The 144179-nt window shown below is 36.7% G+C and overlaps 8 protein-coding genes across 11 annotated transcripts in view; 5 read left to right on the plus strand and 3 right to left on the minus strand.

Moving 5' to 3' along the window:
• Nucleotides 1-57483: 57483 nt before the first annotated feature.
• LOC137835120 (major pollen allergen Ole e 10) lies at nucleotides 57484-58923 on the minus strand. Its single transcript, XM_068643466.1, has 4 exons — nucleotides 58737-58923; nucleotides 58180-58208; nucleotides 57838-58072; nucleotides 57484-57699 (listed from the first exon to the last, which is right to left on the minus strand). Exons 1-4 carry the CDS (start codon nucleotides 58786-58788, stop codon nucleotides 57674-57676), a joined length of 342 nt encoding a protein of 113 aa, XP_068499567.1. The 5' UTR covers nucleotides 58789-58923; the 3' UTR covers nucleotides 57484-57673.
• Nucleotides 58924-72375: 13452 nt separating this feature from the next.
• On the plus strand, nucleotides 72376-80980 carry LOC137835123 (fatty-acid-binding protein 3, chloroplastic-like). The gene is made up of 5 exons (XM_068643470.1): nucleotides 72376-72744; nucleotides 79099-79200; nucleotides 80012-80167; nucleotides 80254-80468; nucleotides 80613-80980. Exons 1-5 carry the CDS (start codon nucleotides 72528-72530, stop codon nucleotides 80769-80771), a joined length of 849 nt encoding a protein of 282 aa, XP_068499571.1. The 5' UTR covers nucleotides 72376-72527; the 3' UTR covers nucleotides 80772-80980.
• Nucleotides 80981-87085: 6105 nt separating this feature from the next.
• Nucleotides 87086-91585, plus strand: LOC137835124 (fatty-acid-binding protein 3, chloroplastic-like). Of its 2 annotated transcripts, none has more exons than XM_068643472.1 (5): nucleotides 87086-87452; nucleotides 89611-89712; nucleotides 90521-90676; nucleotides 90762-90976; nucleotides 91153-91585. In XM_068643472.1, exons 1-5 carry the CDS (start codon nucleotides 87236-87238, stop codon nucleotides 91309-91311), a joined length of 849 nt encoding a protein of 282 aa, XP_068499573.1. In that variant the 5' UTR covers nucleotides 87086-87235; the 3' UTR covers nucleotides 91312-91585. The 2 variants fall into 2 exon arrangements, with proteins under 2 accessions (XP_068499573.1, XP_068499574.1); XM_068643473.1 differs by lacking the exon at nucleotides 87086-87452 and adding an exon at nucleotides 88610-88802.
• LOC137835122 (receptor-like serine/threonine-protein kinase At1g78530) lies at nucleotides 91568-94634 on the minus strand. Of its 3 annotated transcripts, none has more exons than XM_068643468.1 (6): nucleotides 94297-94634; nucleotides 93941-94216; nucleotides 93515-93853; nucleotides 92947-93201; nucleotides 92709-92842; nucleotides 91568-92128 (listed from the first exon to the last, which is right to left on the minus strand). In XM_068643468.1, the coding sequence occupies exons 2-6, from the start codon at nucleotides 94074-94076 to the stop codon at nucleotides 91928-91930; spliced, it is 1065 nt and encodes a 354-aa protein (XP_068499569.1). In that variant the 5' UTR covers nucleotides 94077-94216; nucleotides 94297-94634; the 3' UTR covers nucleotides 91568-91927. The 3 variants fall into 3 exon arrangements, with proteins under 3 accessions (XP_068499569.1, XP_068499570.1, XP_068499568.1); XM_068643469.1 differs by having other exon boundaries at nucleotides 93941-94078; nucleotides 94297-94633; XM_068643467.1 differs by having other exon boundaries at nucleotides 93941-94110; nucleotides 94297-94633.
• An 8373-nt stretch (nucleotides 94635-103007) lies between these two features.
• LOC137833952 (probable purine permease 11) lies at nucleotides 103008-109704 on the minus strand. Its single transcript, XM_068642022.1, has 2 exons — nucleotides 109449-109704; nucleotides 103008-104266 (listed from the first exon to the last, which is right to left on the minus strand). The coding sequence occupies exons 1-2, from the start codon at nucleotides 109702-109704 to the stop codon at nucleotides 103125-103127; spliced, it is 1398 nt and encodes a 465-aa protein (XP_068498123.1). The 3' UTR covers nucleotides 103008-103124.
• Nucleotides 109705-127472: 17768 nt separating this feature from the next.
• LOC137835125 (F-box/FBD/LRR-repeat protein At3g14710-like) lies at nucleotides 127473-130816 on the plus strand. Its single transcript, XM_068643474.1, has 3 exons — nucleotides 127473-128672; nucleotides 130028-130171; nucleotides 130260-130816. The coding sequence occupies exons 1-3, from the start codon at nucleotides 127710-127712 to the stop codon at nucleotides 130530-130532; spliced, it is 1380 nt and encodes a 459-aa protein (XP_068499575.1). The 5' UTR covers nucleotides 127473-127709; the 3' UTR covers nucleotides 130533-130816.
• A 3303-nt stretch (nucleotides 130817-134119) lies between these two features.
• On the plus strand, nucleotides 134120-134500 carry LOC137833953 (uncharacterized mitochondrial protein AtMg00810-like). Its single transcript, XM_068642023.1, has one exon. The coding sequence runs from the start codon at nucleotides 134120-134122 to the stop codon at nucleotides 134498-134500; it is 381 nt and encodes a 126-aa protein (XP_068498124.1).
• A 6678-nt stretch (nucleotides 134501-141178) lies between these two features.
• LOC137835126 (cytochrome P450 72A68-like) overlaps nucleotides 141179-144179 on the plus strand; it is a 4338-nt gene continuing 1337 nt past the window's right edge. Inside the window, exons 1-3 of the mRNA XM_068643475.1 lie at nucleotides 141179-141568; nucleotides 143568-143785; nucleotides 143976-144179. The exon at nucleotides 143976-144179 is cut by the window's right edge and continues 41 nt beyond it. Coding sequence (XP_068499576.1) covers nucleotides 141280-141568; nucleotides 143568-143785; nucleotides 143976-144179 — 711 coding nt within the window. The 5' untranslated portion in view covers nucleotides 141179-141279. The remainder of the gene's footprint in view (nucleotides 141569-143567; nucleotides 143786-143975) is intronic.

Consider the following 144179-nt stretch of genomic DNA (forward strand, 5'->3'; position numbering starts at 1 on the left):
AACTCACCGACCTCTTGTTCTTCAGGCTGTTCTCAAAGCACTTCTTCGCTTCTTTCTGGTCGGATTTGATGGTGATCACCACCCCCTCCATAGACGGCAGCTTCACCTTCATGTGCCGGGTCGACGGTATAGCGCCTATTCTGTTGAGCGTGGGTCTTCCCAGCAGAATGTTGTATGCTGAAGGAGCGTTCACGACAAGGTACTTGATTTTCTCTGTTCTCGAACCAGCCTCATCTGTAAACGTAGTCCTCAACTCTATGTACCCCCTGACCTCTACCTGGTCTCCAGCAAAACCATACAAACACCCTCCATAGGGCCTCAGCTGGTCAAGGGGTAGCTCCAACTGCGTGAAAGTCGGCCAGAACATCACGTCTGCCGAGCTTCCTTGGTCCACCAGAACCCTGTGGACCTTCCTTCCTGCTGTGATCAGCGAGATGACTATGGGGTCGTTGTCATGAGGCACAACATCCCGAAGATCTTGCTTTGTGAATGTAATGTCCACATCCGGTGAGTGGTCCTCAAACATATCCACCGTCATCACAGACCTCGCATACTTCTTCCTCTGTGATGCGGTGCATCCACCACCCGAGAAACCTCCTGCAATGGTGTGGATTTCTCCATGGGTAGGCATCTCGTGCTACTGAGCCTCACCACCTGCTGGATGGGAGCTCGACGCGCCCCCAGCCCTTCTATCCAGCAAATAATCATTCAGGAACCCGCTCTTGACCAGGTCGTCGAGCTGGTATCCTAAAGCTAAGCATGAGCTGGTATCCAGCAAATTGTTTTTCAAAGATAATCATAAGTGTTTCAATCAATTAAGAGACTAAGATTGTAAAAGAAATATTACACATATCCAAACACAATTTTAACACATGAATTTGGTTTTCAAAGGTATCGTAAGTGTTTTCAATCAATTGATAGCGAAAAGAAAAGTTGCAAACATATAGTTAAGTAATACGCTTGTTTTCAATAGTTAAGATACTTTTAAACTATTATTATACAGAACATTGACTTTCTTATAGTTTCCTAGGTTATAAAACCTTAGATTGTAAATGAGAGAAGTATTAAACATATCAAAACACAATTTTAACACATGAAATTGTTTTTCAAACATATCACAAGTGTTTCAATCAATTAATAGACCTTAGATTGTAAAAGAAGTATTAAAACATATCAAAATACAATTTGAATACATGAAATGGTTTTTCAAAGGTATCATAAGTGTTTTTATCAATTAATACACCTTAGATTGAAAAAAATATATTAACCATATCAAAACACAATTTTAACACATGAAATTGTTTTTCAAAGATATTCATAAGTGTTTCAATCAATTAAAAGACTAAGATTGTAAAAGAAATATTAAACATATCAAAACACAATTTTAACACATGAAATTGGTTTTCAAGGATATCGTAAGTGTTTTAATTCATTTGATAGCGAAAAGAACAAGTTGCAAACATTTAGTTAAGTAATACGCTTTGTACCGACCTGGTAGACGGGAGTAATGACGTGGCGTCGAGTTATTATATAGGCGTGTTGGATGGGACACCTGGCTGGCAGAAGGGGAGGAAGTCGGGGGGTTCGCGTAGTCGCCAGTTGTTGAGTTGGCGTGCTCCGATCTCCGTCACACCTAAACCGGCGGTCACCGAGTTGAAGATGAAGTCGCCAGATGTGAACCCAGGCGACCAAGTGGCTAGAGATCGCCGAAACGAGGACATCGCCGGAGATGAAGACAGATAGTCATTTCCCAGATGCCCAGAGGATGAGGTCGGGAGATAGATTACTTGAACATGTACAATGAAGCGGGTAGGGCAGATCATGAAGGCGGCCGGCGAGACCATAGGGAGGGTGTGTACGAAGGCACCCGAACTCGCCATACAGAAGAGATCATGCTCCAAGGCATCTATGCACTGAGTATATCATGCATAAGTAACTTAGCCAAAGAAGAGTCAGAAGTAGCGCCCAAGTCAAGGATGCTCCAAATGATGGCACGTGTACAGCTGGATGCGAGCCACGTGTCCAGATGTGTAACTGCCAGGAGAGAGAAAGTGCCCAGGTATATAAGAGTTTCCAACGATTGCGAGTCTTGAGTACACTGAGAGAGAACTGGTCACGGTTCCTTAGAGTTCTTGAGTTCTACTCTTGAGTAATTGGTGGTTCAGTCGCTGACTTGGGCGTCGGAGCGCGATCGGCCGCAGCAGTGCCGTTTCGTCTTTTGCAGGTTCTTGAGGTGGATCGCGGTGAAGGACGGAGGCTAACATGGCGCAGAAGTCGATCCAAGTTAGACGAGACAAAGCTCCAGCGTTTTGGTCAACAGGCAGGATCACGCTTGTTTTCAATAGTTGAGATACTTTTAAACTATTATTATACAGAACATTCACTTTCTTATAGTTTCCTAGGTTATAAAACCTTAGATTGTAATTGAGAGAAGTATTAAACATATCAAAACACAATTTTAACACTTGAAATTGTTTTTCAAAGATATCACAAGTGTTTCAATCAATTATTAGACCTTAGATTTTAAAAGAAAAATTAAAACATATCAAAATACAATTTGAACACATGAAATGGTTTTTCAAAGGTATCACAAGTGTTTGAATCAATTAATAGACCTTAGATTGTAAAAAATATATTAAACATAGCAAAACACAATTTTCACACATGAAATTGTTTTTCAAAGATATTCATAAATGTTTCAATCAATTAAAAGACTAAGATTGTAAAAGAAATATTAAACATATCAAAACACAATTTTAACACATGAAATTGCTTTTCAAAGATATCACAAGTGTTTCAATCAATTAATAGACCTTAGATTGTAAAAGAAAAATTAAAACATATCAAAATACAATTTGAACACATGAAATGGTTTTTCAAAGGTATCACAAGTGTTTGAATAAATTAATAGACCTTAGATTGTAAAAAATATATTAAACATATCAAAACACAATTTTAACACATGAAATTGTTTTTCAAAGATATTCATAAGTGTTTCAATCAATTACAAGACTAAGATTGTAAAAGAAATATTAAACATATCAAAACACAATTTTAACACATGAAATTGGTTTTCAAGGATATCGTAATTGTTTTAAATCAATTGATAGCGAAAAGAACAAGTTGCAAACATTTAGTTAAGTAATACGCTTGTTTTAAATAGTTAAGATACTTTTAAACTATTATTATACAGAAAATTGACTTTCTTATAGTTTCCTAGGTTATAAAACCTTATATTGTAAATGTGAGAAGTATTAAACATATCAAAACACAATTTTAACACTTGAAATTGTTTTTCAAAGATATCACAAGTGTTTCAATCAATTAATAGACCTTAGATTGTAAAAGAAAAAATAAAACATATCAAAATACAATTTGAACACATGAAATGGTTTTTCAAAGGTATCACAATTGTTTGAATCAATTAATAGACCTTAGATTGTAAAAAATATATTTAACATAGCAAAACACAATTTTAACACATGAAATTGTTTTTCAAAGATATTCATAAGTGTTTCAATCAATTAATAGACTAAGATTGTAAAAGAAATATTAAACATATCAAAACACAATTTTAACACATGAAATTGGTTTTCAAAGATATCGTAAGTGTTTTAAATCAATTGATAGCGAAAAGAACAAGTTGCAAACATTTAGTTAAGTAATACGCTTGTTTTCAAAAGTTAAGATACTTTTAAACTATTATTAAATAGAACATTCACTTTCTTACAGTTTCCTAGGTTATAAAACCTTAGATTGTAAATTAGAGAAGTATTAAACATATCATAACACAATTTTAACACATGAAATTGTATTTCAAAGATATTCATAAGTGTTTCAATCAATTAAAAGACAAAGATTGTAAAGGGCATATTAAATATATCAAAACACAATTTTAACACATGATATTGGTTTTCAAAGATATCGTAACTGTTTTAAATCAATTGATAGCAAAAAGATCAAGTTGCAAACATTTAGTTAAGTAATACGCTTGTTTTCAAAAGTTAAGATACTTTTAAACTATTATTAGACAGAACATTCACTTTCTTATAGTTTCCTAGGTTATAAAACCTTAGATTGTAAATGAGAGAAGTATTAAACATATCAAAACACAATTTTAACACATGAAATTGTTTTTCAAAGATATCACAAGTGTTTCAATCAATTAATAGACCTTAGATTGTAAAAGAAAAATTAAAACATATCAAAATACAATTTGAACACATGAAATGGTTTTTCAAAGGTATCACAAGTGTTTGAATCAATTAATAGACCTTAGATTGTTAAAAATATATGAAAAATATCAAAATACAATTTGAACACATGAAATGGTTTTTCAAAGGTATCACAAGTGTTTGAATCAATTAATAGACCTTAGATTGTTAAAAATATATGAAAAATATCAAAACACAATTTTAACACATGAAATTGTTTTTCAAAGATATTCATAAGTGTTTCAATCAATTAATAGACTAAGATTGTAAAAGAAATATTAAACATATCAAAACACAATTTTAACTCATGCAATTGGTTTTCAAAGATATCGTAAGTGTTTTCAATCAATTAATAGTGAAAAGAACAATTTGCAAACATTTAGTTAAGTAATACACTTGTTTTCAATACTTAAGATACTTTTAAACTATTATTATACAGAACATTCACTTTCTTATAATTTCCTAGGTTATAAAACCATAGATTGTCAATGAGAGAAGTTATAAACATATCAAAACACAATTTTAATAGTTGAAATTGTTTTTCAAAGATATCACAAGTGTTTCAATCAATTAATAGGCCTTAGATTGTAAAAGAAAAATTAAAACATATCAAAATACAATTTGAACACATGTAATGGTTTGTCAAAGGTATCACAAGTGTTTGAATCAATTAATAGACCTTAGATTGTAAAAAATATATGAAAAATATCAAAACACAATTTTAACACATGAAATTGTTTTTAAAAGATATTCATAAGTGTTTCAATCAACTAAAAGACTAGGATTTTAAAAGAAATATTAAACATATCAAAACACAATTTTAACAAATGAAATTGGTTTTTAAAGATATCGTATGTGTTTTAAATGAATTGATAGCGAAAAGAACAAGTTGCAAACATTTAGTTAAGTAATACGCTTGTTTTCAAAAGTTAAGATACTTTTAAACTATTATTATACATGTTCCGTCCGGTTGACCGGGACGTCTTCGTGCGCGACCTCAACCGTCAGCTAAGGACTCCTTCCCACTGATTGCCTGTGATCCTGCAAAAAAGAATGACAAAGAGGCGCCCTAGCGGCCGTTTGCACTCCGACGCTCAAGTCAGCCAGCAAGAAACACCAAAACTGTCCACCCACGTATCTGAGCACCGCGTATGGCACTCTGCAGGTGGTAAAAGAAACTGTGTATATGTGTGTGTGTGTTGTCCCCTTCAGGCAAAAATATTCTCCAATCACTTGTACGTAGTCCTTAAGCACGGGCAAGCAACCAGAGAGTTTCTCCTAAATTTGTCGAAGGTTCCAACCCTTTTTCCGACATTCCCAGCGCTATTTAAACTGCCCCAGCATTTAAAGCGCCTTAAAGCGCTTTTAATCTTAAATGTAACGCACTCATTAAAGCGCTTAATTACGAAACGTAGCGCATTTAAGACGTTGAAACGCTCGGGAGCCCTAATAGTACCTGAATGCTCGAAAGGGAAACTGTATTGAATATCTTTAATTACCTGGCACCTGACTAGAGGGTGTTTCTATTCCGGCATTGCTGTCATACACGTGGAGGGCCTCACTACGCCATGACCCCATCTGGGGGCGTTTCTGCCCATCTGGGGACGTTTCTACGTGTGGGTCCTCCTGTTTGGGAGTGCTACTGTGCTAGGGGTGGCTTTTTGGGTGCCAACTCATGCCCCCAAGTATCTAGCCACTTACTCTGAGAGCGTATCTGCCTTCCTCTCACACCCTGCACCCGGTTATCCTGGGCGTGACCTTCCTCTTGGGTCGTATCTGTCCCGAAGGCGTCTCTGGGGCGGCAGGGGTACTTCGCGAGTCAGGCTGCCCTTCACTGGTACTATCACTATGGCCTTGAAGCCACCTTTTCCTCCTCTTTATCACTTTCCCAAGATATCGGGACTTGAGGCTTTCCCACGACGTCGCTCCCTCCATGGTCTTTCCTACCCATGGGTATCGGGGAACCACACCGTGATTGCCTTGCTTTTACACTATTCGATCTGGCGACGCCCTCACCTGGGCGGCGCCTTCACCTGGGCGACGCCTTCATCTAGGCGACGCCTTCACCTAGGCGACGCCTTCACCTTCTAGGCGACGCCTTCACCTTGGCGACGCCTTCACCTTGGCGACGCCTTCACCTAGGCGACGCCTTCACCTAGGCGACGCCGTGCCTTAGCGCCATGCCTTAGCGACACCTTGAGTTGACTTTGACCTTCCAGTCGTTGACTTTGACCTTGACTTAGTCAACGCCCTTACACGGGACGGTACACAAGCCCCCCAGTCTTAAGTCGAAGACTTGTCTTCTGCGCAAAGACTAAAGCCTTGCCCCCGCCATCCACGTGCTTTCCCGATGACGTGTCATTCTCTGCTGACTCAGCAAATTTTCGAATTACTGACGCGACATTTTCTGAACCGCAGGGGTATTCTTAATGGGCGATTGGACATTCCCTGAAATGGGGATGATTACACCTTTTGAGCTACCCTTGATCGCGCGCCACGTGGCCCATCGCATGGCCCTCCTTTAGAGACCCTTGCGCTTCCCCTGGGCAATCGACCTTTTGACGCGTGGCTCGATCCTGCGGCCCTCAATTTGCGCCTCTTGGGTTACGAAATGTAACGTTTAAGTTACCCCAAACCCCGCGCTCACCCTACTGTTACATTCATTCGCTCTGCAACTCCGCACTGTTCATCGCCTTCGAAAACTTTTTCTCTCTGCGACTGCGATTCTCTCCTTCCTGTGCCTTCTGCTGCCTCCATTCCAATAACAAAGGTATGATCTCGGATACTCACGACCTTTCCCCTTCGTCGCATTAGATTGATTTATTGAACTGCCTGGGACTGTTATTATTCACGTACTGCTGCATTCCTCCGCTTCTTCTTCCTCCTCTGATTTTTCCCGCGTGGGTGACGCTTCCTGGGGTTCTTTCCCCTTCTTGCCATGGCTAAACTTGCTAAACCCTTTTTCCTCTCTTCTTTCTCCAGCTATCTATTTTCACCATGACGCGCGCGAACGCGGAGCCTGATTCTTCCCCTACGACCCCCAAGTCCAACTACAAAGCCTTCTACCCCTGGGCCTCCGATGAGCTCCTGCGTGAATGCACCAGCCTGACTTCCTTCCAGGACCTGGAAGCTCACCGGGGGGATCCCCATTTGTACAACTTTAATGCCTTCTGCCGCACACACGACGCTCACATATCCGTCCGTCCCGGCAGGCCTGGGGAACCTGTTTGTTTGGACGACAGACCTAGGAAGGGGACACCCTTCTTCTTCATGTATCAGACCGTGTTCAAGTGCGTAGGAGTGCGTCTCCCGTTCACTCCCTTCGAATGGGAGCTTCTTACTGAAATCAACACTGCCCCCGCCCAGCTTCATCCCAATAGCTGGGCATTTGTGAGGGGCTTTCAAATTCTTTGTGGATACCTGGGCATTCCTCCTTCCGTAGATGTCTTCCTGCATTTTTTTGAGGTGAAAAAACAGGGGAAAAGCTTTTGGGTAAGCTTTTCCGGGATCGCTGGCAGGATCCTCCTCTCCCTCTTCCAGAATTCTTACAAGAACTGGAAAGGGAAGTTCTTCAGGGTGTGCTGCGCCAAGCATGATCCCGCAGCTTTGGATGGCTTCCCCCTTTACTGGACGGAACGCCCCAAATTGCTCAGGGCCAAAACCCTGGAAGAGCTATCCCCCGCCGATAGGGAGGTAAGCAAAGCCTTGGCGGGGTTGGGGATCGTCTTTGATACCTTGAAGCTGGTCGCTAACGAGTACAATGCCCACGCCCTGACCACCTATTTTGGTAAGGGGCTCTCCCCTCATCTTTTGTGCTATAAGCAGCCTGCTATCGATCGTTTGTTTCCCCATACTATTATGCTTGTTTTACACTTGTACCATGTTACTTGCATTTCATGTCTCTTCGCGTATCGTGAATTCGCGTAGCTGTTTTAGTACTAACCCTTGCTGTTTGGTCTGTCTTGATGTAGGATCGGTGATGGGCGCTTCTAAGAGAATGATGCTGGCGAAGGCAATGAAGGAGGCATGTGCCGCCAAGGCGGGCGCCTCCTCCACCCTTGCTGCCGATCCGGTTCCCCCACCGACTCTGTCGCCGCCTCCTCCGATCACCGCCGAGGCCCCCCTGAGTTCACCTCCGTCGTCTCCACACAGCCTCGCAGCATTTCAGACTCCTCGCTCTCCTCTACCCATCGCCGCTGTTCCCCTAGCCACGGCTTCGTCACCGGCTCCAACCCCCCTTGACAAAGGGAAACGGGTTTTGGAGATTCCATCAGATGATGAGGACTCAGAAGGCGTGGCTCCCTTCAGAAGAAGAAAATCTGCGCGGGTTCCTCTTTCGGTAGAGGCGTCGCCCCAGGGAGGGAACCCCTTCATGGATAACCCCTCGAGCGCGACCTCACTCCCTCCCATGACACTCCAAGAGGAAAGGGGCGAAGGCGCCGAATCTGCTCCGCCTCCGCCACCGGCAGAAACCATTGCTTCTCCTGCTTCCGTCGCCGCCGCCCCTGACTTCATTGCCATCCCTCCTCCGATTATGCATCTCATGAGGGGCTTCAGTGGCGGGACTCTGCCAGAGGGCACCGACAGGAAGGAAGGCATGCCCTTCTACTTGGGGGCCTTCTTGGTGGTGGCCCTTGAATGGCGCGCCCAGGCCAGAAACGCGGTCATGCAAGCCCAAACTCTCCAGGCCTTGGAAACAAAGGCGACTACTCTGGAGGAGGAAATGAGAACCCTGGGGCGCCAGAACGAAACTTACCAAACCTCTCTGAAGCAAGCGCAAGAGTCCAAAGCAGAAACTGAGAGGCAACTGGCAGAGGCATTAGAGCTCCTGGCTGGCTTCTTTACTCGTGAAGTCGCCCTCCAAGTCCAGGTAACGGGCCTTCAGGAATTGCTCAAAGCTGATGCAGAAGTTCAAAAGGACCTGACGGACCGTTGCCGTGAGCAGGCTGACAAGACGGAGCGGATGGAGGGGGAAATGGCCACCCAGGCCAAAGCCATGGACCTTCTCCGGGCTGATTACGACAAACTACAGGTCGAGGTCAGTCGACTTCGCGTTGAGAAAGAGGCTCTGGAGAAGCAGGTGACCTCTGGGGACGCCGCCGTTGAGGAGCTGGAGAAGGAGAAAAAGTACCTTATCCAGGAGATGGCGGGTACTTTCGAGGAGGGGTTCCAGGAGGCTCTGACCCAGGCGTCCTGTGAGAACCCTGGCATCAATATTTCGAACTGCGACCCCCTGCACCATGTCGTCGACGGGAAGGTCGTGCCCATGGACGTGGACGACTGAACTGCTGTCTCTCAACCGCCACCTTCACTTTCAAGCTTAATTCCTTTATTCTTTACGCTTGCTTTTGACTTTCTCCGTTTAAACTTGTAATTCTTTGAACTATCCGCACTCTTGTTACTGATTTGGGACGTTCGCATGGTTGTCTTTATTTCTTTGTCACATACGACTCTGCCTATGCGATCCCGCTCCCGTCTTTTCCCTTCATACGCTTCAATTATTTCATCTGTGTTCTGCCCGTTTCTCACACTTCGTTGGGCGGTTTGGTATGATTGGGTAAGGTCGCCCGCCAACCCTTACACCCATGGAGAGGCTCACTAAGTGATGCCGTATCGTCCACGGGACGTCTCTAATACCGAAAGGTTCTTTCTTTGATCTTTTAAGGCTCGGCGCCCACACCTAAGAGAGGCCTGCTAAAGCAGCACCGTATCGTCCCTGGGTGTCTAAAACGCTGAGTGCTGTGGGGTTTTTGTTCCCTCCATGGTCTTTCCTGCCCATAGGTATCGGGGAACACCCTGCCAACGACCCGCTGGCGTTCGGCGGTTTCGCCTCCCTCCACAGTCTTTCCTACCTGTGGGCATCGGGGAGGCGACGCCTATGACTAACTTTGCTTTTCTTTGCTTTCGTCTCCCTCCACAGTCTTTCCTACCTGTGGGTATCGGGGAGGCGACGCCTGTCGGTATTTGGGTTGGCGACGCCCGCGACATCTCGTCGTCGTCGCCCTTTACGTCCTTCCTGGCAACGCCTCGGGCGTTACCTTTACTTCGTTATTGACCTTAATCCTTGCCTTGGTCAACGCCTGATAACAGCGAAGAGCCCAAGGCTTTGCCTGTGCCATCCACGTGGCGCTCCTTGTATAGCTGATGGGACCTTCTGTCATTCGACTTGATCCACGTGGCGCTGCTTGTATGGTTGCTGGGGTGTCTAGTCATTCCATTTTCTAACTCCTGCTGTAACCCTGGCTCACTGTCGACGGCGGATCGTACCCCTGGATATTCTGTTGACGGGACATTTTCTGACTTAAACCAGAGGTGCCAGCATCATCCTTTCATCTTCCACCACGTGTATCAATTGTGCGGTGCATCCATTCACGTCGTTTGGCGCTCTAACCGCTTTATTTAATTCTTCAGGCTCTGGAACTATCTTCATCGTTTTCTCACTTCTCATAACCTACTTGCGTTCTTTATTCTTGCACCCTTTCTTCTCTGTCAAAGGGCTGTTCTAACCTTCACTCCCCTCGCTCAACCCTTGCATTTCTAGCCACCTTGATCTTGCTGAAGAATGTCTTCTCACGATGCTTCCGCCAGGGTCCGTCCCAAAGACTTGTACCCTTGGGCCTCGAGCGAACTTCTTGATGAATGTTCATGCTTGCTATCCACCAGGGCCGTACGAGAACACAAAGGGGAGTTGTGTTCTTACACCATCGGGCCTTCGCGAGGAGGCACGATGACGACATCGCTGTGCTCCCATGCACTCTGGGGAGCCAGTGTGTGGCGACGAACGGGCCAACAACGGGGTCCCTTTCTTTTACTTTTACCAGGTGGTGTTCAAGACCATCGGGGTGCGCTTACCCTTCTCCTGGTTCGAGAAGGAACTGCTGACGGAGATCAACGTGGCTCCAGCCCAGCTATACCCCAACAGCTGGGCCTTTGTTAAGGCCTTCGATGTCCTCTTTGGGTTTCTGGGTTGCGCACCCTCGGTTGACCTCTTTCTTCACTTTTTTGAGGTGAAGAGACAGAGACACAACCTCTGGGTAACTCTCAGCAATGTACCCGGAAGAGTTCTCTTCACGCCTTTCCAAAGCTCGTTCACGGGGTGGAAAGGCTGGTTCTTCAAGATCTGCTGTACTGATCTTGTTCCCGACGCCCTCGATGGGTTTCCGTTGTACTGGGTGAGAGAGGAAAAGGTCTTCAAAGCCAAACCCCTCAAGAATCTGGCTCCAAGTGATCAAATAGGTTGCCGGATTCTTGCTGAGGCGGGAGGTTTTGACTCTGCTACGGTGATTGGAGTTCAACGCTAGGACTCTTGAGAAGTACATAAGTAAGAACCACGGCCTTAGGCAACTTCGGCCTTCGTTACTTTCTAAAAGTGCCTTCTTTCTTCACTGTGTCTCTAATACATCTGTTCCCTTTGTGCAGGTTCGAAAATAAGCCAAGAAAAGAGGACACGACTTACTCGAGCGCTGCGGGCTGGGAAAGGGGCTTCGCCTTCCTCCAGTGATGACTCTGATGAGCGCTGAGAAGTGGCTTGTTTGTGTTTTTGCATTTGTACTGTACATTGCTTGTAACAACAATTTTCCAATATCATAACTCTTTACAATGCGACTTTACTTTTCATATGCCTCATATACCGCGCGACTTCCTTTCGTCTCGTTCTGTCGACGATGCATGCTTTTACTTGGGCGACGCCTTCTTTCTGGGCGACGCCAAGGCCTAGGCGACGCCTTCCTCCTTGGCGACGCCATGGTCTAGGCGGCGCATCACATTACTTCTAACAAGGGAAAATAATGGCTGAAAACCAAAGCACTTCTTTTTCTCAACTGGTTATTCCATTCATTAGGGTGACCTCATTAAAAAACCCCCAAAAGGGGAAAAAGAGCGTCCCCTTCAACTAAACTATTACATGCTGCTTACATAAATCAACTGAAATAAAATTTTAAGTTGGTTGCATTCCAACTGCGCGGGATAGGGCCCCCATCTAAAGTCTCCAGGTTGTACGAACCGTTGCCCTTAGCCTCAGTAACTCTGAAGGGCCCGGTCCACTTGGGAGACAGCTTATTCTCCAACTCGTAAGGGTGAGCTTTCCTCATCACCAGGTCGCCCACCTGAAACTGTCGTGGCTTTACTTTAGAGCTATATTGCCGCTCCACTCTTCTCTTCATCGCTTCTGCTTTTATTCTAGCTTCTTCCCTGGCCTCTTCTAGCAGATCTAGGTTTACCCGTCTCTCCTCGTTAGACTCCTCCACCACAAAGTTTTGAAAACGCGGTGAGCTTTCGTGTATTTCTACTGGAATCATCGCGTCCGACCCGTACACCAAACTGAACGGCGTCTCCATAGTAGAGGATTGGGGCGTGGTGTGGTATGCCCACACAATCCTTGGCACCTCTTCCGCCCACGCCCCTTTGGCCTTCTCTAACCTTCTTTTTAACCCCCTCAGCAGAACTCTGTTTGCTGACTCTACTTGTCCATTGGTCTGGGGGTGTTCGACCGACGCGAACACTTGCTTGATTCCCACTTCAGCGCACAGATTTCTCAACTGCTGACTGGCGAACTGGGTCCCGTTGTCAGATATCAGGCGCCTGGGTACGCCAAAGCGACACACGATGTTTCTCCACAAAAATGTTGTACCTTATGCGCAGTGATTTGTGCCACGGGTTCTGCCTCTATCCACTTGGTGAAGTATTCGATGGCGACAATCAGATACTTCATCTGCCTGATTGCCAGTGGGAAAGGGCCCAGGATGTCAATACCCCATGTGTGGAAAGGCCACGGGCTGTATATGGACCGCAACTCTTCAGGCGGCGCCTTGTGCCAGTCGGCATGCTTTTGGCATTGCCTACACCGTTGGGCGTGCCGTGCGCAATCTTCTTTCACTGTTGGCCAGAAGAACCCTGCGCGTATTACCTTGGAGGCTAAGGATCTTCCTCCTACATGGCTTCCGCAGATGCCTTCGTGTAGCTCTGCCATTATCCTGGTGCACTCATCGCCACTGACACATGTTAGGATAGGGTGAGTGAAACCGTGCCTGAACAACACCCCATCCACCAAGGTATACCTTACGGCGTTCCTTTTGATTTTCTTACCCTCTTCACGGTCTACTGGAAGGGCCCCATCCGCCAGGTACCGTTTATAGGGCGTCATCCAGGTGTCTCCCGTGGACAGGACACAAACCTGCATCTGCTCTTCCTCAGACACACCCGCGTACGTACTGATGCGGGGCGCCCTCTGCGTATCTTGGGTTAATGAGGAATGACTCCTCGGCCTTCCCCTTGATGCATAAATCTGGAGGACATCCACCCTGTTGTCTTCCACGAATCGACGCGGAGCTTTGAGGGTCTCCTGGATCACTGTCCTCTGTCTACCCCCCTTGCCTGAGCTGGCCAGCTTTGCAAGCAGGTCAGCTCTGGCATTCTGTTCCCTCGGGACGTGTATCAACTCAAGAGCGTTGAACGCCCCTCTCAACAACTGGACGTATTTGAGATACGCCGCCATCTGTGGGTCCTTCGCCTGGAACCCACCCGACACCTGCCCCGTGACCAACTGGGAGTCGCTCTTCACCAGGAGGTTCTGTGCGCCCATCTCTTTGGCCAAGAGCATTCCTGCAATCAAGGCTTCGTATTCTGCTTGGTTGTTACTTGCTTTGAAGGCAAAACGCAAGGCCTGCTCGATTAGTATGCCGTCGGGTCCTTCCAGCACTATTCCCGCACCACTCCCTTGCTGGTTTGAGGAACCATCGACCGAGAGCAGCCACTGTGAACCCGCTTCCACCTCTTACTCACCTCCGGGCGAAAGTTCTGCTACAAAATCCGCATACACCTGCCCTTAATGGATCCTCTAGGCTCGTACTGTATGTCGAATTCCGACAGTTCCACAGCCCAGCGTACCATTCTTCCTGCCACATCTGGCTTCTGCAGCACCTTCTGTATGGGGAGGTTGGTCATTACCACCACCGTGAAACTGTGAAAGTAATGACGGAGCCTCCTAGCCGAGAACACTACCGCCAGTGCCGCCTTTTCCAGCGCCTGGTACCTTGTCTCGGCTCCCTATAAGGCTTTGCTTACAAAGTAGATGGGCTTCTGACTCTGGCTCTGCTCTTGTACCAACACAGAACTGATGGCCCTATCTGTTACAGTAAAATACAAACAGAGGGGCACGCCCGTTACCGGTTTGCAGAGAACCGGAGGCGTCGCCAGGTACTCCTTCAGTTTGACGAAAGCCGCTTCGCATTCCTCAGTCCATGCAAAGCGACTGTTTCTCTTGAGGCACTGGAAGTATGGGTGCCCCTTTTCTCCTCCAGCGGAAACAAACCTCGAGAGCGCCGCCATCCGCCCTGTCAACTGTTGAACCTCCTTTACCGATGTCGGGCTCCGCATGGCAATAATGGCCGCACATTTGTCGGGGTTCGCTTCTATACCCCTCTCGGTGAGCAGAAAACCCAAGAATTTGCCGGCCTCTACCCCAAAAACACACTTCTCAGGGTTCAACTTGAGGCGGTACTTGGATATCGTGTTGAACAATTCCTCCAAGTCTGCCATGTGCTGTATCCTGTTCTACGATGCCACCACCATGTCGTCCACATAGGCGTATACATTTCTCCCGAGCATTGGCGCCAAGACCTTATCCATTAACCTCTGGTACGTGGCGCCCGCGTTTTTGAGTCCGAAAGGCATCACCTTATAGCAATAACTGCATGTTTCAGTCATGAACGCAGTTTTGCTCTCGTCCCTGGGGTGCATCTTGATTTGGTTATAACCTGAGAAGGCGTCCAGGAAGCTTAACACTTTGCTGCCAGACGCGCTGTCCACTAGGGCGTCAATGTTGGGCAGCGGATAGGAATCCTTCGGGCACGCCTTATTCAGGTCCGTGAAGTCAACGCACATTCTCCATTTCCCGTTTGCCTTCTTCACCAGAACGACATTGGCGAGCCACTCAGGGTACTAAATCTCCCTAATGTGGCCAGCACTCAGCAGCTTCTGCGTTTCGTCTTTCACCACCTGTTGTCGCTCCTCATTGAATTTCCTCCTTCTCTGACGCACGGGGCGAACCGTGGCGTCCGTGCTGAGGTGGTGGCACAGAAAATCGGGGTCAATGCCCGGCATGTCCGAGGCGGACCACGCGAAGGCATCCATGTGGCGCGAAATCACTTCCGCCACCCCTTCCCGTTCTTCGGGGTTTAGCGAGCTTCCTAACTTGAAAGCTTTGCCGCCAATCTCCCTCTCTAGGATGTTGGTCGCGGGTTGCTCCCTACTATCATCATCGCGGGCGCCGCTTCTTCTACGGGCGCCGCCTCCTCCACGTGCGCTTCCTCCATTGGCGCATCTGCTTCGGGCGTCGCCCTTTCTGCTATGGGCTCTTCGGGGGTCTGCCTAGCGGGTGTCGCCTCGATCATCGTTGCGTCCGCGATCGGTGGACGCTCGTACACCATGAAAACGCCTCTCTTCGTCTTCAGGCTGTTTTCGTAGCATTTTCTTGCCTCCTCTTGGTCTGATCTGATGACTATCACCCGGCCACTGAGGTCCGGTAGCTTCATCTTCATGTGCCGGGTGGAGGATATTGCACTCAGACGGTTTAGCGCTGGTCTGCCCAGCAAAATGTTATAGGCAGAGTTGGCGTTAACGATGAGGTACCGAATGCTCTCTGTTCGGGAGGCCTCTCCGTCCGTGAACGTAGTCCTCAACTCCAGGTACCCCCGGACCTCTATCTGGTTATCCCCGAACCCATACAAACATCCCGTATAGGGACTCAGTAGATCGGGGGACAGCCGTAACTTATTAAAAGTCGACAGAAACATGACGTCTGCCGAGCTCCCTTGATCAACAAGCACTCGGTGGACCTTTCTCCCAGCCGTGACGACCGAGATGACAACGGGATCGTTGTCATGGGGCACCACATCTCGGAGATCCCTTCTTGTGAACACAATATCTGACTCCCAGGGCTCCCCCGAGAGCCTCTCTTCGATTGAATTTACCCCCCTCGCGTATTTCTTCCGCTGGGAGGCGGTGGGTCCTCCGCCGAAAAAACCTCCAGCAATGGTGTGGACCTCGCCAAGCACAGGCATCTCGTGTGCTGGCTCATCCGCCGGCGACGGCAGGGTGGCGGTCGTGGTGGACTCTGCGACATAATCTTTCAAAAACCCAGTCCTCACCAGCTCATCTAGCTGGTAGCCCAACGACAGGCAATTATCAATTTGGTGCCCGAAAGCCTCGTGAAATTCGCACCAAGAGTCTTTACGGGGCCCTAGCACCTTGTCGGTCTTCGCCGGTCGCCTCAGCCTCTCGGCTATGTTGGGGACGGCGATCAAATCCTTCAACTCGACCACGAAGTTGTACCTCGCCGGTCTTGCTCTTTCTCTGGTGGGGCGTTCGCCTCCTGCGGTGCCCCGAGGCTGGGGCTTTCTGGCCTCGTAGGGGCGTCTCGTCTCTGGCTTCTTTCTCCCCGTCGTGGTCTCATTGACTCTGACGGGTTGAACTCGTGCCGGTCCCTCGGGCGTGAGGGCACGGCACTGGTGCGCTTCAGACATACCTCCCCTTCCGAAGCAATATGCTCCACCGCCCTACGCCGTAATTCAGCGAAAGTCCTGGGGCGATTGCGGATAATAGATTCTCCAAAGGGCCCTGGGCATACGCCTTTCACAAATGCGTACACGATCATAAGCTCCTCTGTTGTACCAACTTTCACGACCTGGGCCCCGAAGCGATTGATATACTCCTTCAGGGTCTCCCCCTGATACTGCTTCACGTCAAACAGGTCGTAGGAGACCGGCGGCGGGGCCTTGTTGGCCAAATACTGTTCTCTGAATAACCGCGACAACTGGCGGAAAGATGTGATATGGCCCTCGGGAAGGCTGATGAACCAGTCCATAGCCATCCCGGTCAGGGTGCTCATGAAGAGCTTGCACTTGGCGGCATCAGAGCCGCCTATCAGGACCATCTGCGTGTGGAACGCCGCGAGGTGCGTCTCCGGGTCCTCCGTCCCAGTGAAAATTGCCTTAGGTCCCGCGAACGTGTTCGGGATTGCTGCGTCTAGGATCTCCTGCGAGAACGGAGTGGAAAACTCCCTTGGTGGGGAGTGATTCTCCACCTCGTCATGCCCAGGCCGCCTCCTATCGTTTCTCAGGCCCTGGCGCAACTCCTCATTCACGCGGTGGAGCTCTTCGTTGCGCTCATGCGAGGCGTCAAGATCTGCCTGCATGCGCTCCTGCTCCATCTTCGAATCCGCCATGTCCTGCTGCAACCCCTTCATTATTTCCAGGACCTGCTGCATGGATAGGTCTGCGGGGGCTGTGCGCGCTGATCTTCGTCTGGTGGGGGCCATTGTCACTCCAACCTCCTTCAGCACTACCGTAACCTGGTAGATTTTCACGAACTTGTGTGATGGGACTGATGTTTTATATCGGCCCCACGGTGGGCGCCAAATGTTCCGTCCGGTTGACCGGGACGTCTTCGTGCGCGACCTCAACCGTCAGCTAAGGACTCCTTCCCACTGATTGCCTGTGAATTCCTGCAAAAAAGAAGGACAAAGAGGCGCCCTAGCGGCCGTTTGCACTCCGACGCTCAAGTCAGCCAGCAAGAAACACCAAAACTGTCCACCCGCGTATCTGAGCACCGCGTATGGCACTCTGCAGGTGGTAAAAGAAACTGTGTATATGTGTGTGTGTGTTGTCCCCTTCAGGCAAAAATATTCTCCAATCACTTGTACGTAGTACTTAAGCACGGGCAAGCAACCAGAGAGTTTCTCCTAAATTTGTCAAAGGTTCCAACCCTTTTTCCGACATTCCCAGCGCTATTTAAACTGCCCTAGCATTTAAAGCGCCTTAAAGCGCTTTTAATCTCAAACGTAACGCACTCATTAAAGCGCTTAATTACGAAACGTAGCGCATTTAAGACGTTGAAACGCTCGGGAGCCATAATAGTACCTGAATGCTCGAAAGGGAAACTGTATTGAATATCTTTAATTACCTGGCACCTGACTAGAGGGTGTTTCTATTCCGGCATGGCTGTCATACACGTGGAGGGCCTCACGACGCCCTGACCCCATCTGGGGGCGTTTCTGCCCATCTGGGGACGTTTCTACGTGTGGGTCCACCTGTTTGGGAGTGCTACTGCGCTAGGGGTGGCTTTTTGGGTGCCAACTCATGCCCCCAAGTATCTAGCCACTTACTCTGAGAGCGTATCTGCCTTCCTCTCACACCCTGCACCCGGTTATCCTGGGCGTGACCTTCCTCTTGGGTCGTATCTGTCCCGAAGGCATCTCTGGGGCGGCAGGGGTACTTCGCGAGTCAGGCTGCCCTTCACTGGTACTATCACTATGGCCTTGAAGCCACCTTTTCCTTCTCTTTATCACTTTCCCGAGATATCGGGACTTGAGGCTTTCCCACGACGTCGCTCCCTCCATGGTCTTTCCTACCCATGGGTATCGGGGAACCACACCGTGATTGCCTTGCTTTTACACTATTCGATCTGGCGACGCCCTCACCTGGGCGACGTCTTCACCTGGGCGACGCCTTCACCTGGGCGACGCCTTCACCGAGGCGACGCCTTCATCTAGGCGACGCCTTCACCTAGGCGACGCCTTCACCTAGGCGACGCCGTGCCTTAGCGCCGTGCCTTAGCGACACCTTGAGTTGACTTTGACCTTCCAGTCGTTGACTTTGACCTTGACTTAGTCAACGCCCTTATACGGGACGGTACAAGCGCGAAGGCAAAAGTAAAATATACAAGTACGGGTGCGAATGATGCAAACGAATGGTGCAGGAAATAAAAACCAAGTCTAATGCGCCACAAGCAGGACGCCCAATAATAGATAACAGAGATGCAGCACAAGACGAAAACCTAAAAGTCGAGGTAAGCGCTAACCTATGTGAGCTTCGAGTTGGCCCTCGAGGAACTCGAAGGTGATTATTGCGGAGGTGGGGAAGGTGATGTTAGCGGCTGCTACGCCTTTCCAGAAGAGGCATAGACCCTTGTCCAACTCGCCCATGTTGTCAGGACTTCTTGGCCTTCTGAAGCTTTCCTTGGAGTCCTTACTTCCCTTGTTTACCCAGTACAAGGGAAAGTCATCGAGCAGCGAAGGGTCTTGATCATTTTGGCGCACTTGGACGAACTTTCCCTTCCAATCTTTGTAAGATTGCTGGAAGATAGAGAGGATCGATCTCCCAGCAATTCCATTTAAGCTCACCCAGAGGCGGTCTCCAGGATTCTTGGCCTCGAACAGGAAAAGGAAGACGTCTACCGAGGCCGGTAGTCCCAAGTGCGCGCACATAATTTGAAATGCCCGCACGAATGCCCAGCTGTTAGGATGGAGCTGGGCAGCGGCGATGTTGAGCTCGGTCAATAGTTCCCGTTCAAAACGGGTGAAGGGAAGCCTGAGTTTCACCTTCTTGAAGAAAGTGGTATAAATGAAGCAGAACAACTCGCCGTTATTCCCCTTGTCATCCACGCAGATTGGCACATCAGGAGGGCAAGGCAGCACCATCAGTTTTTCGTCGTGCTCCTTGTGGAACGAGAGGTTCGGTTCGTCCCCTTTCTTCAATCGTAGCACCGCCAAAGCAGAGTTTACTGAAGAAGTCTCCTTCAGCAAAGTTGGGGTGGCCCATGGGTAAAGTTTTTTATAGTCTGGAGTGGGAATGGAGGCTCCTCCGGCGACTGGTGGGGTTGCCTGAGCAAGGTTGGGACGAGAGGTTGTAGGCCTCTCAGCCTGGGAAGAGGGAGCACCAGATGCTCGCGGTAGGTTATGCGCTTGGGATGGAGGGTTTCGTGATGAAGGAGGAGGATTCACGGTGGTCTTTGTACGAGCCATCGCAGGAAATGCAAAGGAAAAAGAAAAAAAGAAAGATGAACGAAGGTTGTAGAGATAGACTCGATTGTGGACGAAGGATGAAAAACGAACGAACGAGAGTTCGTTGTGATGAAAGTAATGGAAGACGGAGCCCTAAGTTGCGAGAAGGAAGAAGAAAAGGAAAAAACAACCCACAGCGTATGCACCAGACAGATAATGGATGATGCGAATCGGTTAAAATGCAGCAGGTATCAACAGAATGAGTAAAGGAGGTACCTTTCGATGATCAGATGAACGTTGAAGGGAGTTGGGGATTGAGAGAGTTGCAGAGCGTCGTGGGTTTGCAGAAGAAACTCATAGCGTTTTTGAGAAGGCAAAGAGATGATGAAACAGTAAAAATGAAAGGGTTTAAGGGTTTTTCAAACGCTTTTGGAAGCGCAAACGACAGCTATAGATGACCGTTGATGAAGCCACGTGTCGAGCGATTGGAAAAAGGTGTTTGGTGGCGCGTCAGAAAAGCGGAGGGTACGAGCGTTTGGAATTCTGTGTCAGCGCCACGCAGATCGGCAGTGACGTGACCTCTTAGTCTTTTCGCTGGACAAGTCTTCGCTTAAGACTGGGGGGCTTGTGATGACGTGGCAACAAGCTATTATATAGGCGTGTTGAACGGGACACCTTGCTGGCAGAAGGGAAGGAGGTCGGGGGGCTCGTGTAGTCGCCAGTTATTAAGTTGGCGTGCTCCGATCTTTAGCATACCTAAACCGGCGGTCACCGGGTTTGAGATGAAGTCGCCGGATGCGAACCTAGGCGACCAAGTGATTAGAGATCGCCGAAAGAAGGACATCGCCGAAGGATCAGGGAAGCTTGTTCCAGGCTTTAGAAGCAGAGGATGAAGTCGTCAGATAGTCATTCCCTAGCTAGCCAGAGGTTGAGGTCGAGGAACAGCTTACCCGAGCATGCACGATGAGGCAAGTAAAGTAGATCATGATGGCGGCCGGCGAGACCACAGGGAAGGTGTGTATGAAGACACCCGTACTCGCCACACAGAAGAGATCGCGCTCCAAGGCAACTATACACCGAGTTACTCCTTGCATGGATAACTTAGTCGAATAAGCCTGAAGAGTAAGAAGTGACACCCAAGTCAAGGATGCTCTAGATGGTGACACGTGTACAGCTGGATGCGAGCCACGTGTCCAGATGTGTAACTGTCAGGAGAGAGAAAGTGCGCAGATATATAAGAGATTCTAACGAACTTCTGAGGTATGCGCGTTTTAGAATATTTCTTTTACGCTTGTGAGAACTTGAGTACGCTGAGAGAGAATTTTGCACGGTTCCAGAGAGTTCTTAAGTTTTCTCTTAGTATTTGGTGGTTCAGTCGCTGACTTGGGCGTCGGAGCGTGATCGGCCGCAGCGGCGCCGTTCTGTCTTTTTGCAGGTTCTTGAGGTGAATCAAAGCGAAGGACGGAAGCTAACACGGCGCAAAGTCGATCCAGATCTGACAAGGCAAGGCTCTTGCGTCTTGGTCAGCAGGCAGGATCAATCATCATGAGTAGTTAAACTCCTCTTGTTGTGATATGACCCAACTTTACAAGAAGCTGACCACGAACCTAGAGCACTATTTAAGGTTAGGTCAAACATCTCAGCCAGAGACACTTGACCCCACCGTCCATCAGAAGATCCTCGGGAGAAGAACAATTGGGCATAGGCCAGAGTATCAATTATTTTTCCTTTTAGTCTTTTTAAGACAAGTTCAATTTGTAATCAATTGGGCTCACATTAACCCAATAAGAAGAAGAATAATCTATCTTAGGCTTCTAGAAACCCTAGTTTCTAGAAGATCACCCATGTGCCACCCATGTGCTCACATTTGACCTAGATTCTAGAAGACTCACCCATGTGCTCACATTTGACCTAGTTTCTAGAAGTTTGTAATTATTTACACCCGTAACCTTCCTCTCCAAGGCACTCATATATATAAATAAGGTTCCCCCCTCTTGTAAATCACATTGAAATTGAAGTAAAGAAACTTTGTCAGAGTGATTCCTTGTGTGGTTTCCAAATTCTTTTTGAGTCTTATCTTGAGCAAAGTTTGTTGCAAGTGGCAACTCCCCCTCACTCATCTTGGCGCTCCCTCCCCAAGTGGCGTGATTAACTCTCACTCTCTCCATATCCATAAGCTTCCTTTCCTCTTACTCTTTCCTTTATTTCTCTCTTCACTTTTGCCTTTGCTCTTCATTTCTTTTGGTTCATTCATCTTTATATTGTTTCGCCATTTATCTTCCTTTTCATTTTAGTCTTTTCTTTTCTTTGTTTTGCTTTAATTTCCGCAATCATCACCATCATCTTAGTAATTGTGTTTTTCTTTTGCTCTTTTGAAGAGAACTTTCACACTTACTTAACCATTTGGTTAAGTTCATGTCCAGTGGCAATCTTAACTGAGTCTCACTATATCTTGTTAATTCAAAATCATAATCCAAGTAAAAAGCTTTAAAAATGTGCAATTCTAAAATCAACTCACATCATGTTGGGATTGAAGAGCAATTTAACATTTATGAGCTTTGTTAATTATGAATGCTTGTTTATTTCAGCTCTTTTGATTTGATTGTATGTTTAATACTTGATATGTGAGAAACCATCGTTCTTAACTTTAGAACTTCAATGATGATGAGAAACACTTTCATTTTCTAAACCCTTTCAAATAATCTAAATAATTAATGTATGAGAATGAAATAGAATGTTTGCTTGAACTATGTCATCTTAATGCAAAAGTCAGCTATTGTAAGTCAAGGAATTGATTATGAAATTTTGTTGTTTTAGATAACCATGATTACGAGATTTTTGACCATAAGGATCAATGAACTTGAAAAGCAATGCATTTGTAAATAACTTAGCAAAAGATATTTATAAAGTGATTTAATCCTAACACTTGCATTGAATAAAGAACTTGACATTTTTACATCTAGTTTCAATCTTACCAATTATACTTTTTTATTTTTTTATATGGAGTTTTACTTATTAAATAAATGCAACCATTTATGATCATATTCCCATTTCATAATGAAATATATTTCTATTATGCTTATTACTAGTATTTATGGATATGACAACCCCTTCTTATTAGCTATACTACAATTGAGTTGGTCCACTTTGTGGAATCAAGAGTGATCAAAGGCTTTGAAGAATCCAAATCAAAGTGTTTGATGCACAACTGAAGTTGCTCCTGTGTTTAGGATAGGATCTGGGTAGTTTATCTGTGTAATCCACTCTTTGTTGAATCTAAAGCTAAAGTGTTTTCCAAACTAAGTGAAAAAAACCATGTTGTTTTGTCGAAACAACCGATTGTTTTACTTTTAGGTGTTTTTGAAAAGTTTGAAAACTATTTTGGTTGGTTGACTTACTGTCAAACCAAAACAATCGATTGTTTCGTGCTTTCAATCGATTGTTTGTTTGGAAATCCTAACATAATTTGTTTTGTTAGTTGAGTGTGCTTTAAATGATTTTCAATTGAATACGCTCCTGTTTTAAATGCTTTGACCTATCTTTGAAAGCTATAAATAGTTTGTTTATGTTTTATAACAAACAAGAAAAATAGATTTGAGTTTTTCAATTGTGATAGATTACTTTCAAGATTTGAACATTCACTTTTTAGCTTTGGTTTTCTCAAGAGAGAGTGGAATAGGATTACATCTGTATTGATTTCAGTTCATTCTGTAAACAAGTGTAATTCGTTCTGAATACTTTGTATTTTCTGGTGTTGTAAGCCAAGGAATGTTGTGTGCTCTTGAGGTTGTCAAGATCAACATTCTTGGTGTGTCCTATGCCAAAGGAAGTGTGTTTCTTGAAGGTTTCAAGGTCACTTCTTTGGTGGATTTGTGTGTAATCTATAATTGATTGCTTAGTGGATTGCCCAGTGGATTATGGTGACTGGATGTAGCTTTTGGTTTAAGAGTGAATCAGTATAAACTGTTTGTGTATCTCTTTCTTCCCTTAAACTCATTTAAATTCAATTGTTATTGCTTTGCTGTTATAAACAACCGATTGATTCGAAGAAAAAACCGATTGCTTTTTTGGTGCTTTGCTGTTTTGTGCTTTATATCTTGGCTAACTGAATTTTTGTTTGAGTTTCATTCAAAGGATTTTGTTCTATCTTAAAAAGTTTTCGAAAAAGCAAGATATAGATGATTCTTTGACATTTTATGGAATCAACATGAGTTGGAGAATGAATAGGCACTTTCAATAGAAATGGATCAATATTCTGTTTCAAGAACTCACCAAAACTTGCACCAAACACCAAACTCACATGGAAGACCCATTTCTTGCCAATTGAACTGATTAAAAGAGATAAGAAAGCAAAAGAACCGTTTAAATTGCTTAGAAACTGAAATGCACCGAACAAAACAATAGGAAATGAAGAAGAACCAAACGAATCCATCAAAAGAGAAGAAGAACCGAACTAAAACAAGAATTAAGCTAAAGTACCGAATGAAATTGCAAGAATAGGAACCTAAGACATGTTTTAGCTTCGTATGAACATGGAGATGAAATGAAGAGTTGGAGAAGAGAGGAACTTATGAGAATGAAGAGCTTGGTTGATGGACACGCCACTTGAAGTGTGAAAGCTCCAAGATAAGTGTGCAATGCCGCCACTTGAGAGAACCAAGGCACTCAAGATGAGACTAGGAAGAGGAGAAGACAAGTTCTCACACACTCAATCACCAATTTGGGAGAGTTTTGCTACTTCAAACATCAATTCTGAATTATGAAGTACCCAAGCCCTCCTTTTTATAGGAGCAAGGGTTGGTCAATTGTTTACAAAGCTTATTCCATAAACTACCCAAAAGACTCCTAAACTCATGCCCCTACTAAGCTCACTCCCCAAGCTTCTAGAATTTTCTAAACTAAAGCCTAAAGATGTTTTTACAAAAGAGGTGTCTAATGTTTCCCTCTAAGCACCTTTTAATACAAAAGATACTATAAAAAGTGAAAACAATCTTCCACTATTTCCTGATTCCTTAAACTTGCTTCTTGTAAGCCTATGAGGTGGGCTAGTGACTTCTTGAGCGTCTTCAATTTGGGCCTCTACCTCTTCTTGTCCTTGAGTATTGGCTTCTATTTCTTCTTGATCTTGATCTCCATCAGGAAGTTTATGATATTTTGTTAGGACGACCTTGACAATTTCATCATAATACCATTCACGAAGGTCGTACTAATAAAATAATTTTCACTTATAAGAAAAATAAGTTTGTAATTAGTTCTTTATCACCTTTACAAGTGGTAAAGTACCAAAAACAAACACATCAAAAGTTGGAAAAAAAAAGAAAGAGAAAACTATCTAGTTCACTAAGGACAAAAGCTTAGGAAGATAGAGTCTAGACAAGAAAAACTATAAAAATGTTTGAGGAAAGAATAAACAAAAAAGAAAAAGAAAATCTTTGAACTCCTATTCTTTAATTAAATCTTGTGTTGAGTTTCCAAAAGAAGTTGAGCAATTCCAAGAAATATGACAATCACATAAGAAAGAAAAAAAAAATCTGCTTTTGAATTTATGAACCTCTATTTTGTTTTTTGTAAAAGGCACATGTGATGGGAGAGCCCCCAGCCACACACATCCACATAATAAGAATGATGAAGACCTAGAGGTTGTTTATTGATTTATTTGCACATATGGGTCTAATTGGGCTTTTGTTTATTTTTGTAAGCCAAAACAAGAGGACAACTCTAGCGTGAAGGAATGTACAAACATATCCAAGAAGACCTACAGGTCATCAAAACATAAACTAGAGCTTTCGTCAAAAAACACAAGACTGAGTTTTTGCTAACTAGTCAACCATATATTGGGCCTAGTAGCATAAAATAATTGGACTAAATATTTGGGCCAAGTAGCATAGGTTTTTGGGCTTGTATTTGGGCCAATAGTAAAATAGTTCTAGTTAGAGTTAAAAGTGACTAGTTAGGATAACAATTGGGCTTTTTGAGCCCAATGTAACTCTAAAATGTCTAGGGTATATTAGAGGATGAAAATTACCTTGGCATGGAGCACATGGATGTCCACAAGACAGCCTAGGGGTGGAGAGGATTTAGCATGGAAGGTGTGAGCCCAACATGGAAAGCATGACTCCACATGGCACCTTATCATTGAAGAGTTTTATTTTGAATTTTCAAATGTTGGCACCAAAATGTTCAACCCTCTCTCCTATAAATTGAGGTGTTTGGATCATGATATGAGTGAATTATTGCCCAAGTGATATATGGCCCAACCAATCACTCTCCCTACCTCCCATGCACCTTCAAGGAAACGATATCTCCATTGGAGCCATCCTTGTTCGCCACTTCCATTGAGCTTCTGCACACCACATCAAAATTGCAAAGAAATCCAATCGAAATGAAGGCTACACCATCATTTGGTATCTAGAGCTTTCATTCTTCAAGAGATAAGTGCCTTCTCTTCATTTTATTTTTGTGTGTTCTTCATTTGCGTGTTGTTCATCAATTGATTTTGAATTGTGTTGTTGTTTTAATTTAAATTTTATGTTCATGTTGTTGTTTTAAAATTTTGTTCGCTGCATTTTGTTCAATTTGTTCTTCAGCATTCCAGTTTCAATTTATTTTAGGTTCCATGGAGTAAAATATTATGTTTTTGCTTTTATTTGAGTCTTGTTATTATTAATTCAATCGGTGCAAATTAATTGTGGTTGAGTCATTTTAATTTTGAAATCCATTCAAGTTTTTTCAATGTCATGTTCATCCAAAATTGTCATCAATTCTATGTAGTACTTTTGTTGTTAATTTTGGTTACTTGTTTCTAATTTGAGTACAAGTTATATTCTGAATTTGAGCTTTGGTGCCTGTTAATTTTTCCATATTTGAGTTCATACTTGTTATTAGTTCCATACAAGTTCAATTTCTATTAAATTCCACTATGTTTTTTATGTTTCCAATACTGTTTTTAATTCCGATTTAGGTTTTCCTCTATTCCAGAGTTAGTGTTGGCTGAAAACGTTTATCAAAATTAATTTTGTTGGTGAAAAAAATTGAAATTTTGTATGTGAGCAGTTTGATGTGTTAAGAAAAAGTGAAAAAAAGAAGTATAGAAAAATTCAAAATAGAAAAAACTGGTAAATGAAAAACAGACAAAGTGCAAAAGTAAAATCTGACTCTGGAAAATTTGAATCGGTAGTAAATTTGAAAATATTATTGCAATTATTTGGTGCACTATTTTTGTGAAATTCCAACCCCTACATTGGGCTTAAACATTGAAGTTTTTGTGGTTAAAATTTCAAATTCAAATTTGGAGTAATTTGTCCAACATAAATTCGGCAAGTTCAAAGAAAATTTACACAAAAATTTGGTAGTGTTGTTTTTTGTTTTATTCATCTATTCTGGTTCCATTCACTAGGATTCAATTTTGTGTGCTACCTTTTCTTGTGAACTTCAATTTATTGCTTGTCAATTTCTTGACAATTCTTCCAAGTTATGTCAATTACCAATTCCATTTGAAGTAGTCCTTAATTTTAAATTTTAAATTTGATTAAATTTGTCTTAGTCGGTGAGTGTGTCTTCAAGGTTCAAAGTACCAAGAAGCCTTACCTTGGGAAAGGCCTAGTTTAAAATCTTTCTAGATAGCAATTTTAAATTGTGTCTTTTATTGCTTTGCATTTTTCTTGCATAAAATTTGGTTTTCATCTTTGATTGTGCTCTAAGTAAATTTCTTAGAGAAAGGTTTGTGAAAGTGTTGTGGGATAGTATCTGGCAAGGAAAGGCTTGGTATTTAAGAGATCCTAGTGATCCACCTCCCTTTCTTGGGAAATTACAGACTTCACTTCATCTATCTTTCACTTTTGAAATTACTTTTATCTCATAACTCTAAACATATCTATTCATTTTTCAAGTTATAGTGAAAGTGATAAGAAATCTACAAAAAATCTTTTTTGAAACAATTGGATAGAGATTTTCAATCACTATCACTTAGACAATTGCAACATGAGGCTCAAATTTTGGAAGAAAAGAAATAAAGAGATGCCTATCTTACAATTTTGGAAAAAAAAAGTTGAAAATTATTAGAGAAAAAGATGAATACATTAGGAAACTAAAAAAAAAAATCACATGCATCTAGTTCTAGGTCAAGTGACTCACATGTTGAGGGGAGTCTAAGAGTAAATGAATAATATCAACCTCCACCTAGAAGAACTAGAAGAGAAAGCCAACCTAAAGAGACTAGGGTAAACCTACCTTATTTTTCTGGGAAAGAATCTTAAAACTTACTTAGATTGGGAAATGAAAGTAGCACAATTTTTTGCTTGCCATCATGTTAGTGAGGAGAGGAAGGTACCCTTAGCCACTTTAAGTTTTGAAGGAAATGCTATGTATTGGTGGATAGCCCTAGAGAGAGATAGGCTCATTTACAAGGACCCTCCCATTGAATATTGGAATGACATTAGGGGAGTCTTGAGATGCCGCCATATTGCTTCTTACTACAATAGGGAGTTGATGGACAAACTTCAAAGACTTCAACAAAAGAACATGTGTGTATATGAGTATAGGTAAAAGATGGAGCTTTACATGATGAAAGCATTTATTAGGGAGGAAGAAACTACCACCATAACAATATTCCTTAGTGGTCTTGTTCCGTCCGGTTGACCGGGGCGTCTTCGTGCGCGACCTCAACCGTCAGCTAGGGACTCCTTCCCACGGGTTACCTGTGGATTCCTGCAAAAAGAGGACAAAAGGGCGCCCTAGCGGCCGTTTGCACTCCGACGCTCAAGTCAGCCAGCAAGAAACACCAAAACTGGTGATGTGATTCCAATAGCACAATATGAATGATTCTTGACATTCTTAGGAATCAACTTGAGTTGGAGATAGCTTAGGCACTTTTAATAGAATTGGATCAAGGTTCTATAATCAAGAACTCACCAAAACTTGCACCAAACACCAAACTCACATGGAAGACCCATTTCTTGCCAATTGAACCGATTAAAAGATGTAAAAATGCAAATGAACCGATTAAAATGCATAACAAATGAAATGAACCGATTAAAATGCTTCAAAACTGAAATGCACCAAACAAATCCAAGGAGAAAGAAGATGAACCGATTGAAACATGAAAATAAGCAAGAACACCGAATAGAAAGCAAAAAAAGAACCTAAGACATGTTTAGGAATTCAAATAGGCACGAAAATGGAATGAGAAGATGGAGAAGAAAGAGGACTTATGTGGTTGTAGTTCTTGGTTGATGAACACGCCACTTGAAGTGTGAAGGCTCCAAGATAAGTGTGCAATGCCGCCACTTGAGAGAACCAAGGCACTCAAGATGAGACTAGGAAGAGGAGAAGACAAGTTCTCACTACACTCAATCACCAATTTGGGAGAGTTTTGATACTACAAATTCCAAATCTGCATTATGAAGGACCTAAGCCCTCCTTTTATAGGAGCAAGGGCTGGTCATGAAGCTTACAAAACAAGCTAACCAAAAGTCCCTTGCATGCTACTCACTTCTAGCACCTAAAGTGAAGCATGAAGAGTCACCTTCTAGAAAATTCTAAACTAATGCCTAAAGATGCTTTTACAAAAGAGGTATCTAAGGTTTCCCTCTAAGCACCTTTCCTAAAAACTATGTATTTAAACATTCTATATTATTTACAAATTTATAAAAGAAACTATAAAGAGAGATATTTAAATGAAGCCTATTCTTGAAAGCTTGTAGACTTCTTTGGCTTTATGGCTTGATCCTCTCTTTATTTTATGTCTTCTTTTTAATTTTGAAAAGACTAGAAGGAAGAACTTCAAATGTGTAGGTGAATGACCTCTCCCTTCATTAATAAAAGCCTCATTTATTTGATTCTCATCAACTGGGCACCTCCGTATCTGAGCACCGCGTATGGCACTCTGAAGGTGGTATAAAGAACTGGGTGTTGTGTGTATGTTTTCTCCCTCAGGCAAAGATCTTTCCCCAGTCCCTTGTACGTAACCTCAAGGCACGAGCAAGCAACTAGAGAGTTCTCTGGTAAATTTGCCAAAAGTTCGAACCCCGTTCCCAACATTCCCTGCGCTATTTAAACTACCCAAGCATTTAAAGCGCCTTAAAGCGCTTTTAATTACAAACGTAACGCACTCATTAAAGCGTTTAATTAGAAAATGTAGCGCATTTAAGACGTTGAAACGCTTGGGAGCCATCATAGTACTTGAACGCTCAAAACGGAAACTGTATTGAATGACTTGATTACCTGGCACCTGACTAAAGGGTGTTTCTATTCCGACCTGGCTGTCGTACACGTGGAGGGCCTCACGACGCCATGACCCCATCTGGGGGCGTTTCTGCCCATCTGGGGACGTTTCTACGTGTGAGTCCTCCTGCCTGGGAGTGCTACTGCGCTAGGGGTGACTTTTTGGGTGCCAACTCATGCCCCCAATCATCCAGTCACTCACTTTGAGAGCGCATCTGCCTTCCTCTTGTACCCTGCACCCGGCTGCCCTGGGCGTGACCTTCCTCTTGAGTCGTATCTATCCCAAAGGCGTCTTTGGGGCGGCAGGGGTACTTCTCGAGTCAGGCTGCCCTACACTGGTGTTGTTGCTATGGCCTTGAAGCCACATTTCTCACCTCTTTATTGTTGTTCCCTGGTTATCCAGGGTTTGGGGCCTTCCCACGGCGTCGCCCCCTCCATGGTCTTTCCTACCCATGGGTATCGGGGAGCAACGCTGTGGTCACCTTGTCCTTGTGCAATTCCATCTGGCGACGCCCTGGTTGGGCGACGCCTTCATCTAGGCGACGCCTTGCCTTGGCAACGCCTTGTGTTGACTTTGGCTCCAGATGTTGACTTTGACCTTGACTTAGTCAACGCCCGGATACGGGACGGTACACAAGCCCCCCAGTCTTAAGTGAAGACTTGTCTTCAGCGTAAAGACTAAGGCCTCGTCCACGCCGTCCACGTGCCACCCGATGACGTGTTACTCCCTGCTGACTCAGCAATTCTCGAATTATTGACGTGACACTCTCTGAACCATAGGAGCGCTCTTAATGGTTGATTGGACATCCTCTGAAACGGGAATGATAGCGCCTTTCGGGGCTACCCTTGATCGTGCGCCACGTAGCCCATCGCACAGCCAGCCTCTAGAGACCCTTGCGTTTCCCTTGGGCGATTGATCCTTTGACACGTGGCATGATCTTACGGCTCTTAGTTAGCGCCTCTTGGGTTGCAAGATGTAACGTTTAAGTTACCCCGAACCCCGCGCTCTCCCTACTATTACATTCATTCCCTCTGCGTCTCTGCACTGTTCATCGTCTTCAAACCCCTTTTCTTTACGATTGCTGTTCTCCCCTTCCTGTGCTCTTCTTCCACCTTCCCTTCGATAGCAAAGGTATGATTTTCGAACACTCACGACCCTTCCCTTTCGTCGCATTGTATGATTTATTGAACTGCCTGGGACTGTTGTCATTCATGCATTACTGCGTTCTTCCGCTTCTCCTTCCTTCTCTGGGTTTTCTCGCGTGGGTGATGTTTCCTGGGGTTCACTCCCCTTCTTGTCATGGCTACACTTGCTAAAACCTTTTTCCTCTCTTCTTTCTCCAACTATTTATTTACACCATGACGCGCACGAACGCGGAGCCTGATTCCTCCCCCAAGACCCCCAAGTCCAACTACAAAGCCTTCTACCCATGGGCCCCCGACGAGCTCTTGAGCGAATGTACCAGCCTGACTTCCTTCCAAGACCTGGAAGCTCATCGTGGGGATCCCCATTTGTACAACTTTAACGCCTTCTGCCGCAGACACGACGCCCACATATCCGTCCGTCCCGGCAGGCCTGGGGAACCTGTCTGTTTGGATGACAGACCTAGAAAGGGGAAACCCTTCTTCTTTATGTACCAGACAGTGTTCAAACGCGTAGGAGTCCGTCTCCCACTTACCTCCTTCGAGAGAGAACTCCTCACTGAAATCAATACCGCCCCCGCCCAGCTCCACCCCAACAGCTGGGCGTTTGTAAGGGGTTTTCAAATTCTTTGTGGACACCTGGGCATCCTCCCATCCGTAGACGTTTTCCTGCATTTCTTTGAGGTGAAAAAGCAGGGGAAAAGCTTCTGGGTAAGCTTTTCCGGGATCGCGGGCAGAATCCTCCTTTCCTTCTTCCAAAACTCTTACAAAAACTAGAAGGGGAAATTCTTTAAAGTGTGCAGCGCTAAGCACGATCCCACAGCCTTGGATGGCTTCCCCCTTTACTGGACGGAGCGCCCTAAGCTGCTCAGGACCAAAACCCTGGAAGAGCTATCTCCCGCTGACAGGGAGGTAAGCAAAGCCTCGGCCGGGCTGGGGATCGTTTTTGATACCTTGAAGCTTGTTGCTAGCGAGTACAATGCTCACGCCCTGACCACCTACTTTGGTAAGGGGACTCTCCCCTCATCCTTCTTGTTGTGAACACCCTGCTACCGGATGTTTGTTCCCACAGCCTATTCTACTCGTTTTATATTGTGCCATGTTGCTTGCATCTTACGCCTCTATGCGCTTTGTAATTTTGTATAGTTGCTTTGGCCCTAATTTCTGCTGTCTGGTCTGTTTCGACGCAGGATCAGTGATGGACGCCTCTAAAAGGATGATGCTGGCGAAAGCAATGAAGGAGGCTCGTGCCACCAAGGCGGGCGCCTCCTCCGCCCCTGCTGCTGATCCGATTCCCCCACCAACTCTGTCCCTGCCACCTCCGATCACTGCCGAAACACCGCTGGGCTCATCTCCACCGTCCCCACATAGCCCTGAGGCACTTCAGACTTCTGACTCTCCCTTGCCCATTGCCGCCGTTCCCCTAGCCGCGGCCTCATCTCCGGCTCCAACACCCCTTGGTTGTGGCCCTTGAATGGCCTTCTTGGCTGTGGCCCTTGAATGGCGCGCCCAGGCCAGAAACGCGGTCCTGCAAGCTCAAACTCTCCAGGCCTTGGAAACAAAGGTGACTACTCTGGAGGAGGAGAAGAGAACCCTGGGACGCCAGAACGAAACTTACCAAACTTCCTTGAAGCAGGCGCAAGAGTCCAAAGCAGAAGCTGAGAGACAACTGGAAGAGGCATTGGAGCTCCAGGATGACTTTTATACTCGAGAAGTCGCCCTCCAAGTTCAGTTAACGGGCCTTCAAGAATTGGTCAAAGCTGATGCAGAAGTCCAAAAGGACTTGAAAGACCGTTGCTGTGAGCAGGCTGACAAGATGGAGCGGATGGAGGGGGAAATAGCCACCCAGGCTAAGGCTATGGGCCTTCTCCAGGCTGACTACGACAAACTACAGGTCGAGGTCAGTCGGCTTTGCGTGGAGAAGGAGGCTTTGGAGAAGCAGGTAGCCTCTGGGGACGCCGCCATTGAGGAGCTGGAGAAGGACAAAAAGGCCCTCATCCAAGACATGGCGGGCACTTTCGAGGAGGGGTTCCAAGAAGCTTTAGCTCAAGCAGTCTGTACGAACCCGGGGATCGACATTTCCAACTGCGATTCCACTCACCACATTGTTGATGGAAAGGTCGTGCCTTTGGAGATAGACGATTGAGCCGTCCCCTTGATCATCTGCCCCTTCCTTTGTACTTGTTTTAACCTTCTCAGCCAAATTTGTAATTCTTCGAATCATCTGTACTCTGGTTACAACTCTGGGTGTTTGTATGATTACTTCTGTGCCTTCGCGATATAGAATCCTGCCTGTGCGCTCTTACTCTCATTCTTTGCCTTCGCGTGCTCCGGTTGTTTTGTTTGCATTTTGCCCGTTTCTTTCACTTTGTTGGGCGGCCTTGTATGCCCGGGAAAGGTCACGTGCCGATACCCACGCCCATGGAGAGGCTTACCTAGTGAAGCCGTATCGTCCACGGGGTGTCTCTAGCACCGAAACGGTTCCCTCCTTGATCCTTAACGCCCGGCGCCCACGCCTAAAGAGAGGCCTGCTACAGTAGCGTCGTATCGTCCCGGGTGTCTAAAACGCTGAGTGCTCTGGGGGGGGGTCGTTCCCTCCATGGTCTTTCCTTCCCATAGGTATCGGGGAACGCCCTGCCAGCAATTCGCTGGCGTCTGGTGGTCTTATCTCCCTCCACAGTCTTTCCTACCCGTGGGGCGGGGAGGCGACGCCAGTAACTAACTTCGCCCTCTTCAATTTCGTCTCCCTCCACAGTCTTTCCTACCTGTGGGTATCGGGGAGGCGACCCTGCTGATATTTGGGTTGGCGACGCCCGCGAGGTCTCACGCTGGCGTCGCCCTTCACGTCCTTCCGAGCGACGCCTCGGGCGGTCTCACGCTGGCGTCGCCCTTCACGTCCTTCCGGGTGACGCCTCGGGCGTTATCTTTACTTTGACATTGACTTTGATCTTTGCCTTGGTCGACGCTTGATGACAGCGAAGAGCTCAAGGTTTTGTCCGTGCCATCCACGTGGCGCTTCTTGTATGGTTGATGGGACGTTCAGTCATTCGACTTGATACACGTGGCGCTTCTTGTATGGCTGATGGGACATTCAGTCATTCCACTGAGTCCTGACTCCTACTGTGCCCCTGACCCACTTTCGACGGCGCATCGTACCATTGGATATTCTGTTGATACGACGTTCTCTGAGTTTAACCAGCGGTGCCAGGGTCACCCTTTCATCTTCTGCCACGTGGCTTGATCGTGCGGTGCATCCATTCGCGTTGTTTAATGCCCTAACTACAATACTTCTACTTGCGTCGTTTGGCGCTCTAACCGCTTTATTTAACTCTTCAAACTCTGAAACCATTCTCATCATTTCTGCATTCTTCGTAACCTACTTGCACTCTCTCTTCTTGCACCCTTTCTCTTCTCACGAAGGGTTCTTCCAGCGTTTGCTCCCCTCGCTCGACTCTTGCACTTCCGGCGAGCCATACACCCTCGACAATCCCTGATCTTGTTAAAGAATGTCTTCTCATGCTGCTTCCCCCAGGGTCAATCCCAAGGACTTGTACCCTTGGGCTTCGAATGAACTTCTTGACGAATGTTCATGCTTGCTCGCTACCAGGGCCATAAGGGAACACAAAGGGGATTCATGCTCCTATGATCACCGGGCCTTCGCGAGGAGGCATGACGACGACATCGCTGTGCTCCCTTGCACTCTAGGGGAGCCAGTATGTGGAGACGAACGGGCCAACGAAGGGGTCCCCTTCTTTTACCTTTACCAGGTGGTTTTCAAGACCATCGGAGTGCGCCTACCCTTCTCCTGGTTCGAGAAGGAACTGCTGACGGAGACCAATGTCGCTCCGGCCCAGTTATACCCCAACAGCTGGGCCTTTGTCAAAGCCTTCGATATCCTCTTCGGGTTTCTGGGTTGTGCGCCCTCGGTTGACCTCTTTCTTCACTTCTTTGAGGTGAAGAGGCAAAGACACAACCTCTGGGTAACTCTCAGTAACGTTCCCGGGAGAGTTCTCCTCACACCCTTCCAGCACTCGTTCATCGGGTGGAAAGGCCGGTTCTTCAAGATCTGCTGCACTGACCTTGTTCCCGACGCTCTAGATGGGTTTCCGCTGTACTGGGTGAGAGAGGCAAGGGCCCTCAAAACCAAACCCTTCAAGAAGCTGGCTCCAAGTGATCAAATAGCTTGCCGGATTCTTGCTGAGGCGGGAGGTTTTGACTCTGCCACTTTGATCAGCTTGGGGTTCAACGCTGGAACTCTCGAAAAGTACATATGTAAGAGTCGCTGCCCTAGAAACTTCGGCCTTTGTTGCTTTCTAACCGTGTCTGTCTTGCTTCATGGTGTCTCTGACACATTTATCTCCCTTGGTGCAGGCTCAAAAATAAACCAAGAGAGGAGGACACGACTTACTCGAGCTCTGCGGGCTAGGAATGGGGTTTCGCCTTCCTCCAGTGTTGATTCCGATGGCCACTGAGAAATGGCTTGTTCGTGTTTTTGCATGATCTGTAGTATTTGCTCCATTTGTGCTACTCCCATTGTATCGAACATTGCTTGTAACAACAACTTTTCTATATCATACTTGATTTTTTGCAACGCCACTTTACTTTGCATATGTTTCGCATACCGCGCGCTTTTCTTTCGTCCTGTTCTTCCAACGGCGCCTGCCTTCATCCAGGCGACGCCTTTACCTAGGCGACGCCTTTTCCCTAGGCGACGCCTTCTTTCCTGGCGACGCCTTCACCTAGGCGACGCCTTCACCTAGGCGACATCTTCTTTTTTGGCGACGCCTCACATTACTTCAAACGGAGAAAGATAAAGGATAAAAACCAAGGCACTTCTTTTTCCCTTTTATTTGGGTGACCTCATTAAAAAACCCCGAGAGGGAAAAAGAGTGTCCCCTTCAACTAAACTGTTACATGGCTGCTTACATAAATCAACTAAAATAAAATTTTAAGTTGGCTGCATTCCAGCTGCGCGGGATGGGACCCCCATTCAAGGTCTCTAGGTTATACGACCCGTTACCCTTAGCCTCGGTGATCCTGAAGGGTCCGGTCCACTTGGGAGACAGCTTATTCTCCAGCTCGTATGGATGAGCCTTCCTCATAACTAGGTCGCCAACATGGAACTGTCGCGGCTTTACCTTAGAGCTGTAGTGTCGCTCTACTCTTCTCTTCATTGCTTCAGCCTTTATTCTGGCTTCCTCCCTAGCTTCGTCCAGTAGGTCCAGGTTCACCCGCCTTTCTTCGTTGGATTCTTCCGCCACGAAGTTTTGGAAACGTGGTGAACTTTCGTGAATCTCAACTGGGATCATCGCATCCGACCCATACACCAGGCTAAAAGGTGTCTCCATGGTGGACGACTGGGGCATGGTGTGGTATGCCCACACGATCCTTGGCACCTCCTCCGCCCATGCTCCTTTGGCCTTTTCCAGCCTTCTCTTTAGTCCTCTCAGCAAAACTCTGTTTGCTGACTCTACCTGCCCATTAGTCTGGGGGTGCTCAACTGATGCAAACACCTGCTTAATGCCTACCTCAGCACATAGGTTTCTCAACTGTTGACTGGCGAACTGGGTTCCGTTGTCGGATATCAGCCGCCTAGGTACGCCAAAACGGCACACAATGTTCTTCCACACAAAATGTTGTACCTTGTGCGCAGTGATTTGTGCTACGGGCTCTGCCTCTATCCATTTGGTGAAGTATTCGATGGCGACGATCAAATACTTCATCTGCCTGATGGCCAGTGGAAACGGGCCCAGGATATCGATTCCCCATGAATGGAAAGGCCACGGGCTGTATATGGATTGCAACTCTTCTGGCGGCGCCTTGTGCCAGTCGGCGTGTTTTTGGCATTGCCTGCAACGCTGAGCGTGTCGCGCGCAGTCCTCTTTTACTATTGGCCAGAAGAAACCTGCGCGTATTACCTTGGAGGCTAGGGACCTTCCCCCTACGTGGCTCCCGCAGATGCCTTCGTGTAGCTCTGCCATTATCCTGGTGCACTCGTCGCCACTTACGCATGTTAGGATAGGGTGAGTGAAACCGTGCCTGAACAGCACCCCATCCACCAAAGTATATCTTGCGGCATTTCTTTTGACCTTCTTGCCCTCTTCAGGCTCCACTGGGAGAGCCCCATCCGCCAAGTATCGCCTGTAAGGCGTCATCCAGGTGTCTCCCTTGGTTAAAACACACACCTGCATTTGCTCTTCTCCCTCGGGCACATCCGTGTACGTGCTGATGCGGGGCACCCTCTGCGTATCCTGGGTCAAAGAATAATGACTTCTCGGCCTTCCCCTTGTTGTATAAATCTGGAGGACGTCCACCCTGTTGTCTTCCACGAATCTACGCGGAGCTTTGAGAGTCTCTTGGATCACTGTCCTTTGTCTACCCCCCTTGCCTGAGCTGGCCAGCTTTGCAAGCAGGTCAGCTCTGGCATTCTGCTCCCTGGGGACATGTATCAGCTCAAGAGCGTTGAACGCTCCTTTCAACAACTAGACGTATTTCAGATATGCCGCCATCTGTGGGTCTTTCGCCTGGAACTCACCCGACACCTGCCCCGTTATCAGCTGGGAGTCGCTTTTCACCAGGAGGTTCTGCGCGCCCATCTCCTTGGCCAGGAGCATTCCTGCTATCAGGGCTTCATATTCTACCTGATTGTTACTTGCCTTGAAGGCGAAGCGCAGGGCCTGCTCAATCAGCACGTCGTTGGGTCCCTTCAAGACTATTCCCGCACCACTCCCTTGCTGGTTGGAAGAGCCATCAACCGAGAGCAACCACTGCGAGCCCACCTCCACCTCTTGCTCCCCTCCGGGCGACAGTTCCGCTATAAAATCTGCGTATACCTGCCCTTTGATGGATCCTCTAGGCTCATACTGGATGTCGAATTCTGACAGTTCCACCGCCCAGCGTACCATTCTCCCAGCCACATCAGGCTTCTGCAGCACCTTCTGTATAGGGAGGTTCGTCATCACTACCACCGTAAAGTTGTGGAAGTAATGACAGAGCCTCCTGGCTGAAAATACCACCGCCAGCGCTGCCTTCTCCAACGCCTGGTATCTGGTTTCTGCGCCTTGTAAGGCCTTGCTTACAAAATAAATGGGTTTTTGAATCTGGTCCCGTTCCTGGACCAGCACTGAGCTGATAGCTCGTTCCGTTACTGTAAAGTATAACCGGAGGGGCACGCCTGTTACCAGTTTGCAGAGGACCGGTGGCGTCGCCAGGTACTCCTTTAACTTAATGAAAGCCGCTTCGCATTCGTCAGTCCACGCAAAGCGACTGTTTCTCTTGAGGCACTGGAAATATGGATGCCCCTTCTCTCCCCCGGCGGAAACAAACCTTGAGAGCGCCGCCATCCGCCCTGTCAGCTGTTGCACCTCCTTTACCGACGCCGGGCTTCGCATGGCGATAATCGCCGCGCATTTGTCGGGGTTCGCCTCTATCCCCCTCTCTGTGAGCATAAAACCCAAGAACTTACCGGCCTCTACCCCGAAAACACACTTCTCAGGGTTTAACTTGAGGCGGTACTTGGATATCGTAACGAACAACTCCTCCAGATCCGCCATGTGCTACGCCTTATCCTGCGACGCCACCACCATGTCGTCTACATAGGCGTACACATTCCTCCCGAGCATCGGCGCCAGGACCTTTTCCATTAACCTTTGGTACGTGGCGCCCGCGTTTTTCAGCCCAAAAGGCATCACCTTATAGCAGTAACTGCAGGTCTCAGTCATGAATGCAGTTTTGTTCTCATCTCTCGGGTGCATCTTAATCTGGTTGTATCCGGAGAAGGCGTCTAGGAAACTCAGTACCTTGCTGCCGGACGCACTGTCAACCAAGGCGTCGATGCTGGGCAGCGGGTACGAGTCCTTTGGGCACGCCTTCTTCAAGTCTGTGAAGTCCACGCACATCCTCCATTTTCCATTCGCCTTTTTCACCAAGACGACATTGGCAAGCCACTCAGGGTATTGAATCTCCCTGATATGGCCAGCCTTCAACAGCTTATGCGTTTCGTCCTTCACCACCTGTTGTCTCTCCTCATTGAACTTTCTCCTTCTCTGGCACACGGGGCGGACCGTGGCATCCATGCTGAGGTGGTGACACAGGAAATCAGGGTCGATACCGGGCATATCCGAGGCGGACCATGCGAAGGCATCCAGGTGGCGCGAAATCACTTCTGCCACCCCTTCCTGTTCTTCCGGACTCAGCAAACTCCCTAACTTGAATGTCTTGCCACCAATCTCCCTTTCTACGGCGTTGGTGGCTGGCTGTTCTCTGCTCTCATCCTCGACGGGCGCCGCCTCTTGCACGAGCGCCACGTCGCTAGGACCTTCCTCCATGGGTGCGTCTGCTTCGGACGCCGCCCTCGCCGGTATGGCCTCAATAGGCGTCGACCCCGCGGGTGTCGCCTCAATCATCGTCGTGTCCGCGCATGGCGGACGTTCATATACCATGAAAACGCTTCTCTTCGTTTTCAGGCTGTTCTCATAGCATTTCCTCGCCTCCTCCTGGTCTGACCTGATGACTATCACCTTACCACTGAGGTCCGGCAACTTCATCTTCATGTGGCGTGTGGAGGACACCGCATTCAAACGGTTTAACGCCGGCCTGCCCAGCAAAATATTGTAGGCGGAGTTGGCGTTCACGACCAGGTACCGGATGTGTTCGGTACGCGAGGCCTCTCCATCCGTGAACGTAGTCCTCAATTCCAGGTAACCTCAGACTTCCACCTGGTTATCACCAAACCCATACAGGCACCCCGTGTAGGGCCTCAACAGGTCGGGGGACAACCGTAACTTGTTAAATGTCGACAGGAACATGACGTCCGCCGAGCTTCCCTGGTCGACAAGAACTCGATGCACCTTTCTTCCCGCTGTGACTACCGAAATGACAACGGGGTCATTGTCGTGCGGCACCACGTCTCGGAGGTCCCCTCTTGTGAATACGAGGTCCGACTCCCACGGCTCACCCGAGAGTCTTTCTTCGATTGAGTTAACCCCCCTCGCGTATTTCTTCCGCTGGGAGGCTGTGGGACCACCGCCAGAAAAACCTCCAGCTATGGTATGAACCTCGCCGAGAACCGGCGTCTCGTGTGATGGTTCTTCCGCCGGTGGCGACAAGGCGGCGGTCGTTGTGGGCTCCATGACATAATCTTTCAAAAATCCAGTTCTCACCAGCTCATCTAGCTGGTAACCCAACGACAGGCAGTTATCAATGTGGTTCCCAAAACCCTCGTGGAATTCGCACCAAGAGTCTTTGCGAGGCCCTAACACCTTGTCAGTCTTCGCCGGTAGCCTCAGCCTCTCAGCTATGTTAGGCACGGCGATCAAATCCTTCAGCTCCACCACAAAGTTATACCTTGCTGGTCTCGCTCTTTCTCTGGCCGGGCGATCGCCCCCCGCTGGACCCCGGGGCTGGGGCTTTCTGGCCTCGTAGGGTCGTCTCGCATCGGGCTTCTTTCTTCCAGTCGTGGTCTCATTGACTCTGACGGGCTGAGTTCGCGCCAGTCCTCTCGGGCGTGAGGGTACGACGCTGGTGCGTTTCACGCACACCTCCCCTTCAGAAGCAATATGTTCCACCGCCCGACGCCGTAACTCAGCGAAAGTCCTGGGGCGGTTGCGAATGATAGACTCTCCAAAAGGACCGGGGCATACGCCTTTCACGAATGCGTACACGATCATAGGCTCCTCTATCGTGCCAACCTTCACAACCTGGGCCCCGAAGCGATTAATGTACTCCTTCAGGGTCTCCCCCTGATACTGCTTCACATCGAACAAATCGTAGGAGACCGGCGGCGGGGCTTTGTTTGCCAAGTATTGTTCCCTGAACAATCGCGACAATTGGCGGAAAGATGTGATATGGCCGTCCGGGAGGCTGATGAACCAGTCCATAGCCATCCCAGTCAGGGTGCTCATAAAGAGCTTGCACTTGGCAGCGTCAGAACCGCCTACCAGGACCATCTGTGTGTGAAATGCAGCAAGGTGCGTCTCTGGGTCCTCCATCCCGGTGAAGATCACCTTGGGCCCCACAAATGTGTTCGGGATCGCTGCATCTAGAATCTCCTGCGAGAAGGGAGTAGAAAATTCCCTTGGTGGGGAATGGTTCTCCATCTCGTCATGTCCATGTTGCGCCCGATTATTTCTCAGGCCCTGGCGCAACTCCTCATTCACACGGTGGAGCTCGTCATTCCTCTCATGCGAGGCGTCGAGATCCGCCTGCATGCGTTCCTGTTCCAGCTTCGACTCAGCCATATCCTGCTGCAGCCCCCTCATTATCTCCAGCACCTGTTGCATGGATAGTTCTGCTGGGGCTGCGCGTGCTGTACCTCGTCTGGTGGGGGCCATTGTCACTCCAACCTCCTTCAACGTTACTGTAACTTGGTAGATTTTCTCGAACTTGTGATGGGACTGATATTTTATATCGGCCCCATGGTGGGCGCCAAATGTTCCGTCCGATTGACCGGGGCGTCTTCGTGCGCGACCTCAACCGTCAGCTAGGGACTCCTTCCCACGGGTTACCTGTGGATTCCTGCAAAAAGAGGACAAAAGGGCGCCCTAGCGGCCATTTGCACTCCGACGCTCAAGTCAGCCAGCAAGAAACACCAAAACTGGGCACCTCCGTATCTGAGCACCGCGTATGGCACTCTGAAGGTGGTATAAAGAACTGGGTGTTGTGTGTATGTTTTCTCCCTCAGGAAAGATCTTTCCCCAGTCCCTTGTACGTAACCTCAAGGCACGAGCAAGCAACTAGAGAGTTCTCTGGTAAATTTACCAAAAGTTCGAACCCCGTTCCCAACATTCCCTGCGCTATTTAAACTACCCAAGCATTTAAAACGCCTTAAAGCGCTTTTAATTACAAACGTAACGCACTCATTAAAGCGTTTAATTAGAAAACGTAGCGCATTTAAGACGTTGAAACGCTTGGGAGCCATCATAGTACTTGAACGCTCGAAACGGAAACTGTATTGAATGACTTGATTACCTGGCACCTGACTAAAGGGTGTTTCTATTCCGACCTGGCTGTCGTACACGTGGAGGGCCTCACGACGCCATGACCCCATCTCGGGGCGTTTCTGCCCATCTAGGGACGTTTCTACGTGTGAGTCCTCCTGCCTAGGAGTGCTACTGCGCTAGGGGTGACTTTTTGGGTGCCAACTCATGCCCCCAATCATCTAGTCACTCACTTTGAGAGCGTATCTGCCTTCCTCTTGTACCCTGCACCCGGCTGCCCTGGGCGTGACCTTCCTCTTGAGTCGTATCTGTCCCAAAGGCGTCTCTGGGGCGGCAGGGGTACTTCTCGAGTCAGGATGCCCTACACTGGTGTTGTTGCTATGGCCTTGAAGCCACCTTTCTCACCTCTTTATTGTTGTTCCCTGGTTATCCAGGGTTTGGGGCCTTCCCACGGCGTCGCCCCCTCCATGGTCTTTCCTACCCATGGGTATCGGGGAGCAACGCTGTGGTCACCTTGTCCTTGTGCAATTCCATCTGGCGACGCCCTGGTTGGGCGACGCCTTCATCTAGGCGACGCCTTGCCTTGGCAACGCCTTGTGTTGACTTTGGCTCCAGGTGTTGACTTTGACCTTGACTTAGTCAACGCCCGGATACGGGACGGTACAGGTCTCAATCTTGAGATAAGGAAAGTAGAACTTTTGCCATACATGGACTTGAATGACTTGATCCAACTTTGTATAAAAGTTGAACAAATTTTGAGAAAATGTTAAATTCGCAAGGAGAGTTCTTAATCTAACTCTTATTCCAAGAAAGATTACAAGAAAGAAAGGGAGGATAGTCTGTCAAAAGATAAATCCAAAGAAACTCCCAAAAATATAGGAAAAGATGTCTCTACCCCACAAACCCGCAGTAGAGACATCCAATCCTTTAAATGTCTTGGTAGAGGACATATAGCATCCCAATGCCCAAATAGGAGAACCATGATCTTAAGGGGGAGGGATGAGTATAGCAACCAGGATGATGAGTCTATTGGGGGATAAGAAAAAAAGAAGTGTGAGGGGGCAAATCTATGTGAGGCATAATTAATGATGATTAGAAGAACCCTCAACAATCAACCTAGTATGCACCATGAAACATAAAGAGAGAACATCTTTCACACAAGATGTAAAGTTTTAGAAAAAAACTTGTTATCTCATTGTGATAGTGGATCTTATTGCAATTGTTGTAGCATGGGGATGGTTGAAAAGCTTAATCTACAAGTTACACCCCACCCAAGACCTTATAAACTGCAATGGTTGAATGAAGATGGGGACTTAACTGTGGATAAGTGGGTAAAAGTCAATCTTTTTGTGGGAAATTACAAAGATGAGATTTTATGTGATGTAGTACCCATGGAAGCCTACCATATCTTATTGGGAAGACCATGGCAATTTGACAAGAAAACTACCCATGATGGTCTTACCAAGGAGATAACTTTTACCCACATGGAAAAGAAGTTTGTTCTTTATTCTTTAACACCCTCACAAGTGGTAAAGGACCAAGTACAAATGAAACAAAAAAGAGAAAATGAAAGAAAAAAAAAATCGAAAGTCAAATGAAAGTCCTTAGGGACAAAGCTGAGGCGTGGGAGAAGAGTGTTCCTTCCCACAAGGTCATTCAGATAGAATAAAAAGTTCAAAACATTGAAGTTAAGAAAATACTTTTATTTGAACAACCTTCAGGCCTCCTTCGTGTAAAGAAGCACTTACATGCACTGCAACACTTTCTGAATTTAGTGAGTTACCTCCTAAAGTCAAAAATCTTATAAAAAAAATTTGGTGATGTATTCACTAAGGAAGGACCCGTTAGACTTCCACCTTTTAGAGGTATAGAACACCAAATAGATTTATTTTTTGGAGCTAGTCTACCAAATAGACCGGCTTACAAAACTAATCCTGAAAATACTAAGAAGATAGAGTCACAAGTTCAAGTATTATTGGATAAGGGTTGGGTTCAAAAGAGTGTGAGTCCTAATGTTGTACATGTTTTATTGGTTCCCAATAAAGATGGCAAGTGGAAAATGTAATTTGATTGTAGAGCAATCAACAAAATAGAAAAACAAGAGGAATGGCAACTTAATAAGACTGATTTTTATACAACTACTGAAACTAACTCATTTGATTTGTTTGATGACTCCAACAAATGGTAATTTGATCCTGAAGGACAAGCATAGATTTCAAAGCAGAAATAAGGTTGTTGTTCGAGATCAACCCTATAGATCTGAGGACATATCCTCTTAAGAAGGAGAGGATGATGGCAGAGCCCCAGCCAGACATAACCACATAATAAGGAGGATGAAGACCTAGAGGTTGTTTATAGATTTATTTGCACATATGGGTCTAATTGGGCTTTTGTTCATTTTCGTAAGCCCGATCAAAAGGACAACTCTAGGGTGAAGGAATGTACAAACATATCCAAGAAGACCTCCAAGTCATCAAAAGATAAACTAGAGCTTTGGTCAGAAAAATACAAGAAGACTAAGTTTCTGCTAACTAGTTGATACAATCCAAGCCAACAAGGAGATGACCAAGGACTCAAATTACCATTCACACTATGAGAAGTCATCTTAACTTTCAAGTGAAGACCCCACCAAGGATCTAGCAGACCTCACCAGAAGGAGAAATGGGCAAAGACCAGAACATCAAATGTTCTTCCTTCTAATCTTCTTAAGTATAAAACAAGTTGTAAATAAATTGCGCTCACTTTAAGGGTCCAAACAGCAAGATAGGCTAGAATAGGTGCCTATAGAATAATAGCATGGTGTACTTATCATTTTAGCTTGTTTTTTACCTAGATTCTAGAAGAAGTGGCCTAAGGAGTGGTTTTGACTTAGTCAAACCCTACAGGCAGCCCCTCACACATTTACCATCCTACCCATGATTCTTGTTTTCCAATGCACCATCTACTATAAATAGGGTGCCTTACTCCTTGTATTTACATGTTGAATTTGAATAGAAAAGTTACTTTGCACAAATTGTGTGAAGCTTTTGTGAGGCTTGTTTCCTCTTAGCATTAGGTCTCATCTTGAGTAATTGGAGAGCTCTCAACTAGCGACCATCTCACTTACCTTGGAGGAAGACCACACTCCAAGTGGCGTGACCAAATCTCTTCCATCTCATAAGCATTTCCTTCATTCCCATCTCTTTCCATTTTTCCATTACTCCATGTATCTTTGTGTTCTTATGTTCTTGTTTTTCCTCCATTGTCAATTTGGTTTCGATCATGCTTTTATGTTTCCTTCCATGTTCATTTAAATTTCGCCTTTCATCATCAATCACCACATACTTGTATTTTTCCTTTGCCCTCTAGAAGTCGCTTAAGAAGAGAAATACAAGATGTGGTAGAACTATATGAGTATTTTGTTAGAATGTATGGCTTTAAACTAGTGGGGGGGTGAATGGTTTAAAGAGGGTTTTCACAAACTTTTTAGTCTAGAATGAAATTCCTTTGAGAAAACTTGATTCAGAATTCAGTTTGCCAAAAACACAAAGCAATTTAATACAGCACCAGAAAAACAATCGGTTGTTTCGCAAAAACAATTGGTTGTTTCGCAGAAAATATCAGTTGTTTATACCAGTGGAGAAATATACAAATTGAAATTAAAGATTTTAAAGGAGAGAGAGATTGCACACACAGTTTATACTGGTTCACTCATAAACCAAGAGCTACATCCAGTCTTCCCAGAAAACCACAGGGGAATCCACTAAGTAACCAAACCTAGATTACTTACACACACCACCAAAGAAGTGACCTTGATCCCCTCAAGAAACACACTTCCTTTGGCTCAGCACATACACCACCAAGAATGTTGATCTTGACAACCTCAAGAGCACACAACACTTCTCGGCCTCACACACCAGAGTTTACACAAAGTACAGAAGGATTACACTTGTTACAAAATTATCTGAAATCAATACAAATGAAAATCATATATCACTCTCTCTTCATCAAAGCAAGCTTCAAAGCAATCTTTTAACTCTTGAAAGAAAAATTAGTGAAAAACTCAAATCTGTTTTTCTATGATTAAATCTCAGTTCTTGTTTGTTACAAAAGATGAACAAACTCTTTATAGCTTTCAAAGAATGGTCAAAGCATTTAAAACAGGACTGCATTCAGTTACAAAATCATTTAAAGCTCAGTCAATGCACAAAACAGTTTTCTGTTATGATTTGAAAACAAACAATTGATTGAATGTGTGAATCAATCGGTTGTTTTGGTTTGACAGTTGGTCAAACACCAAAAACAGTTTTCAACCTTTTTCAAAACACCTAAGAGTAAAACAATCGGTTGTTTCGACAAAACAACAGGTTGTTTTTCACTTAGTTTTAAAAACACATTCAATTCAAAAGGTTTAAAAAATGCTTAAGCTTTGGATTCAATCAAGAGTGGATTTACACAGATAATCTACCCTAGATCCTATTCTAAAGCACCTCAGCAACAACAAGCACATCCAACCTTCCATCAAACTCAAAGGATTTGGATTCTTCAAAGCTTGAACACACTTGATTCAACATATTCCTCTTTGGAAAAAATGGTTCACCTAGCCATCAAGGTTGAATCACAAATTTTAAAGAAAACTTCTTTCAAAACTACTCATAATGATGGATTCTACCACTCATCATGGAAGGACAAAAATAAAACTTCTTCAAAAAAAATTCCTTCCAAATTTATGAAAGATACCACTTACATCCTAGAGTTTATCCACCCTCAACCACTACACCTAAGTCACCCACCAAAACCTCAAGTCAAAATTTTTTTAAATGTTTAGGTTTTGGGCACATAGCAGCCAATTGTCCTTCAAAAAGAACCATGATGGTCAAAGGGGGGTTTTAATGAGTAACCATAGCTCTCAAAGGTTTAAGTCCCCTACCTCTTCAAAAAACCAAAGTGAGGAAGAGTGTGAGTTAGCATGTGAGGGAGACTTGTTAGTGATAAGGCGTATGCTTGGTCAAATTACAAAACCTTTTGATGAAAGTCAAAGAGAAAACATTTTTTACGCAAGGTGCCTTATCAATAACAAATTGTGTTCCTTAATTGTGGATGGGGGTAGTTGCAAAAATGTGGCAAGTACAAGAGTGGTGGTAAAGCTTGGGTTATCCACCATCTCTCATGCAAAGCCCTACAAGCTCCAATGGCTTAGTAAAGAGAGGGAAATCTTGGTTAATAAACAAGTCTTCGTAGCCTTCTCAATTGGAAAATATAAGGATGAGGTCTTGTGTGATTTTGTACCTATATAAGCCACACATATTCTTCTAGGAAGGCCATGGCAATTTAATAAAAAGACTTTACATGATGGCCTTACTAACGACATTTCTTTCACCTTCCATAGGCACAAGATCACCTTAAAATCTTTTTCTCCAAGAGAGGTCCATGAGAACCAAATAAAAATGAAAAACAAAAGAGAAAGAAAGAAAAGATAAATCGAGTCACAACATATCATCTTACACAACTAAATCAATCATGTGGACTCGAGCCATGCTACAAACTGCACATCCAAGGTGTCCTTCTCCCTTGTCTTTTTCATTACCAAATAAAACTAATTCCTTGACATCTTGGAAAAAGAAATTTTGGGATGAACATCAAACACCTCCTAAGGGTTCTAACCTTTTGAGAGGATTTTTATCATCAAGCCCTTTCATTCCCATATATTCTTCCCCAACATGGCTTGTACGAAGAGCTTGCCCTTTTGAACTTCCCAAGCTCAAACAACATAAGTTTGTTTCACTTCCCACACCTTGCACTCTTTTATATGTGAACAAACTAACTATGTTATCTGTAGGAGTTCTAAATTCGAGGTTGAATTCTCTCAAACTTGGGTAGCATGATACAATCCAAGCTAACAAGGAAATGACCTAGGACTCAAATTACCATTCACACTATGAGAAGTCATCTCAACTTTCAAGTGAAAACCCCACCAAGGATCTAGCAGACCTCACCAGAAGGAGAAATGGGCAAAGACCAGAACATCAAATGTTCTTCCTTTTGATCTTCTTAAGAATAAAACAAGTTGTAAATAAATTGGACTCACTTTAGGGGTCCAAATAGCAAGATAGGCTAGAATAGGTGCTTTTAGCATAATAGGGGTGCAGTTATCATTTTAGCTTGTTTTTCACCTAGTTTCTAGAAGAAGTGGCCTAAGGAGTGGTTTTGACTTGGTCAAATCCTAAAGGTAGCCCCCTCACACATTTAGCATCCTACCCTTGCTTCTTATTTTCCAAGGCACCATCTCCTATAAATAGGGTGCCTTCCTCCTTGTATTTACATGTCAAATTTGAATAGAAAACTTACTCTGCACAAATTGTGTGAGGTGTTTGTGAGGCTTGTTTCCTCTTAACATTAGGTCTCATCTTGAGTGATTGGAGAGTTCTCAAGTGGCGGTCATCTCACTTATCATGGAGGAAGACCACACTCTAAGTGGTGTGACCAAATCTCTTCCATCTCATAAGCATTTTCTTCCTTCATTTTTTTCCATTTTTTTCCATTACTTCATGTATCTTTGTGTTCTTATGTTCTTATTTTTCCTCCATTGTCAATTCAGCTTCTATCATTCTTTTATGTTTCCTTCCATGTTCATTTAAATTCAGCTCTTCATCATCAATCACCACATACTTGTATTTTTCCTTTGCCCTCTAGAAGTGAACCTTCACACTTACTTAACCACTTGGTTAAGTTCGTGTCCAGTGGGAATCTTCTTTGGGTTCTCACCATATAATTGATAAAATCTCAATCCTAAGTAAAGTGTCACATCTAAAATGGCTAAATCTAAAATCAACTCACATCACTAGTCAGCATTATTTTTGGTCCAAGCTTTAGCTTAAATAAAGTGTATAAAGTTGTTTAGGATTTCATGGGCCATGTATTGGGCCTAATAGCATAAAATAATTGGACCAAATATTTGGGCCAAGTAGCATAGGTTTTTGGGCTTGTATTTTGGCAAATAGTAAAATAGGTCTAGTTATGGTTAAAATTGACTGATTAGGGTAACAATTGGGCTTCTTTGAGCCCAATGTAACCCTAAAATCTCTAGGGTATATTAGAGGACGAAAATTACCTTGGCATGGAGCACATGGAAGTTCACATGCTAGCCTAGGAGTGGAGAGGATTTAGCATGGAAGGTGTGAGCTCAACATGGAAAGCATGACTCCATATGGCACCTTCTCACTGGAGAGTTTTATTTTGAATTTTCAAATTTATGCTCCAAAATGTTCAGCCCTCTCTCTGATAAATTGAGGTGCTTGGTTCATGAATAACTAAGATCAATATATGAGTGAATTGTTGCCCAAGTTTGCATGCTTTCTCACTCCCTTGTCTAGACCTCTCTAGGATAGACACCTTGATCTTCTTCTTCACCTCTCCAAGTGATATGGCCCAACCAATCACTCTCCCTACCTCTCATGCACCTTCAAGGAAACCATAGCTCCATTGGAGCCACCCTTGTCCGCCACTTCCATTGAGCTTCAGCACACCACTTCAAAATTGCAATGAAATCCAATCAGAATGAAGGCTACACCATAAACATGGATTTTAGAAGTCAAAATTTTCTAAATTATATTTTTGAAAACATTGTTCTTCTTGAACTTTCTGTATATATATCACTTGTTTTGCTATTTATTGTTTATTATAGGTTGGTGTTTGGTTTTGTTAGAAAAATATGAACCTCGGAAAATAATAAGGTTGTTGTCACTGAGAACAATGCAGATCTAAGCACAAATCATTCTCAAGAGGGTGAGGATGATGGAAAACCAGTCATAACATCCACGGAATAAGAAGTTGAAGACCTAGGGCCTTGTACAAGAGGTTAATAGCACAATGGGTCGAATTGGGCTTTATCTATCCTTTATAGGCCTAATAAAGAAGACAACTTTAGGATGAAGAAATGTACATAGTATTTAGTAGAAGACCTCTAAGCCATGGAACTAGAACTAGAGTCTTGGCTAGAAGAATATAAGAAAACTAAGACTAAGTTGACCTTAATAGGACCAAGTTCTTATTCTCATGGGTTAGGCTTTAGTCTGTAATTTTGTATATAGTAGAATAGGATTTAATGGGTCATGCATTGGGTCAAATAATGTAGAATAATTGGGCTTTGTAATTGAGTCAAGTAGAATAGGGTTTTGGGCTTGTATTTAGGTCTGTGCTAAATTAGGGTTAAAACAAGGTTTTCTAAACCTAGTTAGGGGTTCAATTAGGCTTCCAAACTCCCAAGAGAAACCCTAGGTTGGTCATATATCATGGAGGAGCGCCAGACACGTGTGAAATCATGTGGAAGGCATGAGTGATGGTGTTGCCTTCATGACCGATTGAATTTCTTGAATTTTTGTTGGAATTGGCGGAAACTTGATAGAGGAGGTGGAACAAGGAGGGCTCATATGGAGCTATGGGTTCCTTGAAGGTGCATGAAGAGTATGGAGATTGATTGGTTGAACCGTATCACTTAGAGAGGTGTAGAAGAAGATCAAAGTGTCTATCCTAGAGAGTTTAGACAACGGAGTGAGAAAGCTTGCGAACTTGGGCAGCAATTCACTCATATATTGATCTTAGAATTTTATGAGTCAAGCACCTCTTTATATAGGATAGACGTTTGTTCATTGTACAAAGAAATGGGTAGGACAATTAAAAAAAAATGGGTTTGAAAATGGCGCCTATTTTGGAGTCACAAGGCAAGCATGACCAAGGTGTGCTTCATGTGACTCTCTATAGGTTTATGACCGGCCTAAGTTAATTTAGGAGTTTTATAGAAGCCCTAATTTAACCTAGGTTGGTTTTTTGGTGCCTAATTCAACCTAATTTACAATTAAGCAAAATTAAAAGGAAAATTCTTATTTTACTTTTAACAAGAAAATAAATTATACTCTAAATATCTACACTGGGTTATGGCATTTTTAAACATGTACAGGAGGATGTATCTGCCATTAATAGAAAAGTCTTGGTCTTCTTGTGTCTTCCTTGTCATGGACCTAGTAATTAGACATGAGCTTGGCCTTCTTCCATTAATGAAGGTCATGTACAAAGCATGAGTAGACATATCACCTTCTTCACTCATGTTTCAATTTCTACTAGGATTTGAATTCAACTTTTTCCACCTTTTATTCTCCATTTCGACATCCAAGTAGCCTATAATGTTTCATGTTTACGTTTTTATCACTACATTGAATAAGTTAACCTAAATGTATTGTATTTTCCTTTCTTTATTATGGACTATTATTCTAAAGATGAAAGATATAAATGTTATTGTTTAAATCTGTTATCATATTATTCTGAAGATAAAGAGATATTTTATCTCTTGTGATAATATGCAAGTTAGTTATATATTAATTAGTACATGTTAGTTACATATTAATTAATAGTTGTTGAGAATAAAAGAGGAGGTGGTTTTTCGTGAGTCAAAGTTGTTACAAGAGTAGTTATAAAAGGGGCATGAGACCCTAAGTAAAGGTACGTTGTTTATGAATACTAGACTAAAACCGAATACTTATCTTATTTTAATAAGCTCTCATTGACTTGATCGTCGAAGTGTGGTCAACAGGTAGAGCCCCCTTTGTCCCAACAGAGCCACATTCCAGTGCTATGAGAAGACGCATAACAAAATCTAGAGGAGACAGATTAAAAGTGGAGCTTTCCATTCAATCAACCGGCAAGAAAGTCAACCGACGAGACCATTTGAAGCCCACCGTGGGGCCCGATAAAATCTGATTCCATCCACAATTGTGTTTGAGTTTTCTAACGTGATAAGGAAAACGAGGCAAGCATCGCTGGGATTCGAAGGAAGCGATGCCCCCGCCTTACAACAACTCATGGACACTATGAGAGCCCTCCAATAAGTAAACGAAGAAGCCAAGGATGACCAGTTGAGGCAATACGATGGCTGTTTGGTCAGCTTTGCGGGAGATCAAGTAGAAGTACAAGGGTACATTGAGCTGAGGACGACCTTCGCAAATGAAAACACAGCCATGACCATTGCCATCAGGTATATTGTTGTTAAAGTGTCTTCTGCTTACAACTTGGTTTTAGGTCGAGCATCCTTGAACAGGTTGAGAGCAGTAGCCTCGACAGCCCATATGAGGATGGGACTGTCTTTTGATGAAGGAGGGGTAATCACCATAAAAGCTTATCAGAAGGCGTCCAGAAAGTGCTACGAGATTAGTTTGAAGAATCAAAGGAAGACTTACGCAATCTCGTAGTCGAGGTGCTCGGGAATGGAGTGTATAGACTAGAGACCCTGAAGGGGAAGCCATTCCTCGAGCGTGGAACGTGGAAAACCTTAAGTTGTATTTCAGCTAAGATATTAAAGCTTTCTTTTTTAACAATGTACGATAATTTTGTTCTTGAAAGATGGTGCATTACTTTTGTTATTTGTTTAGAGTTAGCACATTGCAAGACGACCTTTCTCGGTAAGATGATCCGAGTAGGCACCCTACGTGTAAGTTGATTTTCTATTGTCAGGTAAGACGACCTTTCTCAGTAAGATGATTCGAGTAGGCGTCCTACGTGTAAGTTGATTTTATGTTGTCAGGTAACACAACCTTTATCAGTAAGACTATCCAAGTAGGCGCCCGGCGTGTAAATTGATTTTCTATTGTCAAGTAAGACGACCTTTCTCGGTAAGATGATCCGAGTAGGTGCCCTACATGTAAGTTGATTTTCTGTTGTCATGTAAGACGACTTGTCTCGGTAAGATGATCCAAGTAGGCCCCTTGTGTGTAAATTGATTATCTGTTGTCAGGTAAGACGACCTTTCTCGGTAAGATGATCTGAGTAGGCGCCCTGTGTATAAGTAGATTTTCTGTTGTCAGGTAATACGAGTTGTCTTAGTAAGATGATCCGAGTAGGCCCCTTGCGTGTCAGTTGATTTTCTGTTGTCAGTTAAGACGACCTGTCTCGGTAAGATGATCTGAGTAGGCGCCTTGTGTGTAAATTGATTATTTGTTGTTAGGAAAGATGACCTGTCTCGGTAAGATTATTCGAGTAAGCACCCTGTGTGTAAATTTTTTATTTGTTGTCAGGTAAGACGACCTAGCGCGGTGTCAAGTATGACGACCCGAGTTCGGGCACTCAGCAGTTTGATTTGCTATGACTAAAGTTATTTGGCTCAAGGCAAGGATGAGACGACCAAGTTTAGAAAGGCACGACTATTCGAGTATGCGTTATGTGAAGCAATGCTTGGAGAGGTCAAGGTAGGTAATCCTTGCCCAAATCTATGAAATACACCTATGTAAGATGAGAATAGCGTCGACTCGTTGCAGCTATGAGGGTATAGTTCATCAAAAGGTTAGTTCTTTTTTTGTTGAGGACTCCGCGGTTTTTCATGCTTAGATTTTGCTTAAGTTGCATTCTTGTTATCTTTATTACTGTTGAATCAAGTGTGTTCAAGCTTTGAAGAATCCAAATCCTTTGTGTTTGATGGAAGGCTGGATGTGCTTGTTGTTGCTGAGGTGCTTTAGAATAGGATATGGGATAGATTATATTTTTAATTCACTCTTTGTTGAATCTAAAGCTTAAGTGTTTTCAAATCTTTTAAGATTAAAGTGTTTTTCAAACTAAGTGAAAAACAACCTGTTGTTTTGTCGAAACAACCAATTGTTTTATACTTAGGTGTTTTTGAAAAAGTTGAAAACTGTTTTGGATGGTTGACTTGCTGTCAAACCCAAACAACCGATTGATTCGCTATTTCAACCAATTTTTTGTTTGGAATCCTAACAGAAAACATTTTTGTTTGTTAAAAGAGCTTTAATTGATTTTATAACTGAATACGCTTCTGCTTTAAATGCTTTGACTAAGATTTGAATACTATAAATAGTTTGTTAATGTTTTATAACAAACAACAAGAAAGAAAAACATATTTGAGTATTTCAAAGAGTTTTGAAGCATTTTTTAGTTTGAACTTGAGCTTTGGTTATTCAAGAGAGAAGTGGAATAGGATTACTCTGTATTGATTTCAGTTGATTTTGTAACAGTGTAATTCGTTCTGTGATTTGTGTACATTCTGGTGTTGTAAAGCCAAGAAGGGTTGTGTGCTCTTGGTGGTGTATGTGCTGAGCCAAAGGAAGTGTGTGTCTTGAGGGGATCAAGGTCACTTCTTTGGTGGTGTGTGTATGTAATCTGGATTTGATTACCTAGTGGATTCCCCAGTGGTTTCTGGGAAACTGGATGTAGCTCTTGGGTTAAGAGTGAACCAGTATAAACTGTTTGTGCAATTCTCTCTTCCTTAAACTCTTTAATTTCAGTTGTTGTTATATTACTGGTATAAACAACCGATAGTTTCTGCGAAACAACCGATTGTTTTTCTGTTGCTTTTCTATTTTGAGCTTTGTTCTTGGCAAACTGAATTTCTAAATCTGGTTTCTTGCAAAGAATTTCATTCTATCATAAAAAGTTTGTGAAAACCCCCTTTAAACCATTCACCCCCCTCTAGTTTAAAGTCATACATTCTAACAATTACTTTATGCTTAAGAGGTAGAGATGGGTTGGTCCGCATGTGTGTGATAGTAGTTGTTATACTTGAGCTAGTTTTCTATATGATAAGTTAAGTAGTGAGCACCCGTGAATAAAGGTGCAGAAGATTCTCTTTTGTTGTTAACACCGTGAGTAAAGGTACCCGTAGGAAGAATATTTTTTGTTATACATGTTTTAAGTTGAGATTATATTCTCGTAAGGCTCTTCGCCTAGTCAAACTCGGCTCGAGCCTGGGGGCTTGTGTACTGGACAAGAATGCTCGGGACCTCAGTCCAGGTACTTGGGGGAGGTCGGCTCTGTTTGGGCCCAAAAGGTGGGTCGTGAGCTCGGTCCAGATGTTGGTCAGCCTAGAAAGGTAATTAAGATAAAAGATAAAGAGATATTTTATCTGTTGTGATATTATTCTGAAGATTAAAGATATAATTGTTATTATTTAAATCTGTTATCATATTATTATGAAGATAAAGAGATATTTTATATCTTGCGATAATATGCCAGATATATATTAATTAATACATGTTACTTACTTATTAATTAATAATTGTTGAGAATAAAATAGGAGCACCCGAGAATAATGGTGCACATGTTAAACAGAATATTTTCCTGCTGTTAGCACCTGAAGATGAGTGGTGCCCGTTAGCAGGTGGTTTTTCTGTTAAGTATGCTTTCGGTTGAGATTAAATTCTTGTGAGTGAAAGTTGTTACAAAAGTAGTTATAAAAGGGGCATGTTGTTTTTTAATACTAGAATGAAACTGAATACTTATCTTATTTTAGTAAGCTCTCACTGACTTGATCGTCAAAGTGTGATCAACCGGTAGAGCCCCCTCTGTCCCAAAAGAGCCACGTTACAGTGCTACGAAAAGACGCATAATAAAATCTAGAGGAGACAGATTAGAAGCAGAGCTTTCCACTCAATCAACCAGCGAGAAAGTCAACCGACGAGAACCGTGTCCCTAGAAAAGTACAAATAAATATAAAAGGATTAAATCAAAGTGATGTAGTTGATTTTTAGATGTTTTCATTTATGGTGACACTTTTACTTAAAATTGAGATTTTAGAAATTAATGGTGAGGACCTAAGGAAGATTCCCACTGGAACATAACCAAGTGGTTAAGTAAGTGTGAATGTTCACTTCACAGAGGCAAAGATGAAAAACAAGATATAGTGAGGATGAGATGCAATTTGCGGAATTGAAATGGGCACAAGGTAAACATCAATGGTGGTCAAGGCCTCTCAAATGATGCACCATACTCATAATTATGAGTGAAACCCAAGAGCAACAAATAAGAAAAGTAAGAGACAATAACATAAATGGAATGGAGAAATGGAAAGGAAAATGGAATGAGAAAACTTATGATGGTAGGTGAGAAATGTCACGCCACTTGGAGGGTGATGTGCTCCAAGATGAGTGTGTTGGCCGCCACTTGAGAGTTTCCCAATCACTCAAGATAAGACCTCAAACCTAAGAGGACATAAACCTCAATAAGAGCTCACACAATTTGTGCATAGTTTATTTACTTCATTCAAATTCAACTTGTAAAATACAATGGGTAGGCCTCCTATTTATAGGTGAAGGAGCCTTGGAAAAAAGGAAAGAGGGGTAGGATGGGAAAAGAGAAAAAATGGGTAGCCTTAGGATTTGACGCGCCCTAGGCTTGTTCTTCTAAAAACTAGGTCAAAATGTCTTCCTAAAGGGCTAGGAACAAGCTAAAATGATAACTGCACCCCCTATTATGCTAAAGGCACCTTATTTTAGCCTATCTTTGTTATTTGGACCCCTAAAGTGAGCCCAAATTATTACAAACATATTCTATTTTTTAAGAAGACCAAAAGAAAGAACTTCTGATATTCGGGTTTATAGCTTATTTTTCTTTTGTTGATTCTTTCTCGAGACTGGTGAGGTCTGACTTTATATCTTGATATGATTGACCCTTTTGGAAAGTGTTTGTTGTGTACTTAGTTATCTGTCGGTTTGTATCACAAAGTGAATCCAAAATAAAGCACCAACATTCTCTTCAAGTGTCCTTTAATGATCTAAAGATACAGCTTATGAAAATGAACAAAAATTCAATTAACAAATCACATTGATAATATAATAAGAATGACGATAAAAATTCATCATAACAAAAAACTAACATCGATATGTATATTTTTTTTATATTTAAGGTTTTTAATCAGAAGAAGAAAGAGTAAAACTTAAATTTCATTGAAATTGAAGGTTCGTTCAGTTATTAGTCATCTTTCGTGCATTATTCATTTTTACAAACCCTGAATCCCTAATGAAAACAAGAAAATGGGTTTTCTAATCTTTGTGTCATTCTTCACATGTATCATTCCCTTAAATTTGAAATATTTAAGTCAAATTATAATTGTTTTTCAAATACTTGATTTAGATAAAAAAAATATTTATAAATTTTAATTCTTATTAAAATATTAATCTAGATTATTCTTTCGTTGAAGTTTACAAGATTTTTTCACCATGTTAGGAAAAATAACTCATTACCAATTTTGGATAAAAAAAATTTCAGAAGTAATATTGCTGAACTAATCAAACAAAATTTATAAATTGACTGGAAAATAATTCCAGTAACATTGGTTATGATTGAAGAATGCTATTTTAAGTCGATAAAAAAATTGGATTAATATTAATGGAAAAATATCCCTCCTATCATATTCATCAAGCAAATTAGAATAATGTTGATTGAGAAAGGTGAAATTTGATTACGTGTAACGAGGCATACATTTAAATTATGGGTTGACAATGGCAACCTAATATAATTAGGAGTACATACACCACAAAATGCCAGCAACACATAAAATTTATCACCAAATTTTGCCTACATTGGAGCAGATACTACTGCAGTTTGTATACTCCACTAGTTGCCTTCTATGCGTAAATGCAGTTGCCATAACCTGCAATTTAACATCACAAAAAATTCAACATGTTTAGCAGAGAAAATGGTCATAACAAACATGTACAATAGATTACTGTCATCAAATTTTGAACATGTTTAAGATGTTGTATGTAAGTTTTGTTCTGGTGTAACATACTTGGATCAGTGACAGAGACGAGGCCAGAGCCCCTGAAATCACAATTCCAGTGGTTTCTTCCCTTAGATTGGTAATAGAGATTCATGGCTATGGAGGCATGGTTCATGAGATTGTCAGGGTAAGAGCAGGGACAGCCTTTCTGCAGAATCCTGCAATCAACTTGGGAGCAGGCATAATTGAGATTGGACAAAAGGGTAGCCTGATCTGATGAAGGCTTTGCCACACACCAAGATTTCTGTGATTCCACAACACTTGATTAATTCCAGCAACAACATTTTATATATATACAAATACAACCCCTTTTTTAAATGCATTTGAAGGAATTGGTTCTTGTTAACTAACCTGCTCATTACCCATTACCAGATTCCCTCCTGCACAAATCAAGGGGAGGAAAAAAACAAGGAAAATGAGTGATTACATTGTTATTTGTATGCACTTGAATAATGGTAGCTCACTTAACATCACCAATTTCAATGATTACATTAATTGCACCAATGTGCATAACCTATTATATGTAAAGATTGTTTGAGATCATTTATTAAGGAGGAAATTAAAGCATTTGGCTAATGTCAAGGAGGATTTGAGGGGTATTTCCTCCTAATCAGATTTCTTCAAACACAATGATGCACCAACACTTAACACAGCTAAGAAAAAAAAATCAATTTTAACAAATGAAAACTTCAGAAGTAATAAAACCCAGTATAGATCTGAAAGGTAGAGTGAGGAAAAAGCCTTAAAATCAACACTTTTAGCAACTCCAACATAGTTTACATTGTCTGTGGAAGGCAATACAAAAGAGAAAAACATACGAAGCAAGCAACACAAAAAATGAAAGCAATGTAGAGTTCTGAGAGTACTACACTGGAGCAAAGCAAAAGTTAATGGCATCTGACACACACCTGGTGAGAGAGAGAAGAGGACAAGGAAAAGGAGAAGAGGCACATTTCCCATGGTACAAGTACTCTGAAGTGAACAGTATTGTGAGAGGAGAATGAGGAAGATAGAGAGAGAGAGAGAGATGGGAAGGGTAAAGAAGAGTGTGATGTGTTTAGAGTGAGGGAAAGGTTGGTGTATTTTAAAAGGGAAAAGATGGTGGGTGAAGAACTATGGTGAGATCATAATAACGGCTAGATTAGCAGCAATGGAAATTAGAAAGACGATGTGGGGACTGTTATTATGGGAAAAGGGTCACAGTGAAAAGAGTAGTTGCACGTGATGTGATGTGAGGTGAGTTTGTGGTTGTCAATGGTGACTGTTGGCTCCTAGTTTTCACAATACAAATAGAATAATAATACTACCCATTATTGCAGAAAGAACCGTTGTGTGGAAAACAATCACCACACTCCTTTTAGTCAATTATGAATTGTGGGGTCATCTTCTACCTTTTATTTATTTTTCTCTTAGTAAAAAACATACATTTGATAAACACTTATAATAATATAATAATATTTTAAATTAAAAAATAAAATATTAATTTGAGATATGAAATATATGTTTTCACGGTTTATAATATTAAAATATCAACATCCTTTTCATAACCTGCTTCATTGGCTTTGATATATGATGCATGAGAATGCGCATGTAAAGAAAAGACAAAAAAACGCAAAACACAGAAATTTATACAAAACAGTGATATTAAACCTTCTTTTTATATAAATATTTGTGAGGAAAGTTTGGATAATCTATAATATATATAATTGATTATTTAATTATATTATTAATATGTCTTAATATTTTGTAAACATATATTTTATTAATATTTTATAATTATTTTTAAATTTAAAATTTATTTTAATTTTAATTTATATTTCTAAAAAATATTTTTTATAGTTTTATTTTATTTTATCATATTAATCAAATCATTTACTTATTTTCTTGCAATTTTCTATTCAAATTTACTTATTTCTTTTTATATCTAAATAATCTCATTTTTTTATTTACTTTCTCTTTCTATAAACAAAATTTGTTTGCTTCCACGTCTTATTTTATGCACATTAAGAAGCTATGAAAGACGCACTACAGCGAAAAAGAAAAGAAGAAAAAATAAACAGTGGTAATAAAAGTTATTTGATTGAAAAAATGAAAAAAAAAAAATTAAGTGAAAAATATTATAATTTACTGTTAACATTTTTTTTATTAAAATATTATTTATTACTTATTATTACTAATATAAGTTAAAAATATTGTAAAAAAAGACATTTCACAAATTATGACAACTAAAGTTTACATAAATTTCAAAATCATTGCCTTTCCATGAGATTCCATTCCTCTTTTATAGTAAAACGACCTCGTTAGAAGAAAAAAATAGTTAAAAAACTTATATTTTGATTAATAATATATAAATAAATATGTTCTAATGCATAAAATGAAATATTGTATAAAAACATAACATCAAATGATATTCGAATGATACCAAAAACGGAGGCTAAGTATGAAAAACCTACACAAAAGGGTGATTATCGTCGGCATAACGTTAATAAGAATTTTGAAGCTAATATACTCAAAGTAAAGATATATAGACGGGTGTGGGCTGTTTTTTGCGTAGGTGAAGCGTGGGCTTAGCCTACAAGGAGTTTAGAAATTTATAAAAAAATATGAGTTTGACCACGCTAAGCCCGCACAAAATTATATTAGCGTGGGTCAAGCCTTCAAAATGTCTAAATAGTTATAAAAAATTGTGAGTTTGACCCACGCTAAGCCCACACAAAATTATATTAGCGTGGGCCAAGCCTTCAAAATGTCCAAGTAGAGTGAGTTTAGCTACGAAGGGTACACAATAAGCATAGGCTAAGCCTTCATGTTGGGCACAAATTAGCATGGGCTTAGCCTTCAAAATATTCAAAATATTTTTTATATTTTTTATTTGAAAAAGTGTAGGCTTAGCCTACAAGCACACAAAGAATTTCAGTTTGAAATATATTTTTATTGAAATAAATCAATTTTAAAAAGAAAAGTATTTTTTTATTAAAATAAATCAATTTTAAATTACTCTACTTCTCTTTTTCTTATTGCATTTATCCTATTTTTTACCTATTTCATTTTTTTTCAATATAATTATTCAAGATAAAATTATTTTAGGAAGCAATCTAATATGAAGAAATGTTTTTCTTACTAAAAAAATTTTATTTATAACTTTTTCTTTATTCTTTTTACTTGTCTTGAAAATTGAATATTGTTTTTAAAATGAGCAAGAAACAAAATTTTAATAGGAACAAGGAAAAGAACAAGAAAAAATATTTTCTAATACAAGGCTCACGATAATAAACTTGGAATTTTGTACAAAAATACAAAGGTAGAAACGTGATATATGTGGTTTTTTATTGAAGATATTTTGATTGAAATTGAACTAAAGTTACTTTAATTAACTAAGGTTGAGTTGATAGATACCAAGACAAGCTTACCTTCACACTCTTCAAAATACCAAGAAAAACAGAAAACACGCTTTAAAAAATAGTAACTTGATGACAAACAGAAGTTGAGCTATATAAGGTTCCAAGAAACTTCTACTTTCTGATCATATCAACCTAGAGAAGTTAAATCTTAAACAGTTTGAAACCTTTCTTGTTTTAACATAACAAGAGCCTAAAACTAAAGAGATCATCTACATAACAGATGACTACAAACATTCCAAAAGAACAAGGACACACAGTCCAACAAACTATGCTTAACACCTTACTACTAAAACTAAAAACAACAGTGCCTAGGCTCCAAAAAGAACATCAAAACAGCACCAAACCAGCACTAAAACTGCAGCATAAACCAGCATTTATACAACATAAAACCAGCTAAAAACAGTACCAAAAATGCAGCAGAAAACCAACATTTGCACATCATCAAACCAGCACCAAAACTGCAGCAGAAAACCAACATTTATACAGCATAAAACCAACAAAAAGCAGTACCAAAACTGCAGCAGCAAACCAGCATTTGTACAACATAAAAACCAGCAAAACTAGCACCAAAACTGCAGCAGAAAACCATAATAATCCTAGCATCTACTTCGTGATATCTAACTCCCCCTGCATAATCATAATCATAATCATAAGTTGAGCTATTAAAGCCTACCCTGCTTACAACAAATCAGTATCTGCTACTATCTAATCACCCACCAAAGAAAAAGAAACTTCTACTTTCTGATTATTTTGTACATTATCAAACTTCATCAAGAGCAGTATGCGACATCAATGAAGGTAATTTCTCCAAAAGCAACTTTAGGGTGGTAATGAAACATAATCTAGTTAATACAAGGAAAAGCAAGTTATAGTACCATACATAGATATTGTTTTAAGAAAACTTACAAAATGATGAACTCAAGGCAAGGGTTGATCATCAAAGTTCCGAGCATAGTGAGGGTGAACCTGACTTGTGCTTATTGAGGTGTCACCCGGTTGTCGCTCCATCATCATGGTTAACTTTTGCTCCATGAACTTTATTTTATCCTCCAACATTGCACCCTTTTGATTTGCTTGAGCAGCTATTTGATTTGCTTGATCGGCTCTTTCATTTGCTTGCATCACTTGTTGATGAAGTTGTTCATTATGAGAAAAGTAATCACTGAAAGGAGCAAGTATTGAAGGTTAGGTTAGGGAAGACACTCCATGGCGAATGTTGGAAGCCAAGTCTACAGTGCCATAACATCGACTTCTACTCTTGTTAGAAACTGTAATTAATTTAGCTAAGTAAACAGAATTTTCCTCCTCACATAAGCATTTCTAAGAAAGTTTATGTTCCATCAGCCCCCAATAAACACTAGTTTCCTTACTGACATCACCAGTAAAAAATGTGGTCATGGGCAACACAACCACTCCCCCAACTTCTAAAGTTCACTTATAGAACTAGATTTATCTCCACTACATCTTGTAAATTTTCTTTTTCATCTTTCCTACCAGTATTGCCTAACTTCAAATATAAAAATAGGTTGAAAGAGTTGCTTGTCAATTTTGACCTTTCCCAAGACATAATCATTGTGAACCGTGCAAAACATTTCTTATCCTCAGAGGGAGGAACTAAGTTAGAAAGCAATAAAATATGAGAAACTATATTTAATTTTAATGGAAGAGTAATTTTGTCATTTGAACATAATTTTTATCATATCTTACCATTATTTGGTCCATGTTGAATACAGGAAAAGGTAACATAATTTAGTTATCTAATTATTTGAGGTGCACCAAACATTTGACTGGCTTAAGCTTATCATGCTTGGATTCTATCATATTCATATCGTAAGTTGTTTTTATCCCAGTACCATCCTATCATATCTTGAACACCAAACAAACCTTAACAACACTAAACCACATGTAGATAATTAATAATCCACAAAAAATATGTAACAGGAGACCAACGAAAAGTTACCTTGGAGAACAAGGTATCCCATGCTTTAGCAGACACTCGTTTCATTGAGGTAACCTTTGAAATTGGGACTTTCCCATGTGAGCATTGGACAAACAAGTTGTCAAGAGGACTGTATATGCCTTGCAAAGTAAGCCTCCTATAAAATACTAATACATCAATTAACCTGACTCTAATAATTGTTTGAAAGGAAAAGCACTAACACTGGAATAATGTTGTCAGCCCACTGGCGAAGCCATTCGCTAGAAATCCAATCAAATGGTTTTTCCAGTGTTTGAACAGGAGCTTCAGGTAAAACAGATCGAACCTCCTATCTCCTTCCAGTAATACGACCCAATTCCAACTCTTTCTTGTTATTGTACTCCTGACAAGCTTCATCATATGAGGCATTGAAATTTTGAATCTCATTACAAAGATGAGATGCAAGAGAAGCACCATTTTGCAAAGCAACTTCCACACCTTCTCTTTCATCATGCTTAGCACCACAAATTACACTCCCAATTTCACCAACATTTTTTGTATGTTTAAGATGGTACATCAACATGTATGCATCACTAGACAAAAATGTCTCCACAAGTGAAGATTTTGAATGAGAGACATGCAAACCATTTCCATTATTGTCAGCTACTATCGCTTGAGAACAATTAGAATGAATTGCATCAGTCTTGATGGATTTAGAGGTAGAATTTGAAGACCCTTCGCCAAATGGATGACAACCCAAATTAGTAACATGCTCATCATCAAATTCCCACCATTGCCCAGTGTTTACATCCTTAATATGAGCAATGTAATGACCACTATTAGCACCAGTTCCCTTGTGAATCAGTACAGCTGACAAGTCATACACCAAGTCGAACTGAGACAGCTCAGACATTTTATGTCGCATATCAAGTTCAGCAGGAAACGAGAAAGCAGAAGAAATTTTCTTCTTTGTTGTAGTCTGTCAACACAAATAATACACAAATACACTATCAGAACACAAATGAATGGTAAAGAAAATCAAAGATTGTAGCATATATAGGGAAACACCATTAAAAAACCACTATTTTTAAGAAAGAAACATGACAAATCATGCTCCATTTCTTGAGAGATGAAGATGTGTTATGCTTCATCCGAATGTAAATGGATCTCTTAGCAATTTCGAGCAACTATAAATGACCCTCCCAAGGATATATTTTTCTCTGAAAATATGCATGCGCCACTAAACTATTTTTATAATACCTTCAGCTTAAAAATTTCAGAAGATGAAATAAGCTTTGAACTATGAAGCAAAGGCACTTCTCCTTCTTGAAGTGCCATATTGGAAAATACATTTTCAACAGTTACTCCTCGCTAGCACCTCCACTTTGAAGGACATCAAACTACTAATGTCTTCTCACCTCTTCTAGTAAAGCTCATTATCATAGGAAAAAAAATAGTTAATTTGGAAAGGTGAATATACCTTTTCTTCTAAGTTATAATTTCATCTTATTGAGATTCTTTTATAAAGAGACAGTTCTTTCATTGCAAAATAATGAGTACTCACTAATATTCTTTTGAGACTTACTATTATAAGAAAATGAATATACAAGGAGTAAGTATTGATTATCACTTTAGATTCTATGTACATTATTCATTTCATTTGAGTCTATCTCTCTCTATATATACATACATGGGGATATATATATATATATATATATATATATATATATATATGCAGTGTCTTAGTGTCATTTTATAAATTAGCCTTTTCAATGTGTCTGTCAAAGTCTGTTTCGTAGGTTTTGAAAATCCTTTAGGATTTGGAACATGATCAAATTAAAATGGAAAGAGTGTAGCTCATCAAGGGATGAGGACGTATGATAGAACAAGACAACCTTCTATTAAATATGTGTAATGAATTGTTTGCTAAGTCTCCTTGAAGGATTAAGTCGTTCATACATCCATCTTCGATCTATTTTTCTGCATAGAATATATGTATATAGTAGTGATGAAATTATTAGCCAATATAACACCGCTCTATGAGTAGTGATATATAAGAATTATCAAACAAAACTATCATACCATATCACAATGGTGTGAAATCAGTTTTGACTTGTAAAGTGATTTTCAACTCAAAATATTTGTGATCACAAAGTACCTACGAAGCTTAAAGGAAAGTTTTAGACCAGTTGTACTCTATGGAAGTGATTGTCAATTATTGGAACTTCGTGGAAACTGAAAAACGCTGGAGTGCAATCAAACTTTAGAAGGTATATTAAAATAGCAGAAATCATTTTCGAAAGGTGTTGAGGGGAATTTGATTATTGCTACCTATCACAGACAATTCGAATAACGAAAAGGACCACTGTTACTCCAAACTCCCTCAGTAATCCAATGTGTATTCACTTATACTCTTTTTACACAAATTATTCGTAACATGTCAGGTAAAGGACTATTTGTATTCGGGTGGTCAATAATATAATGACATTAGAGATTCAACTATGCTTCCACTATTAGAAAACTAAGGACCATCCTGCTAAAATCCACTTAAAGGACCATCCTGCTAAAATCCAACCTCACAAAGCTAAGATATTCACAGTCCTTTATTAGTGACCTACAAGGAACTTAGCATCAAAATCATTCGAGAACTTAGCATTCTCTTAAATCAACATGTAAGAAGAAAAATCATCCTAGGGTTACACAAATCAGCATCATAATTGTAAGAAAAAGCAAGTATATGGGAAACCTACATCAAGAACCTAGGGTTACTCATTAACGGTCGTTAAAGAAGAAGAAGGAATGGAGGAAGAAATGCGAAACTCACCATTCACGGTCGCACGTTCATGGTCGAAGCACGGTCACCGTCACGGAGTTTTGTGGAGTGGAGGAAGAAGAAGAAGAAGAAGGAATGGAGGAAGAAATGTTCGCTCAGCAGTTTTGTGGGCTCTCTGGCTCATATTCGAGTTCAACACCTTTCAACAACTAAAATTTTTGAAATAAATTAATTATAATTTTATTATTTTTAATTTTAAAATCATAGCGTGGACTGAACCTTCAAAACGTTTAAGTAGCGGGGACTTAGCTTCAAAGGCATAGCGGGGACTTAGCTTCAAAAGCATAGTGTGGGCTAAACCTTCAAAAATTTAAAATTTTATTATTATAATTTTTCATTTTTTTTAAGTTTGCATTCGTTTTGCGTGGGTTTGGTCGACGAAAAATGCGTCCACATTTGACCGCCACAAATATGTGGAAACTAATTACTTTTTTTATTGTAGTGTGTGGATTTTTCGTGTGTTTGACGGACATTATTTATTTTATTTTTTTTCTTCTTCATTTTGTGTAGGCTTAACCTACGCAAATAGTGTGACCCACGCTTTCTATTGCAGCTAAATCTTATTATTCTTGTAGTGACTAAGGCAAAATGAGTGCGGATATTTTACATTTATAAAGACGGTTATATAGTCACACTTGATCATCACGTATTCTTAAAACGAAGATTTACAAGTGCGGCTATTTAGCCGTATTCGTAAATGTGATTGATAAATGCGGCTATGGTAAATAGCCGTATTCTTTTTTTTTTTTTTAAATTAAAATCGTAAACCCTAAGGCAGCAACGACGGCAACAACAACAGTGGCGACAACAACGAAGGAGCAAATACGACATAGCAAAAACCCAAACAGCAGGCAATGAAGCAGTGGTGACCTTCGCCAATACAAGAAAACAAATAGATAAGAGAAACGAAAAAAAAATATAAATCAATGGTGAAGAAGAAAGAGAACTCGAAATAAACTTACAATGGCACAAAGGAGACAATGAAGGCTCACAGAAAACGAGATGAAACATGAGAGCAAAAACAAAAGAGAAAATGTAGTGCCAGAGAATCCTTCGTCAATGCAAGAAAACAAACAAATAAGTGAAACGAAAAAAAATTATAAACCATTGGTGCAGAAGAGAGAGTGAATTGAAACGAACTTGCAATGGTACAAGAACACAATGAAACTCGCAGAAGAAGAGAGGAACACCAAAGCAGAAACAGAGAGAAAACGCGAAGCGCCAAGAAGAAAGAAAGTATGAAAGCGTAAGTGGCGTGCTTCAAAATTAGGGTAAAAAATGATTTAAGAATGCGACTATTAGTAATAGCCGCATTCTTAAATCATGCGCTTTATTTAAGAATGTGGTTATTTAAATAGTCGCATTCGTAAATCATGTGCTTTGATTTAAGAATGTGGTTATTACAAATAGCTGCATTCGTAAATGAAGTTAATTTCAAAAATGCCACTGCATTTTGAATGACAGCGGCTAACCCTAAAACCGCATTAAATAAATAGTCGTTGTTTATACATTTTGTGTTAATGATTGTTTAAGGCTTCATTAGATAACTATTATATGTAATATGATGATACATCCAAGACTTAGTGGGTCGTGATGATGATCCCCTGATTCTTAGAATGTTTGCTATTTATATTACCTTAGTGGACCTTTCTTATTGGGCTAGATTAGGGAGTTGTAAAGTGATTAGAATTGCATTACCTAGCTCCTAATCATGGATTAGCTTCACTGATCTTGCTTGAGCGTATTTGGACTAATGTTGTTAGTCGGCCTTATAGACGTGGGCCATGAGGTCTCGGTTGGCCCAGTGGTGAAACCCGAGACATGACATCGGTCGTACGGACCTTACCAGTATAGTGGACTTTCCTTATTGGGTTGGATTAGGGAGTTGGACCATGATTAGGGTTGCATTACCTAGCTCCTAATCATGGATTAACTTCACTGACTCTGCTTAAGCATAATTTTCGGTCAACCCATTGATGTAGGCCATGACATCGGTCAGTCCAGTGATGGGGGACCAAAACATGTCATCAGTCGTACAACCCTTACCAGTACAAGTTGATCTTGTTTTAGAGTTATAATATTTGATGTTGTCTTCAAAGCATTAATGAAGTGAGAGTTTGTTCATAAAAGTAAAGACAATATGTTGAGTTGAAAAATTGATTAAGGGTGTGTTAGTTGATTTGATGTACTCCACCACTTGAATTTGACAATAAATTTGTTGAAGAATTGATTTTTTTAGTTGCGATTTTTGGTATTTTTGTTAGAATGATAGGTAGAGTTTAAGAGGACGGGTGAATTGAATTTTTTTTTTTTAAATCTTGAAAAATTGGTTTAGAATGAAGTTATTAAAAATCATCAGATTAAAATATTCATAAATAACAAAACAATATATTAAATTTCAAGTAACTAAAAGAAATTTGAAAAATCAACCAAGTTAAATTTTATTTAGTTAGAATATCAATTTGTTCAAGTTTCTAATACACAAGAATCATTTCAAGAATTCAATGCATAAATGTAATGAGGGAAAGAAAGAGGATCACGTGATAATTTTATACTAATTGACTCTTTCACAAGAACTACATCTAGTTTCCCAACTACACCAATGAGATTTTCCTAAATCACATAATTTTTACAACACAAGACTCTTAAGAACACAATTCTTGAACCCTACAAGAGTGTTCTCCAACCACACAATATACACCAATGAACATAAATTAGAAGCCCTGTCTAATTTCACACAACAGTACAAACAAGATTCAAATATGAAACAACTATACCTAAATTTTGGTGCAAAAACTAACAGGTTCTGGAAAACTCAGAAAAACTCTTCACCACAACAAAATGATCAAAGAACTTTCAAGATTTTCTCCAAGAATCAAATGCACGATTCAAAAGTTTTTTTTCTCATAAAAAGTAGTAGTTTCTCTCTTATCAAATTTTAAAACTATGAATTCTATTTAAAACACTTTTAAATCACAGGAAACACATAATTTTACTATATAAATCTGAAACTGTTAGTTTTAACTAATTAAAAATTCATTTCAATTTGTTGATTTCACTTAAACTTAAAACAATAAATTAATTCAAGTTTTCAATATGCTAAATCTTAATATACTACAACCTTTTGAAAACTTGAATTTTAATATATTCAAAACATGTTTTAGCTTACTGAAAAAGATTCAAAAAATATATGAAAATCTTAAGTGATTTTAACTAATTGATTCGATAAATCAACCAGTCGAAATATTCATTTCAGTCTTCAAAGACTTCAATTAAGAATATTTTAACAGATGAAAGTATCAATTCAGCACATTAAAATTCTCTTAATATTATAAAAAAAATGTGAGATTGTTAGACTTAAAAGAATATACTCAAGCCTTTAGTGAAAATGTTTCGATGATGATGTTTTGAAATGAAGATGTTTTGAGCATTTGTAGTTTTCATTATATGTTGTTGAGTCTTTCGCACAAGCACACGGCCTATACTAAAATCAACTTAAAGAAAATCATTTTTGTAAAGTTAAAAATGTGAGAAAAGGGTGTTATGGCTTTATTAACCGATTAAGATTTTAAGTAATCTACTAAATTGTTATTAGAGGTTTCAAAACAAGATAATCAATTAACATTTAGTCAATCAATTAAACAAGAGAGCATATTTAAGTGTTTTCAATGTTCTTAGAAATTAACAATTTAAAATCTTGTATAATCTATTAACTTTTTTCTAAATTAAATACAAAACTGAAATAATTGACTAACACGTGTCATAATCAATTAAAACATAAAATATTGTAAATGTTTTTCAAATTTAAGCTTGAAAATTAAATATGTTTAAATCTTTTCAAAATTTGTATTTTCTAAACTTTCTAAACTCTATAAATAGAGCTTTGGTCTCACCTTTTTTATAAAACAAATATTAATATAAAACAAAAATTCTTTTGAGATCATTGTTAAGAGTGTTTTCAAGTTTAAGAATAAAAAATGTTGTGTTGTGTTGGTTGAACTAGTCTTGTGTTGTGCTTATGTTGTGAATTTCTGTTACATTCTTTCATTTTCCTTATGGTTGGAGTATGTTCTAATGTATGTCCTCTCATGTGATGAATAATTTATTTGATTTGTATCCTCTTGAAGTGTTCTAAGTGTTCAACATATCCTATTGAGTGTGTTCAAGAGTTGATTTTGTGGTGTTTTGTTGTCTTGTTTTTGTAATTGTTGTTTTGAGTGCTTGTACAAATTCCTAAAGATAGTGAAATTTAATTAGCTTGAACTAGACAAACTTTTTGTACAATCTTTCTCTTTCTCTATCTTCTTTAAATTGTTGTTAACCAATCTTTTATCAATTTTAATTCCTAAATTAATTGCATTTTTTTTTCAAATTGAATCAATTTTAAAAGAACTTGAAGAAAGAACAAATCTTTTGAAAAAAAAATTAAAACTAGTTAACCCCAACTTGGTTTAGCTAAGCCATATATTCTTTTCTAACATATTGTTTGGGTACCTAGGATAATAGCATGCATGACGAAAAATGTGATTGTAGTATTAAGTACACTAACTCATTAAAAAATATATCCTAACTTCACTAATAATCTAAATAATATAAATGATAAGATATTGGGTGTTGAAAAGTTGAAAAAGGTTCTTACATCAGACTTTGTACCATAAGTGTAAGGAATCACCTTGACATAAAAAGTTAAGGTTGAATTATCAAAATTATTTTTCATATTTAGGTGTCAATCTTTAGTGAGACATAATAATAATAATCTTACCGAAAATGTTAAATATCACAAATTAATTATAAATATTTCTATAATTTTGAAATGTGAATCAAAATATAACTTTTTAGTAGTTTTGTTATAAGATTAGGAATATATGAAATTATGAATTAAATTATGTTAGTTAATGATTATTTTTATATATACATGTGAATTGTATCTTCAAAATTATGAATGCTTGAAAGATTAGATCACCTTGGTGTTGTATAAGAAAAGGTGATGGTGTTGTAAATAAAAAAAAAGCATTCCTAAAAAAAAGTAGGAGTATAATATATTACATTTCCAATATATACAAACTATATATATGGACTTTGCAACTTATAGTTTTAGGATATATTATATGAAGAATATATATTTATATATATATATATATATTTATTTATTTATTGGGACCTTAGGCTTATTTAGGATGTGATCCAAATGGACTAGGTCCAGCCGACCTTATATGTTAATTTGTTTTAAAAAATAATTATTATAATTTTAAGACAATTGAAAAATAATATTATTTCATTAAAACATACATGTATTATAATTTATATATATATATATATATAATTGCATTGAAAATTGAAATTAATTTTATTTATGTAACTCAAATTTTAAAAATAGGATTTTTTTAATTGTTTAGAATTATGATTGTTTAAAGAAGTTTTTTTAATTGATCAAAATAGCTGGTTGACTCAATAGACCGAGCAACTTTTTTTTTTCACTTTTACTATTTCAATGTATACAAATTTCGAAAAAGGAAAATAAAATGGTTTAGGTTAGGTCAAATTGAAAATTATAAACAGTATATGGATAATTGATTAAATTAAAATGCATGAAAAATATATTATAAGAGATTTTTAATTGGAAAGAAGACATGTTTATTTAGTTTTAAAAATAGAAATGAAGAATGAAATATGGTACTAGTTAAAGAAAAAAAAAGCTAAAATATCAAATAAATAAAAATAAAAATAACCATAACAATTTGTGAGTTTGCAAAAAAAATAATAAAGAAATTTTAATACTATTTTTTTTTTGGAAGTTATGATTTAGAGATTCTCTTTATGACTTGATAAAAGTAAACTTTTAGGGGAAAAGATGAATAAAAGTAACTTTTAGTTGTTTTTGTGTGTTCTAATTTTTTAATTGATAAAAATATAAAATGAAAGACAGCAAACAACGGGTCTTTCCTTCATCCTAACAGTTAAATAAATACTCAATCAGAGTTTTTATTTCTTTAAAACTAAATTATTGCCAATTTTACACGTTTAAAAACAGAAATATCATTTAAATATTATTATACTAAATATAAAACAAAAAAGTATAAAATAAATCATAATATCTCTATACTTAATTGTGTACTACTATAGTAGTTCTCAAATATACATTAATATGATCATAATGAAATCAATGGACTAGTTTAATTATTCATTTATTTCTGTAGCTATAATCTACCTAAATATCAATACATATATTTTAATTCTTTTTAGTTTCAATACATGTTAATTTATTGTTTTCATCATTTAAGGTCATGAACTAAAAAAATTAAAATAGTATATATAACTTACAATGATTTTTAATAAAAAACTAAGAGATAAAAGATTATTCAAAGAAAAAATATAAAAGAAAATCTCTTCAACAAGGTGCTAGTAAGAAGGGCGAAAAAACCGAAGTGAGAATAGTTCAGTTCAGTTCAGATTGCTCCAATCTTAGTATATTCTTATACTATTAATCCTTTTCAATATTTTATTACCAAACATCGTTGTTGAATATTCACAATCCAACCTTAAAAAAATGGCTGGAGCTGTAGCAGCTTCCACAGCACTTGGCTTTTCACCACTCACACACCCCACAAGAATTCTTGTTCACAAAGGAGTCTCAAATTCCACATTGCCATTGAGCAGCCATGGCCAATCTTTCTCACTCTTATCATCCACCCCTATGCATTTCTCTTCACACAAGAGCAGTAGAAATCAACCCCTTTTCCTTGCACAAGTTGCTTCATCTTCAGGTTAGATTCTGTGGTCACTACTACTGTCAGTATTTTCAGCTTTATTTTTGCCTTTTCAATTCTCATCAGCTCTCACTTTTTAGTGCCAATTTCTATTGCGCTCTTCGTTTCTTCTACTGTTTCTTGGAATGCACTTGGTACTTTCTTGGAAAATAAACAATGCAGACTGGGGAATAAACTTTAAGGGTTGTCGAGATTGTGGAGATTATTCCATACCCTTTAATGTTAGATTGATGTTGCTATAGAATATGTGTTTTTTGTTTTCTTTTTCTTGAATTTTTTTGAACTAAATGTTAATTTTTAGTCCTGCCAGGTAACCTGTTTAATAGAGAATAATGCTTTTGCATATTCAATTGGAGGGTGACATGGTTACAGTTGAACTTATTTTTTTAACTTGCTTCTTTGTACTGGTACAACGAATATTTACCTTTACCTTTAAGAAGGCCTAGAAGAGAAAGAAAAAAGAAATGGTAGAGAAGATTCTGCTGTTGTTCTTTGTTATTACTATACTTTATGGGCTAGTTTCTGACTTTCACTGAAGGGTAACTTCAGTAGTTGTAATAGTTCTTAATCATAGGTGTGGTGTCCTCTGTAGTTCCTTTTGCATCTCTAAACAAGGAATAAATGTGAGAAGGGACAAGGCTGTTGTATTTGCTTTTCTGAACTCTACATTCAAAATAATACCTTATACTTGAGGCATCTCGTGTGAGGCAATAATAAGAAATAAATAATTGTTGAACTGATAGAGAAAGTTAAAAGCCATATTAGATATGCATAAAGTAATAGATTTCTTCTATGTATGATGCATGGCTATATTCTTTTTGGAGAATCCGGAAGCTCTTAAAGATTCTCTAAAACGAACATCTACGTGTGCCTCTATTTTTATATTGCATCCCCAAGTTTGTTGGTAAAAAAATATGATAAAAGAGAGCCTATAACACGATAGGAAGAGCATCTAGCACAAGAAAGATGAGCAAAAGGAGAAGGAGAGAGCAAAAGAGAGGTCTAGGTGTAAAACACACGACACGATGATTTACAACAAAAGTTAGGTTCCACAGATATGCAATAGAAGAGAGAGTTACAAGCTTTTACAAGTACATCTAACGTTTTTACAAAGAGCAGCAGGTTTATAACAATGTCCTCCCCTAAACAACATCCTTGTCGCCAAGGATTAAAATAGGGAAATTTCTTCTCCAAATCATAGTAGAACTCTCATGTTGCGTCATCGGGTAGCTGGTGTTTCCATTTAACCAACACTTTTGTCACAACAGTGCCTTTTGTCTTCATTGCCATCTTGTCCAAAATACATTCAAACTCCTTTGTTGTTGCAATATCTTCAGTTGCAAAAGGTAATCTGTTAGAAATCATTGCTGCTCCAACATGTTTCTTGAGCTGCAAGACATGAAAGACATTATGTATTTGAGATTGTGGTGGTAGATCCAACTTGTAAGCAACCTCCCCTACTCTGTCCACAACTTTAAATGGACCAAAAAAATTAGGACTAAGCTTCATGTTTTCCCTGGATGGAGTTTCATATAAACAAAATCTCCTATTTGATAAACCCTGTCTTTTCTGTGTCTGTTTGTTGTTTATTTCATTCTCTCTTGAGCTTGCTGTAAATGAAATTTCAGCAGTTTCAGCATCTCCTCGTGTTTAATAAGACTTCTGTCAACCAATTCAATTCATGATCACTAGGAAGGTATGGAAAATATATGGGAGGGGATTGGCCATATAAAATTTCATATGGCATTGAATTGGTGGCTGAATGATAAGTGGTACCACTCTCCTAAAGCTAACCATTTGCTTCACTGTCGTGGAGAATCTGAACACATACAGTGAAAGTATGTTTCAAGAGACCTATTATCAACTTCTGTCTGCCATCCGTTTGTGGGTGATGGCTGGATGATAGTTGAACTTGCACTCCTTGATAAGCCATGAACTCAAGCCAAAAGTTGCTTAATAAAACTTTGTCTCGGTCACTTGTAAGAGTAAGAGGGAAGCCATGTAACTTGAAGATATTATCCATAAAAGCTTGAATTACATCTTTAGCTGTGTAGGGATGGGATAAAGGAATGAAATGAAGAGCCTTACTTAGTCTATCCACAATAACAAAAATAACTTGTTTCCCAAAAGAATTTGGTAACCCTTCAATGAAATCCATGGTAATATGTTGCCAAAAGTTGCTGATAAAAACTTTGTCCCGGTCACTTGTAGTAGTAAGAGAAAAGCCATGTAATTTGAAGATATTATCAATAAAAGCTTGAGCTAAATCTTTAGCTATGTAGGGATGTGATAAAACAATGAAATGAGTAGCCTTACTTAGTCTATCCACCATAACAAAAATAACTTGTTTCCCAAAAGAATTTGGTAACCCTTTAATGAAATCCAAGGTAATATGATGCCATATGTGATCTGGAATCGGTAAGGGTCTAACAGTTCAGGGGAAGCTGAAGTTTCGTATTTGCTTCATTGACAAACATCACATTGATTAACAAAACCTTTGATATCTTTAGTCATGCCTTTCCAATAAACCACAACTTTGATTCTTTGCATTGTTGCGTTAATACCCGAGTGTCCTCCATTAGGTGAAGAATGAAGCTAAACCAGAATGTCTTTTCTCTGATCATCATTGTTTCCCACAATTAATTTTATCTTTAGTCATCTCTTAACAAATCTGTGATAATATCCAACTAACCCAAAAATACCCCGAAGGTTTTTAATTTTTGTGGGTAATGGTCAGTTTGCCATGGATTCAATTTTTCTAGGATCCGTAAAGACACCCTCCTTAGAAATAAAGTGCCCCAAATACTCCACCTTATCAATGGTAAAGAAACACTTTGATCTTTTATAAAATAAGGAGTTAGATCTTAATGTGTGGAACACCTGCCGTAAATGAATAACATGATCTTTAATATTAACACTTTTATATATGAAAATATCATAAAAAAAAAACTAGCAGAAATTTGTGCAAAAAGGCTGGAAAACTACATTCATCAGTCCTTGGAATGTGGCTGGTGCATTTATGGGCCAAATGACATAACAATGTATTCATAATTCCCTCCATGTGTCTTGAAAGTTGTCTTGTATATATCATTAGGAGAATGGGGAATTTATTTTTAACAGTGTTCTTAATCAACACATAGCCTCCATGATCCGTCTTTCTTACATACTAGAACAACTAGATTGGCATAAGGGCTGTTACGGTTTTGTATAACTCCCGAATTCAAGTAATCCTGAATCAGCTGGTCAATGATATTTTTGTGATTTCGCATATCTGTATGGCCTCTTATTAACCATATTTGCTCCTTGAATCAAAGGAATACAATGATCATGAACTGGTCTAAAAGGAGGAAACTAATTAGGCTCTTCGAAAATGTCTTCAAAATCATCTAATACTTTGTGTATCAATGGTGGAACTGGAGGTTGAGTTTCCTATGCTGTTAAAGCATGTAGTAAACTGCTGCTCGCATCACACAACTGCAGCATAGACACGTGAACTCCCCCTTCTAGAGTCTTAGCATGTGTTGTTTCTTCTTCACTGTTTTCACCCCTTGATTGACATAACCTCTCAAAACATGTCTCTTGCCATTCACGCGGAAATCCATAGTCAATTTTGCAAAATTCCAGGTTATGTCTCCTAAATTAACTAACCATTCCACCCCAAGCACTAAATCACAACATCCCAATAAGAGTAAGAAAACATCAGATGTGAACGTTGTTTACTATTCACCACGTATAATTTCGAACAATAGAAAAAATGGTTGTGCCATCTGCAACCTTGACAAGTAAAGGTTCTCTTTCCTCAATTTGGCAACCAAATTTCTTGGCCATTTGAATATCAAGAAATTATGGGTACTGCCACTGCCACTGTCCAGCAGAATATGTAGAGGGTGTTTTCTAAGATATCCTATAATCCTCATTGTACGAAAGTTGGTAACTCCTGTGAAATTTGTGGATCACAAGCATTTTCAGCCAGCCTCTCGGGATCAGATACCCCGTCACTATCCTCAGTATCTTCCATTCCTATTCTAACACATGAACCTGCAACTTCTTGTGGGTAAGAGTATGCCCTGGTGTATATGGTTCATTACAAAAATAGCAAAGGTTCTTGGATCTTCTTTCACTCATATAGGCGGGAGTTAAAGTCTGTGAATTCCGAACTGTAGATTTAGGCTAGTCATGATTCTGGGTAACAGCAATTTTATCCGATAACAAAGATTTTGGCCCCAAAATACCTCTGTTCTTGTTAACTTGTCCTGAATTTGGAACTGTTGTTGACAAATTCGTAGATTCATACATTCTTGCTAACATGAAAGCCTTTTGAACCGTTGGAGATTGAAATATTCGAACAAGCATCTGAATGTCTTTCCATAATCCTCCTAGAAAATAACTTTTAGTATACTGTTCAGAGAATTTGAGATGATTGATTAGAGCATTGAATTACTCATTCCACCGTATTAGTTTGTCAGAGTATCATAAGATCAACCATAGGATCAATATAGACATCACCAAATCTTTCCCTAATCATCACCTTGCAAGCAAGCCAAGAAATGGAGGAACAATTCTTGAATTTGTATAAAGCAGTATGCCATTCAAGGGCGTGACCTTCTAGGTGCATGACTGCCAATTGGACCTGGACATCATCGGCAATATGATCAATCGAGAAAAAAATTCTTGCATTGATAAATCAATTGATCAACATTGTCTCCATTGAATCTTGGAAAGTCTATTCTCGCCAATGGAGTACCACAAAATAGGGAGCTGACTGGGATGGTCCTTTGCCAGTGACATTCAGTTCCACTGAGTGATTCAACAATTCTTGCATTGAAACTTTCAAAGAATTTGTAATCGTGCCTTGCAAGGTTCCCACTTCGCGTCTACTCAAACGAATAGACGTTCTTCTAATTCTTTCATCATCATCGCATTCTGTGTTGAATCCGCCATCGACTCCGAAAAGGAAGGAACCAATTTAATACCAATTGATAAGGGAGAGCGTAAAACGCAATAGGGAAGAACATCTAGCACGACAAACACGAGCTTCTAGTGTGATACAGGCGAGAGTCTAGCGCGAGGATGAGCGTCTAAGCCATAGAGAGAGGAAAAGAGAGGTCTAGGTTTAAAACACACGAAGATTTACTGGGAACCTTACAAGTCAGTTTCCACATATATGCAATAGAAGAGAGAGTTACAATTTTTTACAAGTACATCCAACATTTTCACAAAGAGCAGCCCCTATTTATAGCGAATGGCAGTTAGGGTTTATAACAAAACAAGTAGCAAAATTCAGGTGGCATGAGTATCTTGCTATTGAACACAAGTTCTTAGCTATTAGGCACAGGCTCTGACATAGACATAAGCATTTCGTCGCTATTAATGACTAAGAGTCCAAAATATTGGATACCCTAATACTGTGTATATGCTGTATATGGGTGTGTGCGAGAGAGAGAAGGAGAGAACTCAAATAAAATTGAAAATGAGCAACATACCAAAAGTTCTAAATTGAGAATTGAGACTTGTATATATCTAAGAATGACATTTTTATTTACATCTTTTGATGATAATGAAAATACATTAAAAGAATTACATGTTTGTCAGGTGGCATGAAGGATTCCTCTTTAACTTAGACAAAGAGGGCATAACAGCAATACTAGGCTTCACTATCAGGGTGCTTGTAAAGTGTCTAAATTTCCATTAGGAGTTTGAAGTCTGTTTGCATATACTGTTACATAAGACTTCATTCAAACTATCAAGATCAGTTACAATTAATTAAGCTATTGCCTGTCATACTAATGGCAGCTTTTTCAGTAAGATGAGGATGGCTTTTAATATGTCATGTCAAGTTGCTCCTCGAAGTATAATCCTACGGTAACAAAGTTGACCCAATCCAAATTTAAGCTGAACTATTGGCAGGTTATTTAGTAAGATGAGGATGAAGTTTAGTTATTTGATTTTGCCAAGTTAGTAAAAAAATAACTGAGAGTTACTGTTTTTTTTTCTTATCCATTGCTCCAAATTTTAAGGTTGTTTATTGTACCTATTTTAGATTTTAGGTGGCCTGAGGATTTTCTGTTGGTATGGAGGTTGATTTGTGAAAATACAGTTTACTGTGAATAGTTTATTACAAATTATCTTTCCTTCTCTGTGTCTTGCTAATTGATTGTTGGGAAGTCTTGCACCACCAGCCTCAATTCTTAGCACTTAACTTATATATCTATTGAACAACTTTACTTAATTTCAATTGGTTTTTAGGTGAAATCTGAAATGGTATGTTCATCTTGGTATATTACCTATTTTGATTCGTTTCCTATTCAACTGATGCCTAATTTATTTAATTTTTGTAATTCATCATTGCAGATGCAAATGCTGAATACGTGGAGGAGCCAGAAACAAATGTGAAATTCCAGACATGTTTGAATTTTCCGGGTTGCTCAAATTCATTAACTTTGTTAGGAACTGGTTAGTTGTTATAGTACCACTTGACTTTTGGAAGAGAAAAGATTAAAACGTTCTTCACGAATGAAAATAGGATACAACTACATCCCTAATTTGATATGTTAATATGAAAAGATATATATTATAGCAAAAGTCATGTTATAGTATCATGACTTTTTGAATAGAAAAAGATAAAAATCTGAGCATGTCAGAAAAGATTGATATGTCTGAAACCATAATATGGTCTGTTAATACTAAACATATTGTGGAAATTTCACATGCATATGTGGAGCAGGATTGTTTTTGTTTATTTTGTGCTTCAAAAACTTTCTTTAGGACAAGGTGTGCTGTAAATGGGAGACTAAATAGATTGATATCATGAGGAATTTACTCTCCTGGATATGAACTTCTAAATAAACTTCATTCGATTGATTCTGGCGTTTTAACTAGATGATAGCATTGTGCCAAAAATCAAACCTCTTGTGAGAGCACAACAAAGTGATTTGTCTGTACCATGTTACTGGCAATTAGTGAACTGATGACATTGGGGAAATATATAGTCAACAACTGATGTTAAGTACAAGGCACTGCATTTTTTATAGGAGGATAAAAGTATATTATTAATTTTTCAAATAGTTGTGTGGGAAACAAAACTTGGTACAGCTATAAACTATTTTTATTTCAATAATCTTCCTTCAGTATTGTATTGCAAATCTTTTTTGGCCGGTGGTATTGCCTTTCGTGAAGACCAGTAGCATTTGTTAAGTTTCAATAATGTGGTTCTGCTTCTATTTTCAATGTTGTAAACTTTGATGGATAACAATACTTATTTCAGGATACAGGGAGAAAATTTTTGCGATTGTTAGTGTTAAGGTCTATGCTGCAGGTTTGTATCTAGATCAACATATTACCCGTGAATTGAATGCTTGGAAAGGGCAATCAAAAGATGCTATTCAAGGGAATTCCTCCTTGTTCCAGACCATTTTCCAATGTAACAACTTCATATTCATTTATTTGTTTCTACAGTGCTCTCACAAAATGAATAATTTGATAATATATGCCTTTATATGATTCCAGCTTCTTTTGAGAAATCATTGCAAATTATTCTTGCAAGAAATATTGATGGTAAAACATTTTGGGAGGCATTAAGTGATGCCATATCACCAAGAATTCCATCATCCACAACTGTAGATGAAATTGCTTTGAGCATTTTCCGTAGTGTCTTTCTTGATCGCCCTCTTAAGAAAGGAACTTTCATAATTTTGACTTGGTTGAACCCCTCCAAATTGCTTGTAAGCCTACTTTCATATTTTTCTTGTGATATTTTCTTCAAACAAATTAGTTCGTGTATATATATATATATGTGTGTATTTTTTTTTCCCTCCATTTATCTTTTGCTGTCTAAAATGTTCTAACTAAGTTCATTGAGATTTCAGGTTTCTGTCTCCTCAAATGGGCTTCCATCTACTATAGATGCTGCAATTGAATCTGAAAATGTGTCTTGTGCTCTTTTTAATGTATTCCTTGGAGATAGTCCTGTTTCTCCATCCTTGAAAGCTTCAGTGGCTGAAGGCTTGTCAAAAGTACTCAAGTAGAAAAGTTCAGTGTCTACTTCAAAATTTGCATACATCTTTGATTTATAGAAATTGTTCAATCGTTAATTTATTGCTTTAACCTATATTCTCCTGATGTCTTTGTAAGCATGCTTCATGGTCTACTAATGTATGTTCTATTGGATATTGTGTTTTTTTAACTGCATATAAATGCACATAAGTGCACGTGATATTTTATTCTTTTGTTTTAATTGTTGAATTAATATTTCTAAGTAACTACTCATAAAATCATTTAAGAGTAAGTTAGTGCAAGTACTATAAATGTAAACAAAGATAATAAAATATTTTGCTTGACTTTATTCATCAACACCAACAATTGGTATCAGAACTATCTTCTTGCGGGATCTGTGAGGTTAGTAAAGTGCATCAATGGAAGGAGGTTTCATTTTTTCAGCAATGACACCACCTTGTTTTTTTATGGAGACAATTATCAAATGTGGGTTGTTCATATGGAGACCTAGAAGCATTGGATTTATGTGAAGTTGTAGAAGAGTACTATGAAATTCAGTCCCTTCCAGAAATAATGTCCTTGAAGTCAGCAAAAGCAATTTGGGATTACCTCAAGGCAGAATATGAAGGTGATGAGAGGATTCGTGGAATGCAAGTGCTGAATTTAATAAAGAAATTTGAATTGCAGAAAATGAAGGAGTCAGAATCTGTAAAAGAGTACTCTGACAGACTTATAAGCATTGCCAACAAAGTGAGGTTGCTTGGATCTGTGTTAAATGATTCAAGAGTTGTGGAAAAACGGTTTGTAACAGTTCTAAAGAGAGGTTTGAAGCCACCATAACAACGCATTGCAACAAGTTAGGTCATTCATCGCTTAAGTGCCGGAGAAAACTTGATGCTAAGTGCAACAAGTGCAATCAACTTGGACACGAAGAAGTCAGTTGTAGAAACCAAAGTGAGCGATGAGATGTAGATGCTCAAATTGCAAATGAGGAGGAGGATAACTTTTCGTTGCAATTGGTTTCTCCACCAATATTTCAAGTGCATCTTGGCTAATTGATAGTGGATGCACAAATCACATGATTTATGACAAAGAACTTTTCAAGGAGTTTAAGCCTTCAAAAATTTCAAAGGTCAAGATAGGTTATGGGGGTCACGTTCCTGTAAAAGGAATGGGAACCATTGTTGTAGCAACACACTCAGGTACTAAAACTATCACTAATGTGTTATATGTACCTAACACAGACAAAAATTTATTGAGTGTTGGTCAATTGTTACAAAAAGGCTTTAAGGTGTTTTTTTTGAAGATAATCACTCTTTGAGCAAGGATGCTACATGACAAGATCTGTTTAAGGTACAAATGAGAGGCAAAAGTTTCTCATTAGACCTATTTCAGGAGGAGAAGACAGTATTTTCAACAAAGAAAAATACTGAAATGGAAGATGACCCACCAATTAAAGGCAATCAATTACTCTCTGACATATATTAAAGTTTATAAGTTGTCTAAAGTTATTTATGGCTTAAAAGAGGTTCCCAAAACATGGTATAACCAAATTGATGATTATCTTATCAATTTAGGATTTGACAAAAGTCTTTTAGAATCTGCATTTTATGTCAAATCCAAAGGTGTTGAATGGAGATTAAGCAAAGCGAGGATAAAAAAAAATTGCAAATTTGTTTGCAATTCAAAAAATCGAGGAATAGTGTTGGATATTGTGCTTTTTTGTAGCTGTATATAAATGCACGTGATATTTTATTCTTTTGTTTTAATTGTTGAATTAATATTTTTAAGTATACCTACTTCCGATGTTTATGTCTAGTCATTTAATTGAATAAGACTTTTTATTCCCAAATTTGGTGTTAATTGCAAGTTTATTGTGACATGACACCTATTTTGCATCCTAGACATAATTACATCCTTGAATGGTGGAGCCTAAGTTTAACCAGAAAAGGAAGATCACTGAAGATGATGATGATGGTAGGAGGAAAATAGAAGTTTGTACAAACACCTTTTTGAAAATAAGGTATATCTGATTATAAAGTTTCACATGAAGAAGGCCTACCTTATTTTATGTCTGTCCATATCTTCTCCCTGGCCCAAACAAACTATTGTGACATGACACCTATTTTGCATAGTTTTCATGGAAAGCATAGGTAAGAGGATAAAACCAGTAAAAAATGTCTGTATTGTTGTGTGAGAACACAATGTCAAGGGATTGATTTAGTGGATTAAGGTAGAGAGTCGTGATAACCTTGAACACACACAATAGAAAATTGTTTTTCAACATTTTTTTATTGCACATTCAACCAGGCATTACTAGAAATCAATTTAAATAGACATTACTTGAACACGCACAAAATAGATAATTCTCTAAATCACTTAGTTAATAAAACACAAGTCACTGTAACTCTTATGTCAATTAATGTTGACTATCACTTTTCTATTTGAGGTGAGATGAGGTAAATACTTTTTTTCACACCTTTCATTTTAGTATGAGACTTTTTCTGCTTTAGGCACCGATAAGTGTTTAATTTTTATAATATTTTATATTAAAATATAAGTATTTATTAGTATTAATTGCTAATTTACATATAAAATAATTCTTAATTTATGAATTTGTAACTTTTTATAATTTTTATGATCTTTAAAATATTAAAATATAAGACTTTTTATTCCCAAATTTGGTGTTAATTGACTCTTTCACAAGAACTATATCTAGTTTCCCAACTACACCAATGAGATTTCCCTAAATCACATAATTTTTACAACACAAAACTCTTAAGAACACAACTCTTGAACCCTACAAGAGTGTTCTCCAACCACACAATATACACCAATGAACATAAATTAGAAACCCTGTCTAATTTTGCACAACAGTACAAAAAAGATTCAAATATGAAACAACTATACCTAAATTTTGGTGCAAAAACTAACAGGTTCTGGAAAACTCAGAAAAACTCTTCACCACAACAAAATGATCCAAGAACTTTCAAGATTTTCTCCAAGAATCAAATGCACGATTCAAAAGTTCTTTTTCTCGCAAAAAGTAGTAGTTTCTCTCTTATCAAATTTAAAAACTATGAATTCTATTTAAAACACTTTTAAAACACAGGAAACACATAGTTTTACTATGTAAATCTGAAACTGTTAGTTTTAACTGATTAAAAATTAATTTCAATTTGTTGATTCCACTTAAAGTTAAAACAATAAATTAATTCAAGTTTTCAATATGCTAAATCTTAATAGACTACAACCATTTGAAAACTTGAATTTTAATATATTCAAAACATGTTTTAGCTTACGGAACAAGATTAAAAAAAATGTATGAAAATCTTAAGTGATTTTAACTAATTGATTCGATAAATCCACTAGTCGAAATATTCATTTCAGTCTTTATCGACTTCAATTAAGAATATTTTAACAGACGAAAGTATCAATTCAGCACATTAAAATTCTCTTAATATTATAAAAAAAATGTGAGATTGTTAGACTTAGAAGAATATACTCAAGCCTTTAGTGAAAATGTTTCGGTGATGATGTTTGGAAATGAAGATGTTTTGAGCATTTGTAGCTTTCATTATATGTTGTTGAGTCTTTCGCACAAGTATTCATAAGGATTTTAATCAAGCACACGACCTATACTAAAATCAACTTAAAGAAAATCATTTTTGTAAAGGTAAAAATGTGAGAAAAAGGTGTTATGGCTTTATTAACCGATTAAGATTTTAAGTAATCTACTAAATTGTTATTAGAGGTTTCAAAACAAGATAATCAATTAACATTTAGTCAATCAATTAAACCAGAGAGCATATTTAAGTGTTTTCAATGTTCTTAGAAATTAACAATTTAAAATCTTGTATAATCTATTAACTTTTTTCTAAATTAAATACAAAACTGAAATAATTGACTAACACGTGTCATAATCAATTAAAACATAAACTATTGTAAATGTTTTTCAAATTTAAGCTTGAAAATTAAATATGTTTAAATCTTTTCAAAAATTTTATTTTCTAAACTTTCTAAACTCTATAAATAGAGCTTTGGTCTCACCTTTTTTATAAAACAAATATTAATATGAAACAAAAATTCTTTTGAGATCATTGTTAAGAGTGTTTTCAAGTTTAAGAATAAAAAATGTTGTGTTGTGTTGGTTGAACTAGTCTTGTGTTGTGCTTATGTTGTGAATTTCTGTTACATTCTTTCATTTTCCTTATGGTTGGAGTATGTTCTAATGTATGTCCTCTCACGTGATGAATAATTTATTTGATTTGTATCCTCTTGAAGTGTTCTAAGTGTTAAACATATCCTATTGAGTGTGTTCAAGAGTTGATTTTGTGGTGTTTTGTTGTCTTGTTTTTGTAATTGTTGTTTTGAGTGCTTGTACAAATTCCTAAAGATAGTGAAATTTAATTAGCTTGAACTAGACAAACTTTTTGTACAATCTTTCTCTTTCTCTATCTTCTTTAAATTGTTGTTAACCAATCTTTTATCAATTTTAATTCCCAAATTAATTGCTTTTTTTTTTTTTTTCAAATTGAATCAATTTTAAAAGAACTTGAAGAAAGAACAAATCTTTTGAAAAAAAAATTAAAACTAGTTAACCCCAACTTGGTTTAGCTAAGCCATATATTCTTTTCTAACATATTGTTTGGGTACCTAGGATAATAGCATGCATGACGAAAAATGTGATTGTAGTATTAAGTACACTAACTCATTAAAAAATATATCATAACTTCACTAATAATCTAAATAATATAAATGATAAGATATTGGGTGCTGAAAAGTTGAAAGAGGTTCATACATCAGACTTTATACCATAAGTGTAAGGAATCACCTTGACATAAAAGTTAAGGTTGAATTATCAAAATTATTTTTCATATTTAGGTGTCAATCTTTAGTAAGACATAATAATAATAATCTTACCGAAAATGTTAAATATCACAAATTAATTATAAATATTTCTATAATTTTAAAATGTGAATCAAAATATAACTTTTTAGTAGTTTTGTTATAAGATTAGGAATATATGAAATTATGAATTGAATTATGTTAGTTAATGATTATTTTTATATATACATGTGAATTGTATCTTCAAAATTATGAATGCTTGAAATATTAGATCACCTTGGTGTTGTGTAAGAAAAGGTGATGGTGTTGTAAATAAAAAAAAGTATTCCAAAATAAAGTAGGAGTATAATATATTACATACAAACTATATATATGGACTTTGCAACTTATAGTTTTAGGATATATTATATGAAGAATATATATATATATATATATATATATATATATATATATATATATATATTTATTGGGACGTTAGGCTTATTTAGGATGTGATCCAAATGGACTGGGTCCAGCCGACCTTATATGTTAATTTGTTTTAAAAAATAATTATTATAATTTTAAGACAATTGAAAAATAATATTATTTCATTAAAACATACATGTATTGTAATTTATATATAAATAATTGTATTGAAAATTGAAATTAATTTTATTTATGTAACTCAAATTTTAAAAATAGGATTTTTTTAATTGTTTAGAATTATGATTGTTTAAAGAAGTTTTTTTAATTGATCAAAATAGCTGGTTGACTCAATAGACCGAGCAACTTTTTTTTTCACTTTTACTATTTCAATGTATACAAATTTCGAAAAAGGAAAATAAAATGGTTTAGGTTAGGTCAAATTGAAAATTATAAACAGTATATGGATAATTGATTAAATTAAAATGCATGAAAAAAATATTATAAGAGATTTTTAATTGGAAAGAAGACATGTTTATTTAGTTTTAAAAATAGAAATGAAGAATGAAATATGGTAGTAGTTAAAGAAAAAAAAAAGCTAAAATATAAAATAAATAAAAATAAAAATAACCATAACAATTTGTGAGTTTGCAAAAAAATAATAAAGAAATTTTAATACTATTTTTTTTTAAAACTAAATTATTGCCAATTTACACGTTTAAAACAGAAATATCATTTAAATATTATTATATTAAATATAAAACTAAAAAGTTTAAAATAAATCATAATATCTCTATACTAAATGCTGTACTACTATAGTAGTTCTCAAATATACATTAATATGATCATAATGAAATTAATGGACTAGTTTAATTATTCATTTATTTTCTGTAGCTATAATCTACCTATATATCAATACATATATTTTAATTCTTTTTAGTTTCAATACATGTTAATTATTTGTTTTCATCATTTAAGGTCATGAACTAAAAAATTTAAAATAGTATATATAACTTACAATGACTTTTAAATACAAAAACTAAGAGATAAAAGATTATTCAAAGAAAAAATATAAAAGAAAATCCCTTCAACAAGGTGCTAGTAAGAAGGTCGAAAAAACCGAAGTGAGAATAGTTCAGTTCAGTTCAGATTGCTCCAATCTTAGTATATTCTTATACTATTAATCCTTTTCAATATTTTATTACCAAACATCGTTGTTGAATATTCACAATCCAACCTTAAAAAAATGGCTGGAGCTGTAGCAGCTTCCACAGCACTTGGCTTTTCACCACTCACACACCCCACAAGAATTCTTGTTCACAAAGGAGTCTCAAATTCCACATTGCCATTGAGCAGCCATGGCCAATCTTTCTCACTCTTATCATCCACCCCTATGCATTTCTCTTCACACAAGAGCAGTAGAAGACAACCCCTTTTCCTTGCACAAGTTGCTTCATCTTCAGGTTAGATTCTGTGGTCACTACTACTGTCAGTATTTTCAGCTTTATTTTTGCCTTTTCAATTCTCATCAGCTCTCACTTTTTAGTGCCAATTTCTATTGCCCTCTTCGTTTCTTCTACTGTTTCTTGGAATGCACTTGGTACTTTCTTGGAAAATAAACAATGCAGACTGGGGAATAAACTTTAAGGGTTGTCGAGATTGTGGAGATTATTCCATACCCTTTAATGTTAGATTGATGTTGCTATAGAATATGTGTTTTTTGTTTTCTTTTTCTTGAATTTTTTTGAACTAAATGTTAATTTTTAGTCCTGCCAGGTAACCTGTTTAATAGAGAATAATGCTTTTGCATATTCAATTGGAGGGTGACATGGTTACAGTTGAACTTATTTTTTTAACTTGCTTCTTTGTACTGGTACTACGAATATTTACCTTTACCTTTAAGAAGGCCTAGAAGAGAAAGAGAAAAAAAATGGTAGAGAAGATTCTGCTGTTGTTCTTTTTATTGTTATTTCTATACTTTATGGGCTAGTTTCTGACTTTCACTGAAGTGTAACTTCAGTAGTTGTAATAGTTCTTCAACATGGGTGTGGTGTCCTCTGTAGTTCCTTTTGCATCTCTAAACAAGGAATAAATGTGAGAAGGGACAAGGCTGTTGTATTTGCTTTTCTGAACTCTACATTCAAATAATACCTTGTACTTGAGGCATCTCGTGTGAGACAATAATAAGAATAAATAATTGTTGAACAGATAGAGAAAGTTAAAAGCCATATTAGATATGCATAAAGTAAGAGATTTCTTCTATGTATGATGCATGGCTATATTCTTTTTGGAGAATCCGGAAGCTTAAAGATTCTCTAAAACGAACATCGTCGTGTGCCTCTATTTTTATATTGCAGCCCCGAGTTTGTTGGTAAAAAAATATGATAAAGGAGGGCCTATAACACGATAGGAAGAGCATGTAGCACAAGAAAGATGAGAAAAAGGAGAAAGAGAGAGCAAAAGGAAGGTCTAGGTGTAAAACACACGACACGATGATTTACAACAAAAGTTAGGTTCCACAGATATGCAATAGAAGAGAGAGTTACAAGCTTTTACAAGTACATCTAACGTTTTTACAAAGAGCAGCCGGTTTATAACAATGTCCTCCCCTAAACACCATCCTTGTCCTCAAGGATTAAAATTGGGAAATTTCTTCTCCAAATCATAGTAGAACACCCATGTTGCGTCGTCAGGTAGCCGGAGTTTCCATTTAACCAACACTTTTGTCACGACAATGCCTTTTGTCTTCATTGCCATCTTGTCCAAAATAGGTTCAGACTCCTTTGTTGTAGCAATATCTTCAGTTGCAAAAGGTAATCTGTTAGAAATCATTGCTGCTCCAACATGTTTCTTGAGCTGCGAGACGTGAAAGACATTATGGATTTGAGATTGTGGTGGTTGATCCAACTTGTAAGCAACCTCCCCTATCAGGGTGCTTGTAAAGTGTCTAAATTTCCATTAGGAGTTTGAAGTCTGTTTGCATATACTGTTACATAAGACTCCATTCAAACTATCAAGATCAGTTACAATTAATTAAGCTATTGCCTGTCATACTATTGGCAGCTTTATCAGTAAGATGAGGATGACTTTTAATATGTCATGTCAAGTTGCTCCTCGAAGTATAATCCTACGGTAACAAAGTTGACCCAATCCAAATTTAAGCTGAACTATTGGCAGGTTATTTAGTAAGATGAGGATGAAGTTTAGTTATTTGATTTTGCCAAGTTAGTAAAAAAATAACTGAGAGTTACTGTTTTTTTTTCTTATCCATTGCTCCAATTTTTAAGGTTGTTTATTGTACCTATTTTAGATTTTAGGTGGCCTGAGGATTTTCTGTTGGTATGGAGGTTGATTTGTGAAAATACAGTTTACTGTGAATAGTTTATTACAAATTATCTTTCCTTCTCTGTGTCTTGCTAATTGATTGTTGGGAAGTCTTGCACCACCAGCCTCAATTCTTAGGACTTAACTTATATATCTATTGAACAACTTTACTTAATTTCAATTGGTTTTTAGGTGAAATCTGAAATGGTATGTTCATCTTGGTATATTACCTATTTTGATTCGTTTCCTATTCAACTGATGCCTAATTTATTTAATTTTTGTAATTCATCATTGCAGCTGCAAATGCTGAATACGTGGAGGAGCCAGAAACGAATGTGAAATTGCAGACATGTTTGAATTTTCCGGGTTGCTCAAATTCATTAACTTTGTTTGGAACTGGTTAGTTGTTATAGTAGCTCTTGACTTTTGGAAGAGAAAAGATTAAAACGTTCTTCACGAATGAAAATAGGATACAACTACATCCCTAATTTGATATGTTAATATGAAAAGATATATATTATAGCAAAAGTCATGTTATAGTATCATGACTTTTTGAATAGAAAAAGATAAAAATCTGAGCATGTCAGAAAAGATTGATATGTCTGAAACCATAATATGGTCTGTTAATACTATATTGTGGAAATTTCACATGCATATGTGGAGCAGGACTGTTTTTGTTTATTTTGTGCTTCAAAATTTTTCTTTAGGACAAGGTGTGCTGTAAATGGGAGACTAAATAGATTGATATCATGAGGAATTTACTTTCCTGGATATGAACTTCTAAATAAATTTCACGCGATTGATTGTGGCGTTTTAACTAGATGATAGCATTGTGCCTAAAATCAAACCTCTTGTGAGAGCACAACAAAGTGATTTGTCTGTACCATGTTACTGGCAATTAGTGAACTGATGACATTTGGGAAATATATAGTCAACAATTGATGTTAAGTACAAGGCTTTGCATTTTTTATAGGAGGATAAAAGTATATTATTAATTTTTTAAATAGTTGTGTGGGAAACAAAACTTGGTACAGCTATAAACTATTTTTATTTCAATAATCTTCCATCCGTATTGTATTGCAAATCCTTTTTCGGCCGGTGGTATTGCCATTCCTGAAGACCAGTAGCATTTGTTAAGTTTCAATAATGTGGTTAAGCTTTTATTTTCAATGTTGTAAACTTTGATGGATAACAATACTTATTTCAGGATACAGGGAGAATGTTTTTGCGATTGTTAGTGTTAAGGTCTATACTGCAGGTTTGTATCTAGATCAACATATTACCCGTGAATTGAATGCTTGGAAAGGGCAATCAAAAGATGCTATTCAAGGGAATTCCTCCTTGTTCCAGACCATTTTCCAATGTAACAATTCATATTCATTTATTTGTTTCTACAATGCTCTCACAAAATGAATAATTTGATAATATATGCCTTTATATGATTGCAGCTTCTTTTGGGAAATCATTGCAAATTATTCTTGCAAGAAATATTCATGGTAAAACATTTTGGGAGGCATTAAGTGATGCCATATCACCAAGAATTCCAGCATCTACAACTGCAGATGAAATTGCTTTGAGCATTTTCCGTAGTGTCTTTCTAGATCGCCCTCTTAAGAAAGGAACTTTCATAATTTTGACTTGGTTGAAGCCCTCCAAATTGCTTGTAAGCCTACTTTCATATTTTTCTTGTGATATTTTCTTCAAACAAATTAGATCGTGTGTGTATATATATATATATATATATATATATATTTTATTTTTTTTTATATATTTTTTTTTTCCTCCATTTTACCTTTTGCTGTCTAAAATGTTCTAACTAAAAGTCCATTGAGATTTCAGGTTTCTGTCTCCTCAAATGGGCTTCCATCTACTGTAGATGCTGCAATTGAATCTGAAAATGTGTCTTGTGCTCTTTTTAATGTATTCCTTGGAGATAGTCCTGTTTCTCCATCCTTGAAAGCTTCAGTGGCTGAAGGCTTGTCAAAAGTACTCAAGTAGAAAAGTTCAGTGTCTACTGCGAAATTTGCTTACATCTTTGATTTATAGAAATTGTTCAATCGTTAATTTATTGCTTTAACCTATATTCTCCTGACGTCTATGTAAGCATGCTTCATGGTCTACTGATGTATGTCCAGTGTACACATGGAAGCTGTTACCTAGTTCGGGTGTTTATGTCTAGTCATTTAAAATAATTTATTTTGCCATAGGTATACTCTTAAATCAATTCTGATTTACTATTTCTGCTAGAAAACACTTCATTAGATCACTTCATATATTTTCTTCTCTGACCAAAGCTACATATCTTCTACTTGGTGGATTGAAATTTAATCATATCACGCTGTATGTTAAAATCTTTAGGTCCCTGAATAATTACAAAACTTTTTGTTGAAGCTGATAGGCACCAGGAAGTGGCTGACTCTTAATATCTCAAGGCCACATCAATTTTTTTCCTTTCAAAATTCAAATTTTCCCATACATTTTCTTTTATGTCCCCCATTCCCCTCTCTCCATGGCACTCCCAAGCTACATCTAACTTGGAGTCTAGCTCCACAACCGCTTGTGGGATGGTTTTCCAGAAACTCCAGTGTTCAGAGTGATGGTTTTGGTGTCAACATCAGGATTCTTTAACAAGTTTATCTTGTTGTGTTTGGTCAAGCATTTTGACAACATCACCCATGGTTGGCCTCTTCAAAGGATCTGGTTCAAGACACATCATTGCAATGTTGAACACCTTATTTACCTCTTGCATTGAACAAGATCCTAAGCTACTATCAAGGACTAAATCCTCCTTGTTCTCTCTAACAACAGCCTTCACCTGTTACAATAATAACAATGATTTTCTGGAAAGTAAGTGCTCATTCCAAAGTTGGGTCTAACTTAATTAATTTGAGATACGATCTAGAAAATACTGTTCTAATTAAACTTGGTACCTAACATAAAAATTACATCCCTTTTTAATATTAAATAGAATGTGTTTTATAAATCCTTTGTAATAAAGGTACGAATAAAAGCAAGTTAAATGGATTATATCCTATTTATGTTGTTCTTTCAGTTACACAATAGATAATGCTAACAGCTTTATATGTTTATGATTTCATCTGTTTAATAGATTAATGCAATTCATAGTCGAGGTCAATGCTTCAAAGTTCCAATTTTCCTTTTTAATTTTTTTTAATCTCCACATAATTTCTTGTTGTCAAATTTAAATAGAATGATATGCTTGGCCCTGGCTTTCAAACCGTGCTACCTTGATACCAGTTTCACAATGATAGAGCTAAAAGTAAACATGATACTTGATTAGAAAAATTAAGTGCTATATAGGTTATTTCCTTATTGAATTCAAACTTGTTTGATGAATATAATCATAAAAGGAAATATTTAAGAATTTATCTTACCCATGTGACAAGCATGGTTCCCTCTTCCATAAATGCTTCATCACTGGGTTTTTTCCCAGTTAAAAGCTCCAGTAAAACAACTCCAAAGCTGTAAACATCCCCTTTGAGTGTCGCTCTTCCTGTATCAAAATATTCTGCATGCAAACAATAATCAAGCTTGTAAGAGAAAAAAAAAATCAATTTGAAGCACAAGTAGTTTGAAATGTAGAAACTGTATTTGGCTGGTTTGCATCTATACCAGGTGCCAAGTATCCAAAAGTTCCAGCCACTAATGTTGAGACATGAGTTTTATTTGGTTGCATCAAAGTGGCTAATCCAAAATCAGAAACTCGGGCATCCATATTTTCATCCAACAATATGTTACTTGACTTGATGTCTCTGTGGATAATGCGAGGGATGCAATCATGATGAAGATATGATATTCCTCTAGCTGCACCTGCAGCTATTCTATATCTGGTTGGCCAATCCAAAAACTTCTTGTCCCTTGATCTCCCTGCATCACTTTGGACTTTGCAATTAGAAACTCAATTATCATTTGACAAAATTCCAAATCATAAAACCAACAGAAGAGACTTGTACTTCCTCAATCGTGATGTGCTGCTGAATAACAGAGGAACCAAACCATTTCATCCTAGTCTTGAATTTTAACTAAGAATACTGGTAGAGAAAATATGAGAATAAAAGAGAGTCAATAGTAAAAACTATAATGCATCAAAATGTTTATTTCATAATTTCCTTCCATTTCCTCTCCTTTTGACTTCTACCAAATGTTGGGAACATAGTTTTAGAAACAAACAAATGCGTACCATGCAAAAAGGAGTCCAAACTTCCATTGGGCATTAGCTCATATATGAGAAGATTGTAATGTTGTGCAGTGTAATATCCATGAAGGGTCAAAATGTTGCGGTGTTTTATGTCTGCCATTGCTTCCAACTCTCTCTCAAAACCTTTATCTCTCTCGGCAGTTCCACGGTTTAGTTTTTTTACTGCCAAGGCTGTGGATTCATCTAGTTTTAGTCCATAAACCACACCATAACCACCTGACCCAATGATGTCCTTGTTGTTCAGTTTCTGTGTCTTCTTTAAGATCGCATCAGCTGTGAGAGATTTAAGCTCGGAGGACCTAAATAGTACTATCTTCCCTCCTGCATTATGCAATCAATTCACATTACTGTCTTAATAGTTTCTCTGCAAGAACTAAAGTAAAAAAAAATCCCCTTTTTCCTCCATACCTGGATAGCCTTCTTCATGAACCATCTGTTTTCTTCTCCATCTTTTGTAGAGGAGGACTGAAATAACAATCTTGGATATCACAAAAGCGATGAAGCATATGGTTATGGAAAAGGCTATAATCAAGGCATTCCTCATTTCTGCAATAAGCCAGTGCTTAAATTTTAAGAACCTGAGGATGCAGAAAATTAAAATAGCCAATTAAGGTCATGCATTAGTTCAGGATTTCTCATTGCTAACTTGCAGAATTTGGAATACGAGGACAAGTTGAAAATTTGCTGCACAAAATATTCAGAACTATAATTATTTTTTTTCGTGAATGAAATAAATCTCATGTATGGAGAGGAGGAAATCTCACAATAATTCTGGGCTAGTATTTTGTTGTATTCTGATTGCTTAGAAGAATGACTTCAAAACTTCAATTTCTGGTACAACGACTGCATCTGAAGATGAACATAGCTGCCACCTTCACAGACTGGAGGAGCCAAAGTTTCACTGACTTGTCAACTGTTTAGAGGAGAGAAACAAGGAAGGGAAGTTCAGAGTTATTTTCTCACTAGCCATAATTACATCCTAGAATGGTGGAGCCTAAGTTTAACCAGAAAAGGAAGATCACCGAAGATGATGATGATGATGGTAGGAGGAAAATAGAAGTTTGTAAAACACCTTTTTGAAAATAAGGTATATCTGATTATAAAGTTTCACATGAAGAAGGCCTACCTTATTTTATGTCTGTCCATATCTTCTCCCTGGCCCAAACAAACTATTGTGACATGACACCTATTTTGCATAATTTTCATGGAAAGCATAGGTAAGAGGATAAAACCAATAAAAAATGTCTGTATTGTTGTGTGAGAACACAATGTCAAGGGATTGATTTAGTGGATTAAGGTAGAGCCCCGAAAACCTTGAACACACACAATAGAAAATTGTTTTTCAACATTTTTTATTGCACATTCAACCGACATTACTAGAATCAATTTAAATAAACATTACTTGAACATGCATAAAATAGATAATTCTCTAAATCACTTAGTTAATAAAACACAAGTCACTGTCACTTATGTCAATTAATGTTGACTATCACTTTTCTATTTGAGGAGAGATGGTAAATACTTTTTTTCACACCTTTCATTTTAGTATGAAACTTTTTCTACTTTAGGCACAGGAAAATATGTTTATGTTATTGAAATAACTTAATAAATTAAAAAAAGACAGAATATAATTGGAGAAAATAATTTATGCTTTATTGATCTGCTCAATTAATAGAGTTGGAAAGTTACTACATATCATATTTCATATTTTTAAGTATAAATATTGAAAAATTATGATAAAATCAACAACTACAACATCCTAACAACTAAATAAAAAAATATCTATGTTACAGTTATTATAGGCATAGTTTCAACAAATCTTCTCTTTGCCTCAATGGCGGGACACTTAAATTATTTTGTACAACTTTAAATTTAACTTTTGGAAGGGCTTTTGTTAAAATGTCTACAATTTGATCTTCAATTATTTTTCTCCATATAGTGACTTAATTCAACCAACTTCTTGTTCCTTGACTTGAAATCCCTTTGGTTGCTCTACATATATCTCCTTTGCAAATAACCATTTAAAAATGCAAAATTTACATCTTAATGGCAAATTTTTTAATGTTTGTGTACAACCAACACAAGCAACATTCTGATTTAAGCAAGGCGTGCAACAAGAGAAATTGTTTATGAAAAATCTACACCAAGTACTTCAGCATGGCCTTTCACCACTGTGTTTATTTATAGAACCATTTACATTTAGTTTAGTTCTATAAACACATTTCATTCCTATGGGTTGTTTGTGTTGAGGTCGATCCATTAACTTCCATTTTCTCGATCATCTTTAATTCTCTTTAATTCTCCCTTCATAGCATTAATCATCTTCTTATCTTTTTCAATTTCTTCAAATTTAGCAGGTTCTAAGACAACCACATTACACCTTTGATAAATATATCGTTCCTCTAACCGGAATTTCATCATCAAAGAACCCAATTCTATTGTTTATCTTCGATAAACTTTACATCTCTACTCAATAATTTTTCCATGTTTTTGTTGGAAAATTTTGTAAGTTTTAGACGTGTTTTTGTATCCAGTGAAACTCTAAATTCAGCTTTTTTTACAAGTTTGTCCCTTTTAACCCGTGGAACATAAGAAAAACAAACACAATCAAAGATTCTCAAATTTTATAAACCTGGTTTGTACCTAAACCAATCTTCAAATGTAGTTCTTTTGTTAAAAACTCTAGTTGGTAGTTTGTTCAACAAAAGTACAATAGTGCTTGCAATCTTTGCCCATAACTTCTTTGGCAAATCCTTCTCATGCAATATACCTTGTTATCTCTATGATGTTTCTATGTTTCTCTCATTTACACCATTCTATTTTGGGGTATATGACATTGTAAGTTTAAGCTCAATGTTATTATTTATCAAAAACATCATTTATACATTATTTTCCATTGATAGACCTTATTATTTGCAACTTACAACCACTTTGATTCTCCACAAATGCTTTATATTTCTAGAAAATACTTTATATTTCTAGAAAATCCTGGAAACCTCAATCTTGGATTTTAAAAAATAAACCCAATAATATGTTATAATCATCCGTAAAAGTAATATAATATTTATTACCATTTAAAGGCAATACTCAATAAGGTCCCTCAACATCTGTGTGAACTAGTTGTAGCCTTTGAGTTGCTTTCCATGCGGTTTGAGTAAATGGTTTTCTAACTAGTTTACCAAATTGGCAAGCCATGCATTATGTCAACTTGTTTTCAATCATCGACTCACCTTTGACCAAGACATGTTTATGCAGGTATAATAATCATGTAAGATAAAAATGTTTGAGTCTTTTATGCCATAGATCAACCTTGGGAGTTGTGTTTGAAAAACTATTTGCTCTTCCTCCATTAAACTTAAAGCATAACTTCTAGATCTCATTTTCCCTCGAATACATCTTTGCCTTTTGCGTCTATGATCAAACACCAATGATCTTAAAATATGACTTTGAAGCCCTTTTCCACAAGTTATGCAACACTAAGCAAATTCTAGTCAATATTAAACACATATAAAATGTCATAAATTTACTCCAAACCTGTTAAGATTTCAATAGCAACATTTTCTTTCCCTTTAACTGAAATCACCATTTTCAATTTTAACTTTAGAAATGATGTTTTTGTCGAGCTCAATAAAAATATTCTCATCGTTAGTCATATGGTTTGTGATGTTGTTATCTATCAAACATGAGTTACTAGAAGTGTTGGTTCTAGCAAAATATGTTACTACAAAAAGTTGATAATCTTCTTACTCATCTAAAGTCACATTTGCCTCATCTGATTTAGACTTGCATATTCGCTCTACATGTCTCAAATCCTATTCTTTCTACATGTTGCAACATTTTAACTTTGGAAGATTTGTCTTTTTGTAATGTTGACAAGGGGGAAAGTTCTCACTTTACTTATTGTTGGAGCCTTCTTCCTTTTGGTTCTTCCATTTAGGTTTTTTTTTTCATGCCACCTTTATAATTTCGTGCTTTTACACGAAAAAAACCTTGTACATTCTCCTCTCCTCTTGTCTTATCATTCTTCTTTGATCTTGAGCCTAAAAAGGATTACCAATTCTCCCAAGATGAGAGTTGACAATGTAAGACTTGGAGATTGCACTAAGTCATATTTGAGGCATCCACACCCTCATGAAGATTAGTATGTGTATTAAGTTGATTTTGATGTAATTTGTTTATGTGGTTCTCTTTCCCAAACTTAATTGATCCCAGAAATACTTTCAAAATGTTTGGAACTTGTTGAATTTGTTAAAAGTTGTTTAATGAGTTGATTGATATATTAGTTTGTTGAAATCTTCTTAACTAAAGTTTTTAAAGATTGAAGCAAATATTTTAACTAGTTGATTTATTGAATCAATTAATTAAAATCATTTAACATTTTTAGAAGTTCCAAAAAAGTTTTTCTATAAGGGGTATCAAGTTCTCATCATCTTAAATTTTTTTATTGTCAAAGAATTTAGTTTTAATAAAAATTGAAACCTTGACTTAATCCATTTTTTCACCATTAGTGAAATCAACAGATTAATTTGAAGTTTTAATCTGTTAAAATTGACCATTTTAGCTTTAATCAAAACCGTTTTTACAGTTTTAAATTTGGCTTTGATTTTTTTGAATAACAATGAGAAAGAGAGATTTTAATATTCTTCTGAGATCAAGAAAAGGATTACAACTGAGCCTTTGAATATTGGAGAAATGTTTTTGGCATTCTTGGATACTTTTGCATTGGCAAAGATTATGCAAAGATTATTTTATGAGTTTTCCAAAACCTAAAAGTCTTTATTGTAAAACTCAGGTGTATTCTTTCTAAATTCTAAAACTCTAAACCAACGTTTCTAACATATAGGTCTTTCGCATTCTCCAAATTCGAGATTTTTTACTTAGATTTATGATATAGTAACCATAATTTTGTGAACAATTTTTTTCATAAAGAAAGAGCTTTTTGAGAATTTGCACTTTATTTACTATACTCATCAGTCAAACCAGACAAATTTTAATTGTTTATATGTCCTTCATGCTCTGCGTCTCAAATTCTCTTGCCAAGTTGAGCACTTTCATCCTCTTATTCTTTCATAGCCAAAGTATTCTTTCTTAAGATAATCCCAAATTTTTTTAACAAATTTAAAATTCATAATTCTTGTAAAATAATTTTTGATATAAAAGAAAAATGCCAATTTTTTTGTCTTTGCCTCTTTTTGTCTCCCAAAGATCCAATGCTTCAAGATAACTAATAATCTTTGTAGCCCACCACTCATATTCCTCGTCATAAAAAATGGCGGTGAAATTAGTGTTTCTCTCAACTCACATATCCCTCAAGGATAAATGCTCTAGATACCAATTTGTTGTTAAAATAATACTCAATAAATTAAAAAAAAAACATAAAATATAATTGGAGGAAACACTACAAGAAAATCAATTAATAAAAAATAATTATAGAAACCAAAATAATTAGTTATTATATTGGTTAAATTGAAAACCATTTTATAAACTAAAAAACTTATTGGTATCTAAACTAGTTTTTATTATTAATAAAATTTATAAAGTAGTTTTTAAATTTATATCTAATTATTAGTTACTAGCTACTTTATATTCTAAATTACTGTCTATTAGTCTTTTAGAGACTAATTTAGAATCTAAAATATTATTAACTAAAATTTTGGTAGCTAATTTAGATACCAATTTAAAAATCATTTTATAATTTTTTATTAATAATAAAAAACACTTTAGATATCAATAATTTTTTAATCTCTAAAATAATATCTAATCTAATCAATATAATGAGTAATTATTTTTCTATCTCAAAATTTAATTGTTATTTAATGATTTTTTTAAGAAGAAAACAATTTATTTATTATGAGATCAACAATTAAAAAATCCAAAATAAAAAGAAAAATTAATAAAGAATTAATACCTATGTTGCATCTATTCTAGACACAATTTCCGCATTTTTCTCCATAAATTTTGAACCAAGAAAAAAAATGTGTGAAAAGCTTCTTGGACTTTTGTGGCATGAGCAAAGTGAATATTTTATCCAGCTGGCGTGGAAACTTTTCTAAACCAATGTGAAAGGATTTGTTCATACCCTAATCATATTACTTTGCTTATAATATGGGAATGTTCCATGTTTTTAGAGAATAGAAGTTGAAATGGAAAGCAAATGAAAAGTAGGAAGGTGGGTTTCCTACAAAAGTGGTAAAAGTTTTACAACATTGATTGATCATGTGCATTCCATGCTGTCACCATTTTTCTTCGACATTTGTCCTTCTTCCATTAAATTTAGAGGTTGGGTTAGGAATTCGCTAAGTGAATAACAAATACATCATCATTAGAGAATTGGAGAAGGAAGAAAAAATCACCATCGAAAACGATTGGCTCATAAGCTTCCAAGTATGATACTTTTATTAACATGTTATAAACATATTTTATAATATATAAATGATGGAGATCTTACATCGACCAGAGATAAAGACATTTCATTGTATATAAGTCGGTGTAAACCTTAATCCTATGAGCTGGTTTTATGGGATTGAGTTAAACTTAAAATCCACTTTGTAATATGGTATCAGAGCCATTTTCGAACCTATCCTAACAAGTATTTGTTGCCTTTATCAGACTACCACTCCTAATATGTTAATATGTTTTATTTATAACTAATTTTATAAAGTTAGTTTAAACTTTAAGTTTACTTTTTAATATATTATTAGAATTATTTAAATAATTTATTATTGGTGAATCACGCATAATGTATAGTTATCTTCTTAATTAAGACTTTTTTTCCATTATATAATAAAAGCTTTTGTATTTTTTAACAGGCCACACAAGATTCCTGTCGGTAGTGTGAATAAAATGTCACAGAAAACCCTATTATAAAATCAGTTTACAAGGTTTAAGATTTTACACGTATGTCATCGACAACTACTGCGTTGTGTAGGATGAACAACCATATTATGTTGTTAAGTTATTGAGTTTTATAATAGTTGTTATAAAAATTATGCAACAGTGTTTGATGGATCGAGGTAAAAAATCTGCGTAAATAATATGAGTATTAAACTTTACGAAAATCTTCCATATATTAAGATTTGTTAATATATTTTAAATTTTTAATTATGATTTTTTATTTATTTTTGTTTTCAAACTGGTTTGGGGTCTAGAGAACGATTCCTCCTATCTCTATCTTCGGTTGGTCCCTGATGCTCCAAGCTTCCTGCTTTGCCTTCCTTCTCTTGGTCGTCTGACTCCACAGGCAGGAGTGGTACCTGCAGAAGACACTCCAACGCTCAAGTTAGTCAGAGTGCTAACACTCAAGTGTCAGAGTACCGTAGATAATGACGTATCTTTATTCTTGAAATGCGTGCTATTTATATTACTTTAATGAGCCTTCATTGGTGGATCGGATTAATAGGTTGGTTTATGTTTAAGGTTGCACTAAACAACCTTTAATTGCGGATTAACCCTGCTGACTTAGTCAACTTATGATTCGTCGCCAATGGTCGGTCAGTCACGTGTCGTCATGTGACCTCACCATAATTAGGTAGTTAACGGGTCCGAACGATGGCCAACGACGATATCGTACAACTTTTAATGCCTGTGACACAATTTTATAATTAAATTCACTTCGGTCTAAAACTATGTATTGCTACATATTTTACAAGATTTTTTTTTATTTTATTTTCTCTCTTTATGAAGAGTTTAACTTTTAGCATTTGTCAATGTAAACTGTGAATCAATGTATTTATTACCAACTTTAAATAATTATAACAAATAAAAATAAATGATTTCAAAATAAAATATAATATTTGTGAAAAAGAATTTAAGATGTAAATGATCATGTTTTTCCTTTATAATGTTATTTCCCTTCTGCTAAGCTCTCTAAATAAAGTTGGTTGAATTAATTACATAATAAAGTTAAATATATTTTTCTTAATATTTTATTATAAGAAAAACTACACACAATCTTATCTAAAAATATAATCATTCATCAATTTATTCATTTATATTATTTTTAATTATCAAAGTATTATGTTTTATAAAAGAATATTACTTTTTAGACTTAATTAAGTTTTAAAGTTACTCATAAATAAATTTGAATAATGTATTTTTAATTGAATGTTTATCAAACTATTTTGTTTTATGAATGTTCAAAATATTTTATTCTTATTTGATTTTACTATCAACAAAGTGTGCACTTATTAATTACTTTGAGTCTTTTTTATCTTTAATTTGTTGATCAACTTAAAGCGTGAATTGAGTAGAAAAATATTAAAGAAAAAAGAGAGTAAATTGATAGATTGATCATAAGAAAACGCTTTTTTTAAGCTAGTGTGTAATCATTTTTTCGAATTTTCTAAAATGGACAAATCTTTTTTTTAATTAGAAATCGTATATTTTATATACGTTTTTTAATATTTAAAATCTAGAATTCATATATATATCATATATGATTTTTAGTTAAAATCGTATATGAAATATGTTTTTATTTTTTTAATATATAATAATTTTAATATACGTTTTTAATATTTAAAATTAAGAAAATAAAAATAAAAATAGAAAGTTAAAATCGTATATGAAATTTACGTTTTTAGATTTTAATATTTATAATTTTAATATTTAAAATTAAAAAATAAAAATAATAGGAAAAGTTAAGTTTAATTTACTAATTATATAACCTTTTTATATATAATTAAAGAAAATTATTTTTTATAAAATGTTTTTTAATTGAATAAGTTTTTATAAAATATTTTTTATTATATATAATTAAAAAATACTGAACTTTTATAAAATAATTTGTTATTATATACAGTTAAAAAATTAAATACATTAAAATTATTTTAAATTCTTAATAAAATTAATGATGTAATACTTTAATAATATAAAATAATTTAAGTTAATTATTTTAAAAAAATAATTAAACTAAACTTATCCCATAATAAAAAGTTAAGTTTTATTTTATAATTTTTAAATTAGGTTGTTATGTTTGTTTGTTCTCATTTAATTTCAGATTTTAATGTTTTTTTAAACATTTTTTTTGGGTTAATTTTTTTCGTTTTATTTTGTAGTTAAAATTTTCTGATTTATTTAAGGTTTATTAAGAATTCAAAATAACTAAATATATCTTAAATTAGTATTTTCTGAAAACTTAGATTAAATATATGTGAAAAAAACTGGATCTAAACTTCTAAGTCCATTACCAATTAGTTGAGAACGAATAATATTCCACTTAATTTTCCAAATGATGATAGCCGTAAAGTTATAAGTAAATTATCCTACTTTTTTTAGTGGTTTTACAAAATTGAAATTAGAGCTTTATATAGTAAACAGACAACCTTAATTACTAAAATATAATTAATTGAAAAATAAAGTTAAAAACACAACTTTTGTTTGTATATCAATTTGAAATTTGAGTTCGGATTATGATCATATGAATAAAAAAAAACATAATTAGAACAAAAGATTCTCTTAAAGATGATCACTTCTCACTAAACCAATAAATATTCCATACCAATTCCATGATATAAAAACTATCCAACTTTGAAATTTCAAATTTTCATTTCTTCAAGCCAAAAACTTCAGTGAAAAACTGAACAAATTTCAACATCTATGAAGAAATGGAGGTTTCTGGAGTAGCAGTATGACGAATAGCTGCTTCTTTGAACTTGGTATCGTCCAAATAATTTTGGTAAATGTAAGAACTGAAACCGAAGATGGAGAACAACATGGCCAGAATCTTGACACCATTCATATGTTCATGGTATAGAAGAACTGCAGCAACAGGAACAAGTGGTAAGCTGAGCATGCTCATAACATTGGAGAAGAACGAAGACACCAAATAGATGAGCCCCACAACTCCAACAGAACAAATCTGCCAAGCCAAAGCTGTTCCAACAAGAGTCAATATGTAGACCTCTCTTCCTGCTTTGAATCTCCTCATTTCATCCTTCAAACCCTGACCTTCCCCACTGGCAAACATCCCCACAATGCAAACACATGAAGCAACAAAAGATGTCCAAATTTGCATCTCTAGGACCACTGAAAATGTTTCCCTCTTTAAGACCTTTTCAAATGATACCTGCATCAGACACAGCAAAAGGGCATACCCAGCTGATGCACTGACAGTGGACCAAATACCAACCATGTTCTTGCTCTTGGTAACATTCCTGATTTCATTCTCTGAGGAGTCAGAATGAATTGCTAGAAGTGATGCTGATATGGTGAGAAAAACCACTGAGTTAAGAATTAACAAGGTGAGTTTTTGAGCATTGATAAAGAAGGAAAATATGGCATTGAAAGCAAGTTGGGATGCAGAAATGAGGGAGTAAGTTGATATAGGAAGGTATAGAAGCCCTATTGTGTACATAAAGTTATCTCCAGCTAAAAGGGTACCCAAGAGGATGTAAACCATGATGAGAGTGTGAGTAGAAGAGTGCATGGAGAGGTCAGTGGTGACAGAAAGGTTTTGTGAGTGAGGGAAGAATAAAAGTGGAAAGAAAAGGATTGGAAAAGCCACAGATTGTACTAGTGTTGCCATCCATATACTTTTTCCTCCTTGGTCAAAGTAGAATCTCCCTAGCAAGACTGCACCAGATTGGCCCATCAAGAGTAAAGTTACGTTGATTACTACTAAAAACCACCATTTCCAACGGCTAAACAGAAGCAGTGATTGTTCACCTTCCTCAGTTGTGGTTGAAACACCTACTGCAATTAATTCTTTGACATCATCATCTGCAGCAATGTTGCGTCCTGCAACACCCAATTATTGAAATAGTCACAAAAAATGAACTTGATAGTGCTCTTTATATTTTCTAGGGAATACATAGATTATCATAACAAGTACAAAATCTGGACTCAGTGAAATACTGTGCATTTAAAATTGGAAAGATCACGAATTCAGTGAAATGAAGCTTTCTAACACTTTTCTTTTGTGTTGTGCCTTGTACACTATGAGCCTAGGAAACTGATAAGTGGATGAGGGAAAAGAGTGACCTGGATAGTAGTGTGAGGAGGATTCAATTTCTCTATCAGCCATTCAAATCTGTATAGTGAAAGATGAATCACTAGTTTCTCAACCTCAGCTTGGTGTAAAAGAGAAGGATCATCTAAATTTGTAGGATTTAAACCATAATTGGAAGAAAGCTGTAGAGCTGAAATTCTTATTTAAAGTTCTAACAGGATCTTCTATGAGCATAGTTTTAAATTTTTTATTTTACTTTAAGCATAGAGAATTCTACATAGTTTCACAATGGAATCTTCTGTTTGGATCTTCCCCTTTAAAGCGGCATGGTGTAGGTTTCCATTTGGAAGGTTTTGAAATGGGAATCAAATCCCTCCCAAAAGGTGTTTTATTGTTCTCACTGCTTCTCAAAAGCACTTCTCTTTTGTTGATCTATATTATACATTATGTGACTGCTATTTGAGTAAGAGTGCATCACACTTGGATACTGGTGCTTTAAATATGTAACATTTGCATATAGCTTAGATTTGCATGCTGATCAGCCTATAGTTTCTGCCTCAATCTTAGTTGGGAAAATTGAATTGAGAAGAGGAAAAAAGAATTAGACGAGGTAACAAGAAGTTCATAGCAATTTCTAATTTTGGTAAACAAATATTGCTTTGAGAAGTTGGGTTACATAAAGTTGCATTGATGCAGAGAGATCATGAATGCAAATTGTATAAGAAAAATCATCTCTTTCACCCTCAATTTTTTTATACAACTATATGATAACTATTTTTTAATAATAAATATTAAACTAAAAATAGTAATATCCAAATTTTTTAAATTAAAATATTCAAATAAATAATATATAGAATATTATTTACTACTCGAAAAAAAAAATATATATATATATAATAATAATAATAATAATAATAATAATAAGAGATGTTGGTTATAAGTGAATGATGATATCTAATGTATCAAAGTGTAGGTATTTTATAATCAAATATATGTTTTGCTTATCCTTTCACCCTTTATTCTAGGTTTTAAGAGCCTATAAATACTCTGATAAATCATAGAGGGAGTTAACTTAATTCTCACATTCACTTCTATATTTCACATATTCCATATTTTCTCTAGTTGTTATTAATTTAATGTTGGAGAATATTCTCTAGGTGGATCTCTCCCCGGGTTTTATTAACAACTCAACGATCAATCCTCAAAGTTGGTAGCTTGACTTCCCAGGAACACCATTATTTTTGCCTTAGGAGAACTGCACTCATTTCCCATAAGAATATTTGACATTCACTCTAGGTCTTGGATAAAACTATTCCTATACCACAAGTCTTACGGTACTTACCAGAAGTAAAACTATCGCATCATCCTCATCAAACCCTGAGATAAACCCATCAATTGTTGAAGCCCTAAAAATACATATGGAAAGTCTTAAAAAAAATGAGGAAAACCTCCAAAACACAATAGCTAACATGCAGGTTAAATGTAACAATGATTTGGAGCTAGCATCAGGTTGAGTTACAAGCTCTCATGAGCAACTCACAATACTCAACTAGGACTAGAATACACATAGGTCTGAGAAAAACCTACAGGCCTGAACCAATCGCACCGAGTAGGTTGCCGAGTCTCTTTGAATCCCGATAAAAAAAAATAACTTGTAGAGAATGGAGGACAACAAGTGCACACTATCCTATCTTAGAAGTTAGCGACAGAGACACGAACACAGTGGCTTCAAACCAACAAAAATCGAGCGCAAGGGTCCTCCTCACAAAAGGAATCAAGGGCATGTGATCAACAACTACCTTTTAAGGTTGTTCCAATGACCCACTAAATCAGGCGATGAGAGCAAAACTCGTTGGTTTTTCACTCTAAAAGTAATGAAGGCTCAACTTCTCAAAAAGTGGAAGTGACCTTCTATTAAAAATTATGATCGGTCGTCGGACCTAGAGGCACACATCAAAGCGTAGTCTCTTCTAAAAAAATCAAGGAGTACATTGTAGGCCTTTTCCAACTACCCTCAAAAGACCAACCTTTAAATAGTATTATTCTCTGCCCAGAAATTTGATAGATTCATTCAAAATGTTTTGTGCAAGGTTCTTAGCTCGGTTTGCAAACTCCAAACCCATGATCGCAACCTCTACCTTTCTGCATAATGCCATACAAGGGGATACCAAGTCTTCCCAAAAATAAATGGCTCGATTTTCTAAAGTGTCCCTCTATCTTCTCGGCCTGCATCCAACGGTAACTATGCACATGCTCTGAGTAGGACTCTGTCCAAGGAATTTTCTTGCCACACTATATGTTGACCCACCTGTAAACATTCATGAGATTCACACTCGGACATCATGATATATTAGCATAGAGAAAAACTTGAACATAAGAAAAAGGGTTACGAAAGGTCATTTGTCTGTCTCTGTGTTGATTACCACACAAACCTTCAAAGGAAGGTGTGTGAGTAAGTATGGAAATTACACTCCTCTGAATGCTAGTTAAGATATTATCATATGGGAGGCGTTCAATCTCGAACTAGTACAAGTCCTACAACCTCCATCCTTCCCCCATTTGTTGATCCAACCAAGAGGTATAATTATGACCAAAACCAAGGTCATATTACAAAAGAATGTCATAAAGTGTGTCACCTGATATATGAACTCGTTTAGTAAGGTCCTTGGGACATTTCATGTAGAATAATCAGGTCAAGTTATGTTGAGGTCGAGGGGGTTGGTGAAAAGGTTGGGGTAGAGGTTTTTTTTGTGATTTCAACGTCAAGGAAGAGATAATTACCAAGAGGACCAAGGTGATACAAATAATCTCGACAGACAGATGATTAAGGACACAACAGACACTTCACAATTAAGTCAATCATCTCAGCATCCAAGACAAGACCCCACTAAACTTCAAAAGGACCTCAGTAAAAGAAGAACTAGACATAGGCCAGAGCATCAAATGTTCTTTCTTCTGGTCTTTTTAAGAGACAAGTTTATGTAAATAAATTGGGCTCACTTTAAGGCTCCAAATAGAAGAATAAGATAGAGTAGGGTGTGCTTAGTAATTTGGGCTTGTGTCAAACCCACATTTCATGACATGTGCACCTAGGTTTAGGGTTTCTTTGACCTACCTTCTAAAAGGTTTCTCAGAAATGACTCCTCTACCCCTCTCACTCTTGCTCCCCAAGTCACTCTTTCCTATATAAAGTGTGTCTTGCCTCATGTAATTTACACTTGATTTTTGAAATAGAAAGGAAACTCTATGGAGTGTTTAGTGAGCTTTGTATCCTAGAAATTGGGTCTTATCTTGGGTGTTTGTGCACTACAAGTGGCGGCTCTTCACCATTTATCTTGGAGTCTCCTCCCCCTCCAAGTGGCGTGATTCCTTATTTCATAAGCATCTCTTAATCTCTTCACCTTTGTTTCCTAACGCCATTCTTTCATACTTTTATTCATTTATGTTTGTTTTCTTCATCATCTTATGCTTCTTTTCATGCCTTTTATTTTCGCACCTTCATCTTCATAATCACCGTACTTGTGTTTTCTCTTTGCCCTCTAGAAGTGCACATTCACACTTACTTAACCACTTGGTCAAGTTCATGTCCAGTGGGAATCTTCTTTGGGTTTCTCACCATAATTGATAATCTCAAAAACTCATAAACAAAAGAGTAACCCATAAAATGTGCAATCCTAAAATCAACTCACATCATAAGGGGTGCCACAACTCTAGCAAGAACAAAGGGAGCAACCTCAACAAAATCTAAAAGATGTCAGAAGGTTGATCAACACTATGGCCGGAAAATTTGCTAGGGGGAGTAGTTCAAGTTCTATAGGGAAAAGGCATCTTAGAAACAAAAACTCGATAAGTCTACTACAACCTTGTTCTATCCCTCCATCACATTTACAAATGAAGACTTATTGATCAATTTCCTTGTACAAGATAATAGAGTAGTTGTCATCGCCACCATAGCTAATTAGCGAGTCAAAAAGTTCCTCATTGACTAAAGATGTTTGACCAATGCTTGGTCAGCATTTTTAAAGTTCAATATTCCCACTTCCCTCATCAAATTATACCAAAAACCATTATTAGGGTTCGCTTGGGAATGAGTGTGCACTATTTGGTTAAATGTCCTCCCTACCTAATTTTTCTACCACTGGATTTAGAATATGTACTTCCTTAAGAGAGTCCAAACTTTTCAGGAATTCTTCAATTTCTTTCTTCTCTTCATCATGCACTTGGTCACAAGAATTGATCATAATTTTTTTCCATAAGATTAGGCATGTTCAACTGCTTCCTTGCATCATTCAACACTTCATCGAGCTTATCCCTTCTGAAACATTATCCTTTATCTTTTAGATGTTGCATAGCTTCAAGCACATTAAAATTAGTTTCCTCATATTGTATTGTCACCTTGAATTTCCCATTATCTACATCAATAATCACCCTTGTTGTTTTCATGAAGGGTCTAAAAAAATTAGAGGGATCTCTACATCCTTTTCAATATTCATTACCACAAAATTAACTGGGAACGTGAATTTGTCAACCTTGACAAGCACATCTTCAGCTACACATAAAGATATTTGACAAATCTATCTGCCAATTTCAATGTCATGCGAGTTGGTCTTATATCTAAATCTCCAATTTTATTCATCATGGATATGAAAAACAGACAACCACTCACACTCGGATTTTCTCTAAAGAGAAACTCTTCTTCTTGTATGTCTCTCTATTGTATTTCTTTCTGTGATGCATATTACAACTAAGAGAGCATCCTATTTATAGGCTTTAGGAAGCTCTTTTAGAAAAATATTCATTATGACCTTAAAACCCCACTAACAACATAATTAAAATTTCACTCACAACTTTTGACCTTTCACATATCCAAACTTTCATTCCACTATTTTCTAGTAACTTCTAATTTTAAAACCCACAAATTACATTTAAGGTTTATTCAACAAAACTCCCCCATAAACTTAAATTTTCTACCATCAATCATGCCAATCATCTTCTTGTATTTGTCGAAAAGTACTTTCGGTAGCGGTTTTGTGAAGATATTCGCAACTTGATCCTGACTTGCCACATGCAGCAATTCCACATTTCCTTGCTTCACATGATCACGGATAAAGTGAAAACGAATGTCAATGTGTTTGCTTCTTTCATGGTTCACTGGGTTCTTTGCCAACTTAATTGTTGATTTGTTGTAAACTTGAATCACGGTTGCACTTAGTTGCTTTAGGTCCATCTTGCTCACCAAGTTTCTAAGCCATATCGCGTGACATACACACCAAGATGTTGCCACATATTCAACTTCACATGTCGATAGCGTCACGATCGATTGCTTCTTTGAAAGCCAAGAAAATGTTGTGTTCCCCCATAAAGAATGCATATCCCGATGTACTTTTCCGATAATTTATGTCTCCACACCAATCGCTGTCAGAGTAACCCACTAAATGGTAATCTTTTTCTTTCGAGTAGAACAATCTGAGTGATACTATCTTGGATGTACCGTAGGATTCGCTTCAACGCATTCCAATGTGAGTAAATCGGTTCCTCCATGAATCGACTTATGATGCCGACACTTAATGAAAGATCTGGCCTCGTGCATGTAAGATAACGAAGGCTTCCTATCAAACTCCGGTATCTACTTGCATCGGCACGTTCTCCTCCATAGAACTTTCAGAGTTTGGCACCTGGTTCCATTGGTATTCATACTAGGTTGCAATTTTACATCTTGTACTTCTTCAAAATCTCTTTTGCATATGTCTCCTACGATACAAAAATACCTGTCTTTTCTTGTCTAACCTCCAAACCAAGGAAAAACTTCATCAATCCCAAATCTGTCATCTCAAATTCTCGTCTCATTGTGCCCTTAAACTCTTCTATCATCTCGTTATTGTTACCCATAAAAATGAGATCATCAACATAAAGAGCAACAAATATCATGTTATCCTAAGTTTGCCTATCTATTGATGATTGAGCATTAATGATTGTGATTTGATGGAGTCTCTACTTCATGGATTGCAACATTTGTAGATTGATGTGGATTCAAGTGGCGAAAACAATGGATGAAATGGAGCCAAGGAAGAACTCTAGGAGTTCTAAGATTCTTGGAGTGTTGTGAGGTGTTCTGGAGAGTGATAGGTGAGGCCTAATCACTTGAAGATGGAGAGAAGATCAAAGGATACATACAACCTAAAGTGAGACAAGATAAAGAAGAATTTTGGCTAACAAATTTGGCAGCATAACTCTATTAAAATTTGATCTAATTATGCCAACCCTTGCACCATTATTTATATGTGTTTGGGCTAGCAAAATGCAAAGCAAATGGAGGGAACTTTGAATTCAAACTTGACTCCAAATGTTAGTCACACATGACATGTGATGAAAGTGTGATTCATGTGACTTGCTTCTAGATGTTAGGGTTTACTATGACCTGCCTATGGTTTGATGTTGGTCAATTGAAGTCCAATTAAACCCTATGCAAACTTAGAAACCCTACCCTAACCCTAATATACTTGGGCATCCAAATACAAGCTCGAAACCTATGCTACTTGGCCTAATTTGAGGCCCAATTATTTTGTAACAAATGAAATTTCTATTCTAGTTTGTATAACTAGATCGTGAAATCATCGAAGGACAAGGCGACATGAAGGTCGGAAAAAAGACAGGAATATACAAAGAAGAAGGGACCATCAGGGAACGACTGACCCATACAAATGAAATTTCTATTCTAGTTTGTATAACTAGATCGTGAAATCATCGAAGGACAAGGCGACATGAAGGTCGAAAAAAAGACAGGAATATACAAAGAAGAAGGGACCATCAGGGAACGACTGACCCATACAAATGGTGTCAGTCGAACGATAGTAATCAATGGCCAAAATACTGTTAGAAGTATCTGACTTTAAAAAATGGTACTTATCCATAAAGGAATCGATGGAAGATGAGCCCCGATAGACAGAGATAAAATCGGCCACTTTGGGATCAACCCAATCAAATCCCGGACAATGGATGACTCTTGAGGAGAAGCTGACCGATCGGACGCAACGTCCAGGTCGTCAGCCCTTACAGAACCCTCCAAGGGGGCAACGTTTGAATATCCTGGACCGACAAAGGCTCGGTCACAGAGGAAGCAGAAGAAGAAGAAGAGGAAGATGAAGAAGAGCAAAAGGAGGACGAAGTGGAAGACATGACTAACCTTTCGGGGTATAGGGTAAGCAACGTGCCAACACAATTGAGTTTTGGATGTCGGAGCAAGCAAAGCAGTAACTCGACACTGTAGAGGACGACTATTTATAGCCCTCATAGAGGCAGGGAGATGAAGCGTCACAACGGTCCCCACCGTTAGGTTTCCCTCGATCTAATGGTTCACGACAAATGGCATAAAAAAATCCCTCATTAATGTGCGTCACATCACACGTTTGGCGCCGCCAACAATGCGTCCAACCTGGGAAGCTCAACCGTCACACCGATCTCGAGCGAAGACTCTTCGAATTAAATATCCTTCAGCATGGAGGGATAAGTGTATCAGTAGGTTCGTACAACCGAGACCACGATTCGCTAAGCCGAGCAACACCGTAAGGGCATTACACGTAAGCAAGATTAATGAGACTAATCAGCGATTAAACACTAGGTGATGCATTCCTAAGTATGACCCAACTCCCTAATCCGACCCAATAACAAAGGACCCATAAAAATTATATAAATAGCATAGATTTCAAGAATTGGGTAAGTCATACACAGTGTGCTCGGGATACCAAGTGTCGAGGACTGAATTCTGACTTGAGCGTCAAAGTGTCTTTTACAAGTACCATCCGAGCCTGAACTTTGCAGAGACCAAGAGGTAAAGCAGCTAAAGGAAGTAGAGGAGTCCACTCTGGGAGGAAAGAGTGAAGATTCAACCGACCGACCGAGGAGTATTCAAATTTGTTCCAATCGTTTTCTTGGTTTCAAATCCGTTTGAAAACAATTTTAGTAAATAAATCTTATCTAATTCTCATATAATGATTATTGAAAAATATATATTTGAAAAAAATCTTATTTTGTTAAAAAAAATGCTAACTTTTTATCTATATATTTTCTGCTCTATACAGATTTTCAATTTTTGTGTGCATAACAGAAACAAGATTAGAAGCCTTCTTCCAGAACACAATTGGGTTTGAATGGCTTCTTTTGACATAATGAGAAGAAAGGGTGGAAGTCAACTAAGAAGTTAAAGCCATCCCATACTGTACGTCACGCCATTCATCTTCCAACCTAACGTTGCAAATTGCGCATGTGCCAACAACCACTCACATGCCAACAACCAAGTTCAAATTATCCTCATCTCTCTAGACATCTTATTATATACAAAACAATATAACTAATCTAATTTCTTTTACACATGCACTGTCTCACATATTTTTTTTCATATTATATTATTTTGTTTAGTTAAACTTTCATTTTTTATTATTATTTATAACTAATAGTATGTATACACACATTAATTTTAATATATGTTATTTTATGTTATTTTATTTTAAATTTGAAATATTGTTTAAAAGATTTAAATTTAGGATGAAAGAGAGATGTGGGTCATAAGTGGATAGAAGAGACTTGGTATGTGGGAAAAGGAGAAATAAAATAAAATAAAATAGAGCATGGGGGAGTGGGTAATGGGGAGTGGGATGTGGGAGGAGTCACATTTTGACAATTAATATGAGGGAGGGAGGGAGAGGTTTGGATTGGGTTTCAATTCAAATAAATAAAAAAATCAAGATCGAGTTTTTATTTTTTTTATTTAGTTTTGAAAATCCTTAAAATATATACAATTCTATATGTGATGATTTTAGTAAATTTGTAATTAAATTATATAACAAACTATTAAAATAATAATATTATTAATTATAGACTAAATATAGAAAAAAATTAATTGTCAAATTATCAAGATCTTTTTTTATTATATCATATTCAACCTCTTCTCACCCTTTGTTGAAGTTGAATTGATTTGGATCTTGGACTCATATCAATTGAGTCATAGATTTTAAAATACATATATTTAAAATTTTAAAATATTTTTTACATGCTTTAGTATATTTTTTAAATAAACTAAATTATTTAATATTTAAATAATTTAATATTTTAAAATACACATTTTTAGTTAATAGAACGGTAGAGTAAATTAAAAAGTACTTATATTATTATTATTATTTAATAATTTGATTGAGTTGAGTTAGGTTTTGGATTCAATATATGTAACTCATCGTTTAATACGTAGGAAATTGGATTATATTGGATTTGATATAATAAAAAAAATCTAATCCAATCTATTTAAGTTGAATTAGGTCATCACGTTCTTCGACTCGATAAACATTTTTGGATAAGACAAAAAAATAATAATCTGATTCTACCTAGATTTAAGAGTATATTAATACATAAAAAAAATTCTTTTTCTTTATAGAATATATGAATTTAAGAAGTAAGTATTATTAGTCTATAAATAATAAATGATATATATTTAAGGTGACTATTTTTGTATATAATAGATTATTTTTAAATGAGTACTTCCTAGTAGGTTAACAGTTATAAAAGTTATAATAGTTAGAGTAAAATTATTTTTACTTAATAATAAGGCAAACATCTTAATTTGTTTGTCTAATATATATATATATATATATATATATATATATATATATATATATTAATTATGTGTTATAATTTAATTTATTTTATATATATTTTTGTATAGGTCAAAAATTCTTCTTTCTAATTTTGAATTTGTACATTTTTTTTATGATCTTCTAACTTGATTCCGTAATTACCTTGTCATGTATGAGATAAAGGAGTTGTATTTATAAGAAGTTATTCCACGTTAGTGAACTTTAGTAGTTTGAAAGTGATAAATGTTATTAAAAAATATAATATTTACTTGTTCTAAGTCAATTTATTTATAGATTTGTATTAGATCTTTACACAAATGAGTCTTAATCATCCGTATGAATACTATGATTAACCTTATATTAATTTTGACAATACAATTGATTTATGATCAACGTTTCTTTTAAGACCATCTTAATTAATTTTATTTTAATTGAGTAAATGTGTTAAAATAATCTCGACTATTTAGTTTTGATAATATGAATTCGTTCACATATATAGTAAAACATTCGATCTTTATCTAGAGTTTACTTTATGAGTTAATGAAAAATTATTTTAACAGAAATATTAATTCTATTTTTTTTATTAAACTCGTGCTAATTTTTTTCCTACAACGAGTTTTTCTTTTAATTCCAATGTGATTATTTTTTATTTAAAATGTTTTCATGTAAGGTGGAACATAAACCCGAATTCGCCCCTATGAAATTTACCACATATGAACACATGGATCATGTGCGTAACGATTGCGGTAACCAATTGGATAATTCTGCTAATTTTACAAAATAAGAAAGCTTAATAGAAAGACATTTTTGTTCGTACCTAATAATCAAGATTAGTGATAATCGTAAATATTATGATTCTAGAAAATCATGAATCTTAATTATTATTGGAACGCGCCCCAATGTAGTTGTATATTTATACTTATATACAAAGAGAATTTTTCATTATAACTGTTTTTTGGTATACACAATTTTTTTTCAATTCTATCTTTATTTAATATATTTCATTTTATTAATATAATGGAGTATTTTGTCATTTCATATGAATTACTTAAAAAATAAAATTAATTTTTAAATTAATATTAATATGTTTCCCACTTTTCTCTTAGTTTCTTATTTTAAAGAAAAAAAGAAAGAGCATACTCACACACATTTTCACACCAAATCTTACATATAAAATAAAATAACCTCAATTTTCAATCATTCTCTGCACTTCATTTTTTGCTTTTCAATTTTGACTCATCTAAAATTATTTTTTAGGTATGTTACATTTCTATCATCGTGAAAATTGAGTAAAATAGAAAAATGTGGATACAAAGACGTGGTTGCCCATATATTTCCTCTAGTAGTAAATAATAAAGATTCTTGAAATATTAAGTTTTCATAATAATATAATCATAAAGTTTACATATAAAAAATATTTGAGTAACAATTATTTACTCTTACACTATATTATTACAGAACTAATACATCCACGTATAAAATTATCTTACATTACATCATATACATATTAAACAATCAGTCACGGTACAATCTCATGCTATTAAATCATAAAAAACTAATTATAAATGGAATCATTTTTATACATGATTGAACTGCATATCAATAAAAATAATGTAGCACTTTGACATTTGAAATATTTCTTAAGACTTATTAAATATGTTCATGTTGGTTATTAATTCTGATTTTATTATTATTAATTCTGATTTTATTACTTTTAAACTATTTTACCGTTATTATGACATTAATGGTCAGTTTACAGGTCGACCTAGTATTCCTATTTTATAGTTTCCAATAATTGTAATTTTATTATATATATATATATATATATTATTGAAGTAAATCAGAAGGAATGAGATCAGCTCAACAGTTTTGTAATCTTGTGCAATTACTTTCAATCAGTTTCTACAACCTTTTTCCTTCTCTTATTTTCTTTCTTCAATTAGTTCCTACAATCTGTTATCATGAACTCTACCCAATTATCAGTCCCTATCTTGATGGAAAAAATTATAATCGGTGGTGTGTGCAGATGAGAGTTTTTTTTTATTATCATGATTTATGGGATGTCGTTGAGAGTGGAGTGTCTGCATTAGGTGATAATGCAACTGAGGCACAACGAGTAGCGCATCGTGACCAGAAGAAGAAGGACAATAATGCTTTGTATCTCATCCATCAAGGGATGAATGACGAGACGTTTGAGCAGATAGAAGGAACAACAACTACAAGTGAGGCTCGGATCATTTTGTCAACCAATTATAAAGGTGATGACAAGATCAAGATGGTGCGTCTTCAAACCCTAAGACGCCAATATGAACTGCTGCATATGGAAACCATAGAGACTGTTGATGTCTATATAAATAAAGTTCTTGCCTTGAAAAATTAGATGAACACCAATGGTGAAACACATTCGGAGCAGGCAAAGGTGGAGAAGATTTTGAGATCTTTAACTCCCAGATTTGAACATGTTGTTGCCGCTATTGAAAAGGCCAATGAAATTTCAAAAATGACAGTAAGGTTATTGTCTAGTTCCCTACGAGCGCATGAGCAGCGGATGAATGACAATAAGATTGAAAAACCAATTGAACAGACTTTACAAGAACAAGCCTCAATTGGTAGCTCCTATCATAAACATGGTACTTATTGTAGTAAAGGTCGTGGTGCCCAGAATCATGGAGGCGCTGAGCAAAACAACATTGGTTCCAATCACAATCCAAGTTTAAATTGTTGGGTTTAATAGTGCCAAAGTTCAAGAGGGAGGGTGAATTGATCTTTTAAAAGCTTCTCGCAGAATCAGTATTTATCAGTGTACAGAAAATAAATCGATTTATTTGAAATTGAACATATTTATTTTGGCACAGTTTGTGTTTGAAAAACGTTTATACAGTCAAGTTAATCACAAGATTATGCAGATTGATTTTTCAGATACACACACTGATATAATGAAGAAAAACAGTGAAGTACAAAACAACAAACTTCAATTTTAAACAAGAGATTGAGGTTCAATTAATAGCTTGACAATTACTTGAGTCACCTATCACAATCAATATGTTCCAGTGACTTTTAACAGATTTTATATGTTCTTATCAGAATCAAACAGCTTTTCAGAAATTAAGAACAATATGAAACAAGCCCAGAAAGAACAAATTTATTATTAATTGAACATATTTATTTCTTGACAGTTTAACAGATTAGCCGAAATTTAAGTGTAGAGATTAAGGGAGAATGAACACAAGGCAATTATACTGGTTCACTCAACTGAGCTACATCCAGTCTTCACCTAAACCAAGGTGAAATTCACTAAAACACAATTCAAACAAATACAAATCCCACTGTTCTTGAACCCTACAAGAACTTAGGTACACTTGCTGAAAAACCCTATTTCAGCATACACACTCTTCAAGAAACCCTATCAAGAAGAGTGTACAACCAAACTTTTACAAGAAAAGAAATGTGAAACGACTACACCTGATAGAGGATGCATAAATCTGCCTTAAACCAGTAGAACAGATTGCTAGAACAGTAGCAGCACCTCTCACCAAGCTTTTGGAACCAAACAAGAACAAGCACTTTGTGATTTTCGAAATCTTTTAAGAACAGATGCTAATTCCTTGTAAATCCTTAATTCTCTGATGCAAAACTTGTTTTTACAATTGTATGATCGTTGTTTAAACTCAGAAACAAGTTTTCATTTTATAGAAAACCAACTTATAACAGATTTTTGAAAAACAGTTAAAGCTGTTATAAAATGAACAGATTGAAAATAAAATGAACAGATTTATTTTCAAAACCAGTTAGAGAATTTGTTATGTGAGGAGACTTAGTCAGCCATTCTGGTGCAGGGACAAAACTGAAAACCGTTTAAGATAGCCATGGCACCAGAGTCAAAAAGAATCTATTCATTTACAGATGAACAGATTTATTTTTCAAAACGATAACAGAAAAAACTTAACTATTAGAACACAGTCGTTTTGAAAGGTGGAAGACTTAGTCAAAATACTTGATGCACAAAATCTAATTTTCACAAGACTTAGCCAATGCATCAGTTTAAAAAAGAATCTGTTTATTTAGAAAAGAACAGATTTATTTTTATGCAGTAAACGTGTTTTTTGTAAAACATGTGAAAAACAGTTTAAGAAACTTTGTGCTTGCTCTTATCACATGGTCAATGGTTAAGAGGTGAGTTACTCAGCAAAAAGCCTACTCTTAAACAACCTCTAAACACTACCTAAGACATTCTTAAAGCAAAGGAAATATACACGAATTGTACATAAAAGTCTTCATCAAACACATATCTTGAAGGGGCAGCAACCATCTTCAACACAAATAACTCTTGGCGCAGAGGACGAGGAGGCATGTATAATAAATCAAATGTGGAGTGTTATAACTGCCATAAACGCGACCATTATGCAAATGAGTGCAGATGAAAAGGTGATAATCATGTTGTCAATTGTGCTCAAGAAGATAGTAATCACGAACAAGATGAAGAGGATCATGCAGTACTAATGGCAACCACATCAAATGAAACTCCAAACAATCAGAATTGGTATTTGGATACAGGTTGCACAAATCATATGTGTTGTCAGAAGGAGTTGTTTGCAGATTTGGATGACTCATTTCGCACAAAAGTGAAATTCGGTGATGGCAGGTTCGTTCTGGTGACTGGAAAAGGGAGAATTCTTATCACATTGAAGAATGGTGATCACAGGTACATCTATGATGTTTTCTATGTACCTAATATGAATAGTAATCTGTTGAGTATGGGACAGCTGGCCGAAAAGGGTTACGTGATGCACATAGTTGAAAATAAATTCTCAATTTTTGATAAAAAAGGTAATTTGATTCTTAAAACCTTTTTATCAAAAAACTGCATGTTTCCAGTAGATATTCGTATGGGTGATTTCAAGTGCTTAAATGAAATAGTGAATAATGAATCGTGGTTATGGCATTTACGCTTTGGGCACTTAAATTTTCAGAGTTTGGAAAATCTCTCCAAACAAAATTTAGTGAATGGTTTACCCCATATTCATCACCCTAATCAATTGTGTGAGACTTGCATTTTGGAAAGAACCACAAGATACCATTTGTTAAGGAGTCTTGGCGTGCAAAATTTCCTTTGGAGCTTGTTCATGCAAATGTTTGTGGCCCAATGAACATATCATCAGTTGGAGGTAATAAGTATTTTTTAACCTTTATTGATGATTTTTCTAGGAAAACCTGGATTTATCTATTGAAAAGTAAGCACGAGGTATTCCACTGCTTTAAAATATTTAAAGCATTTGTTTTAAGACAAAGTGGCAGACAAATTAAGATGGTGCGTAGCGATGGAGGAGGTGAGTACAAGTCTAATGAGTTCAAGAGGCACTGTGAAGAACTTGGGTTGCAACATAACATAACATGTCCCTGCACACCTCAACACAACGGAGTTGCCGAGAGAAAGAATAGAACAACCATGGACATGGCGAGGAGCATGCTTAAAGCGAAAGGTATGCCAAATTATTTTTGGGCTGAGGTCGTATCATGTACGGTATATTTGATAAACAGATCACCCACTCAGAGTGTTCCTAACATAACTCCGATTGAGGCATGGAGTGGATTCAAACCTAATGTGCAACACTTGAAGGTATTTGGGTCAATTACTTATGCTCATGTCTCCAAGGCACCAAGATCGAAGTTGGATGATAAGGCAGTGAAGACCATTTTCATTGGATATAAGCATGGAGGATACAAATTGTACAATCCAATGACAAAGAAGGTGATTATTAATCGTGATGTTACATTTGCCGAAGATGAGGAATGGCAATGGAATGCAGCAGTTGAAGTGGATTCAAAAAAACGATATATTTACGTTTTTGAACGATGATGTGGAAGATGGAATCACTCTTGAAGCACCTGCAGTTCAACCTGAAGTTGAAATTCAACCTGAAGTTGAAATTCAACCTGAAGTTCCAGCTCCAATTGCAACTATGATGGAGCGACCAAGAAGGGAGCAACGGAAACTTGTACACCTTCAAGATTGCGAAGTAAATCTTGATTATGAAGTTGATGACAATGGAGATTTAGTTCACTTTGCTTTTCTTGTAGAATCAGAACCCGTGAGACTTGCAGATGCCATTCAACACCCTAAATGGCAAGAGGCTATGAATGAAGAATTGATGGCGATTGAGTAAAACAATATCATGACTCAAATTGGTTTTAATCTAGATGTTCCAATTAAAATTTATGTGATAATGTCTCTGCAATTAATCTTGCAAAGAATCCAATTTTTCATCATAGAAGTAAACACATTGATATTCGATATCACTTCCTGTGAGACCAAGTTGGGAAGAACATGATCAAATTGGAATACTGCAGATCAGAAGATCAAATTGCATATATTTTCACTAAGCCATTTGAAGATCAATGCTTTCATCAAGTTAAGAGATCTGTGGGGCAGGAAGGTTGTTCCAAATCAGAATTAAGGGAGGATGTTGGTTATTAATTCTGATTTTATTATTATTAATTCTGATTTTATTACCCTTAAACCATTTTACCTTTATTATTGCATTAATGGTCAGTTTAAAGGCCGGTTAGTATTCATATTTTATAGCTTCCAGTAATTGTAATTTTATTATATATATTATTGAAGTAAATCAAAAGGAATGAGACCAGCTCAACAATTTTGCAATCTTGTGCAATTACCTTCAATCATTTTCTACAACCTTTTGCATTCTCTTATTTCCTTCAATTAGTTCCTACAGTTCCAACAAATATTAACATTATCATTGCTAAAAAGCTTAATTTCAATTTCTTGTGTTAGAACAATCACTTACATATATTATAAAAGGAATTAATACTACTTTACCTTTTCACCACTTAAAGTCTTATCTATATGATTATATCATCAATGTAGTAAATAATATTTTTTTTAAAGTTGTGTTTAATACTATAATCCTTGAATTATGCATCTCAAAGTTCCTCACCTCATATCCATAATGGTAAACACATCCATAGAAGGCTACACCCATAAAAGACAACATATCACATCCAATATACAAGCCAATGTATATCATATCAATGTATGCTACTCATCATCATCAATCACATGATCACGTCTGTGAAATTGTTGTCTTAAGACTAGTAGAATAGACAACACTCTTTTGACAACGTTTAGACAACACTTTTATGTAATTTCACACAAGAGTTTTTTTAACTCATGTCCCATAAGTAAATATAAAACATATAATCATTACACAACACAAATCTTATTGTCATATTACGATTATTATTATTATTAACAATAATAATATTAATATTAATAATTTTAATTTTGATTTTAGAACTAGAGTTTGTTTTGAATTTTGATTTATAAATCAGTATAGAAACTATTTAGATTTGGAAACATGTTGGGAATGGAAATAAAACAAAATGTATCCAATATTTGAAATCCGAAAGGATAATTTTTTGTTTATTTTTTTTTTAATTTTAACAATAGATTAACTAAATGTGATTTAAAATATCCACAATTTCAAAAAAGTTGGCTAAAGTAACCATGTTTTAATAATAGTTCCCTATATTAAAGACAACTTTAATTAAATATGGTTTAAAATACCCACAATTAAATGTCATATTTTTATTATTTTAGACCTCATTTTTTCAATGTGGTTATTCTATTTTAAAAGACAATGCCACAAAATTGTGTCTTAAAGATCCATGACTCGAAATGTGATCTATAGTGACTATAAAAAACATTTGTAAAAGTGTTGCATTTTCACTTTTAGACCATATTTATATGTCTGTCTTTTAGACCACGATTTTATTGTTTAGTCCACATACTCTAAAGGAAACAATTAAAAAAATGTGGTATCAATAAACAATACAAACATGACCTTTTGTAGTTTTTAAATCACACTTGTAAAATCATTACTTTTTCTATGTTTATACAACAATTATATAAGTATGACATAGTTCAGTGTTGTTTAAAGTAAAAAATGGTGTAGTGAATAAACATGTCATGCATGCATTCCAACATATCAATCATATAAATAATTATGTAATCTCACATATTCATCCTTAATATTATCATGTTGCTTAAGTGAGTTCTTCTTACTTGAGTGACCTTATCTCCCTAAACTGAGAAAAATTAAATTACTTTGAGTGATCTCACATTGATGAACAATACAACTATAGAGAGAATAATTAGTTTTTCTCTTCATCGCTCAAACAATGACTCAACACTTGGGCACTCATGTATTAAGTATCCATTGCTTGAGCGTTATCCCAACAATTAAAAGCATTAGTTTATTGTTTCATCAACACTTGAGTGACCACATTGTTGCTTAAGCGGCCACACTATCACTTGAGAGTTGTCACAAAGTTGCATAGTGATGGATATCCACTAGGAGAGGATTTTATTAATGAAGGAAGAGGATTTTCACCTACACATTTGAAGTTCTTCCTTCTAGTCTTCTCACAAATTAAAAGAAATCAAAGAGAAGATCAAGCCTAAAGATAAAGAAGTCTACAAACTCTCAAATAATAGGCTTCATATTAAATATCTCTCTTTATAGTTTCTTTTAAATTGTAAATAATATAGAATAATGTTTAGAAAGGTGCTTAGAGGGAAACATGAGACACCTCTTTTGTAAAAGCATCTTTAGGCTTTAGTTTAGCAAATTCTAGAAGCTTGGGGAGTGAGCTTAGTAAGGGGGGTGTGATCTTAGGAGTTTTTTGGGTAGCTTAGGGAATAAGCTATGTAAATGACCAGCCCTTACTCCTATAAAAGGAGGGCTTAGGTCCTTCACAATGGAGTTTGGAATTTTATATTAGAGAGACTATACTCAAATTTGGAGAGAAATTGTGAGTCTTGGGTCTTCTTCTTCCTTTGCCTTATCTTGTGAGCAATGGTGAGCTTCAAGTGGCGGCACTCCATCACTTATCTTGGATCAAGGTTCCAAGTGGCGTGAATGGCTTCTTCCAATTCTCAAAATCCAGCAAGCATCTTCCTATAAGTGTCCTTCTTCCTTTTCTTCAATTTTCATTCGATAGTTTTTAATTTCCTAGTCTTTCCTTTCATTTGCACCGTTTAATTCTGTTTTTCCAGCTTTGTTCTTTGTTTCTATTCGGTTCAGTAGCTTAGCTTTTCAATTCTGTCCAGTTTTCATTTCTTGTTCTACTTTCCTTGTGTTTGATTCCATTTGACAATATATGGACTTCCATATGAGTTTTGGTTGGTGCAAAGTCTTGGTGAGTTCTTGAATTAGAACATTGATCCAATTCTAAGTAAAGTGCCATTTATGACCAGCTCAAGTTGCTCCTAAGAATGTCAAAGAATCATCTATATCTTGCTATTGGAATCACATCATTTAATAAATAAATTATTGGTTAGATGATAAACACATACTATTAAGCTAACATTGTACTTAATGAAAATATTCTTTAAGTTTATTTTGTATTACAATGAATGTTTCAATCTTCAATATACCAAGATGATATGCTTAAACCATATATCAACATCATGATCTCTTACGATGAAAGTTAAAGTTGTTTTTGCATCAACAACCATCATGACACAAGTATATGTCAAACCTAGTAAAACTATTTGGTGCATATGGTCTTAGTTTTTACTTCGTTTGAGTAAAAAGGTATTTAAATTAGAACTGATAAGTATTATCTACTACCAAGATGTTGTTTGAAGAGGGGATAAACAATTAATGTTGCATGATCTTTCAAGAAGAATATTAGAACAAGTTACTGATTTGAAGTATCAAAATACGACTAAAATCTAAGCGTGCTTTAAAAGTTGTTCAAAAACACTATTTTTGTTTAATAACAACCTAGAAGAGAGTTAATAATTTATATATGTTGAAAGATGGTAATCCTCTTTCTAACAAGCAAATGTGGTGATCGCTTAGATTATACATTTTTAGTAAGGGTGATTATGGATTAGATTGTGGATAATCTAATCCAAATCCAAATAACTAGATCAAATTTATAATCTAAATCCATATTTTTTATAAAAACAATTTGGAAATCCAAATCTAAATATTTGGATTGGATTTTAAATCCATATTTTTATAAAAAATAATGAATTGTATTTTAAATCAAATCCATATTTTCTAAAAAAAATTAACATAATATTAACATAATAATATGTAAAAAAGTTTAATATTATATAAATATTAAGAAAGTATAATAAAATTAGGAGAGAAGGAGAGAGAGCTTCCACATATTTGGATTGAAAATTTGGATTTTCCAAATTTTAAAATCTATATAAAAAAATGGAAATCTAATATAAAAATATTATAAAATATGGATCAAAGTAAAAACTAAATTTAAATAAATGGATTATAACAATTCAAAAGTGGAACAGTTTGACAAAAATATATTTTTCTCATCCTTAATTTTTACCAATCCTAGTTGTTTAGTGAAAAGTGGTTATTATTAAAAGAATAGTTGGTTTTAGTATGGAGTGACTCATATTATTAACTAGAAATGGTTGAATTACAAATAAAATTATAAAATTTGAATTGTGTTTGTTATGGCTTATCATGTTAGTTTGTATAATAAAAATTATCTGTTGATAAAATTTTTGATATTGCCCTATTAGACAAATCGATACAAAACTTCAATTATAAATCCTTCATTCCTTGTATTTCTTTTCCATTACATATTATCACTTTGAACTAAGAAAAAAATGGAAATTTTATAAACTATAAGTTTCATAAAATCTTTTGATTAATCTTCCCTCAAATAAAACTATTATTTAATTGTTCATCATTAGATAATATTTTACTAGAATTTCAAAAAGGTTTAAATACATAATTTAATCATTCTTTTTCATATATTTAACCCATTTTCACACGTTGCTATCCTAAACACTCTATGAAAGATAGTTAGACTGTATAAATATTTAACCTAACTCAATTTAAATTAATTTAACGCATATTATCGTATTCAAACATAAATAATATTTTACCAAATAAGTTATAACAACTTTTAATTAATGATAATAAACAATTACAAATAAATTTCTTAATAATACTTTTGTGTTACGTCACTAAAAACTAATGTTAAAAATTTTATATTAAAATTTTAAATTTAAATAATAAAATCATATTATAACACATTTGTGTTATCATTATTAAATTTTATATCAAAATCTCAATAATGTTTTTAGATGATAAATGTTTAGAGAATAATATTTTGTATAGAGAACTTAAAATGTTTTATAGAATTTTTTTTTCGATAATAATTTTAAAAATAATTAAATATTTTAAAAAATATTTTAAAATTAATTACAATAATTAAATACTAAAAATAAAAAAAATCAAATTTTATTAAAAAAAAGAATTTGAAATAAGTTGACTTATTAATCTTGGAAACATTTAATTTTGTGGGTGTACCACAAGTTATTGTTTTAGCACTTTGAAAATTCAACCAATGCGAAAATAATTATGTTCACTATCAGCCAAAAGTAATTTCAACCAATGCGAAAATACCCTTATCAAAATCAGTTAAAATATCTTAATAAATTTTGAATAGAAAAATAATATTTACTAACATGGATAATTCATATGATATTTTTAAATTTTATTTAATTTAAATATTCCATTCAAATAAAAAATTAAAATTGAATAAGTTTAATTAATTTTTTTTAAGTATAATATTTAAAAAATAAAATAATTTGAAAATAATTATAATTTAGTACATTCTAATTTATTTGAAATTATACTATTTCCTATAAGAATAATAATAATCCTATTTGAGTTTGGAAAAAAGAGAGTAATTAATGTCTTATCATTTGAAATGTGGTACAAGCCTAGTTATTTGAAAATTTAATAAATTTGTAAACAAATAATTTATAACTCTTCCCGTTAGTTTTTAAGTATTTTTATAAGGATTTTTTTATTTAACATTATTTTTAAAATTCAACATAATGTTAATTATGTTTTATTATTTATATTTTTATCATTCACTTAGCCTTTTTAATTTATATGTTTATTGTAATGTAAAAAAAAGATCAAATAGAAAATCTTATAATAAAATTTATTATATTTCTAGTTTTTTTTTAAAAAAAATCTTAAATTGCCTTAAAAAATGAGAACGAAATGAGTAATACAGAAGAAACAAATATATAGAAATGAATATACCAGAAACAAAAAATGCTAATGGTTTAAAAAAGTGGAAGAAATGAAAAATATTTTATTAAAAAATTAGGATTCATTACGAGAAATTTACGAGGGAAAAAATGACTATTACATTGAATTTGACATTTAGTTACTGTTTGATTTATTGTGGTTTAAGACCGTTGAAAATTGTTTAAAATGCCTTGAATTTATTTACTTTTATCTGTGTGAAAATTATATTATTTTGGTAGTTTACAAAATTGTCCGATTTTATTTTGTGGAGTTCTTGTAATTTTCTTTTGTTTTTTGTGAACAACTAGTAAAAAATATTTCTTTTTGCCCCTACAATTTATTTTATTTTATCCAAAGTTACATATATAACATCTAAATAATAACATAAAGTGATTAAGATGGTACTCTTGAAATAAAAAATAAAAATTATTAAACACAAAAATTATCAAAAATCAAAAATCAAAAACCAAAATTTATAAGAAATAAAATAAATTTAATTATTTATGTCATGATTTATTTCTATCTTTCCTGTTTCTACCCTGTTAGTCGTAATCAAACAAATATTCACCTTACATTTTCCTACTCTTCTTTTCTCATCTACTCATTTTTTTTTCTCTGAAGTGGGAATTGTTACTGTGGCATGTGCTCCACTTACAGAAATCGAGAGCAGAGTTATATCATACATATGTATCAGAATCTTGTTCCCAGAATTTCTCTGAGACTTTCTTCAATGCTCTAACCTTTCTCTATCAAGGTGAGACTTAATTTCTTCTCATCTGCTACAAATTTGCATGTTCTACTACCTTTCTTGGTCTACTTTTATGTTTGATTTTTTTTAATTGTTAAAAATTGTGTTAGAGATGTAAGTCGATTAGAGTTAAAGATATTTTATATTATATAAGTGGGTGAAAATTTTATCTTATAAACTTATATGAATTGTTTTCGAACAGGGTTGAAACCAATGAACTCCTTCTGCATCTCTCGCTGCTCCACTCTTCATCTTTAGGTTCGGATGGTACCTGCAGAAGGTATTCTGATGTTCAAGTCAAACTTCAACATTTGACACTTAGTGTGTTTAATACTAAATAATGACGTACCTGATATTGAAATCTGTGTTTTTTTAAATTATTATCGTGAATCTTCGTTATTGTATCCGATTAAAAATTTAATTTATAATTAAAAATACATTATTTTATGCTTAATCTTTAATTAGTTATTAGTTTTTCGCTTAAATGTAATGATGTCGACTTTGATCGGACGTTGAGCTTTGAATCGGTGGTATGCACGCGACCTGTACATAAATTAAATTCACAGAAAATGAAAGTTTTACTTTTCTCGTTATTTCTTTTTTAGCATAATTCCCGACTTAAAATGTCACCAACTCCTATTCTGTTCCCATACATTCTGAATCTGCTTCATTTTCTTTATAATTATTCATTTTAGACGATTTGTGAAACTTGAGACCTTCGAGTTCGTGCAGCAGAAGATTGGAAGTCATGAATTCAACAATCGAAGCTCAGAGTAAAGAAGAAGCAAAAGGGGTTCCCACTGAGGAAACTGTGGTTGTTGGGGAAGACATAATCAGCAAGTTGCATGAAAGCATTCTTGGTCACATTCTGTCTTTCCTTCCATCCATGGAGGCAGTTCACACCAGTTTGTTATCAAAAAGGTGGATTCATGTTTGGACATCCATCACAGGCCTTCAGTTCAATGACAGTTTCCACTGTGTTGGGAAGAAAAAGATGCAAAAGAAAAATTTTGAGTGTTTTGTGAACAGGGTGCTTCTTCACCTTGCTAATTCAAGCATCCAAAGTTTCTCTCTTTGTTTAACATCTTATCAATATGATTCTACCCTTGTAAGTGCATGGATCTCTTCTATCTTTGAAAGGGGAATCAAAAACCTTCATATTCAGTATTCCCATGAACTCCTCTTTCCCTCTCATTCCCTCTTTAGTTGCAGCTCTCTAGTACAATTGGTGCTTCAAATGAAATGCACTCTTTCTGTTCCCATCTTTGCTTCTCTTCCAAATCTTAAAATCCTTAACATATCTGGGATCAAGTTAGAGAGTGAATCTTCCACTTATTCAGAAGATCTAATCCTTAACATCCCAGTTCTCAAAGTGCTTGAAGCTAGAGGATGTGAATGGAAAACTATGCAGAACATTAGAATACAAGCACCCCTACTTGAAAGGTTTAGCATAGCAATTTGGAGATCTCTATCAGATGAAGCTTATAAATCTTCCATCAATGTTTTCGCTCCCTCTTTAACAGATTTCTCTTATGAGGGTGATCTTGAACAGGATATCATTCTGTTGAATTCACCATCAATCCTTAGTGCATCTGTTGTGATTGTTGTTGATGAAGACAGAAATGACAGAAAGAAAAAACTTGGGTATCAAGCGCAGAAGCTTCTTGCACAAATCTTTGAAGTGCAACAATTGAAGTTATTGTTTTACAAGGTATGATTTTATTTCATGCTATGTGAATTGGAAATTTTGCTATAGATATGTGTTATACTTATTTGAATGAAAATGCATATCAACCACAGAAAGAGGCACTCTTATCCTGCAGACAAAAATATATGCATTATTAGTTTTTCCCTTTAATATTTTCTATACTTTATTACCACAATATTTTAAAAAAAATCAAATTTATAAATTAGTTGTTCACTGTTGTTTTTTTTAAATAAAAACTTTCATCTTACACATGCAATTTGAGATCTAAGATACGCAACACTAGAAATAGTTTTCATATTTTTTTTTTTATCAGGGACAACAAGTGGTGAAGAAAATCCCTTCAAAGTTTAATTTTGTGATCGATTATATATATATATATATATATATATATATATATATATATATATATAAATCTCACTAGATCTTATGGAACTGGTGAAAAACAATATTTTAGGACTTTTTTAGTGTCAGTTTTTAAATAGTTAATTTTTTAGTTTAATTAAAAATTTAGAGATGGGGTTTTATTACAAAGAAGAGAAGTTGCGACAAAAGGAACCTTGAAAGTAAGTTAGCAAATCAATGAGGTTTTTGTATTAAATTTGTCAAATGGAAAAACAATAGTTTGTGAAGGAGATTTGGTGAAAGATATATGCTTTAATGTAATTTCTTTCTAAGAATTTTCGAAACCATTTTGATCTAACTTTTGTTATAGAAAAGTTTGTAAAAACATACATTTCACAATTGTTTATAATAATATAATAATATTTTAAATTAAAAAAATAAAATAAAATAAATATTAATTTATTAAAATATGAAATATATGTTTTTAGTGTTCATGGTGTTAATATATCACACTTCCACCCTTCTATTAAGGACAAATAACTAATAAACCTGTGTGATTTTTTTTTTCATTGTATTTTTTAAAAGTCTTATTAAATATTAAAATATATTTTTATTTAATATTTTAAACTAATTGACCACATCATGGAAAGATAACATATCTCGGCTTATCATCTAAATAATTTTGCTTCTTTATTTCAGGTTAATGGTCTAAAATATATTTGATCCCTCCATAATATTTGAAGAACAGTTTTGATCTTTTTAAAAAATTTTGTTTCTCTAATTTCAAGAAATATACTACTTTTGATTCTTGAAGCTGCTATTATAATAATTTTTTGGTCTTTCTATATAAAATGTTATGTAAAATACTTAAAAAATTAAAAGTTAAAAGTTAAAAAAAAATTTAAAGCACACAATTTTTTTAGAAAGACTAAAACTTGAAAGTATCTCTGTATCTTCCAAAAGATGTACAAAATTTGACTCTGCAAAATTTGAACAAGTTTTTCATTATCTTACAGGTTTTGATTCATGCCAGAGATATTTTCACCCATTTACCAGCTTTTGGGAGATTGACTTATCTGCAACTAAATGAGGTTACTGGTGAAGCTCTGCTGAACATTCTTCACAGTTCCCCAATGCTTAGTACACTTGTTTTGCAAAATGTAAGTTTTCAAGTTGTTTGTTTATATGAAAGACAGACACATAATACAAAAATGATGACTAATTTTGACAGAAAAAACAACATTTCAGGGAGTATCTGAATTAAACAAAGATGTGACTTCTGCACCATTGCCTCAGTGCTTTCTCTCTAGCCTCAAAGTTTTTCAGTTTAAGGAATTTAATGCGCATGAGCATGAGCTTGTTTTGGGAAAATTGGTGATGGCAAATGCAAAAGTCCTGGAGGAAATGACTATATGTACTGCTTTTTGGCTGCGGTATTCAGATATTGACATGGAGAAAGTTAGGCAGCAGATACTTTCTTTTCCAAAGTCTTCCAACCTTGCTGTCATCAAATGTATTTAGGTCAAAAAATTAAATTAGTTTTTAATATAGATTCAATGGGTAAAATCTAGATAGGGTACAGTAATTGTTTTCATATTTCTGTTTTAAAAAATATTTATATTTGGTCTCGTACTTTGCTAACAATTTTATGTTAGAGTTAATATATTTGTTAGGCTGTTAATATAGTTACGGTAGTTTTCTATGTTATATGTACCTGTTAGCTGGGTCTCATACTTTGTATATATTCTGGTTTGTCTCTGTTGCATGACTGACTTTACACATTCAATAATATACCTCTTCTACCATCTTTCGTTAATCTAAAAAGCCAAATTTTCTTTTTCTCTCTCGTGTCATGTCTTCTTCATCACCTTCTTCTTCTTCTCCATCTTCCCTTTTTTTTTATCACAGCATGGCCAACCCGTGACCTCTAGCTTTGACATTTCTTGCATGGAACTAGAGTTCCCTCTGAGTTCCTAACTCAAAACAACCAATTTGTTCCCAATCCTGCGTTTTGCACCTATCAACAACAAGATCAACTGCTAGTGGCATGGCTTCTTGCTTCCATGTCCTCTCCACTATTAACCAAGATAGTTGGTCTGGACTCTTCTGCTGAAATCTGGTGTCGTCTTCTCACTCATTTTGCTTCACACACTCGAGCCATGGTTAAAAGTTTCGGATTCTCCTCAAAACTCCAAAGAACGACAAATCTATCACCACGTACGTCATTAACATCAAGAAAATTGCAGACTCCCTTATTGTGGTTGGTTCACCCATGTCTACTGCAGATCATGTGGATGCCATCCTCGATGGGCTTTCTGCAGAATATGATGGATTCGTCACTTCCATTCTTTCCCGCCAAGACCCATATATGGTGAATGATCTTGAAGTGTTGCTTCTCGCACAAGAAGAACGCTTTGAAAGGCACAAACTGGCGCAAGACTCCATTCTTTAGGTAAACACCATCTCCTCTTCATGGAATCTCAAAAATCAACACAAAAAGAAACCTTTCAACTATAACTTTCGTGGAGGCCGATCACAACATCCTTTTGGGTTTCGTCCACCCAATCCCCATCCACACGTTCGTTCTCCTCTCAACCTAGATGCTTCTTGGAATCATGCAAAACCTATCTATCAAATCTGCCACAAATTTGGTCACACTGCAGATGCATGTGGGCGCAAGTATGATCTTCCTGCTACTCACTCTTATAATGCTATACATCTCCCATGGATTCCAACTCCACACCATCAATTCTTGGAGCACCCTCCACTATAAAAGATCCCCTCTAGTATCATGATAGGGTGGCACACACCACATCACCCAAGACTCCAAGTTCTTTACTAAATAACAACCTTATCAAGGCCATCATGACCTCAAACTCGGCAACGGATAAGGTACGAATATATCTCACAGAGGTTATGTTGTCTATACTGACCCTAATTCACACACCATGTTCAAACTTCACAATATGTTGCATGTCCCTGCTATCACTAAAAATCTAATAAGCGTATCTCAATTTGCCAAAGATAAATGTTTACTTTGAATTTCATGCTAACCTCTACTATGTCAAACATCATGCAACCCATCAGATTTTACTTCAAGGAGTAATTAAAGATGGGTTTTATGTGTTTCCGCCATCTCTTCCTACGCATACCCACTATGTTCAATATGCTTCTTATACGCCTTAGATACCTATTTTACAACTTTGGCATAACAGACTGGGACACCGTAATTTTACTGTTGTTCAGAATGTTTTAAATGATTGTCACATTCCTTACACTTCTCAAAAACAGTTTTGTGCACCATGCATACGTGGAAAGCTTCATCGGCTTCCCTTCCACACCTCTGTTACTCAATACAGTGAACCTTTGCAATTAATTTTCATTGATATATGGGGTCCCGCTCCTGTTTGTGCTTCCAATGGTGCACGTTACTATATTTTATTCTTAGGTGCTCACACTAAATATATGTGGCTATTCCTCCTGCATAATAATCTCAAGCTTTACACTCTCTTATTCGTTTCAAAACTTTTGCTGAAAATCAATCTGGTTTTAAGTTACGTGTTATTCAAGCAAACAATGCTAAGGAATTTTTATGCTTCAAATACTTTACTCAATTGCATGGTATTTTTCATCTCTTAACCTTCCCTCACACACATGAACAAAATGGATCAATTGAACGCAAGCACATACACATCTCTGATATGGGTTTAACCCTGATTGTTGTTGCTTCCTTACCCATAAAATTATGGGGTGAAGCATTTACTACTGCTACACATTTAATCAATATTTCACCTTCCCCTGTTCTTCTGAACAAATCTCCCCATACTTTACTTTTTCACACTGCACTAAAGTACACTCAATTAAAAACTTTTGGTTGCGCTTGCTACCCGTTACTTCGGCCTTACAACAAACATAAATTGGATTTTAAATCTGCATGTTGTTTGTTTCTTGGTTACAACTTACAAAATAGGGGCTACATCTATCTCTCTCCTATGGTAAGATATATATGTCTAGACATGTTGTCTTTAATGAAAATATTTTCCCTTACAATATACCTGAATATAACTTCACCCCCACCCCTACCATGCACTCTGAATTTGACTGCTCCAATCCTCATATTATTGTTCTTCATCAACCTGCTGCTATGCATGTGCCTGGTTCACATAACAACACGAAATTGTCTTCCTCTGTTCCTGATCCTTTACCATCTCCCTCAATGCCTCTCTCACAAACTGAAAATGGTCTTGCAAATACACACTCCATGGCAACTCGCTCCAAGGCTGGTATCTTCAAACCCAAAACTTTCCTGCTTCACGCCACCACAACTTCACCCATCCCTACCTCCATCAAAGAAGCTATGTCTTCTCCCCCATGTCTACAAGATATGACTGATGAATATACGACCCTTCTCAACAATCATATATGGTCCTTAACTTCTCTCCCTGCTGGTGCCAAAACTGTTGGATGCAAGTGGTTATTAAAAAAAAATACAATGCAGACGACTCATTCCAACGTCACAAGGCCAGGTTAGTTTCCAAGGGATTCAACCAAACTGTTGGGACTTATTACACTGACACCTATAGCCTAGTTGTTAAACCTGCTACCATCCACCTTGTTTTGTCTCATGCCATCTCAGCTAAATGGCCAATCCACCAAATTGATGTCAACAATGCCTTCTTGAATGGAGATCTCAAGGAGGACGTCTACATGATTCAGCCACCAGGATTCGTGTCCAATTCTCCACAATTAGTTTGTAAACTACACAAAGGCTATATGGGCTAAAACAAGCTCCGCGATCCTAGTTCCACAAGCTAAGTACAACCCTTCAATCCTTTGGTTTTCATTCCACCAAAAGTGACACATCCTTGTTTGTTAAATTTCATTCCACATACACCATATTCCTTTTAATATACGTGGATGATATTATCATTACAGGGTCTTCCATGACAGCAATCCAGCAGTTCGTCTCGAATCTCAGTGCATGTTTTGCTCTCAAAGATCTTGGCCCACTTCATTTCTTCCTCAGTGTGCAAGTCACGCATCTACCCAATGGTGGTCTCCATCTATCATAACAAAAATACATCACAAACCTTCTTCAACGCTAAAAAATGGATGTAGCCAAACCTCTTCCTACACCCAGGCAAACTAACCTTCATCTTCAAAAAGATGCCTCCTCCGCCATGCATGACCCTTCTCTCTTTCGGTCAGTCGTCGGTGCTCTCCAGTACGTGCTTATCACTTATCCTGAACTATCATATCTTGTAAACAAGTTGTGCCAATACATGCATAGTCCACAAGATCATCATTGGAAAGCCGTCAAACGCATCCTTCGTTACCTCGCTGGTACTCGCACCCATGGTTTGATTATTCAACAGTGTTCTTGTCCAACCATTCGTGCCTTCAGTGATGCTAACTGGGGTAGTGACCCTAATGACCACAAATCCACCATAGGCTACTATGTCTTTTATGGTCACAACATCATTGCCTAGTCTTCTCACAAGCAGCAAGTTGAATCGGGTAGCAACACAGAAGCAAAATATCGAAGCATTGCTGCAGTTCTCATTGAAGTTCTTTGGTTGCAATCTCTCTTACATGAGTTGCACCTACCTATCTCTCAACCCCAACAATTTTTAGACAACTAGGGTGTTGTCCTAGTTAGTGTCAATCCCATAATGCACTCACGCACCAAACATTTCAAACTTCACCTCCATTTTATCAGAGACTACGTTCAACAACATAAAATAAGCTTAGTTCATCTCCCTGCAAAGTTTCAAATCACAAACATTCTCACCAATTCCATCTCTGACCCTGCATTCTTGGACTTCCGTTGTAAACTTATGGTGTCTTGGTGGCATTTTCTTGCTTGTGTGACATCTCCTTCTTCAAATTCTTTCTTGGATGGTGACGACCTCCTGATGTGGAGTCTGACCATCCAAGTTGGAGTGTTTAGTGGGGGGAGCGGCTTCACGTCTTTTTTCTCTTAAAAACAAGGCGCAAATTGGTGTGCTCGTCCTCATCTAATGGAGTGGGAGCGACCTCGATTGGGCCTTCCTTTTTTGAGTTGGAGAATCCTTGATTAGGTTGGTAGCAATTCTCATCTTTTTGATACATTCAGCCATTTGCGATTTGCCAATGTCGGACAACATCCTTTCTGCGAAAGAAAACAAGTAAGTGATTAAGCACAATAATGGAGTTTATGTAACCAAAGGTAGGAAACGAAGAGCACCAGTATAGGCTTTCAAAACACCAGGAAGGTAGTCTTTGTTCAGAAGGAAGGAAGTGTCAAAAACAACATTCAGATTCGCCAAGAATTCGCGTACTCCTTGGTTTGTTGGGGAGTAGTCGTCCAGGCACCGAGCACCCTGGAATCTTGGCTCAAGGGTCCAGTATAAAGGAAACTCGTCCAGAAGGGTCGAATCTCCTTTGTTAGCTCGGATATTTAGGAACTTGCCCTTGAAATTTTTGTTAGAAGACTGGAAGAGCGTGAGCAAAGCTCTTCTAGGGGCACCGTTTAAAGATATCCATAATTGGTGACCCAAATGCTTGGCCTCAAAGAAGTAAAGTAAAACTTCCACAGTCAGCAAAATATCGAGTTGTGAACACAAAATAGTTAAGGCACGAATGAATGCCTAGCTATTCGGGTGTAGCTGTGTAAGAGCTACATTGAGCTCGGTTAACAATTCCTTTTCAGAAACCGAAAAAGGAAGACGCAAAAGGACTTTATTAAAAAGGGTGGCGTAAATGAAACATAATGGACCTTCGGAGTTCGAGGATTCATCACAACATACAGGCTCATCTTCTCTACACTCTGCTATTCTTACAAACCTATCGTGCTTCTTACCAAAGGAGCAACCACTCTTTCTTAAATTCCTAATACGTTCACGAGTAGTATAGAAAGAGGTTTCATTTAAAAGTTCCTTCTTGGCCCAAGGGTACATGGCATTGTAATTCATTGCAGTTATATCTAGAGCACAACACAAACACAAACCAGATACGAGCACAGTTCAGGGCAAAGAAAATGGATCAAAAGAAAATTCCAGTTCAGACGATGCAATCGGTAAGATAAGTAAGTATTCGACGATAAAGATTGGTGGAAGGAAAATACCTGTTCTGATGGCTGATTGGAAAGAAAAGGTGCGAAAAGAGATATTTTTGGTGAAGAGGAGGGTTGAAAAACGCACAAGTACTAAGAAATGAAGGTTGTGTGAAGAGTAAGAAGAGAAATGGATTTTTAGCGTTTAAAAGGGAAAATGAAGCAACAACTCTTCTTGGCCATAGAAGTGCGTGCCACATGGACGTCTCAGATTCAGTGTGGTGAGATGTCTTGTCATGGACGCTTCGATAACCGCACCTCACCTACTCTCTGAGGAAACGTTTTGTTAGCCGCCAAATGCTAGAAAGCCTATTTGCCAAGTCAAGCTCTAATGTGAGTTGATTTTAGAGTTGTCCATTTTAATGGTGACACTTTGTTTATGATTTGAATTTTAGCAATTATGGTGTGAGACCTAGGAAAGATCCCCACTGGACACGAACTTAACCAAGTGGTTAAGTAAGTGTGAAGGTTCACTTTCAAAGGAAAAAAGGAAAACAAAAGATATGTGAAGATGATGATGCTTTGTGGAAATGAAAGAGCATAAAAGAAGATAATTAAAGTGAAATGGCATAATGGAAATGAAAGAAAAGATGAAGGATAGGAAAGTTTATGAAGATAGAAATGGAAGAAACACGCCACTTGGAGTGTATGGGATCTCCAAGATAAGTGATGAGGGCCGCCATTTGAAGAGCTATCACTCTCACAAGATAAGACCAAAGTAGAGAGAACACAAGTCTCACTCACAATTTGTGCATAGTTTATTTTCTATTTCAAATTTTAATGTGTCATAACATGAGGCAATGCACCCTATTTATAGGAATGGGTGCCTTGGAAAAGAAGATGAGCCAAGGGTAGAAAGGAGAAAAGGGAGGGGCGGCCAAGGGGGGTTATCTAGAAGGTAGGGCAACCTTCCTTCGTAAAGGGCTAGACACAAGCTAAAATTATAAGCACACCCTCCCTATTATGCTAAATGACCTTACTCTAGTCTATCTTGCTATTTGGACCCCTAAAGAGAGCCCACATTATTTACAACATGTTTTATTTTTAAGAAGATCAGAAGAAATAACATTTGGTGTTTTGGTCTATGCCCAGTTCTTCCTCTAGTGAGGTTCGTTAGATCTTTGGTGGGGTCTTGACTTGATTGTTGAGATGACTGCTCATAACCTGAATGCTCTATTCAGTCATTGGTCATCTTCTTGTCTACTTAGATTGTATCAAGCTCGACTTGAGCCTGTGGGGCTTGTGTACTGGATAGGAGTGCCCGAGACCTCGTCCAAGCATTTAGGTATGGTCGGCTCGACTTTGGGCTCAAAAGGCGGTTCATGAGCTCGACCCAATTTTAATGGTAAGCACAGTGAGGAATAATTAAAGTAGAGAAAATATTGAGTTGAATATATATGTTAATATATATAAAGTTGTTAGTCAAATATATATGTTAATATATGTAAAAACTGTTAGAATATATGTATAAAGCCGATAGTTAAATGAGTAAAGCTATTAATTAAGTAGCGAGCACCCGTGAATAAAGGTGCACGAGATTCTCTTCTATTGTTAACACCGTGAGAGAAGGTGCCTGTAGGCAGAATATCTTTCTGTTATATATGCTTTCAATTAATATTATATTCTCGTGGGTGAAAGTTGTTAAAGGGATAACTATAAAAGGGGCTTGAGACTCCCGGTTAAGGTATGTTGTTTCTTAGTACTTTAGACTGAAACTAATTACTTATTTTGTATGTTCTCACTGAATTGATCGTCGGAGTGTGATCAATAGGTAGAGCCCCCTCTGTCTCAGCGTAGCGTTGTTCCAGTTCACCAAGAGGAGACAAACTAGAAGCGGAGCTTGTCACTTAGTCAACCCGAGGTCAACCGATGAGAACAACCCATATGAAATTGTTTTCTCTCTCACTTGCTAAGAAAACAAAAGTAGCAGAGAAAGTAAGTCCCATGGGACGCCTACAATCTCAAGCAACGAACAACCTATATTTATTGGTTTTGTAAGTGTTATCCATCAAGAAAACAACGTGAAATGCATTCAATAGTTTAACTAGGTCAGGATGGGTCCAAAAAAGAGCACTAACAACATTGGAAGACTCACACGTAGTCCAATGAATGTAGTTGTCATGGTCAAGTAACATCATTAACTGTTGCAATTTAGTTATAGGATCTCTAATTGATCTTCTATATGCATATCTATAGTTGTACACTTGTTTAATTGTTGAGACATTGTATTTATTATTTTCTTTTTCAGAGTAAGTAAAATGTTCGCCAACTTCACTAAACTCTTTGTTATTTCAACAACCATGGCATGTTCATGGGATTTCAATCTACCAGTATATGGGTGACCAACTAATGAGAAAGCAACATCATGATTATGAGTACCACATAATACCTTCAATACCCAACCTACATTTTTTTTATAAGGTTTACCCTGCAATTTAAATGGACAATTGCATTTTTTGTACTTGTAACACTCATATCCACATCAGACTTGTATTTTCTATACTCCACCCTTCTCACAAACTAACAACACAAAGGTTTTTCTATCTTATCTTCCATTTACGATATCAGATATAAAAATCACTACTATAAAACCAAGACCAAATGTGACCTTACGCACCCATTCTAGTAAGTCATTTCGAGTTACAAACACTACAAGAAAAACGCGAATTACATACAGATTTTTTCCGTATGTAAATATTGGCACCATAAAATAAAATTAGTAATGGATGGGATTCGAAGCCAGGTTTCTTCAACAATCCTTCAGCAACCAAAGAAAATTTAACCACTACACCAAGCAAATTCTTTAGTTTTATTATGATTTTTATTATACTTATTATTATTAATAATACTAACAATATTAATAATACTAATAATATTAATAATACTAACAATATTAATAATACTAACAATATTAATAATACTAATAATATTAATAATACTAACAATATTAATAATACTAATAATATTAATAATACTAACAATATTAATAATACTTATTAATAATACTAACAATATTAATAATACTAACAATATTAATAATACTAACAATATTAATAATACTAACAATAATAATACTAACAATAATAATACTAACAATAATAATAATACTAACAATATTAATGATACTAACAATATTAACATATGAATCACATTTAATTTATCTATAATCTACTTGAATCTAAACATAATTTATTATATTATCTATTAGTATGAATCACATTTAATATATGTCATACTCATAGTCATTATATTACCTATTACATTAAAATCAACTATCATATTAATTATTATTTTACGATCATATTGACTTAATTAAGTTCATTAAAGGAAACATTTTAAGGATATTTCAATCCTTATACAAGAATCTCAAATCAGAAAAGAAGTGTAAGATACAAGCACCTATATAGCCATCTAACAAAAACTTCACAACTACCTATAATAACCTATATTTGAAAATAAGATATCAAATAATTTTATATTAATATATATATATATATAATATGAAAGTAAATTTAAATTTAACCATGAGTTTTAAAAAATTAATGATTAAATAAAGAAATATATTAATCAATATATATGTATTTATAGTATTAAAGTTATATTAATATTATATAATCTCTTCCTTTTTCTCTCTATCTATCTATATCCGGATAAAAGTAATATTACTCAAGTCAAATAAAACTACTATACACACACAATAAATATCTAAATGTATATTTATATCAAAATTAATATTAATAATATGAATATAATATTGATAATATGAATATAATATTAATAATATGAATATAATATTAATAATATGAATATAATGTTAATAATAATATTAATTATAATATTAATAAATATTAATAATATTAATAATATTAATAATATTAATAATATGAATAATATTAATAATATAAATAATATTAATAATATAAATATAATTTATTTTATTATTATTATTATTAATAATTATATTAATATGTATAAGTATAATAAAAATCATAATATGACAAAAGAACTTGTCTGGTCTAGTGGTCAATGCTTCCTCTGGTCACTGGAAAGACTTGACTTCAAATCCTGGCTGCTGCAGTTTGCTTGTAATGTTATTTGGGGCTTGGTTTCAAGTCCTAGTCATGGACCAATTCATATTTAGTAACTTCATAATTTATTAAGTCATAATCATAATTAGGCTTCTGGATTCAATAATCTAGAAATCAACAATTTATATAAAATTTTCTTTCAGAACACCCCCTCATTCGGAAAGCAACATGATTCACTTCCGGATTGATGAATCTATAGTACAATCCCAGATTCCGATTTCAAATAAAATGTGAAGGTCAGTTTTGGGATTTAAAAAATTGTGGGGGTGCAAGAAGAAACTACCAAATTTATGTTGGAAAGCGTTTTTTTATATATGAATGTGTGGAAGATCCTTTTTAAACTGTTTCTTCTTGCATCTTTATATGTTCTTCTCCCACTTTCATAAATTTTTGTATTTCTAAAAAAGTCCCTTTGTAATATTCCGAAATACGTAATCCAAAAGTTATTTTTGACATTCATAATTAGCGTCCGAATTACATAATCTAGAAGTCTTGTTTCATATGCATGATTAGTTTTCAGATTACATAATCCGGAAGCTATTATCAAATCCAAATTTCTGAATTATATAACCCAGAATACCATTATGGATTATGTAATTCGAAATATGAAAGTGACAGAAGAAGGATAAAAATGTATTTTCATATTTTGTATGGGGTGTTAGAAAAAAAATGAAAGAAACAGTCTTATTTTTAAGTGGGATTTTTGTAATTGAAGCTTTCTTTGTTCCTTAAATTTCAAACCTTGATTCCAGACCAAGGATATATTAGCGGTAGAAAGGTTGTAATATATTTTTAAAGAATGATAAGATTTTTTACATTTAAATAATCAAAACATAATAAGATCCTCTTATGTAATAATAACATCTTAGGAATACAAGATAATTATTTCTTAAGTACTAAATTAAAACATGTACTAAGTTCCTGTTATGTAATAATAACATCTTAGGAACACAAGAAAACATAATAACTTAATAATTATAGATAAAAGAAATGTTAGAAAGAGATAATCCATTTATTTGTGGAGGATATCTAGGAATATCAAAGCCAAAGAAGCACTATATGTTCCACCAAACTCTGCGAGAGAGAAATGGAAGCAGCGTGTAGCACGATTCTGATGCTGATTCTGATACTGGTTTTGATATTGGTTCTGATATGGGCATGGATGATGCTAAATTGGTTATGGTTCACTCCAAAGAGGCTTGAAAGGCTTCTCAGAGAGCAAGGTCTTCAAGGGAATCCATATACGCTTTTGGTTGGAGACACCAATGAGTTTGCCAAGATGAGAAAGGAAGCCTTCTCCAAACCCATGGATCTCTTCTCTAACGACATAGTTCAGCGTGTCTACCCCTTTTTCCGTCACAGTATCAACACACATGGTATGCTTATCGTTCATGCTGATAAAAAAATAAATAAAAAAATAAATAAAAAAAATATGCTCATCGTTCATTCTAGTAATGTCTTTTTGCAACTGTTGTTATGTACTTCTTAGTTCAGCTCTTCTTTTCTTTTCTCCAACTAATGTGTGGATTGAGTTTTATGTGAATATGGTAGGGTTTTTTTTTGGTAAAAGGATTTATTTTTTATTTTATAATTATAATACACATTTATATAATAAATTCAAGTTTTTAAAAATTATTATATCTATTTTTTAAAACTATGTTCAAATTGTACTAAAATTATGAGATTCAAATTTTTGAATTTTGAATATTTTACCCAGTATCTTTCGTGACATATTTAGAATATGGTAATGATATATGGACAACTCCATAAATACACCTATATTATAATTCTCAATACTATTATTTTAATATTTTTTTTATATTATTTAATTATAAATTTATTTTTATTATATATATTCTAAACTTATTAGATCAAAAGTTGTATGAAATTATAAGAGTTATCAAAATATCATTTTTCTTTAAAATAAAACGTCAATGAAATTGTAATAAACATGTTTTAACTTTTTGTTTATAGATTCATTATAGCTTTGCATGCTGTGCTTTTCTGCTGTCAGATTAACATGTCACGGATTATGATAGCTTAAGGTAGAGAGATCAATTTTTTCTCTATCCTGAGATACTGAAAAGGCAAGAGTAGTCACATAAGGTACTGTAAATAAAGTATCTGCAATTTAATATTTCTGAAATGTACTAGATGATTTTTTTTCTCTATTTACATATATGTATGTAGAATGATTTTCAACGAGTTATGTTTGATACAGATGAGAACAAATAATGTTTACCTGGAAATAAGTTAAAAGAGTTTGAAAATAATAATGTAAAGTAAGTTCACTATTTTTAAATTTTTTTCCAATTCAATTCTATGTACATGCCACTCTAATTTTCTCTTACCCAACATCTCGTGAAAGATAATTTCGACACCTTTCTCGTACGTAAGTAATTAACCTGTGACTTTTCAGAGTACACTCCAAAAGCTACAAAGTAGCTAAGTGGATTTAATTGATAAGCTAGTATTTCAAAGTTTATTGGTTATTTTTACGCATTTAGACTATAGATCAATACCTGTAACTCTAACTAGTTGCAGTTGAAGAGACACTTGCAACAGTACAAAGAAATCTCTGGGAGACACTTCAGACTGATACCAAACTTATATCTGTAAATATATTATGTCTTTATATGAAAATTGTTCACTATATGATGAATTCGTTTTCTGAAATGGGCCATTCAGGAACATAAGATGGTAAACCAAGATTTTTATATGATAAAGTAAGTTGTGACCAGAGAAAATAACCAACTGGAAAATACTCATTCTTTTCTATCGTTTTTCCCTTTTTTGTTTTCGCTCTATGTTGGTAGATTATTCTGAGATATTTGTCTCAAGATTGTAAGGAGTGATTTCTCTTTCTGTATCACTCTATTTGAATATCAGTCTGGAACCTATCATTTTGCAGTCCCACATGCATTGTGTTATTATGTTTGTTTAGTTTCATCATTGGGGAGTATATATGCTTAGAAATTTTACAAATGAATTAGAAGCCTTGTATATGGTGTGCGATATTTATACCAATGAGACGAGTAATTGGTTCTGGTGTTTCTGAGTAAGGAGCTGATCCTTAGAATTGGGTCTTGTTTTTTTGTTTTGTTCAGAGTCCTTCTATCGCATTGTACAGAGGAGTTCCCTCTGATTTCCAAGGTTTTAATAAAGACAATTCTATTTTCTTTAATTTCTGCTATTGGTTCTATCATCACACGATTAATTTAAAAAATCACACGACTTAATTCTTTAATCTTAACAACTTTTGGCTAAGATATAGGCACACACAAAGTTGTCTATTCTTTTAGATTCTTGATTTTTTTACTCTTCCCTGTCATATTTAATTTGAGCGTATTGGTATTGTTGGGTGATGGTATGTAGGGAAAAACTCTTTTATTTGGTTTGGACCGGCACCAAGAGTGATCCTTACTGATCCAGAGCTAATCAAAGATGTATTTAACAAGACATTTGACTTCCAAAAGATTTATCTGAATCCACAAGTCAGGTTACTAACTCCTGGCCTTGTAAGCCACGAGGGAGAAAAGTGGAGGAAGCACAGAAAGATAATTACTCCTGTTTTCAATTTGGAGAAGTTGAAGGTTAGTTTCTTATTACTAGATATAGATCTTATAATAACTAATGTGCCTTTCGGAAACGTGAGGAAGACATAGTTATTTGTGTTGCCCATGTGTCCTATTTTTGTTTTCCATGTAAAAATTCCTCCACAAAAGTGTATTCTCTTCTTACAAGTAACATGATGTGAAGTTTGAATATTTTAATACACCTCAGGATATGTTACCAGTACTCATCAAATGTTGTGATGATCTTATTAGCAAATGGGAGGAAATGTTATCATTGGATGGATCAAGTGAAATGGACGTATGGCCTTTCCTTCAGAATTTGACTAGTGAGGCTATTTCTCGAACAGCATTTGGAAGTAGTTATGAAGAAGGAAGAAGAATATTTCAACTCCTAAAAGAGCAGAGTGAACTA

Source organism: Phaseolus vulgaris, chromosome 5 (genome assembly GCF_000499845.2).
Source record: "Phaseolus vulgaris cultivar G19833 chromosome 5, P. vulgaris v2.0, whole genome shotgun sequence".
NCBI classification, from domain to species: domain Eukaryota; kingdom Viridiplantae; phylum Streptophyta; class Magnoliopsida; order Fabales; family Fabaceae; genus Phaseolus; species Phaseolus vulgaris.

Coding starts and splice junctions, on each gene's coding strand:
- LOC137835120 (XM_068643466.1), bottom strand. CDS start 58,788: ATGGGAAATGTGCCTCTTCTCCTTTTCCTTGTCCTCTTCTCTCTCTCA. Junction 58,073..58,179: donor TGGTAATGGGTAATGAGCAG/GTTAGTTAACAA, acceptor GTGGAATCACAG/AAATCTTGGTGTGTGGCAAA. Junction 57,700..57,837: donor CGTCTCTGTCACTGATCCAA/GTATGTTACACC, acceptor GTTAAATTGCAG/GTTATGGCAACTGCATTTAC.
- LOC137835123 (XM_068643470.1), top strand. CDS start 72,528: ATGGCTGGAGCTGTAGCAGCTTCCACAGCACTTGGCTTTTCACCACTC. Junction 79,201..80,011: donor ATTAACTTTGTTAGGAACTG/GTTAGTTGTTAT, acceptor TACTTATTTCAG/GATACAGGGAGAAAATTTTT. Junction 80,168..80,253: donor GTTCCAGACCATTTTCCAAT/GTAACAACTTCA, acceptor ATATGATTCCAG/CTTCTTTTGAGAAATCATTG.
- LOC137833953 (XM_068642023.1), top strand. CDS start 134,120: ATGGATGTAGCCAAACCTCTTCCTACACCCAGGCAAACTAACCTTCAT.
- LOC137833952 (XM_068642022.1), bottom strand. CDS start 109,704: ATGGACCTAAAGCAACTAAGTGCAACCGTGATTCAAGTTTACAACAAA. Junction 104,267..109,448: donor GATGATTGGCATGATTGATG/GTAGAAAATTTA, acceptor TGGGTGTTGCAG/GACGCAACATTGCTGCAGAT.
- LOC137835122 (XM_068643468.1), bottom strand. CDS start 94,076: ATGAGGAATGCCTTGATTATAGCCTTTTCCATAACCATATGCTTCATC. Junction 93,202..93,514: donor TTTGGACTCCTTTTTGCATG/GTACGCATTTGT, acceptor AAAGTGATGCAG/GGAGATCAAGGGACAAGAAG. Junction 92,129..92,708: donor GAACCATGCTTGTCACATGG/GTAAGATAAATT, acceptor TTATTGTAACAG/GTGAAGGCTGTTGTTAGAGA.
- LOC137835125 (XM_068643474.1), top strand. CDS start 127,710: ATGAATTCAACAATCGAAGCTCAGAGTAAAGAAGAAGCAAAAGGGGTT. Junction 128,673..130,027: donor TGAAGTTATTGTTTTACAAG/GTATGATTTTAT, acceptor ATTATCTTACAG/GTTTTGATTCATGCCAGAGA. Junction 130,172..130,259: donor GTACACTTGTTTTGCAAAAT/GTAAGTTTTCAA, acceptor ACAACATTTCAG/GGAGTATCTGAATTAAACAA.
- LOC137835124 (XM_068643472.1), top strand. CDS start 87,236: ATGGCTGGAGCTGTAGCAGCTTCCACAGCACTTGGCTTTTCACCACTC. Junction 89,713..90,520: donor ATTAACTTTGTTTGGAACTG/GTTAGTTGTTAT, acceptor TACTTATTTCAG/GATACAGGGAGAATGTTTTT. Junction 90,977..91,152: donor TGAAGCCCTCCAAATTGCTT/GTAAGCCTACTT, acceptor TTGAGATTTCAG/GTTTCTGTCTCCTCAAATGG.